Source organism: Mauremys reevesii, linkage group 1 (genome assembly GCF_016161935.1).
Source record: "Mauremys reevesii isolate NIE-2019 linkage group 1, ASM1616193v1, whole genome shotgun sequence".
Classification (NCBI taxonomy): domain Eukaryota; kingdom Metazoa; phylum Chordata; order Testudines; family Geoemydidae; genus Mauremys; species Mauremys reevesii.
The window spans coordinates 160667415-160787104 of record NC_052623.1 but is presented as its reverse complement, the minus strand read 5'-3'; the positions used below and the strand labels follow the sequence as shown (position 1 = coordinate 160787104).

General features: G+C 42.3%; 3 protein-coding genes across 8 annotated transcripts; 1 reads left to right on the top strand and 2 right to left on the bottom strand.

Moving 5' to 3' along the window:
* Positions 1-21830: 21830 nt before the first annotated feature.
* On the bottom strand, positions 21831-51775 carry TMPRSS3 (transmembrane serine protease 3). Its single transcript, XM_039541823.1, has 13 exons — positions 51758-51775; positions 50443-50587; positions 48137-48247; positions 47017-47133; positions 45012-45135; positions 42777-42902; positions 42182-42225; positions 34029-34194; positions 31945-32114; positions 29630-29725; positions 27290-27432; positions 24052-24204; positions 21831-21973 (listed from the first exon to the last, which is right to left on the bottom strand). Exons 1-13 carry the CDS (start codon positions 51773-51775, stop codon positions 21953-21955), a joined length of 1434 nt encoding a protein of 477 aa, XP_039397757.1. The 3' UTR covers positions 21831-21952.
* A 1231-nt stretch (positions 51776-53006) lies between these two features.
* UBASH3A (ubiquitin associated and SH3 domain containing A) lies at positions 53007-83809 on the top strand. Of its 5 annotated transcripts, XM_039519656.1 has the most exons (15): positions 53007-53113; positions 54144-54267; positions 57937-57990; positions 60136-60322; positions 63425-63623; positions 66054-66223; positions 67297-67505; positions 72315-72441; positions 73514-73622; positions 75472-75594; positions 76542-76634; positions 77414-77558; positions 81593-81699; positions 82218-82324; positions 83324-83809. In XM_039519656.1, exons 2-15 carry the CDS (start codon positions 54155-54157, stop codon positions 83459-83461), a joined length of 1881 nt encoding a protein of 626 aa, XP_039375590.1. In that variant the 5' UTR covers positions 53007-53113; positions 54144-54154; the 3' UTR covers positions 83462-83809. The 5 variants fall into 5 exon arrangements, 2 of the variants coding, with proteins under 2 accessions (XP_039375590.1, XP_039375592.1); XR_005592604.1 differs by lacking the exons at positions 53007-53113; positions 83324-83809 and adding an exon at positions 78620-78681 and having other exon boundaries at positions 54088-54267; XR_005592603.1 differs by lacking the exons at positions 53007-53113; positions 83324-83809 and adding an exon at positions 78620-78681 and having other exon boundaries at positions 54088-54267; positions 80143-81699; positions 82218-82250.
* Positions 83810-96463: 12654 nt separating this feature from the next.
* RSPH1 (radial spoke head component 1) lies at positions 96464-116027 on the bottom strand. Of its 2 annotated transcripts, XM_039523367.1 has the most exons (9): positions 115873-116027; positions 114181-114294; positions 113955-114060; positions 105461-105551; positions 104980-105115; positions 104606-104677; positions 98860-99016; positions 98237-98377; positions 96464-96648 (listed from the first exon to the last, which is right to left on the bottom strand). In XM_039523367.1, exons 1-9 carry the CDS (start codon positions 115924-115926, stop codon positions 96575-96577), a joined length of 945 nt encoding a protein of 314 aa, XP_039379301.1. In that variant the 5' UTR covers positions 115927-116027; the 3' UTR covers positions 96464-96574. The 2 variants fall into 2 exon arrangements, with proteins under 2 accessions (XP_039379301.1, XP_039379310.1); XM_039523376.1 differs by lacking the exons at positions 113955-114060; positions 114181-114294; positions 115873-116027 and adding an exon at positions 113232-113767.
* Between the last annotated feature and the right edge of the window lie 3663 nt (positions 116028-119690).

The window sequence follows — 119690 nt, the reverse complement described above, 5'->3', positions numbered from 1 at the left end:
ATTGGACTTAAGACCCTAAGGACAGTGCCAAATGTACTTGGAGGTGGGTTTTTGCTTATGGTTTGTGTATAGTCCTGTTTGTGGTGTCTCTCCAATGTGATGCCACATTGTTTCCCTCCTTTATTAAAAGGATTTTGCTACACTCAGATTTAAGTATTGCCTCCTAGAGGCGCCCGGGGGGGTGGTAGGTAATTGTCCCAGGTCACTGGGTGGGGGCTCGAGCCGGTTTTGCATTGTGTTATTGAAACGGAACCCCTGGATACTGAACCCGGCCCTTGTTGCTGCCAACTCAGAGGGGCAGAAGGGTTACATTTCTAAAAGGTCACAAGGTCTGTTGTAAGTCAAAAAGTTTAACATAGAATCTGTTGGATTCTGCTTCCCAAAATATGCCTAACACCAGATCTGTTTATTTAGGGCCTATCCTAGATACATACAGTTCAATCTGCTGCAAGAGACAGAGATGGCACGTGGAGGGGGGGCACGTGGGGTCACCAGCTGAGAGCTGTGGCCAGGCAGAGAGGCAGGGGCAAGCAGCTGGTGGCTGTAGGGTGATCCGCTGCTTTTGCTGCTGCCTCTCCCCCAGAGCTAACACCTGGGAGCTGCAAGGAGAGGCTGCTGAGAGTAAGAAGGGGGAGCATGCATGGGGGTGGGGAGCATGACTGAAGCTGTTGGAAGTGGTGAACCTTTAAAATGTGCCCTCTCCCCCCCCCCCCCCAGCAGCCACCAGTCATCTTTGACAACAGACCTATCTCTTTGTGGCAGAGTTTCCTCTGAGAGCCCAATCTTCAGGTGTACAGCCCTAGGGTCAACCTGAAGAATCCTGAACTCTGACAGCTTATCCCATGAGTGTGACAAGGAGGAACCGAGCAGCTGGTTTTAAGAGAATGAAGCACCTGGAAATCATTCCTGAAGTCCAGGACAAAGTGTATGCCCAGAAGAAACAATCTCCTTTCTTAGCTCTAAAACCTCTCTCAGTTCCCTGTGATACGCACCCCTGGCACCCTGCCTTCTAGTGCCAGGTGATAGTGACATAGTCTGGCTGGACCAGCATTACCTGTAGGAGCTGGAGGAAGTACTGGATCAAATCTAGCTGAAGTACTTCCTCCTCTCCTGTAGATCCTAACAGCAGATACAAACAGAGCGCTGAAGAAAGAGAGGTGTGTGAGGATTCATTATGGCTGTTGTTGGGACTGTAAACAGTTCCGGAGAAGTACAACATCCTGGGGTGGTTTGCATATCCTGGTTCAGAGCAGTCCCGAAAGAGATGTAAGACACAAAGAAAGGGTGTAAGGGCAAGTTTGAACTGATAGAGAGGCCTTCCTTTTGATGCCACAAACAGATGTGACCCCAGAGGACTTTTCCATAACGAAAGAAACAAGGTGGGTGAGGTAGTATCTTTAATTAGAGCAGCTTCTGTTGGTGGGAAGTTCAAGCTTTTGAACTACACAGATCTCTGTGTTGCTCAAAAGCTTGTGCCTTCCACCAAGAGAGGCTGGTAGCGTCCAAAACAAAACAAGTTAAGGAACAGGTCCAAATTGGAGCATTGCATCTTTGGTGATACATAGGAAGTCCTCTAACGTGTAAACAGGTCTGATATAAACAGTGGTAGCTTTGCAGGGCTGGTAAAGTGAATTGAACATGCTGTGAGAACTTGCTTCCCAGGAGGATTGGAATTTGAACCCAGGGCAGTACGCTGAAGAACAAAAGTTACTGTTTACCAGCTGTTCAGCAATTCATGTGTGAAGTGAGTGAGCCCAGTTCTTAGTGGGACAGATGTCCAAAGCACCCACCCCAATGCCATTGGCAGGCTCAGTACAGAAGACCTTGTTTACACTAGAAAGTTTGCTGTTTTAACCATACCAATATATTAAAGTGATACAACGTACTCTAGCATGGATGCAGATACTAGATATATAAGTACTCAAAGCTTCCTGAACCAGAATAACCTATATTGACATGAAGCACATTTATAGCAGTATTACTGCATCTATATTAGGGCTTGTACTGATGTAACTATTTTGGTTAAAAAAACAACCCCTAACTGAAAGTTATACCAATACAACTTTTAAATATAGATCAGCCTAAGGCCTGAATGTACCATGAAAACTGACTTCCCCTGTCATCCCAACTCCAGGGCATGGCTGAAATACCTCGGCAGGGATGGTTTATGTGGGAAGCTTGCATTTCTGTTACCTAATCTGGCTACTGCCGTAGGCAGGATACAGAGTTAGATGGACCTGATCTGGAGTAGCAAAACTGATATGAATAAACAGAAGTCTTTAATGTCCAGAGCGCTCAATCCAGTATCGTTCACCAGCAGTAAATTCACTTAAATGTTTAAAAAACAAAACTAAATACATTTTTCATGGGTGCTCACAACAGAAAACAAGCACAAGGAGATTTCCCTCAACTCCCTACCTCAGTCCCAATTGACTCTGCCTTTCTTCACCTCCCAAGTTCAAGGCAGTCTGCCTCTCCCCCTGAAAACCATCAGGGATATGGAAGTTTTCTTTATGTAGCTGGTTCTCTCTCCTCCCACTCTGGTATCCCTGCTTCTTCTACCCCACACACCAATTAGAAGCAAGAAAAAGGTACAGATTTTGGAGCCTGATTCTTTCTGCTACTAGCAGTAGCTTCTGTAGGACTATCTAACACTTCTGTGCCTGCTTGATTAGCCCATGTACCCTGTAGGTTTACTCTGCCACGAAACCTTCCCAGCATCTATATCTGCCACCGATGGAATATCTGAGCTGCAGATACACGGATAGTAACCAAAGGGTGTGCCATGTAGATTTGCTCCTCCCCATCTTGCCACTAGCATCTGCTACTGATCGGAAAAAAGACAAACAATTAAGGCTGTTGTGAAATTCACCAGCTGAAATCCCTCTCTTTTAATGCTGGAGCCGTTGGTCAGCTTTTGATCAGGTAAGTGAATGAGAACTGGCTTGAATTCTAAATGTGCAGGGGAAGTCTGGTACTTAGACACGAAAAAGTGGTGTCCAAATCTTATAATAATTAGTGGGACCATTAAAAGGAATTTTTATTTTTAAATGTACTGTTGCAGGAGTACAGCACCAACTAGTTTACTGTGGATATGTTAAATTTCCTAAATTCAAGTACTACAACTACTTGTGATGAGAGGCCTATACCAGCCAGCTTACATTTATTTTTAAAGGACACTCACCTTGAATTTGTTTTTCAGCTGACTAATTTTAATAACAAATCAGTTTCTGGTCCCATTTGAATAGTATATCCCGATTTCCTTCCCCACCAATGATAGTGTCTTTTCAGCAGGGATGTACGGGCACTCGCCTAAGAGCAACACCATCCAAACGTGCTTGACCCTACTCTTCCCTTCTGTGCCTATGCCTGCCTGTTGGCCTCCTCAGCAGCCATATTGAGATAAGTCCACTTTACGCCGTTCTACAGCCAGGAGTGGAGAATAGGCAGTGAAGAACCACCCTTTCTACTTCCCACCCCACTTCCCATTGCTCTCTGGCTCCATGAGGTTGCAGAGTTTTCAGATGATACAAAATTGCTCCAGATAATTAAGTCTAAAGCTGACTGCAAACCTTTACAAAGGGATCTCACTAAACTGGGTGACTGGGCAACAAAACAGCAGATGAAGTTCAATAGTAATAAAGGCAAAGTAATGCACATTGGAAAACATAAACTGAACTATACGTACAAAATGATGGGGTCTAAATTGGCTGTTGCCAATCAAGGAAGAAATCTTGGACTCATCATGAATAGTTCTCTGGAAACATCTGCTCAATGATCAGAGTCAGTCAAAAAAGCTAACAAAATATTAGGAACCATTAGGAAAGGGATAGCTAAGAAGACAGAAAATATCATAATGAGAGGATATAAATCCATGGGATGTCTACACCTTGAATACTGTGCGCTATTCTGGTCATCCCATCTCAAAAAAGATATTAGAATTGGAAAAAGTACAGAGAAGGGCAACAAAAATGACTAGATGTATGGAACACCTTCCATATGAGGAGAGATTAAGACAACTGGGACTGTTCAGTTTAGAGACAACCAAGGGCCAGGGATATGATAGAGGTCCATAAAATCATGAATGGTGTGAAGAAAGTAAATGCGGAAGTGTTATTTACTCCCGCACATAACACAAGTGCCAGGGGTCACCCAATCAAATTATTCAGCAGTAGGTTTAAAACAAACAAAAGGAATTACATCTTCACATAACTCACAATCAACCCATGGAACTCATTGCCAGGGGATTTTGTGAAGGCCAAAAGCATAACTATTTAAAAAAGAATTAGATAAATTAATGGGGGATAGGTCCATCAATGGCTATTAGCCAAGATGGTCAGAGACATAACCTCAAGTGTCCCTAAGCCTCTGGCTGCTAGAAGCTGGGACTGGATGACAGGGGATGAATCACTCAATAATTGCCCTGTTCTGTTCATTCTCTCTGAAGCACCTGGCACCAGCTTCTGTAGGAAGACAGGATACTGGGCTAGATGAACCATTGGTGCCAAAGGCAGAAGTTGAAGCAGGTCTTCTGCTGGTCTGCCTTCCCCTGGTGTGAGCGGTCAGGGATCAGGGAGATGCAGCCAGCTTTCTGAGGCCACCACTCCCCATTATGCAGCACAGACAAAGTGGAGAATCAGGGTCATAATTTTGAAAGGAAGAGGAAACGTTCGGAATATTAAAAACAAACTGGTATGCAACACGCCAGTTATATATTTTATTTGGATTAATTGAAAATGATAAACAGTTGCCCAATATTAATCCGTGAAGATGAATTTGTTTAAAAATGAGTTGGTACCCTAATGCTGCCTGCTTCTTGTTTACAGTGTCACCTGAAAGTGAGAACAGGTATTCGCATGGCACTGTTGTAGTTGGTGTTGCAAGATATTTATGTGCCAGGTGCACTAAAGATTCATATGTCCCTTCACGCTTCAACCACCATTCCAGAGGACGTGTCTATGCTGATTATGGGTTCTGATTGATAATGATCCAAAGCAATGCGGACTGATGCAGGTTGATTTTCTTTTTTGGTGGTTTGGGTTCTGTAGTTTCTGCATCAGAGTGTTGCTCTTTTAAGACTTCTGAAAGCATGCACCACACCTCATCCCTCTCAGATTTTGGAGGGCACTTCAGATTCTTAAACCTTGGGTCAAGTGCTGTAGCTATTTTTAGAAATCTCACCTTCTTTGTGTTTTGTCAAATCTGCTGTGAAAGTGTTCTTAAAACAAACGTGCTGGGTTATCATCCGACACTGCTATAACATGAAATATATGGCAGAATGTGGGTAAAACATAACAGGAGACATACAATTCTCCCCCAAGGAGTACAGTCACAAATTTAATTGACATTATTTTTTTAACGAGCATCATCAGCATGGAAGCATGTCCTCTGGAATGGTGGCCGAAGCATGAAGGGGCATAAGAAAGTTTAGCATATTTGGCATGTAAATACCTTGCAATGCTGACTACAAAAGTGCCATGCGAACACCTGTTCTCACTTTTAGATGACATTGTGAATAAGAAGCAGGCAGCAGTATCTCCTGTCAATGTAAACAAATTTGTTTGTCTTAGGGATTGGCAGAATAAGAAGTAGGACTGAGTGGACTTGTAGGCTCTAAAGTTTTACACTGTTTTGTTTTTGAGTGCAGTTATATAACCAAAAAAATCTGCAATTGTAAATTACACTTTCACAATAAAGAGATTGCACTTTAGTACTTGTATGAGGTGGACTGAAAAATGCTATTTCTTTTGTTTATCATTTTTACAGTATATATATTTGTAACCAAAAATAATAATATAAAGTGAGCACTGTGCACTTTGTATTCTGCGTTGTAATAGAAATCAATATTGAAAATGTAGAAAAATGTCCAAAAATATTTAATTCGTATTCTATTGTTATAAGTGTGATTAATTGTGATTAATTTTTTGAGTTAATCGCATGAGTTAACTGCGATTAATTGACAGCCCTACTTTTAATCATCTTAATTTCAATGAAACAAGCACAGAAACAGTTTCCTTATCCAGAGGCAGATTAGCCACTGGGCCAATGGGGCCCAGGCCCAGGGGTCCCAGCCAGTTGGGGGCCCCCAGAAAAATAGGTGCCCCCACACCCTGACCGGCTCCACTCACCCGCACAGTGCTCCTGCCGGGGAGCGAGGGAAGCCCCCGCACCCCAACCCCACTCCCTGGCAGGAGCACCAGGGGGTGGAAAACAGGGGGGATTGCAGGTGAAAGCAATGGGGAGGAGCCCCACTTGATCTGGCCCTGAGCCCCAGAAAACCCTAATCTGCCTCTGTCCTTACCTTGTCAAATCTTTTTTTTTTAAACTTTCCCTTTATTTTTTAGTCATTTACGTTTAGCACAGTATTATACTGTATTTGTTTTTCTCTCTCTCTCTGCTGCCTGATTGCATACTTCCAGTTCCAAATGAGTTGTGTGATTGACTGGTCAGTTCATAACATTGGTGTTCATAAGTTTTAGCATAATAGTAGAGTCATTTATCTCATATGCTTTCACAAGCTGAAATTCATAGCTCTTTAAAAAATGGAAACTCCTAAATTTAAACCCCCTACCAGTAGAAAAACTGGAAATTGGGAAATGATATCTCAGTTCTTACAAGTAAAACCTGACAAACTATAGTATTGTAGAGTGGGATTTTGCAGAGGGCCTTAGAGAGTTGTTTACCCAGCTCCGATTGCTTTAGTGCATAGGAATGTCAACTGCAGTCCATAGAGGTAAGAGTTGAAATCATGCTCTCCTCAGTTCCAGTGTAATCCACCTTCCACCACTAAACTACAAGTATTGAGCTCCCCCCTTCCACTCACCTAGCATTGCTGTGACTGGGTATAATAGTGCTCACTTGGAGTCTGGTTGGGAAGCACTGCCTAGTGGTCATGGCCGAAACCCCTAACTCCCAAGGGAGTTGTGGGGAGGGGAGCCCGGGCCCTCGCACTCCACTGGGCTCTGACCCAGGGGCCTTTGGGCCACCAGTGGTCTGGCAACCAAGATTTGTTCTCCCTGGGCCACTTCCTCTTGTCCCTCCCCCACCCCCTGATCACCTTAGTCCAAAGCTTCCCCCATTGAGGAAGTCCAAACAATATAAGTAAGAGGGATTACCCATGTCCAGGGTCCACAGGCAGGGGAGAGGGGGATACTTCCCTTTCTGATTGTCTCTGGGGTGGGGCATCCCTTCCCTCAGGGCGAGCCCTTTGGGCAGCTGTGTCAGAGCCTTTAGGCTTCCCTCTGCTCTGCACTGCAGGGCTGCTCACTTACAGCTCTGCCACACAAATGAACTGTTTCCCTCTTTTTTTTAATTCCTTCAGCAGATGGAGCATTTGCTGCAGGTGTGGCAGGGCAGGGATGGCTGAGTGGAAAATAATCCCTTAACCCCTTGTTGACCAGTGTGGTGTTTGTATACCCCATCACACACCCTCCCCCTCAAGATGGAGCCAGGAGACCTGGGGCCATCTGATTGCTCCCCCTCTTCACTGGAAAAGAAGTCAGCGTTCTGGTGGGCTTCCCTGGCTCAGTGCTGAATTTGGAATGCGTAGGGCTGGAGAGACAGATACCAACGCATTAGTTGGGGGGGTTGTGTCCTTCATGGTGTTTAGCCATCTTACAGGGGCATGGTCAGTGACGAGCTTGAATGGGTTTCCCAGGAGATAATATCGGAGCAAATCTATGGCCCACTTTACTGCCAGGTCCTCTTTCTCTATAAAGAGAATAGATCTGTTCTTGTGGGAATGGTTTGTGGCTCAAATAGAGTTTGGAGTGTTCTTTGTCCTTTATTTCCTGAGATAAAACAGTGCCCAGTCCCACATACAAAGCATCCATCTGCAAAATGAATTGTTTGGAGAAGTCTGGACTGAATAGGACCAGTTGTACATAGGAGTTCTTTCAATTCTTGAATGGCCTTTTCACAGGCCTCAGACCAGAGCATTTTCTTGGGGCTTTTGTTCATGGCCAGATCTGTAAGAGGGACTGAGATTGTCAAAAACCACAGTACAAACTGGCAGTAGTAGACAGTGAATCCCAAAAAACTCCTGTCCTGTTTCTTGGTGACAAGGTGTGGGGTTTCCTTGGGGGCTTGGACTTTATCTATAAGGGGTCGGATCCATCCTTTCCCAAAAATGTATCCCAGATAGCTGGTTTCTTCTTTCCCTATTTAACATTTTGCAGTGTTTGCTGTTAGTCCAGCCTGCCATAGGGAGCAGAGCACGGCTGCAACTTGTGCCAGATGTTCTTCCCAGGTTTGACAGTAGATGAGTACATCATCTAAATAAGCTGCGGTGTACGAGGTATGGGTCTGCAAAACCTGGTCCATGAGGTATTGGAACATCGCAGGTGTTCCATGGAGTCCAAAGGACATAGTTCAAAACTGGTAGAGGTCAAATGGAATGGCAGAGGTGTTTTTTCTTGCATGTTTGGCGTGAGTGGGGTTTGCCAATACCTCTTTGTTAAGTCTAATGTGGTGCTATACTGAGCCTTGCCCAGCCGGTCTAGTAGTTCATCTGTGGTAGGCGTCAAATTTGGAGATTGCATTGACCTTCCTGGAATCGATGCAAAACCAGACAGTGCCATCCGGCTTTGGGACTAATAGAACAGGGCTTCACCACTCACTGCGGGATTCCTCAATGACCCCAAGCTCCAGCATGGTCCAGACTTCCTGATTTACAGCATCATACACTTTCCATGGAAGTGGTTATGGGGTTCTCCTGGACTGTTTGTCCAGGTTTGGTCTAAATGTGGTGGTGCATGAGGTAGGTCCTTCCTGGTTAGGAGGAAATCATCACTGGGAATGCTTTCACGAAGATCTGCACCTGGGCCCTTTGTTAGGGGCAAAGTTGTTCCCCTGCGTGTATAGCCTCTGGGGTTAGGGTGTAAGGCACTTGGGGCCCCATTTCTGGTTCAGGGGGGTACACAGCAATGAATAGGCTTTCTTGTTCTTTACACGCCTTCAGCAGGTCGACCTGATAGATCTGGGTGGGCTTCTGTTTATCAGACTGTCTAACCTCATCATGACTGGCCTGACTTAGTGTGCTATTTTGCAGGGCCCCTGCCACTTAGCCAGTAGTTTAGACTCTGTATTTGGGAGTAGAAGGAGGACCCTATCGCCTGGCCTGAAAGTGCGTACCTGTGCCCCCTTGTTATAGGAATGTTCCTGCATCTGATGGGCAGTGAGGAGGTTTTCTTTAGCCAAAGCTCCCACAATCTCAAGTTGCCCCCTAAGTCTCAACACGTCCTGTAGGACGTTCTGAGGTCTAAGTGTTTGTCCTTCCCACATCTACCGGGACAGGTTGAGGATTCCCCAGGGCCGTCTCCCATACAAAAGCTGGAGACAACTCAATAGAGGATTGTGGGATTTCCCAAATGGAAAACAGGAGGGGGAGGGGGATCAGCTGGTCCCAATGATGCTGGTCTTCTGGCATTAACCTTTTCAGCATCTGCTCTAGGGTTTGGTTGAAGCATTCAACCAGGCCATCTGTCTGCGGGTGATAAACTGAGGTGCAGAGGTTCTTTATTTTCAGACGATCACAGACTTGTTTCATCTAGCAGAATGTGAAGGTCGTGCCTTGGTCGGTGAGAATCTCTTTGGGAACCCCTACTCGAGCAAAGACTTTCAATAGTTCTGTGGCAATAGTCTTTGATTGTGTTACATAGTGGGATTGCATACTAGCATAGTGCATAGTAATAGGGATAGTGAATAGCATAATTGACTATCATCAATAGATGTTTGTATCCATCTTCACTTTTTTCCAGGGGGCTGACAAGGTCAATACCAATTCATTCCATGGGGACATCAACGACCAGGAGAGGGACAGGATGGGGTTCACCCCCTCTTGTGGCCCAATTAGCTGGCATTCAGGGCAGGAATTGCAGAAGTTTTTAACTATTTGATGTATTCCAGGCCAGAAGAAGTGGTTTAGGAACTTGGCCAGAGTTTTCTCCTGTCCAAGATGGCCTGCGGAGGGGATAGCATGGGTCAGTCACATGACTTCTCATCAAAGCGGCCAAGGGATGAGGAGTTGTGATCCAATTTCCCACATCTGATGGTCTTTTTTCAGCCAATATAGCCATTCCTTCTGGAGTTCAAAGTGGGGGTACTGTGCAGCCCAGTGGGGATCTACGACCTCGCTGGGAGTTGTTCATATGCACTATTCAAGGTCTCATCCTCCCTCTGGTCCTTCACAAAGTCTGCCTCTCGGGTCAGTAAGTCCCCTTCTTGGAGCGGGGTTTGTAATGCCTCCTCATTAGAAGGATCTTCCGGCAGCACTTCCTCTTAGCTAGGACCCCCCTTCCCAGGGTCCCGCTCCTTACCTACTCCAGCCCGTGTCATGGGCCGGGATTCCCTGCCTGCTCTGGTGCCCTTGAACACTTCCTCCAGGAGCAGGTCGACATCCCCTCAACATGTCAGAGAAGTGCTTCCAATCTCAACCCAAGATAACAGGGTAGGATAGGGTTGGGCCAGCCCTACTATGAGGATCTTTGTGTTCTCCCCTATGGTGACCTCTGCCTGGGCGCTGGGGTAGGGTTTAATATCCCCATGAATGCAGTGCAGCCAGATGGTCTCCCTGGGGGCTTCAGGGTTGGGGATGAAGTCGTCCTGGACCAGGGTTTGCCTACACCCAGAGTCCTATTACCTCTGTCCCATTTTATTTGTACCATAACTGTTACTTCCAGGCACCGCTCTGTGCCATCCATACTTGCTCAAAGCTGCACTCCATACAGGGGCATTCCTGGTAATGATGTCCCTGATGCCCACAGGGGAAAGAGGCCCCCATGGTTAGTCCTGGGACTGCAGGTGGGGAGCAGGGCCCCTGAGTGCTTGGCCCCCTCGCCCTTCCTGGCCTCTGGGCAGGGAAGTCCCTTGGGGACCCCAGGCTTTATGTTCAGGCTGAGGTTGGAGGGCCTGGATCACTAGGTTTAAAGACTGCTTGACTGTGCCATACTGATTGGCTTCCACTCTTTTAGGGCTAGTCTACACTTACGAGCCGGGTCGACGCGGTGAGTTCGACTTCTCGGAGTTCGAACTATAGCGTCTAATCTGGAGGCGATAGTTCGAACTCCGGAAGCGCCGCAGTCGACTCCGGTACTCCACCACTGCAAAAGGCGGTGGCGGAGTCGACCTTGGAGCCGCGGACTTCGATTCCGCGGCGTCTGGACGGGTGAGTAGTTCGAACTAGGGCACAGTAAAACTATGGAGTAGTAGATGGTCCTGAGGAGCTTCCAAACTGAATAGATAAGACAGACACAACAGGGAAGGGAGAGAACACAGCAAGCAGTGTGGTGGCAGCAAATGTCATGCTAATACCACAGTTTGGTTTTTTTGGTGGGGGCTACTTAGGAGGGGATCAGCTAAATGGAAAGAAAAGGGAGGGAAGAAAGTAAGGAGGATGGAGCAAGGGAGAAGAGGGTAAGAGGAGCAGGTGTGGAGAGAAGTTGAGGTGAAAGTCTGTGAGGGAAGGGGAGTGTTGGAGCAAACAGCCAATCAGCACAGGGCAGAGGAAGTCCTCTCCAAACTGTAGAAAAGTCTCAATGTCCAATTGTCTCTGCCTTGGCGGTGTCTGCTCCTATCAGCTGGAATCTCTGGCTCCTCTCTGTGGTTTTTCCACAAGGCTACATGGTGGGGGGAAGGGGGCACCACCTAATGCCCCCAGAGTAGGCGATTTCTCCTGTACCATTCCGGATCCAGAGGAAGTGCTGAGAGGAGAGGTGGCCTTGCCTGGGGCCCATTTTTACCCCCTTCTCCCAGCTCAGCAGTCCCTGCTTTGGCTACCTCTGCTCCTACCATCTGGAGTCTCTGTTAGAAACATCCTTTCTGGGAACATCCTAGAGAAACTGAGATGAAGCCCAGGAGGTTCTACAGTGATTAAATAACATTCATTAGAAATTACTCTAAAAGCCTGTACCATTTATTTAACAAAGGAAGATATATCTGCTATAGAGTTTGTTAGAGAACAATATCCCTAGAATTCTATAGTTAGGTTACCATTTTCTACCAAATTCAAGAGAGGATTGTGGAAAATGCATCTGCTCCCCATTCCACTCATATGGAAAAGCTAAAGAACAGCAAGCCTTTATTCAATGGCAAGTGAAGTGTCAAATAAAATAAATGTACAGTGTATATTTTCATAATGTACATTTCCTTGAATAGTAAAAGACTGTATATGTGAAGGACACATACACTGATTTTGATGGCAATCCAGATGAAATTGCAAAGAATTCTGTAGCAATGATAAATTGCTGCAAAGATTCATTCAAAACTGGCAGAGATCTTTTCACTAGGTGATGCAACAGCATATACAGCTGACAATGCCTCAAAGAGCTATTGAAAGCACCATTCCAGCTTCACCGTTATGGTACTACTCAGTTTGATCTTGCAAACTAACTGCAGTTGACATATATTGAACAACAGGGCCGTTTATTGGTCTCGCTTCTGATGATAAAGCAGGTCTGGTAAGAAGAAGTCCTAATTTAAATTTTTGTAAATGAATATTTTCATTGACATTTTAAATGTCAGCCTCAAAAGGTTTCCCCCGCATTTTAGTTAGTTCTGCATTGAAGATTTAACAATCAAATGCTTTGATGAGTTCACTACTCAGCAAAGGACTTTCAGAAATCGAACACGGAAATACAGTGGCCTATTGCATCATACACTGAGGAGCAGATCTTTGTGGAGCAATAGCAATTTACACCAGCTGAGGATCTGCCCCTAAATGTACTTTGTAATATATGTAATTTTTATTCTTTTGAACCAGACCCTGCCTATTTATTTATTTAATTAGAGATGTATTTTTATTGATAATGTCAATTAAATGTGAATTTGATGAAGAAATTTAAATTTAGTACATTAATACCTTGACCAGTCCATCCCACCTTCTTCTTGAGAGTTGGCTACCCTAATATAGGCATAAAAGTGACCTGATTTTCCAAGTACAGAGTACTAACAGCTGACTTAAGTGGGAGCTGAAAAATCAATTAATTATGTACCAAAGTTTGAAACATTTAGCCTAGGGACTGTGTTGAAACATATATTACCACTTGGATTGATTCAGCTTTTACTTAGAAGTTGAGGGAGTAGCAATATAGGTAAAATTTTGACTTATACGGCCATCTACTGTGGGTTTAAGATTTAGTTGTCTGTGTTTCTATTTTGTTTGTGTTAGTAAAAGTTGTTAGTAAAAATACAAGGCTTTCTAGATAAATTATTCATGGCAGTCACATTGGTTAACAAAAAGTGAATTGGGTTCACCTGGGAATAACTGCTTCACTTCTTAACCTTCATTTGAAAAAGATTGAAAGCAGCTGAGAAGCTTTGCTGTGTTTCAGTATCCTAACAATTTGAGTCATGTTACATGCAAAAGGAATAGATATTTCAAAAACAGCTTTCTGTGTAAAGTGCTAAACACAGCTACATTATGTCATAAAGCTCATTAGAAAGCTCATCAGCAACCTGCAGCACATCAGCGACCGGAAGAACATAGACAGTAAGAGGGGGAGGCGGGGGCGCTGGGGTGGGGAGCTGGGGAAATCCTCACTACCTCAACCCACAGGGCCAGCCACCAGGGAAATGCAACCCCACAAGCACACAAGGAGCCAAGAAGGGGGGAACTCTTTGCTGTCCTGCTCAAGTGGGGAAAACATGGAACCCCCCCCATGAACACACACTATGGGATCCCCCGTCGCCTCTCAGTTTTCAATCATTTCTCTCTCCCAGGGGCGACCAATTCTCTCCCCTCCTCTTCCAGTTTTCTTTTCTGTGCCATTTGGTGATTGCAAAATATATGGTGAGACACAGGCTGTTTGTTTTTTATGCCTTCATTTGGATGCCCCTATCCCAGCATCTCACAATGGAGTATTATTTACCCCATCCTCTTATGTCATGATGTAGCTCTATTTATAGCCCACCTGCACCTCTGAGACCTTTGGGGATCCCACCTCCCTGGGGACTCTTGTGGATCCCACCTCACAGCCTTGGGATCTTAGAGTGGATTCTTGCCATGCACATTGTGATATGGCATTATTTACCTGTCTGCTCAGCTGATAGGAGGCCTTCCCTGGTATAGTTCCCCCACCTTAGCATTGCATGAAAGACTATAATTCTATTTACCCCAGATCGTACTTTTAAGATCTTTATGTGTATTTCCCCCCCTTGTCCAGCATGGACTGATGTGGCACTGTTTACACTGGTCCAGACCCCACTCATTTAACTATGAATTTCACAAATGAATTGTGGCCCACCCAAATTTACTTAACAAAGATGGTCAGTGGTACCAACTGTTGTCATGGGCTAATGGTCATCTCTTGCTATATGAAGGCCAAAGCCAAGCCTGGTTGGGGGATAAAACATAAAGGACAAACTCAGATAGTTATACAAGTGGGAGAAATTTATCTTGTGAGGGCCTTCAGTTCCAGTGACTTTTTTCCCTCCATTACTCTGATGATGAGGCATTGGTAGAATGGAGTGATGAATATTCTCTCTCTGCAGTATTGTTGAAAAGATTATATTCTCACTGGCTTAATAACAACTGAACATCCTGTTGTGTGCTCTGACTAATCAGAACCTGGCCTATTCTTAAAAGTGTGATTTAATGTCTATGTATAAGCTAGTTTCTGATTAGCTGAAATAGTGAGTCCTAAAACATAATTGGTAAAATGCCAACTTTCTCCTGGATTGACATGAATTGCCTTTGGCAGAAAGCCAGAAGAGTCACTTTGGCGCACATCAGATTCTGTCAACATTTTTTTCATAGCTGATGTTATCGATTGCAAACTTTGTTTTAAACCAGTTCTCACCATTAGCTGAAACAAAGTTCTTAATAATGGAATAATTTTACCTCAAGTTAGGATTATTTCTTTTAATTAAGTTACTTTCTGGAACTGTGACTGTTTTCTTTCAGACATCTTTGCTTCAACAGCAGAAAAATTGGACTGTAACAGGATCAACAGGTGAAAAAAATGCATAATGGTCAGGTTTAAGAAAATTGGGGGGAGATGAAAGAACCACGTGTTGGCCTGTGAACACCTGATTTTTGTAACACCAGTGTTGTCCAGATTAGCAGTGAACAACTTTGTGTAATGGTATGGATAATATCTAGCCATATTCATTTTCTATGTGAAAAAATAGAGCAGTTAATTTAAGCATAAAGAACTGGGATATGATTTGCTTTATTATTATTGCAGTGCATAAGCATTGAATGGAGTCTTTGTATTAATGCATTTTGATACATTCGTGTTTTTAATGGGGTGCTGGAGGCCCAAATGTTCTTTGTGCCCAGGGCCCTAATAAATCTTAATTTGCTTCTTCTGTACACATGGAGTCAGGACTTTGGGGGTCCACAGCCATAATAGTCCCTCACTTCCACCAACACCAGAGCATGCAGCTCAGACAGCCTCGGGACCCCAGTGAGGGCAATAATTTGAGTCTCTGTGAGCTATTTTGTGAGGTTGGAAGACTGACTGCAGGATCACCTCTCCAACATCTTTCACTGTAGTTCCAAAGTTATCTATGTCCTACACAGTCTAGTATCTAAAAACTGAGGTTATAAGTTTTAAGGTTTAAGATCTAGTATCTTAAAACTGAGGTTGTTTGCATCAAGGAAGCTGTTTGCATCAAGGAAGCAAAACAGTGTTTCAAGTTTCCTGAATGAATAATATTTTGAGAGTCACTCATTTGGGGAGTCTGTAACATATTGCAGCCACTATTTGGCCGTGGCAGGAAGGCCAGATATGAATGTTGGTTGGGAGTAGGGTGATCATCCAGCCTGAATTGGGTGGGACAGTCCCAAAATGCAGAGTTCAAGTCCCAGTCCTGGGCTGAATGACTCCAAAACAGTATTTGTCCTGGATTCCCTGCAGTGCTGCTCTGAGCCTGCCCAAGGCTCGGGGGCGGCACCAGCCTATTACTATGGCAGGGGCTCAGGTGGGCCTTAGCCCTCGCTCGCCATGAGGCCCTGCTCCTCCTCTCCCCCCAAAGGCTCCAACCCCTGGCCAGGCCAGAAGCCGGAGCTGGGCTATGGTAACCCCCGACCCCCCTGCAGGAAGCCCGGGCCGCTGTGGGAAGCCCCAGACTTTCCACCTGCCCTGGGCAGGGCATCCCAAGGTGGGGGGGGACATAGGCCAGTGGCTGCTTTCAGGCCCCCTTGACAGGTGGAGGGCCTGGGGCTCCCCACAGCAGTCTGGGCTCCCTGGGCAACTTACCACAGCCTGATCTGGCTTCCAGCCTGACCAGGGGCAGGGCCTTGGGGGAAGAAGAGGAGCAGGGGCTGGCGTCATAGAGGGGGACAAGGCTGTGTCCTGCTTTTGTCTTTTGAGAAGGTGATCACCCTATGTGGGGGAAGTGGGAGAAAGCTGAGAGCATGGCAACTGGACCGCAGTGACATCAGAGCATATGTGCCATAACCGGTCAATGGATTTTATGCCCCCTTGCACATGACCCCTGTCTCTGAGAGGGGGAGAGGAACCTTAAGGCTCCAGAGGCCTCCAGCATCTCATGGGAAAGAGCCCAGGTGGAGAGGCTTAGCCCCTCCACACACACATATTTCCTCTGAGGGAGTTTTGGAGATAGGCTGTTGTTTAAAGACATTCATAAGTAAAGGGTAGTCGGAAGATGGTTTGCATAGAAGGGGAGAAAAACCATGAATAACTACAAAGATAATAGGCTGCAATCCCAGAGTCAACTGGCTGAGAAACAAGGGAGTAAAGGGATCTTGGGAGGGAGGGAGCTTGATGAATTTGGGAGAGGGGGGAATTATGATGTGATGGGGGAATTTTTACAAATTTAAATGATCAGATCCTTCAAGTTATTTGCACTGTGAGCCCATGTAACTGCAAGACATTATTACTGTTGCCCTCCTATTTTCACATTCATGTGCTGCATCTCATCTTTACACTGTAAGTTCTCCATGGACCATATATTTGCACAGCACCTAGCACAATGGGGCCCGGGTCTCCACTGTGGCCTTTGGGTGCTACCATCATACACACATAAGCAAATTCTAAGTTCAAAGCAAAGTGCCACCACTGTCTCACAGCAGCTAGAGACTGATCGTTCTCCACTCACAGTGAGCTGTACCATACTCTGCAAGTGATCCAGTCAGTGAGTGTGGTACTTGACATAAGTACATGTAGCAGAATCAGACCCCAGATATTACAAAAATGCACCTAGTTAAGATTTATTTACTCCTTTACTATAATTAACTTGCTTTGATGGCCTTGTATCAAAACCTCCTAATTTTCTTTTAAAGTTATTTTTGCTGTGTGAATGTATTAAACACTGAAGGCATATGAAATGTGTCTTGTAAAAGCATACAGAAAGTAGCCTTGAATTAACTGCTCATTTTGCTGATTATTCGTAATAACTTTGTATGTTATAGACTTTGATACATTTCCAAAGCACTTCTGAAAATAAAGACTAGGGTTCAAATCCAACTCCCTTTTAAATCAGTAGGAGCTTTTCCACTGACTTCAGTGAGATTTGGATCTGGCAGATCACCATTTTTCTGAGCAATCTGTGAGGTTGTATTTTACCTCCCCTATATGAGGCTTGGAATCATAATGATTAAAGTCACTTGCCAGCTGGTTTCCAAATTGGCAAAGGTGAATTTTCATTCAGTCACCAAGGCTAGAGTCCAACAGCCATGAAAACTGCAAAAAGGAAAAAGCAAACATAAAAAAATCCCAGCAACAACTGCCTAGCAGTAGCCGGCTCAGCCTAGATTACATGAAAATGGAGATTAAAGTTGAATGTTGGGTGCGTCTCTTCAGACCAAGGTACACTCGAGGGAAGCACGCCTTTTGGCTACCTTGTACCTACCCTAAAGTTAAACAGACGAATTTGGCTTGCATCTTCCTGTACCGTGTGTAATCTTAGATTTCAGTTGCATGTAAGTGAGATACTGCTTCCTTTGCTATGTGCCTGCTCTTTGTTGAAAAGAAGAAAGCCAATATACATATTGTGAAATGCTTCCAAAGAAGTACCTGCAGAAGGTAGGCTTTCAATAGAGGTATCAGACACAGCATGTCCCTTGATGATTAGACTACACCCAAATGCTGCTCTGAGACACTGGTCAGCAACACAACAGTTAAATCCTATAGGTTTGCGGTGAGGCGCATGGGGTATAGGAGTTCAAACTACTCCCCTGTTGCACTCACTTTTTATTCAGGTCAGTTTCAGCTCCCTAGAGCCCTGTAAACGGGTTGGTCGAGGCTTCTCTGCTCTTTTTAAAAAATCCACTATGCAGTTCTTGCATCTGTGTTCTCAGGCTAACACAGAACTAGACAAGTGAGAAGTAATTCAGAACAAGCCACCCCTCCCAGACACACACACCCCGAAAAATTTTCAGGATCACCTCTGCAAAAACATGTTGCAACAGTGTACCCCATAAGGCTTTATGGGGTGGGGGTACTCATAAATGTAAGTATGATATAACTGGAAAAGGGTTTTGCTACATATGCCATGTAACGTATCTACATAAAGGTTATGATCTACTGGTTATGTTCATCCTAGTTGTATGCAGGCACCATTTGTGCTCAATCCAGAAGCACTTAACAGACAAAAGGGCTTGGAAGGCTCCAAGCCACGTAAGAAGTCTTCCTGGAGACATACAAGATACCACGTGGAAATTGGCTTCTGCCTGTAAAGACTGAGTGCATGGACATGTGACCTGCAGCTTTGAGGCAGGTAATTCAGACCCTGGGTCTTTGCTGGAGCAGACGGGTGTGTCTGGCTCAGCAGGACAGGGTGCTGGGGTCCCGAGCTGGAAGGGAAGGCAGGGGTAGAAGTAGTCTTGGCACATCGGGTGGCAGCTCCCAAGGGGGTTTCTATGATCCAACCCGTCACACATGTGTATGAAGAGTTTACCAACATAGAATATGAATAGTATGTAAAACCAGGTACATGTCTCAAAACTTATTTGCTGGAGTACCAAACGTATACATTCTTATCTTTTTTTTTAAAGGAAAAAACAACAGCAAAGCAGCTGTCATTCATTAACCTAAAAAAGAATCAAACATGTATGTCTCATTTTCTTTTGAACATCTTAAGCAAAAAAATGAATTCTTGATTGGCCAAAGGCAAGTACAATTTTCCATTTTATAATTACCAGATCATGGTAGCACATTTTTAACTTTGCCTACTTCAATGGTCCTCTCCTGCCATCCACTGATGATGGTGAAAGATTTTTTTGAAACACAGTGCACATTTAACTCTAAAACCACTAATCAGTTTGCTGAGATTGTAGCCTTTTTTTTTAAGGTGTTGCTGTCTGTGTATCCTTACACATAGCATGTCACTCCAAGTGTGTCATATATCTAAGGGATACTTTGACTGTAATGTAATTCTGTGTCAATCCCAGTTCTTTCAATTGTGAGTTACCAATTTTTAAGCTGTTTAATCAGCTTATTTAGTAAGGTAACAAATATACATGTCTTTAGTACAAAGATTTTCAAACACTGAGGCACTTACCAGGGATTTATAGAGAAAACCTAATTAAACTGAAGCCTTTTCACCTCCAACCCTCTTTTTGGGGGGCGGGGGGAAAGGGTTGTGCATATTTTTTAAATAGCCATTGGATGAAAAGAATGGAAGTCATGGCGAGAGGCAAGAACTGAAAACCTGCCTGTATGGTATTTAGATGTTTTACACATATACAATATGGTCCTAAAATCATCCTGCAAATTAGACTTTAACCACAACTGCAAAACTGCACATGTAGAGACTAGAAATTCAGTTACCTCATGGAGAATGTTCAGTTACTAGAATTATTAGACCATATCTTGAAGTCTTTTTCTCCGGCTAGCCCCCATCCCTTAAAGTGAACTCCCTTTCCACTTAACCCATCCTTATATTTTTTTCATCTTTACATCTCACTTTCTCTTTCAAGGGTTGTCATCTGAACTTTGTATTAGTATTTTTTTTTTAATTTAAAGAAAAACTGCAGTGATTATTATATAATCTTACTTAGTAAATAAGAATAGTTTAAAAGGAATTTCAAAGCAGTTTCTAGAAATATATCACTGTCTCAGTTCAGTGAATGGTACTGGTATGTCTCTTGGTGTTTGCCATTTTAATAATACATCAGACTGATTAGATCTATTAGAATAACCAAATGAGAAATTAATAACAATTAAACCATAAAGTAACTTTGAAACTCTGATTCACAGTAAAGTCTGAATTCTTTCCATCCTAATTTCCCTCTAAATATCAAAATAGCAGCTTACAGTTTTTATTAAATATACTTAATATATTTTAATTGAATAATTTATTATTCTTTGTAACTAAATGCGGTCTCTAGAAATACTATTTCTGCTGCACTGCAGTTTTCTTTTATGTACATTTAGTCCTGGTGAAAGTTACTAGAATAGCCACCTTTGAAACCAAAGTATTTCGTGTATCCACAGCACAATATGGGCAGTGACAGTTCAAACTCCCTCACATTGTTTTACCATTGTCTCTCAACTTTGACCTAATCTCCACAGGTGACAGGGTAGTTCCGATTTCATCCTTTTGCTCTCTGCTGAGATGGCCAGGAAGGGTTTTTGTGATGTGGATAACTATCTGCTGGCAACTTGTCTGTGTCCAGACCTCACTACAAACATACCATCCTGCAGTCAGCCATCCAATGGTGGTATTAGCTTGGACCAGCTTTGAATTAGTGACTATAACGTCTCTATGTCATTATCAACTACTTGAGCTATCCAGCCCCCTACAACTGCTTTCTAAAAGAAGAAATATCTAGTTTGCTATAATTTTACAAAGAGCGGATATAAAATACTGGGTATTTTGTAACACAACCACAAGAGGCAGTTGTTTAATAGCTCGTAAGTCAGGAAACCACAGCAGCACCTTATATGCCTTTCCCCCTCATAAGCTGCTTATCTTCGTGAGACCGATTCATGCAGAATGCTATTTTGGGTAAGGTTCACAAACAATACAAAACCTACCCCCACTCTCTGGAGAGAGCTTTTGTGGGCTACCTTGTGTAATTTCTATATATTCTGACTTTGAAACACTACATATATTTATAGATGGTCATAGATGGTCTGGGTTTACTTGGTCCTGCCTCAGTGCAGGAGGCTGAACTAGATAATTTCTCAAGGTCCCTTCCGGCCAGACATTTCTGTGGTTCTATACCATACTGTGTCACAGCATATGCTGTGCTATGGTGCTGTATGGCATGTTTTAGTTGTAGCAACGTGTGTTTAATTTAATAACCCATCAAAAAAATCAATAAAGGAGACTCTGATAAACTATCTTCAAGACAGCCTCAGAATTTACGTACAAAATTCAAAGCTGTGTTTTGCTGATTTCAGAGCCAATCATTTACAACACCGTGAAATATCTGAATCAAACTAAGGTATATTTTCAGCAAGATACAAGTGGATCTGGCCTAGATCTCTCTTAATAATGAGAACGGCACATACTTGAAAAATCACCAGATATTTGTTTGTCAATTTAGTTAACAAAGAAAACTGATGATAGCTGTGTAGAGGAGTATTTAGCTTGAATGTGCACAGATCTAGGAGGAGAATAAACTTCTTGTACTCTGATCCCTGGAAAGGAAGTATAAAAGTAGTCACTGATTTGAATTTCCTCCTCTGCAATTTTTCTGCTAGTATCACCCAAGTGAATTTTTAATTCCTGTAGCACTCTGTATTATCAGTCTTCTTGCTGCTTTTTCTTTACATGAGATGTGTAGGTGCCAAAAAGCATACATGCACATCGTCCCAAATCTTACTTGCCTTTAACATCTGAAAGGGACTGAATGCAACCAGAAGAGACCATTGTTCTTTTTCATTAAATACAGTAAGTATTGAGTACCAACAAAAAGATGATAGAAAGTAATTGCTATTAATATAAAATACTATACAAGAGTCCGTGGGATGGGGTACATGATTCTGTGGAGCAGGAATTTGAAATCAAATTTCAAAAGTTCAGTGAATCAGTGCTATCTTCAGGTTCGCAATTCTTCTCTCTGAAAATAAAAAACATTTTTGCATCTTTTAAAATACTCATCTTACTGCTTCATGAAATTGTTCTAAAGTCACATGATTTCTTTAATCCACATGGCACAGTAAATGACTGCTGAAATTACCGGTACCTCTAATTCTAGATCGTAGTAAGAACTCTTCAGAAAAATATGCCCTGCACTGAAAGAAGGTACAGACTAACTCCCATTCTATTTACTGAGAATCTGAACAAACAACACTCTGCTCACCAAATGTCACTGATACTTTTGAATGCTTTAATCCAGTGGTTCTCAACTTTGCTGGGGACTGCAGCTGGGGGACAGAATAACTGGGGCTAAGTGTGGGAGCTCTGGTGCTGTATGAGGAGGCTGAAGGCCACGTTAGTAGGGCTGATGGAAGTACTGTGTATGGGTGCAGGTGGTTGGGTTTTGGTTCTGTTGCTGGGGTGGGGACACTTCTCACTAATTCAAGTTTAATTGGTAATGTGTAATATTCCTCAGGGTGTAACTCATTCAGGTTAATAATAAATCAGTTACATTCTGACAAGGCCTGATGTGGTTTCATTTCCTTCCCATTGTGATATGTCATTAATAGGGGTGAGGGTGCGGGGTGGAAAATCTAGTTTTAATGTTGAGAAAAAAACCTTATTAAACAACACAACTGACTCTCCTCAGGTAGTATAGGGTTATAAAAAGTAATTTCATTATGACTACAGCCAACAGAGGTTTAAGCAAAGCATTTGTATGCTTCTAGAAATCTGAGACCGAGTTTGACTGTGTCTAAATGAAGCTTTGCATTAGAAAATGGAATGTACATGCAAATGCCATAATCCCTAGACAGTGCCTGGCTTCCAGCCTTGCCAGGTTTAGCCCTTTAAGGGTATCATCTTTGTGACAACTTGGGGAATCTATGTGCAGCTTATTAATTCTGGTTGATTTTATGAAACTGCTGTATCATTGAATCCCTCGGTGTATGCAGAATCCACCATCTGCCATCAGGGCTGTAGCACTTCTCTCCCAGACCAGGGACAATGTAGGTTATTAAACCTTGATGATGTCCCCATTCAAATGGGAACCCTTAGGAGAATGAACTGGATGAAGCTGTGAAAAACAGCAAAGGGGGTCATTGGGAGCACAAGAGAGATAAGCTATCCACTCTCAAGTGTTCAGGTGTGTGGTACCCAGTACAGCCCACAGCCATCCAAAGCTGCAATTGTGGGGAAACTCCTGTGCTATAGCATGGTCAGTGCAGATGGAATCTTCAGGGAATTTAGCTGCTAAAATCTGAGGTCTCTGTTCAGCATGGGTGAACTATGATTTTTCTAAAGCTAAACTATGATTTGGCCAAATTTGGGCAGAATTTCACAGGGATAGTAAAAGACACATCCCTGACACAGAGGCCACTCCCCTGCAAATTTCAAGTTCCTTCTCTAAAGCATGGGGGTGATCAAGCAGTTCAAAGAAAAGGTCACCAGAATTTTTTAACTTGAGCAAAACAATGATTTTTTTTCCCTAGCCTTGTTCTCAGAAATGGTTGAACTGTTTTGGCTCAAATGTTCCAAAAAATTCAGTCTGAGGCAGACACCCAGCACGGATAATTTCAACTCAAGCAATTAGAGAGTGGCAAAGTTATAAATGACTGAAAAACAGGGTCTTATAATGGCAAGTGTTGGGCAACCTTAATTGTAGGGAGGGCTACCACCCCCACCAACAATATATCAAGCTATTACCGGGGGACAATTATATCAGATTTAAACAAAGTCCAGAAACTGGTAATCCACTTTGTAAGAAATTATAAAAGTGAAATATATACTTTATTGCTAAAGCTTATTTTGCTTTTTGAGAAATAAAACATCTTCACATCATCAGCTACCACTAGCAATTGCCTGGTAGTCATCCTAAGTAGTCATCCCCACCATTCTCTTTGTGTCTCCCAGACACAACTAAAATGTTGACTGCCCCAGTAAGGTAGCTGCACTGCCTGTACAGGCATTGTTGGAGTCCTCTCGTTCTGAGCAATGGACCTACTTGAAGTAAGAGCAAAATCTGATTATCAGACAAAAGATGGGAGGGGAAAAACAAACCTCCATTTGTTCATGTATCCAGTCAAGAAATGAGGTGGTACGGCTGTAGACTCCTGGTTTATTTATTTCTGCACAGCCCATCCCAAAGCTCGTAGTTCCTACCAGCTTCCAGGTGTTCATATCTTTACAGGCTAAGGGTCCCCCACTATCTCCCTGAAGGACCAAAGAAATAAAACAAAGGGTCAACATCTCCAAAAAAGAAACAATTAGAGGAGTTATATATTTTGGAGTATAGCAAGTAAGTCTGGTTAAAAGAGTTTCTTAATTCCTCTCCCTTCTGAATCTTACAAAAAACATACACTACAGGAACTTTGATTTTCACAGACAAGTGGCTTTTCTATAGGGTAGACAAGTACACATGAAATTACATCTCTCTTTACTGTGAAAAAGTGTTATCTGTCATTTCTCATTCATATGTGCAAAGATGTAGTAGGTGTTAGAGCTGGTAGGGAATCTTCCATGGGACTGATTTTCTCACAGAAAATGCAGTTTCCATGAAATCTAAATTTTCCTATGGAAATTTTTTAGTTTGTTGAATGCTTTCATTAGGGAAAGCAAAATTACATATTTTGTTTTCGGTTGGTTCAACTTGAATCAAAATATTCTGAGTTGTTGAACAAACCCAATGTTGAACAATCTTCATTTAAAGTCAGTTCAACATTAAACTGCATTTCCCTATTGTGATGCGTTGCCTCATGGGAATTGTCATTCATGCCCCCATCCTCTCTTATGGGCTGAGCGTCCTGACTGGATTACATCTCCTGTGATGCAACAATGTTCTCACTGAGTGGCATGGTGCGTAATGGGAGTTGCATGACTACAGGAGCCATAACAGAAATGTAGTCAGGCCAAGGAGCTTGGCCCATAGAGAAGAATGGAAGCATCTGGCAACTTGAACTACAACTCCCATAAGAAAATGTATCATAATAGGGAAATGTAGTTTAATGTTGAACTGACTTGAAACAAAATATGTTGGGTCAGTTCAACAAACCAAACTATTTATATTTGGGAACGTTGAAATGTTTTGTTTTGATGTAAAACGTTGAAAGTGCCAGATCAAAAATTTTCAGAACTTCTTTGTTCTTTGAAAATTTTTGATATTTCAATTTATTGTCCCAATTCAAGATAAAAACAAATATTGAAAGATCAGAATTTCTCATGGGATGGCAATTCTGATTTTTGCTCAGCTCTACTCAGCATTCACACTACATGCGACAGTCAAATCAAAGACTCTCAGAGCAGATGTCAGCAGTGTTCAGTGTTCCTACAATTGTGGGACACTGTCACCCCATGATTTTTTCACTCTTTAATGGTTTGAGAAGTAGAAGCCCTGAATTTAAATCTCCAAATGGGGGTCTTTATCGGGTTGGAACAAAAATTACTTGAGGATTCTTTGTGATAGATCAATAAAGAGTCTATTTAGAGTTGCATAGGGATTGGGTATCTGCTTTTCCTAACTGTTTATGGGAAATCCACAAATATCTATTTACATGTGGGTATGCTGAGGCCCAAGAGGACCCATCGTGAATGATTCACTACTGGAAATGCCATTCATGAAGTTACATTGCTACACTTGCCAACCAGGGCTGCCTGACCCAGTGACTCGTACGTACTGCTTTCCGAGTAACATTTCCTTTGTTTATTATGGCCATATCTAGGAACTAACCAAGATTGAAGCCACATTCTGCCATGAACTGTATGAACACAGAATAATAGATGTGAATAGTCAAATTCCTGATCTACAGTGCTACTAGTATGTCCATGGTTCGACAATGACGACAATACTTGAAGGCATTCTAGCTATCTCTTTTTCTATTTAACTCAACACTGTCAGCAGTTCCAGAGGGAGTTCTTTTCGTCAGGGGATGCCACTTCCAAACATGAAAATTCAGTGCAAACAGCAGGGCTAGTAAACTGATACATTTTATCCCTTTCCCTTGCTTTCATTTGTGAGCTTCTTAGGGCAGGACAATATTACTAGTATTACTCTATATTTAGACAGCACAGAGTAGTACATTGTGGGTGCTCATCATTATCACTAGGGCAAATCCCAAAGGGATGTAACCTCTTTGCAGATCAAGGGCCATCAGGATCAAACTCTAGCTAGGTCCTTAAGATAAACTGAACATCCAGACAGGCTATGTCCATCACTGATCTTACTGCGACAACAAAGCTTTTGGTATCCCTATGATCACTGGCCACATAGTGGCACTCTTTGGTAAAGACACTTTGTAATTCATTGTTTTTGTGGGTGCTACCATAATACAAATACTTAATGACTTTTGATCACTAACGTAGGTTGGATTTGAGCCAGTGATTTATAGATACTGTGAAAGACTCCATAGTTCATTACCAATCCTCTGAGTCAGGGCCGGTGCAACCATTTAGGCGACCTAAGCGGTCGCCTAGGGCACTAGGATTTGGGGGGCACCATTTTCTTCGGCAGCGACCGCAGCGGCCAGATCTTCAGCCACCCTGGTTGCCGCTGGCATTTAGGCGGAGGGAGCTGGGGCAGGGGAGTGCGGGGAGGGCCGCCTGCAGCAAGTGTGTGTGTGGGGGGACGGCACGCAGGGAAACTCCCCATCCCAGCTCACCCTGCCCCGCCTCCTCCCCGAGCACGCCGTGGCTGCTACACTTCTCCCACCTCCCAGGCTTGCGGCGCCTAAGCTGATTGGCGCTGCAAGCCTGGTAGGGCAGAGGGGGGGAGTGCCTCAGGGTGTGGGTGCGGGGGCTGAGGCACCTAGGGTGCGAAACATCCTTGCACCAGCCCTGCTCTGAGTTATCTAGTTTTAGTTTTTCCAAATCTAGTTCTCTTCCAGACTTACACATTTCCATTTCTCACTTGAAAGTGAAATGGTCTTGTTGCTGTGTGTTAACCATGGAGTTTCTGCACCTTGCAGCTCTTATGAACTCTTCACCTTGCCAGTGGTTGTGAGCAGGGCAGAGTGGATCACACCATGCTTAAGCACATAAGAGAAGTTTTGAAAATATCTTAAGTACATTTTTCTTTTGAACTGTAAGTTTACCTTCTGCTGTAGCCGGTAAAGTACACAGATTAAAAGAAGGAAGGGAGCCATACTTTATGAATGCAAACAGTCACAGTATCTCTTATTCACACATAGTAAATATCTGCAAATATTTCCTGAGAAAAAGGAAGGGAGTTCTCTCCTGAGAATCTGTTAATTTTATTTTACAACCAATGTTAACCAATGCAATTGCAGTTAAGAAACTTCCATACCTGGCAGGTGTCCACACCTCCCTCTAAAAAACCTGCACAAAGCATTGAAGAAGTTATGATTCCCCCATAGACGTCCCTGTGATTGCAAACCTTATTAGAAATCAAAGGAACACCAGCGAAATTCATGGTCTCTGAAGTATCACCTGTTTAAAAACATAGATAATTCTCTCTTTTTTTTAAAGTCCTACAGTTTTTACAGTGCTATTATTTTCTTGAAACCAATGTTTTATAGTAAAGAACAAAAGTTTAAGGATATGAAGAATTAGCAAGACAAGGATAAAAGAACATGGTTTAACCTTCACATGATAATACAAAAACAGGAAATCTAGACGTCCTGTCACTTGCCTACATTACCCAATAACGAGCTACAGCATATAGCCATGAAAGTTGTGCATTATGTGGTCTTCAAACTTGACAACCGATGATGATATAAAGAACTTCAAAGCTAGTCAAACTATTCATTACAAACAATACTTGTTAATTCAGCCCCCTGTTTAGTTAGCAAATTATTTGCAAATAAGCGTAATTTTCTTTGAGTGTATACATAATTTGTATCTATTGACCAAATTGTTTGGATAAACTGTGTGGCAAAGTTCCTCCTCTCCACTAGTAGGTCCTGCACTTATTGGCGGATTTCTTCCCCTCAGTGGTTTTCCCCTTGGATGAAACCCATAGTCTGGATCAACTACTCCTATGTCTGATTAGGAGTAGCGGGGCTAGGGGGGAACCCGGGCCCACCCTCTACTCTGGGTTCCAGCCCAGGGCCCTGTGAATTGCAGCAGTCTCTATAGTGCTACTTGTAACCACTGCTTGACTGCTACAGCTCCCTGGGCTACTTCCCCATAGCCTCCTTCAAACACCTTGGGGGAAGGAGGGATAGCTCAGTGGTTTGAGCATTGGCCTGCTAAACCCAGGGTTGTGAGTTCAATCCTTGATGGAGGCCACTTAGGGATCTGGGGCAAAAATTGGTCCTGCTAGTGAAGGCAGGGGCTGGACTAGATGACCTTTCAACGTCCCTTCCAGTTCTAGGAGATTGGTATATCTCCAATTATTACCTTTATTACCACCTTCTTTAGCCTCAACACAGGATCCTCCTGGTGTCTGATGCTGCTTGATTGTATGGTGTTTTCCTCAATCCTCCAGTAGTACCCCCTCTCAGTTCTTAGTTCCTTGTGTCTCTTGCACCCAGCTTTTCATGCACACTTCTTTCCTCAGGCTCCTCCTCCCTAGATTGGAGTGAGCTCCCCTTTTTATACCAGGTGTCTTGATTAGCCTGTCCTGATTGGCTGCAGGTGCTCCAATCAATGTAGCTCTCTCCAGTGCCTTCTAGAAAGTTCCTAATTGGCCCCAGGTGCCTTGATTAACTGCCATTTTGGTTCCCATGGTACTAGGGATTTGCTTAGCCTGGAGCTAACATACCTGCTCCTCAGTACTTTCCTGTAGCCATCCAGCCTTGCTCCATCACAACTGTTTCCACAATAGGTGGTGTTCACAAACTTTTTGCTTTGACTGTTTAGTTGTTAATATATGGAGATATACCTATCATATAGAACTGGAAGGGACCCTGAAAGGTCATTGAGTCCAGCCCCCTGCCTTCCTTAGCAGGACCAAATACTGATTTTGCCCCAGATCCCTAAGTGGCCCCATCAAGGTTTGAACTCACAACTCTGGGTTTAGGAGGCCAATGCTCAAACCACTGAGCTATTCCCATTCACCTTGTGTGGGTGGTTGCCTCTCTCCCTTCCTTTGATTTTCCTAAGGCACCTCTCACCTTGGCTTTACCTAGGAACCATAATGTTTCTGCTCTCTGACTGAATGATTGAAACATTTTAAAGAGGTGCCTAATGAACAGTGAATAGTGTCCTTCCAGTGTAAGTATTCAAAAACATGCACTTTCATGGAGTGATTCATCCAGTGGTTGATGAATATGATGACAACCATGACTCGTTGTAAATTCACATTTTCTTTGTTATCCAGCCAGCTCTAAAATATATCAATGTAGACAATGTACATTTGGTTCTTGGATCATGCTGTACTTCCTCTACTTGAAACCAATCAAATTAGGTAAATTAATAATACTCGGGGTGGTATTTGCTAGAGATGAAATTCAGCCCTGTGCATAACCCTACTTTTGAGGCTTTAAGTGGTGCATATGCCTTTTTTGGACCCTCTGAACATGGGTGAATTTTACCCTAGATTATTGCTATATTTAGGAATAGCGTTGAGTTCCAGATTTTTCTCAAGATTTAATGCTGTACACTGCAACTGCCAAACACTGTACTTACTCCACATGACTTTTTTCAGTGCATATAATTTATAATGGACATTAAGAATACCCACCTCCTTCTGCTGTAGCTCCCCATCCTGATATCCAGCACATTTTCCCTTCTGGAAAATGTTCACCAAAATTAGGCAGACAAATTGGTTCTATCAGGCCTATTTAAAAAGAAACAATTGCTCTTAAAACATGCAGAGGAAGACCTACATGGGGGCGGAGTGGTACTTGTGTTCAGATATGTATTATTCCATATATCTGATACTGACCTCCTCGGTAAAATGCTTTGAGATATACTGATGAACAGCGGTATATAAGAGCTAAGTACTATTATTATTACATATAAAGTAATTGGGTCACATCCTCAGCTGGTGTAAATCAATTTACACCCGCAGGGGATATGTCTTGAAACATTTAAAACAAGAAAGTGTAACTTCAGAAAAGCTGTAGCTGCACTAAATGGGCATTTGATAGGGAACAGCTCTAAAGTTGCTATAATGCCAGATCTGGAAAGTTGGTTTTTTTTAATTATTATTCAGCCTTTACTTTAATGAGAGTTTTATGCATGAGTAAGGGCTTCAAGATTTGTCTCGAGGTAAACATGTAATGAAAATCAATCCATCTAAAAAAAGAATAGTCTCCTCCCACGCACAAAATCCAAAACAGCATCTAAAAACAGTCTTGCTAAAGTACATAGTAACTTATGTATAAGTCATGGGAGCACACCACTGCCCTCTACTGACCGGGGCTCTGCAAGTGCTTTTATCTTTCTTCAGTCAGCTGAACATACAGGGTTAGGATTTAGGGCACTGAATGTTGTGCAATTTATTTGATGCACTTTACCAGTGACTGTGGTATCACTGTATGTCTGCAGCTGCACATCACAACATGTTTAAATGAACTGGCAGTAAGAAAGGGAAGTTTCATTGCACAAATACCAGCAGCACTCAGGGGCTCACAAACAGTTCAGTTCTCCAGCATGAAATTATCTCTGTGCAGAACATCTGGCCACAAGTATGTAGCCTTCCAAGTTCCTTTTAGATACATTCCAGCTGTTTTGATCATATTGTAAATAAATTTCAGAGATAGTCATGTACTGCAGAATGCTTATAAACTTGATAGTATCCTAAACTTTTTTTTAAATATGGTAGTTGAGATTTTGAAAAATACCTGAAGCTTAATTTTTATTTAACCACAGAGTAGACATGGTTTCTAAAGAAGAGCCAATTGGGGAACTAGAAAACATGGCGATGAGAAGTGAGAACATTTGTAGAACTACCCCCATGAAGAAAGGTGTCATCTTTGGGGAGATATTTGTAGATTATTTGAAAACAGCACAATCCTCTTTTTACAAATGTTTCTGTATTTTGGTTCACCAGCCATGTCAATTGAAGTCGGCATCCTGATCTGAAAGTAAGAGTGATGTTTGTTTTGTTTTTAATTTAAATGCATCACTTTATTTTAATTGTCTTGACTTTTCTTTGAAATGTTAATACTCTTGAAAAGTGCCAGATTCAAAGACTCAAAGACACCTCCATATAGTCACAGAAATTAGTATAGCAGGGGCCCAGGCAGCTTAAACTTCATACTTTAGTCTCAACTGTGAGCTGGAAGGGTGAGATGCTAGCTCATTTCTATCAGGGATGGAAAACTAGTTTGGAAGAATAAGAATAAATGATTCAGAAAAGTAGCTTCCTCCCTCTGCATGATTTCCAACAGCCCACATAGCTTTGATATTCATGTGTTAAAACGGTGACCACTGTAAGAAGTATATAAATGGACTGGCTATGTTATTAAAGACTAATTTGTGTCTTTTAATGATATTCATTTCCATGTGAATTAGATCTATTAAGTAGGGGATATCTCCTAGTATTAGGCATTTGGGGACTAGTCTATCTATACTGTGAGCCTAATCCAACACCCATTGAAATTAGTGGGACTTTCTCCATTAATTTCAATGGGCATTGAGTCATGGCTTATGAGATGATAAAATGTCAGCAGACAGTTCTGCCTTACAACTGCTTTAAAGTAGAAAGGAGTCTGCCCTTCAAAGTTAAGATCCAGTTTGGATCCAAATCAAAACTTCTCCAGAAGTTTGACTCGGGGTTCCTGATAAAAAGCCCATGATAGACATACGCTTGTGCTGCAATGTTTGGATGCGGATTGGATCTGAACTTCCCCAAAACTCATTGGGGGTTCCCCACTGAAGACAACAGGAGTTTTGCACTGACTTTGGAGGAGCCAGGATTTCCCCCCGTGTTCTGATTCAAGCCCATCTGTGCTTCAGAGGCTTTTCTGGTCTGTATCACTAGAAATTACTCCTAGCTTTTAATTTATAAAAAAAAAAAAAAGATAAAAAAACAAAAGGGCAAAAAATTACCATTGAGAGCAAGTGGTGCTGCCAGCTTCATCAGTGCAATATCATTCCCCATTGTCTTGGGTTTATAATTTCTATGATATATAATTTTTTCCACTGAATATGGATTAACTGAAGTGTCTTGTTGAGTCACAAATCCCACCTGCACGCTCCATGAGCTAGGTGAGTACAAACTGAAACAAAGAGGCAGGGAGGGAGAAAGGGAGAAAGAGGGAAAAAACTTTAATAAATGTCAAGTTTTAAAATTGTCTACTGTGCCTGCATGCAAAATGAATAGCTATAGGACTTGGAATATTTATAATCTACACTAATTTTCTAGCTGTCTGTTAATATCAGCCATGTTTTAAACTTCACTTCATAAATAAATGTATGTACAGTCATAGGCGCTGACTCCATGCTCCAGCTCTGGAGCACCCACGGAAAAAATATAGTGGGTGCTCAGCACCCACTTGCATCCCCCCAATTGGCTCCTCCTGCCTCCCAGCACTTCCTGCCAGCCACAATCAGCTGTTCAGCAGCATGCAGAAGGCTCTGGAGGGAGGGGAAGGAGCGAGGGCAGGACACACTCAGAGGAGGGGCAGAATGGGGCAGGGTGGTGCGGGGGGTGAGAAGAGGCAGGCAGGGCAGGGGTAGGAAGGGGCAGAGGTTTGGGGGAAAGGGTAGAGTAGGGTCAGGGCCCGGGGTGGGGGGTCGAGCACCTCCTGGCAACTTAGAAAGATGGTGCCTCTGCATTCAGTGACTAGCTGAGTACACATATACACATACATACACATATACACAAGTGCTTGAAAGGCTGCACTGGCACCTTATCAGTTTGATGCCATTTAAGATCTTGATTCTCTCTATAGACTTATGCGGTTTTGCATCCTGTCTACTTGAAAAACCACCTCTTTCCCTGTGTGACACCAGAGTGGTTGAGACCAGCTGGGGTGCTCAAAGTAAGTCACTAGATTTATTTAAGAGGGCTAGTAGCAGGGCATTTTCAGTGGACAGACTTTCATTCTGGAACTCACTTCTGTCACTGGTTCACCACTATTCATGTCTGCTGGCCTTCAAGGCATGCGGTAATTCCAATCTCTTCTAGGATTTAGCCTATGATGTTAATTATGGGTTAGCTAAATTGCTGGATGGGGGTGCAGGAGATGTGTGTTCAATTCCTGGCTCTACTATGGATTCTCTGTGGAATATTGAACAAATCACAAATCCTTAACCTGTGAGTTCCTAGGAGCAAGGATGGGAGCCTTCCGATGCTGGCATGCAAACAAGATCTCTCACTGGGAGACTATTCTCATTACACATAAGGAAGGGGAACAGGTTTAATGTTACTCTAAGAAGAAAAATCTAAGCAAGTCTTTACCCATTTACAGTTTGCACACTAGACTGTAAGCAGTCCTACAACTAACTGATTTTGTACAAGCTAAAATGGTCTCATAAAATAATTTGGAAATTGTGAATATAAAAATGGTCAGGTACAAATTCCTCCTAAATTATTAAGTCATGTGCAATACGGTTTCTCAAAAAATTTTCAAACTTGAGTGCCTAAAGTTAAGCACCTAAATGAATACTTAGGCTTGGTTTTTCAAACATACTAAAGATGACCTCATTGTTCAGAAGAACATGACTTCATGCATGTTCAGAATCTCAGAAAATCAGGCCACTTATTTTAGGATTGATTAGATACCTAATTTCAGGTGTCCAACGTTAGCTTTGGCCTATGGCCTGATTTGTTCAGAGGTACTATGCACCCACAGTTCTCATTTATATCCAAAGGAATTTGAGTGTTCAGAACCTCTGAAAATCAGGTCCAATCTCCCAGATGTGACCTCAGATTTTGATATCACAACAGTTGGACCATTATTAGTGTATGCATTTTTTCAACAGGTGCCTTCTTTATACAGTAACATGTGAGATACATTCACTGGAGCAAGAAAAATAAGGATAACACTTCGCTCCTGTACAGAATTGTTCTTCAATGTCCTTTGTCCTTCTGTTTCCATTATCCTTCCCCTGTGTGAAAGCAACTATCCCTCAAGTTGTCACAGCCTGGTATATGAAAGTTAAACAAGATAAGTAGATAAGATACTTACTCGTAAACACAGTGGGCTGCTGTGACAATCCACCATGGGGTGATGATGGATCCTCCACACAGATGGAATCCTTGAAATTGAAGGCTGACCTGCCATGGCCATTGCCAGGGCGATGATGCATTTCCACCGACTATACGGGAGGAGTACCTGGACCTAGTACCACACTCTGTATGGATGGGAAGAAAGAATGGTTGGAAGAGTATTATAAACATGGTAAGCACAATCCTACCTGTGTGAAATGAACCTTTATTCCTTACTTTTTGAATTCCAGCTATTCTCAGTCCCTTTCATGTCAGACAGTCTTCACAGTTGATGTTCCCCATCCTCCAGCTGGAGGAGGACCATATCTTGGCTCTAAGCCTGGGATTAGGACCACACCTCAGGAAGAACTCCCCAGAATTCTGTGCCTCCAAGCAGAATACACAGCAGACTCCAGAGCTCCCTTTAGAGCAGAGCTTTCATAGGATTTTAACTAAATGTCTCGCAGTAGTTTTTTTCTCCATCATTGTCTTCAAGGTTGTTCTAAAAAAAAACCTAAAACAAACAAACTATCCCATTCTTTTGGTTTTGTCTCCCCTCAGAATGGCAGACATCCAGCAGGCCACAGGCGCTCACAGGCCACCGTGAAACCAGTTTCAAGCTCTCCTAAGGGTGAGGTCCCCACCAAGACAGTAGAGCAGGCCACATCAAAGCTCCCTTCACTGAGACCAGACCAAAGTCTGCGTTGTAGAGCATTGTGGGTAAAATTCAAAGTCCCCACTGCCTCTCCCTCAGGTATTGGATCCCTGTTCCCACAGCTTACAGATGAAGCAGGAAAGTTTCAGTGGAGCCTCCTGAATTTCAAGGGAAGGGAAGGCAAGGCTCCCTCATTGCAATCATGCCCAGGTGATTGAGAAGGCCACAGAATATCCTTCCCACAAGTGGTTGTACCTGCAGGGCCTCTGTTGCTTGCGACCTTTCTGATACCTTGAGTAATTTGTCCCCAATGGCTCTGGCTCACTCCTCCATTCTGCTTGGTCAGTCAGTCCCCACTCAGCCCAGACCCAGCAGCAAGGTATGGAATGATGTGATTCAGATTAAAGCTGGTTGGGAATTTTTTGATGAAACACTTTTCATCAAAAAGCACCAACTTATTGAAACCAAAACTGTTTGCAAGAAAGGCTTGGTTTTGACAATTTTTTCAAATAAAAAAGAATGTCAATTTTTTTTTTAATTGTCAGTGTCAGTGTTCCATTTGGGTATTTTCTGAATGAAAAAAAATCTAGTTTTCTGGTTAGAGATGACTTTTGTAATTTAGACTAACTACAGAAAAATACATTAAAATGGTTTCATTCTGGTTTTGATATTTTGAACTTATAGAAACAAAATGTTTCACTTGACCCACACCAAAATTCTTTTTGGGAATAGATATTTCAGCCTAATTTGCAACTGGAACATCTTTTGATATCCATGTGAGATGGACCTACCTTCTCTCCTCTTCCAGCCTCTGGAGTTCCATAAGAGATAATAAAGTGGATATGATTTTCCTTAGGGAGACATACAGGATACATGTCTGCAGACTGTCCTTCCAATTTCCCTGGTAACGCACTCTCCCCTCACAGCCTCCTCCCCCTTGGTCTCAGGGGTTTGGCTGAGGGACTGGTGAAGGATATTGCTCACAATCATGAGAAAGTCTCCCCTCTAGATCCTCTAAAGAGAAGAAGAAATCTCTACAGATGGGACTTTGAGCAAGATACCTCAGATTCTTAGCTAAGCATCCCAGAATTAACCACAAATGGGTGTTTATCTTCATAGGTGCTTCTAATTTTAGAAGATGAAACACCAAAGGGGGAAAAAAACCTTAAAAAGTTGAAGAGCAGTGTAATTCTTCCTCACCTAGCTTATGAGGGTGTGATTAAGGTGAAGTGGGAATTCCCTATAAAGTCATACCTATACCTAAGGACTAAAAGATCTTCTTTACTCTGCCTAATGTTAGGCCTGCTTCAGTTTCTTAGTAAAGGGCATTGTCACATCATCTGAGAGAGTAGTCCTGCCAAACCCACAGAAAGGAGAATAAGATCATCACTCAATCTGAACTTGGATACAATAGCCTCAGCCCATAGCATATTGGCTACAGTTTCTTATTATGAAGATCATGCTCAACTGGGAAGCCATCTTGAGCATGCACAAAACAAAACAGAAAGAAAACCATGAGAAAATCTTCTTTAAACTAAATTTGCCTAGCAGCTTTTTCAGGACCGATGCTTCCCCTGACTCCGATTTGATGTACATTCAAAACTTCCGAAGACATGTCTGAGGGGCAACTATGCTCCATCTGAAGAAATTGGAATTGCAGACTAACATCTGATATTCTTCCAAATATTTTGTTGGTAGGTACTTCGGAGACCATAGAGACAAAGCAGCCACTGAGGCATTAGAAAAGGGAATAAGTCCCACCCTACTTCCAGTGAGAATCTCTGAACTACCTTGCCTAGGCAGGTGTTCCCTTTGAACGTTCTGCTCCTCTAGGTTCCTAGTCCCATCAGTTACAAAGCAGCAGGTCCAGCAGCACTAGCAGCATTCCACAGCGTGATCATCAGCATCCGGGAGGATGAAAACATACCACAGGACCTGCGTGATGCTACTATTGTCTCTCTTTTCAAGAACAAAGGCAGCAAAGCAGAATGTGGAAATTATAGAGGCATATCCCTCCTCTCCGTTGGAGGGAAGATCATCGCCCGCATCATCTTGAACCGCCTAATAGCCAGTATCTCCAAGGCAAATCTACCTGAAAGTCAGTGTGGTTTTCGACCTGGCCAGAGCACAGTCAACATGATGTTTGCTGTCAGACAAATACAAGAGAGTGATCTGTTGGCTCTTCTGACCTATTGGTGGATCACAGTCACTTAGAGAGGGTTTATTGGGCCCAGCCAAGCTCATTGACTTGCTAGGCAACCAACCTCAGAGGCAGCTGAGTTCCTGACACAGGCTGCTTGTGACAGGAGACACAGTACGTAACCAATGGCGAGAATACTGTGAGAGTCTGCTTAATGAGGCGATCCCTTTATGTTCTACACTACCATCGTGTGAACCAAGAATTTTGATGACCATTCAGAGGCAGATGTCAAGGCTGCACTGCTGAAGATGGCATGTGGAAATGCAGCAGGAACAGACAAATCACAGCTGAAATTATCACAGCTTTGAGAGAGGCTCACACAAGTCCTGGTCACAGTTTGGAAAGAAAAGAAAATCCCAAGAGAATAGAGAAAGTCCACAACATACAAACAAAAAGGTGCCATATATGGCAGTTCAAAGTACTGAGGAATTAAGCTACTGTCTGTCACAGGGTGGCTGGCTGTAAATGAAGTAGGTCCAGTTACCCTGTGCCAGAGCATGCTCCCATTTGGCCAGTTAGGAGGATGGAGCACCATCTGGGGTTTATAAAGAATCAGGAAATGGGCTTAGAGCAGAGGTGAAAGTGGGCCAGTACAGCGTACCAGTAAGAAGTGGCTGCCAGTATGGGCCTGTATACAGCTGACATTAAAGTGCTGCCACGGCCCCCCCATACCAGTAAGACATTTACGTTGCTTTCCCTCCTGGCCTAGAGAGAGTCAGACCTGATGAATCAGAACCAGCAAAGGAAAGGAGATCTTCTTGGGAGAGAGTCTACACGGATCAGAAAGTTCTGCAGACCAGTGCAATATGCCTGCTAGAGAGCCAGCAGTGGGAGGCTGAAAAGGGCTGAAAGCTAGAAGCCAGCGTAGGGGCTAGCCATCTGACCTGCCTGAGCCAGAAAACCATGGCCAGAGAACCCTGAAGGGGGATGAAGGCTGAGAGCATTGGATGTGTGGGAGGGATACCTGCTGGCTCTCAAAGACAGAGAGCTGAAGATGGAGGGAGAGAGGTCTTAAGAATGAGGAAGAGGTGTGGTGATGGATGCCAGAGCTGTACTGAGGAGCTGAATTGTGGTGAACAATTCTAGGACGTAGTGAAAGATGCTGAGGTTGTTTGTAATGTACTGTTGGGACTATGATTATGGGACACAAGTAATGGTTTCTATGCACAGGGCATTTGTTCGTAATTAATTAACCCCACAAGGGCTATCTTCATACTCAGACTGGTTGGGGATTACTGGGGACTCTGATGAAGGGGAAACTGAGGCAGGTGTATGTCATGCCATGGCATGCTGGCAGAAGGTGCTCAAATCAGGACCAGTCTAGGACACTGTCCCACTTCATGAAACTGTTAGAGAAAATCACAGATAGTTGCATTTGCTGAATAGTGGAGCCCATTTCAAGAACGGAGCTGTTTGGCTTTAGAAGAAGAAAAGGGATGACAGACAGTATGTTCATTCATTAGACAGCTGGTGGAAAAGAAGCTGGAGGGAAATGTCAAGGACGGTTGGACAGTCCTTGATTTGGAGAAAGCATTCAACAAAGTACCATACCTAGGAGACTGCTGGTGCCTCTGCTACAATTTGGGTTACTGGAAGATCTTAGGGTACCAGAGGATCTTGTCCAGATGGTAGTGGGTTTGTATGATGGTTCCACGACAAAAGTGCAGACACCTTTCAATGTGATAGAGGGTTTCAAGGTGAAGGCTGGACTACACCAGAGATCACTGCTTTCTTCATTACTATTCAGAATTGTGATGTACTTCATAAGTAAGCCAATCCAAGAGGAAGGTGGTACAAAGTTGATCTACACAAACAATATTGTGCTAATGGCCAGTAGTGAAGAAAATGTGGTCCAAGTGACTGATGCTTGGAACAAGGAACAGACAAAATGTGACCTCAAAATGAGTAATGAAAAGACTGAAGTAATGTGGGCAACTTGCGGGAACCAAGACAAATGAATATCAACATCAAGAGCCAAGGCCTAAATCAGATTTCTGCATCTAAGTATCTTAAAGGCTATTTAACAACAAATGGAGAGCTCAACAGAGAACTGCAAGCAAGGCTGCTGAATGTGGGGGAAGTCTGATGCAGGATAAGTGAAGTGATTTATAATAAATGGATGCTCAGACTACTTAAGGGACAACGATACAAAACCCAGGGAAGAGCAGTTTGTCTGTACAGAGCAGAGACATGGGTGACCAAAGAGAGGCACTTGAGAAGACTTGACACCATTGAAATGAGAGATTTGAGGGCAGTGAGAGGGGGGACATTGCTGGACCATGAACAAAATGATGTAATTAGGAGTGAGACCAAGGTTTCCAATATTAAAGAGAAGTTGCAAGAGAGGAATATGTGATGGTATGAGCATGTACAAAGAATGGATGAAGGGAATCCCATTAGGGAGGCATTTGAGAATAAAGTTCATAGGTGGAAAACAAGAGAAAAGCCAAGAAAATGGTTGAAACTAGGACTATAGGCTAGGACTAGAACAGGGTTTAAAAGAGAACTAGATAAATGCATGGAGGTTAAGTCCATTAATGGCTATTAGCCAGGATGGGTAAGGAATGGTGTCCCTAGCCCCTGTTTGCAGAGGGTGGAGTTGGATGGCAGGAGAGAGATCACTTGATCATTACCTGTTAGGTTCATTCCATCTGGGACATCTGGCATTGGTCACTGTCAGTAGACAGGATACTAGTCTGGATGGACCTTTGGTCTGACCCAGTACGGCCATTCTTATGTTCTAAACACTATGTACCGGAAGATGCAGTGCATATGGAATGAGTGTTGAACCAGCAAGCTTGGAAAAGACTGATAGGGCAACCTGACCCTAACTAGCTGGGAAAAGGGGGAGACGATATCTAGACTCCTCTATGACTTGGGTAGAATGTGGCTGAAAGAGGAGACATTTCTTGTGCTATGGACCATCACACTCCCTCCTTCATTTGCAGCAGATGGTTCTTCAGGAACATGGGGAGAGAACAAGTAGCCTTGTTCTTGTCTTGGGGGGAAGTTCTGTCTTTCGTTCTCAGAATTCTATGCCGAGAAGGAAAGTCAGGGTTGACAGGCTCAGCAAGACACACTTAAACCAATGGAATGTAATCTAGACCATCTGGCCTCTTGGCATATCACAGGCCAGGTGTGAAGTCTAATGATGAACCTATTTGCATCTAAGACCTGCTGGAAACCAAAAGAGGTACTACATGAGGAAGAGACATTCAGAAACAGACGCCGTGGTCCCCTTATCTCAGAAGTAGGCTATGTCTTCCCATTCCCTTCCCCTGCCACTGAGAGTAAAGATGGTAAAGAAGATTGTGAAGGTATAAGCCATTGTGAAAATAATCACCACCTCATTAACCCTCAGGTCCTGGTTTTCAGACCTGATTTAAATGTAACTGGAACCTCTTCTCAAACTGCCAACACATGCACAAACAAAACACAGTGCAACCAGGACCTAGCCTAAACTAAAATCCAGTCCTGCCTAATTCATCAGCTGAGAGGAAGGAGCTACAGTCATTCTAAAAAGGTAACCAACACACTTCTACCGTCTTGGCACAAATTCTGTCTGATGTCTATGTATCACTTGGGATTTAGATGTTGACGTTACAAGGGACACATATCAGGGCAAAGTAAGCTGAAGTAAAGGACATTCTAGTCTTTTTACAAGATGGCCTGACCATGAAGCTCAAGAACAATTGGTTTTGGAAAGACAAGTTAGTGAATGCAGGCCTATTGCACTGTAAGAAACCCATGAGAATCTCTTATTACCATCACATAAACTGATTCTTGAAGGCTAACTACTCTTATCAGTTCTCTAGCAATATGCAGATTCATGTCATGATCTTAATCTGTGTACTATACATCCTAATTAAAACTATATTTCAACTTCACAGTCGCTAGGTCTCTTTCTCTTCTCACTGAAAATATCTTTTGGCTATTTGCTACCTCTTCAACAAAGGGGATTTTGGAGCTTGGCGTGCACTCAATGAAACACTGTCAAATATGGTAATTAAGGAGGCCTTGATCCACAAGATTATCACCCCAAAGTCAATGCAATCTTCTTCATATAATTCAAAGTGGTATTGTTGCCCTTCTGGTTGAATCCAAACATCTTAAGGAAGTAGAGAATTTAGATATGAGCAGATCCAAGTAGGGAATAAGGACTATATAGCAAAGGCATTCAAAGCCTCAGGTTACAGCTCTTCTCATTACTATGCACTCTGTGAAAAGAATAGTGATTTTGTGGAGTGGAGAGATCACATTCATCTTATGCAGAGGTCTGTAAGAGTACTACAGAATCTTCCATCCACATTTTCTCCAACACTATCAGGGCAAATTCCTTCTCCCAGGTGATGCAGTGTTTGATAGAATGTTATGGAAAGGGGTGCCCCAGTACCTTTACATTCCTTTTCAGTTCCTCATGGGTAAGTTGAATCCTGCCTCTCTTCCAAGAGATGAGTTATTGCTTTCTGCATCACACTGTGAAAACTGACATGGAGGGGTCTGGAAAAGGGAAAATTCTGTCTTACCTGTGAATTTTCATTTGAGGGTGCTCCATGTCAGATAGCCTGACCCTCCCTTAGAGGATTGCATTATGTCCAAGTTTTTTTCTGCCTATTATTCACTTTATAAGCAGTTTGGAAAGGGAAGGAAGGTGCTCCTCTAGGAAATCCCTAAATTTCATTTCAAGACTGCTGCAGATGGTTTGAATTGAATAGCACTTTTAAACTTGTATAGTATTTTTCAGCTTTGGAAGCTGTTAGAGTGAACACTTCCTGAGGGGTGGTTGCACACCCATGCTTAGAGCGAAGTCTGCTCTGCTTCTATTTGCCATGGAAATGGAGAAGGCCCCACTTTAAAGACTCTCTGATATGAAAGGTCCTAGAATGAAAATTCACAGGTAAGACAAAAATTTACCTTTCCCCTCCCCAGTGACAATTAGCTGGAGTTATAATATCCATCCACTGACTGAACACATTCAGTATCCTTAAATATTTGCTTCCTTACTTGTACGTAAATCCTCCTCATATATGCTCCTGTACCCCATCACTTGCCTCCTCACCCCACATCTTCATCTCTGACCTTCTATAATTCCTTCCTTGAAACTTTATTTACAGAAAGCAGTTCTTCCTGGACATCACAAAAACACTACTCACTGTTTACAACATAGCAATATACTCCTGGATTTTCTTAGATTCATTCCCCACACATTAGCCAACTGAAATGAATGTCACTGAAGATAGTTTTTGATCTGTTACTTTTAACTTTCACAAACACTTACCCAAACATTTTAGGATGATTACGTTGCCTGAAGTACACTCTTCTCTAAGATGAAAATACAGTAATATTAGTTCCTAAGCATGCTCTTTGGTTTCTCAAATTTCTGGGATATATATCTGGTTTCATATTTAGGGTCTAATTAAAAGAATAGACACTGAATGTTGTGTGTGTGCACATATTTATATGCATGCAGAAATACCCTGTGTGTGTAGGTATGTGCATTTGTATGAGTATATAGATCTCAGAATATACCTACAGATGAATGAAGGGACTGATCCAGGGTCCATTGAAGTCAATTGGAGTCTTTAGTTTGATTTTAATGGGCTTTGGATCAAGCCTCTAATACACATGAACTCTCATTCTTTGGGGAACAAGTAATGAAGATGCCACTGAACCTGGGTCTCTGCTATATGACAGCATGAAACACTTATGAAGGCCTACCTGCCTGAGAAAAGGTGTAATTTACTGAGAAAATAAGCCAACAAACTTAATCTATTAACAATTCTTATTCCATTACTTAGACCATTTCTATCAACACATATACTCTAATTTGCTTAGTAACTTTTCTCCATTGAACTAAACAATCTGAAACATACCTTAAGTATGATGCATTGTGTAAGGCTGTCACTTGATCAGCTGATGACCAATGACTGACAGAAACAAAACGTCTTTGAAACTCCTCTTCGATTGCAGCCACAGGCAGGTAACCAGAATTTATGTAACTGAAAAAAAAATCATAAACTCAGCTTGCTGATACAGAATTTCCAATAATACTTTTAAATGATTCAGTGGGGGTATTACTAAAAGATTCAAAGTAGTAAATATGTCAGTCACATACTAACAGCATATAAAACAATACAGTCATGTCTCACATAGGAGGCTATTTGCCTTATCATGCCTGCATGGAACTGCCATTAATACATATGGAAGTTACACTCACTGAGAACAGAACAGACTCCCTAAATTGGCAGAGAAAATAGGTTTTACTTCTAATTTTGTACTGAACCTTTTATCTTTAATTGGTCAGTACATTTTCTGTAATACTAACATAGATCTTCTTCTCCCTCTAAAATAAGACTTAGTGTTTATAGTAGAGGAGGTATAAAAATTGAGGTTTTTTTTATTCAACAAATTCTGCTTTTCTTTCAGTTTACAAATTTTCCCAGAGAAGAGTGTAAATTTTTTCAAACAATTCTTGCTCTGTAGATCACTTGTGACTAGCTCATTCTGACTAGTTGTTACTGAAATTCAAGCTGTTTTGGTTATACTTAATTGGACACTAAGTCACTTGATATTTATGTACCAATCAGATATGTGTACATTTTAGAATCAGTTTTCTGGTGCCAATTTGCTCCCCAAGGGGGGAGGGATAGTTCAGTGGTTTGAGTATTGGCCTGCTAAACCCAGGGTTGTGAGTTCAATCCTTGAGGAGGCCACTTAGGGATCTGGGGCAAAAATTGGTCCTGCTAGTGAAGGCAGGGGGCTGGACTCAATGACCTTTCAAGGTCCCTTCCAGTTTTAGGAGATTGGTATATCTCCAATTATTACCTAATACTCACTTATTTTCAGATTTTACCTTTAATAAATATTCTCCAATAGTCACTTAAAATTTTTCAGTTTCCATCAAGTAAACACATTTGCTAGGATATTCTTGGGAAGCAAACACAGAAGGGGTGGGAACACAATCAGAGTGAGTTACTTTAAAATTTGAATCAATATTCCATGAAACTCTTTTGTAGTATTTTCCCTAGTTCTAGGCTGAAGTTTGTTGCATGTGATCTGACTGAATAGAGGTGGACAGAATCTGCTGCATTACAGCTTAGAGGAAATATCAGTTTAGTGAAAAAACATTTTGTGGTGGAATTTGAATCTGGGAGTGAACATTCCAGCAGCATGGCACAGCAGGCTCTTATTTCCTTAGGGCCACATCCTGCTGTCTGCTGTGCAGGTGTGCTGGGGAGCAGCACAGAAGCATTAGCACCTAATAGCACTTGTTACTGTCCTGGTTGGTACATCTCAACCCCAAAGGGGCATTGTCTGACAAATAAGGGTATGACCAGGTCCCTAACTGGTTAGCTTGCATGCTACCTTCTATCATATCTACCAGCCAGGGACCCTCCTCATAAGAATGTAAGAATGGCCATAGTGGGTCAGACCAATGGTCCATCTAGTCCAGTATCCTGTCTTCTGAAAGTGGCCAATGCCAGGTGCTTCAGAGGGAATTAACAGAGTAGGGCAATTATCAAGTCATCCATCCTCTGTCATCCAGTCCCAGCTTCTGGGACACCAATTTGCTCCCCAAGGTGAAACACAGTTGCATATCCTGGGCCATCTTGTCCTACGTCAACAGGAAGTATAGCTCTGACCACTCCACTATCCCCTTCCTAGCCCCAGCAGTGTGGCTCCTATCAATGAGAGGAGGATTTTCCTATTCAAGCAGTCTCTTTGGTGCTGGTCAGTCCACTCTGTAGTATATTTTGAAAATAAAACTCCCTGACTTCACCTCTTGTATGTTGAATAGTGAAGTAGTATTTTATCCTAATACCTGTGATCATTTGTTTTAGTAATCTTTACATTAATACTAACACTGTATAAAAGTCAGAATAGATTCATTACACAAGATAACTTAAAGCATTCTGGTCACATTATAGGGAATGCCATTAAAATGTCAGTACTGAATTGTCTCCTGCAAGAATGAAGTTGGTCTGTGAGAGCTTTCTCAGAGGGTGAGTCCAAGCCTGGCAAGAATTCCTGCAGGAACTAAGTAGCACTTCCCACCTAATAGTTTATTTAAAATGTCGTTTAGAAACTCTGACATTTTTATTCAATACCTTGAGAAACCTAAGCGTTTACATGTAGCATTTCCATTCTCATCGTTCCAGTCATCTGAGCAGACAGTCCTCCAGGAACCAAAAGTAAACACCTGAAGCACTGCCTTCTTTCCACTCAGCCTGACTGAGGGATTCAGAAAAACACAAAAAGCACCAATAAGAAGTTAATAAAAACCACTGAGAAATCTATCAAGTGCAAAACAATGTAAGCAAATCACCATGGCTTCTGTATTTCTTGGTTCATTCTGTCTGTATTACTTGTCTCTTCTGAACACTTGTTTCTTTGAGATAATTCACCAGTATCTTTTTCCAAATAGAAAATTGATTTTCCTTTACCTTCTTCACTACTTGACAATATACCAAAGGACACCCAGCAAATGCAGCTTCACCAGTACAGCCTGATGTACCTGGCAAGCCCCCACATAAATGGACATAGATTCAGAACCTTTTTCGCCAGAATTCTAGCAGTAATAGAGAGATTAATGGCCTGACTTTCAGAGTTTCTTGGCAAGTGAATGCCATTTGAAATCAATGGGAGCTGCATGTGCTCAGAACCTCCAAAAATCAAACCCAAGCTGAGTAGCTTTGAAAAATGTAATTAAAAGGTATTGTTGCTGTATTAGCAGCATGACATAGTTGTAGGAACATAGGATTGGACATGCCTGATCATCACTTCAAGCCTGATCTCCCAAGGATCCCTTTGTGGAGATCTCTTTGCATTATCACCTCCTATGGAAGGGATCTTAGGGACTGTGGAGGGAAAATGGAGATACAACTTTGGGAGCTGCAGTGCTCCCTCTACTGGCCATCTGCCATGAGCTAGCAGAACTCCCGCTGGAGCAGTGCTTCTAAAGTCTGGGTTCTATGAGCTGTTTAGCAGAAGATTCAGAGTGGGCCCAGACGAAGATAATACAGCTTGGAGTTGATTTTCTTCCTGACCAGATTTTCAGGGAGAAGTTCCACATACTGTGTACAATTCTGCTCTCCCATGTTTAAGCAAGATTAATTCAAACTGGAACAGGTGCAGAGAAGGGCTACTAGGACAATCCGAGGAATGGAAAACCTACCTTATGAGAGCAGAACCAAAGAGCTTGGCTTGTTTAGCCTAAGCTAAAGAAGGCTGACGGGAGATATGATTGCTCTCTATAAATACATCAGAGGGATAAATACCAGGGAGGGAGAGGAGTTATTTAAGTTAAGACCCAATGTTGACACAAGAACAAATGATATAAACTGGCCATCAACAAGTTTAGGCTTGAAATAAGGAGAAGGTTTCTAACCATCAGAAGAGTGAAGTTCTGGAGCAGCCTTCCAAGGGGAATCAGTGGGGTGGGGAGGAACCTAACTGGCTTCAAGACTGAGCTTGATAAGTTTATGGAGGGATTGGTATGAGAGGACTGTAACCAATCTGTGACTGCTTGTAGCATGTAACCGATCTGTGACTGCTTGTAGCAGATATCTCCAATGGCTGGTGATGGGACACTAGATGGGGAGGGCTCTGAGTTACTACAGAGAATTCTTTCCCAGTTGTCTGGCTGGTGGGTGTTGCCCACATGCTCAGAGTCTAACTGATCACCATATATGGGGTCAGGAAGGAATTTTTCCCCAGTTCAGATTGGCAGAGACCCTGGGGGTTTTTTGCATCCTCTGCAGCATGGGGCACAAGTCCGTTGTAGGTTTAAATTAGTGTAAATGGTGAATTCTCTATAACTTGAAGTCTTTAAATCATGATTTGAGGACTTCAGTAACTCAGCCAGAGGTTGGAGTCTATTACAGGAGTGAGTGTGTGAGGTTCTGTGACCTGCAACGTGCAGAAGGTCAGACTAGATGATCACGATAGTCCTTTCTAGCCTTGAAGTCTATGAGTCTGATAGATCAGGGGACGATCTGTAGAACATAACACCTCCCCGATTCATCCATTCCTTTCCCCACATTTTGCTATAACATGGCACATGCTCTGCTGCCAAGAAAAGTTAGTAGTGATTCATAATAGAATAAAAAATACCGCAGCTGTATTCATCCTCTCCTCCTTTACAGTTAAAGACACCATCACACCTCGCTGATTGCTGGATACATTTGAAGGACGATCTGCATCGAAACTTCCCAATGCAGTTGTACTGGACTGCCAGGAATTAAAGAGAACACACTAACATGATCACATCAGGATAGTAATTTGTGTGCTTGAAGTATTTTTTTTCTTACTTTGATTATATAGTCCCACTTTCATGTTGTTTGTGAAAAGACAACCCTTGTATTCTAGGAATATTGAAATATAATCTGGAGGTTTCTACACAATGCTCTTAAATGTATCCATTGGTAATGGCAACTATAGTGAAACAGCATTGTTGTCAATTATGGCTCCTTTCCAACTTCTCTAATCTCCAGTTTATGTTTCATTCTAGGGAGAGTTTCTGGGTCTGGTATATATGACTGGCTCCTCATCAGCAAAGAAGGAAAGGAGAACCTCCTCAGAGCTGCAGTGCAGAGTTGTTTCCTCCCATGTGTATCTCAGCCTTGTAAGTCTATGAATTTTCTGGATGTGAAGGTGTTGCTCTACCACTAACAAATTCTGTGTCTGCACTTGTGCAGGTGTGACCTTCCAGTTGCAACTAAGCTCATTCTTTTTCCTGTTCCCATCTTTTTGGGTTGGGGGAAAAGGACATTAGAGCACTCAAACACAATGATGTCACTCTGTTGTTGGTATATATGAGAGACATACAGGACAAAAAATGACATTGTCTGAAGCCACATCCAGTCTCTATTTCTCAAGCACACAGGCTGCTTAAATGTTTGGGGTTTTTTGAATGGGGATCACTGTGTCGAATCACTGACGTCTGTGTTTTCAGTCAGTTATGTCTTCAATTACAGTATTTGCCTTGAAGGTTTCTTACTGTTTCAGGTTTCCCAGTGTTGTGAATGTAGGTTATGCCAATGGTCTCTCTTGTGTGCCAGATCAATTTTGTTCATACAGGTAAATAAAATTTCAAGTCATCACACCAAAAGGATTTTTTACTTCAGTAAACTATTTTGGTGGCAGTTTAATTCCATTCTCAGTAAGCGACTCATGAAAAATTAAGTGCTTGAATGGTTAATTGAGAACCTAATAAATAACTAAGTGTACTCACCACCCAGGCCAATGGCAGCTGCTAGGATTACTACAAGTAATAAAACAAGGATAAATGGAAGAAACCTTAGTGAGACTAAAACATGGCACTTCGATGATGGCTGGATAGCTCCTAGAAACCAAAAAGAAAAGTGAGAAACAGCAGCTTCTATGAAATAAACACACTTAGATTTTTAGTGAAAACATTTTTTAAATTTAAAATAGACTCAAGTAGTAACAGCTCCGTTCATTTCATGTCATGGTCTGATCCTTTGAGGTGCCGACTAACTTGTGTAAGGAGTTGAGAGCACTTGGAACCTTGCAAGGGGTGGTCTGCACATTAGGACTGGATCCATAGCCCATTGAAAGGAATGACTCTCTTTGCCTTTGATGGGTTAGAATCAGGCCCTCCGTGGTTAGGCTAAGCCCCAGTGAACTCAAAACTTGACTTCTAAACCTTCTGATTTTCATGATGAGGAAGATAAAAAGTATATGTCTCTCTCTAAAGAGTTAAATGACTCTGAGAAAAGAAAATTCTGAATTGTTTTGTTTACACAATCAAACCTGAATAAAGTGTAGGATCTACTGGGAATATAAAACTCTCAAATGGAGAAAAAAATTCTCTTCAAAGAATTAATGGCTCTGAATATCACTTTTATAAAAACTTCTGCCAAAATTGTCTTCTGAATCTCTCCTGTATCAGCTTAGTACTTCTGAGGCTCACTGTTACCATCATCGCTGGCTGGATGCTACATTGTGTGCTGTATTCAGGACAACTGAAATCCAGTGAATAGGAAGGAGGTGGTATGGCTCCACTTGGGACAGTGAGGAAGTAAGTCTGGCTGCAGCACACTGCATTCCCTACAGTTTGAAGAATAAAGATTCAGAGCAAATGTGAATAAGAGATGCTAAAGATTGAAACAGAGGCAGGACAGAATCAAGAGAAGGACAAAACTGGCCAGTGTTTTGGAAGAGTTGATAGACAGGCCCACATAAAAAGGAGATGGCAGAAGAAAGCAAAAGTTCAGGGCAAGAATAAAGCTCTAGATTTTTGGCTTTTGAAGCAAGGCTAATTGGAGCCATAGAGTTAGAAATGTAGATGTAGAAAACTGCACCCAAAATTAGAGGCGATTTTTTGCAAATTTGAGCCTTATTGACTTGGTCAAAGTCACACAGCAAATCAATGGTAGAGGCAGGAATAGAGGCCTAGCCTGTTCCTGTGAAATGGATTGAAGAACAGGAATCCACAGCAGTGGATCAACAGGATAGGCAACAGTTTCCACTGAACATAATGGATAGCTTTGTGTAAAAAAAAAATTATATATATATATAATTATTCTGGTTTGACATATAAAGGACAAAGCAAGTGTAAATAATGGAAAGGTGCCATTTACATATACAGGAGGTCTTCAGTTTTGATTCATGCAGCTGTGCCCACCCTACCCCTAAACTTACCTTTGAATTTTGGATTTGCAGAAACTTGAAGCTCAGACAAAACTGCTGAGTTTCATCCAGTTTCATGTAAAATCACAAACAAATCCAGTTTCACCCAAACCTGTTCAGTAGAAATTGAGCGAATCTCTTAGACAAACAGAATGTGAAATCAGGTACATTTTATCTGGCTTCTGGTGTCATAATGAATATTTTGCAGAGCTGTTATAAACAGCCTGCATAAATTAATATTGCTTTACCTCTGACCTTAGGTCTGATTCTGCTCCCATTGAAGTTAATGTGTGTTTTGTCACTGGTTTCAATGGGAACAAGATCAGGCCCGTAGAATGTAACCAAAATGCATACTGTGCTATCCGTGACCTACTCTACTGCATTGCCTTTTTCTAATGATATGGATTTCCAGACTTGGAAGGTTTAATATAAAACATTCAGAATTGTGTCATATCTGAAGTAAGAAACAAATAATCTACAACCTGGATGAAACTTTATGAATAATGCAGACTTGCAAAAGTGTCATGGAAACATATCCGCCCAGGCAAAAAATGTCCTCACCCACTCTCACCATGAGGAAGCTAGTGAAAAAAAATGAGTGCTACTTTCTCACTAATAAAAACAATGTACCCGGTTTGTGTAAGTATAGTTTTGCAAGGCTAAATTACTACATAAACCAGGGGTAGTCAATAGGCAAACCACAGGCCAAATCTGAACAGCCAGATGCTATTGGAAGGACCCTGAAATCTTTTTATTTACTTATTATTATCATTGTTATTATTTTTTTCTCTGGAGTCTGGACCTTCACCAATAAATTTGGATGATGACAAAAAATCATTGATTACCCCTGACTGTACACATTACAAAGGTATGTAGAATCCCTACCAAGTCCATTTGCACCGGGATCTACTTTTGCTTGTTGTATGCTGAAAAATCTTTTGTAGAGAAAATGAACTTCAGCTACTGGCAATTTGTCTTCAGTAACAGAGGTGATTTCAGGATTTCCAGTATTGGGTTTAGTCTCCAGTACCTGGACCAACAAAGAACAGAAGTCACTTTTAAAACCAACTACTCGTTCTCCTCATACCACCCCCAATGCCTGTCTACTGGTGATGATTTTTTTTTGTTGCGGGGCCCTGCTTTGCGCACACTTTTGGAATGAACAGCTGATACAAAGCAAATCCAGGGACAGCTTCCAGGCCTGCTGTCTGTTTGCCTAAAAATGGCCTCAACCTGCAAGATGCTGAGCACCTCCTGAGTGTTATTGAGGAGCTCACGGAATTCCTATTGACTTCAGTGAGAGTCGGGGCACTCAGCAACTTGCACAAATGGACCGCAAATTAGCAAGCATTAACCAGCAATTTACTGAAACTAAAATGTTGCTTGAGTCTGCCTATAACCACAGTTATTTAGAGTAATTCATTCACCACATCAAGAAATTCTGACAAGTTTCTTCTTTAAATGTCAAAGCATTTTCCACAGGGTGCTTTTTAATTACTACTGTAAGTACTGTAAAGGAAAGTCCAAGTTACGAACTGTGCAAAGCCTGCTCTGATCTGTCGGACTTCCCATTTACGTTATGCTGAAGAACCTTTGAATGTTGTATGCAGATCACAAACTGAAATTAAAATGTAATTCTGGGTAAATAAACCTTATGTTTTAAAATTAACATGAAGGTATAGGGTACAGATAGGATACAAAAAACTTCAGTATGTGGTCCAGTAGGCTCTGTACAATCAATGACATAGTGGGTCTGATTCTGTAATCACACTGGTATAAATCAAGAGTAAATGCATTAAAGTCAGAGGAGCTAGTATGCTGTAAATCCAGAATGTCAGGCCCAGGAAATTTTTGCCTTAGACAAAGTATAGTTCAGCTTTGCCACTAACTTTTAGGGAACATAGAATATTTTTTCACCATCTAGCAAGCATTACCTATCAAAATACAACTTTTCTCTTATTCTGTCAGATATAATAGACATTCCTGGTAACTAAAAATGTCAAGAGGCATTATATAAACTGCTGTTTTTAGGGCAGAAATAAGGAAAGCGCATCCTTCTGCAAATGATTTCTGAACCTAAAGAATACCTTCATTGCTACATGTGTTGCTGCTCTGGAAATAAAACAGCATTAAGATACATGACATACAGTTACAAAATGTTAGAGAATCATTATTTACCCTGGCCGAGGGTGTTACTCACCTCTTCTTGAGACATCATGGTTAAAAACAAAAATATGTTCTCTTTTCATTATAGTAGTAAGCCAGAGGGAAATCTAGTTGTTAAACCAGTCCACTCAGGAAATATTTTCATCAAACCACCCAGAATTGCCGGCTCAACCGCTGTAGCAAATGACATTATTACTGTAGTCTGTGTAATTCAACCTGGTCGTAGATATCAGGTAGCCTAGGATGACATAGCTATGGATACCAGGAAGGCAAAAACTCAGCAACCCTTTTAATCAGTGTAATCAGGTAAGGTAATATCGTGGTATTCGTAAACCTTTTCATGAACCTGTCTGAGAGGAAACTCTCCAAAGATTAAGTCACAAGTGTGCTTGCTTGTTCCATTTATACTAAATAAAGTGGCTGGAGAAAAGCATGTGCCAGAATTCTGGGCTCTGGTGAAGGAACCCCTCAAACCTAGTCAGTTTGGCAAACCAGGCCCTTTACCTGGTTGCATTGCTCTTTGTGAATTTGGTGTGCTCTTTGCTAAATGCACCCACCAGGCATGAGGCAAACAGCAAACCAAAAGATAGTTCCCTGGATAGATCTGCATTTTAACTATGAAAGAATTCCACCTCCATAATTTTGAAAATTGTGCACTTGAGCCAATGCGAAAATTCCACCTGCTCTAAACTCAGAAGCTCATGGAGCAGCTGAAATGAAAAATCTTGATCAGAATAACAGTATAGTCATGATCTTGTTTTGAGCATTTTTTTTGAGGGGGGGGGGGCAGGAGGTTGTGAAGCAAGCCAAAGAGCCATGCTGGTATGTATAAGTGAAGACAGGGCTACTGAGAGACTATCGCTTCCCTAATGAGAGTGCTAATATTTTAGAGTAGGTTAGTGGCATTTACTAATGATGGGAGAATCTCAAAAGTTTCAGAGGAATCTTATTCAAACTTGGCTATTCAAGATGGGAGTTGAACTCTTACAAGAAAAGGTTGTACAATATTTCTGATACTTCCTCATCTTAGTCAGGACAGCTTTGTGACAAGAACAGCTTTTATTACCTTATTTTGGCAGTTCTGCTTCTGATCATTGCAGGAATTAGGAAGCAGAGGCATTAAAAAAAAGAAAAAAAGATAGAAAACTGATCAAAAAGGTTCAGGCTGTGTTCAGTTAGAGGCAGGAGTGAAAGCAGAATTGGCTTATCTACACATGGAAATGACTAATATTTCTCTTTTTTCCTCGCATACTGAGCAAGATCGTGGGTTTGACCCTCGGCTGCCCTGAGCTCAGCCTTGGAAGACCTGGGTTTGATTCCCCACTGTGCCTGAGGGGAGGCTGTTAGGGAACTAGTCACAACTCCCTGATCTCAGCCACTAGGACCTGAGGTAAGTTAAAGTTTCCCGGGTGAGGTGTGGAGGCATCTTCAACTGACATAAGGGCCCTCAGGAACCTAACAGCAGTGGAGAATCAGGCATAGCAAAGGATTGCTTTACCATGCCCTCTCCTGTTCCTTGATAAACCTTTTCCTCTCCCAGCCCTGATATACACCCTGCCCCCCACCCCTTCTGCCAGGAGGGACATAGCAGCACAGGAGGCAGGGGAGATTCAGTGGAGATTCCCCTCACATGGGGAATTTTTCTGGGCAATCTCTAGCCATTTTAAACTCGCTTTGTAGTGTGTAAACTGGAGAATCTGACATACTGTTTCTCCCTGCTGCTGGGTCATCAAGGGAATGCTTTAGTTTATCCAGTATATCATTGGTCTTAGTGCTTTATTGCCAAGAGCAGCACAGGCTGTGGAAGCACAACTTTTCCCATACTGCCTAACCTACGTGCTTTGAACCTGACCTGAAGGGGCCACCTTTAAAGGAGAAATCATATTTCAGCCTCCATGCTCATTCAGTTCTTAGCCTCTTTGATGGGGATGCCAACAAGGGGCCCAGCTGTGGAGCTGGTTCTGTGAGGTGGAAATGTGTCCACTAAGACCCGGGTTCAGACCACCAACTGATTTCACGTATGCCACTGAACAACCAATGCATAGCAACAGCTCATGCTCACTGACTCATTACTGCCTTGGGGTGCATTTAAAATGGTGATCTGAAAGTGAGAGATTCAGTTCCCTGCAATTAGCAAATTTGCACTGACTATGCATTGTGCTATACTGTGGACATATACTAGGTTAGTCTTATTTTGCTACAGTCTACAGAAGGCAGACAGAGACTGCATATATTTCTTGCCTTTTAACCACCCTAAAGTAAAAGTGCAAAGACTAACATGCTATGAAAACAGGATATCAGCTTTTGTGAAAAAGATCACAAGGGGTTTGAGGTTTTTTATCTTAGCAGCCTCTCTCCTTCCCTCTCTCTCTGTCTCTCTCTACTAATTTCTGCCTGTACTGAACATACATTCACAAGAGGAGTGGAAGAGATGGCAGTGGCTGAAACACAACTATATTCGAAGGTCTTGAACAAAGTCAAAAACAGAAGCACCTGCGCTTTACTGGAATCCCTCTTATCTATGGGATTCCCTGCACATACAGCGTGAGTAGTATTTTTAAGTTACCTCAATATATTAAAGAATTTTCTCATAAAAATTTGAACATAGACAGCTTTCATTTTTAACAGAGAAAACAGACAACTGCTTGACACAGATGTTTCTGTATGTGGATAAGATATCCCGCTTAGGCTTAATTTATAGCATTTTGCGGTGTATTGATCTTACCCTACAAAGAACCTACTGTGCATCCATTTTTAATATCTAAATCTAAAAACTATCCACTTTTGTGTTGAGAGACTGTAAAACTTGTTAAATACTTGACATACTCAGTTATCTCCCACAGTATTACCAAAAACAAGTCACATTTTTCATTCATCAATTTTGCTGGAACATAGTTAAGTTTAAAGACACCTTTTGGCCTATGCTGGGTTCTATGACACAGCCAAGGCATCTTACCACATGTAGGATATTAGAGACAGGGTTTACTTTTCACAAGACATCATTTTCCTGTTTATAAATATCATATAAAACTATTCAACACAACTATCATTTTTACTCTTTTTATTCCATAAAGAATTTTTCTCAGTTTAAGATCATGTTAAAAAATTACATGCCAAAGGGGAGAAGGGAAAATAGTATCTCCATGAAAAATACGAAAGCGCCAAATGCTGTCCTCAGTTATATTGGCAACCCCCATGCGGGAGCAGTGTAACTGTGGGCAGAATTTGACTCTGCATTAAAGAAAAATGCAGTATTAAGGTGACTTGTTTCCCAAACATCTTCAGATAGGATAAGCACATTTTATGTGAGATTTTCAAAGTGACATGGGGGAATCTAGGGCCTCAGCTCAGTGGCAGTTGGGCAGTTTAATTTTCCTATGTGCCTTTGAAAATCTCATCCTTCAAAAATTTACTCCCTTTCCTGCAAATTCTTTAACATCTGTGTGTGTGTGTGTGTGTGAGAGAGAGAGAGAGAGAGAGAGAGAGAGAGTGTGAAATAAGGATCCATCAATGTGAGTTTAAAACTGACTACAATACATCTTCATAACCTGATTTTTAATATTATTTATGTTGGCTTCTTATTGAAAATAAAACCAACCAGTGAAGCAACTATGTCTGAAAAGGTTCCGTATCAAAAGTATTGAATTAATTTTCTAAAGAGCCCTCTATTTTTGGGTGCCAACTTTAGGCACCTTGGGCCTGACTTCAGAGGTACTGAGTTCTCGTTGCTCCCATTAATGTCAATTGAAATTTTGGGGACACAGCTCTTCTGAAAATCTGGCTCACGGTCTCTCCCATCAAGCATCCCAAAACTGAGACACCCAAAATGAGTGGCCAGTTTTGAAAATGTTTGGCTCTGAGGTCTAAATTCTTTAAAGCACAGTGGTGCTACTTATGGAGTGTATTTGTGCTTTCTAGTGTAAAGGAAACAGTTAGATAAACAGTCAAAGGGCTGAGCAAGTTTGTATAACATTTATAAAGTAGCCTGGATTTTTGCCTAAAATTTGAACTGAACAACTTTCTGAGCTTAGAAACTTTGGTTATTATTTTTAAAACTTTTGCATGTGTTTTCAGTTCCTGATTTCAGCCATTCAGCATTCCTGGCATGGCCAAAACCAGGTTGTGTTAGAAATATCATAAAATAGCCTAATCTTACATGATTCAGAGCTGCAGTGCCATAATCTCTTTTACACTAAGGCCTCTTTACATCTGAGCAGTTTAAAGGTGCATTCGTGTAAATGGGAATCAGGCAGAATCTCAGCAACACATTAACCCCCAACTCCAGGCTTATACAGTACTAATTGTTATTAGCATTTCCAGACAGGGATCTGGTAGTTTATTCTAAAACAGTACTTTAAAATATATATATTTAAGAACTCTTCTGCTTTTTGTTTAAGAGAGATTTGTAGACATAGGATCCATTTTTGCATTAAATTGCCTTATTGTGTATTATTTGCTTTGTGGAAGTGCACAGGAGCCCCAGTCATAAGCCAGAATGCCACCATGCATGGTGCTATACAAACACAAAAAAACCCCAGTCACTGCCTCAATAAGCTTACAGTCCTAATATGAACTGAGACAACTGGTAAATACAGACTGGCACAAGGGAAAATGAGAATGCTGGTTTGGTATGATAGGCAGAGGTCTCAGCACCCCAGCTGCCTAGCCATCTGTCAATTTTTTATAAGCCTAATGGCAAAGGATAGTTTTAAGGAGGAAAATGAAGGAGAACAATGATTTGGCTTTGAAGGTGTTGACCGGGAGCATTCCCAAGAGTTGGAGGTTGCATGGGAGAAAGAACAAAAGTTCGTTTGAAAATTGATGGAGGCTGGCATTGGCAAAGAGAAGGCAGGAGTCGACCTCTTGATAGTGTATGGGAGATGATAGGTGGGGTAGGGATAGCTGGTGAAGGGCGTTGGAAGTGAAAACAAGCTGCTTATGCGTGATGCTATGGAGAAAGGGGAGCCAGTGGAGGGAGGCAAAGAGAGGGGTGACATGGTCAAAGCAACCAATGATCTTCACAGCAGCATTCTGAATGGATATGAGTGGGTAAGACTGGATTTGTCAAGGCCAGAGAGAGGGATATTGCAGTAATCAAGACACGAGATGATGAGAGCCTGGACGAGAGTGTTAGCAGTGAGGACGGATGAGAAAGGCCATACCGTAGAGATATCCTGCAGAAAGAATCAGCAAGATTTGCACATAGTTAGGACTTAAGGTCCTAGAGACAGGTCTGAGTCATTCAAAGTTGACACCCAGTTTACTGGCCTGAGTGACAGGAAGGATTGTGGTGGTGTCCACAGTGCTCAAGAAAGAAAGTAGCGGGGAGGGCTTGAGGGGAAAGATTAAGAGTTGTATTTTGGCCATGTTGGGCCTTCAGTAATAAAAGGACACAGCACGTAAGTAATGTGTTTAATTATTTATTTACAAATCCACATACAATTTTCTCCCTGGGGTGAGGAAGACAGAACAAAGTACATGAGACCAGTCACACTGTTTAATGCACTGCTGGAAGGTGCACAGATATCACAGGGCTGGATGCAGTATAAGAACTTGAACAGATGGGAATTAAATGTTACAAATTTGGCTTCAAGACGCCAACAGGCAGAAAATCTTGTTTCAAGTGTAGCAAATATTGTCTTTTGGATGTAGCAATAGAAATACATGAGTCATAGTGAGTTTTAAAATAGTGGCCAGGCTGAAATGTCCAGTTCCTCTGCTGGACTTCTTCTCATCTCCCCCACCCCAAGAAACTCAACTCTTGGTCTCAAAGATGTGTATGTGCAGGAACATATTGTCCTGACAGAAAAACATACTGAATTTGGATACAATTTGGTTCCATAGAACAGTAATTACATATTAGAGATAGACCTGAACCAAAACGCCAGACCTGAACCAAAATCCCTGAACTTGTGGCTCAAATCTGTCTCTCTAATGGGCAGAAACAAAACACTGACTCCTTTGGGAAAATTTGGATCCAGATTTCCAGATCCCAAGTATAAGAGTGTGGATCTAAGATTTTGGTTCTGCCCACTATAGTGTTTGGAGCTGGGATTTTGGTTGGCCCCATCTCTAATAACACTGTGGGCCCATATTCAGTACAAATCATGCTTATACAGTGTATTAAGGAAAAGTCTCCAGAACTCAAAGGAGAATTTGCTGTCTTACTGCATCTATTCCTTTCTCCTGGTGAATCCACTTTATTTTCCTTAGGCAAAAAGCTTTGGCTGCTACTGGACACAAGACAGCAGAAGAGGCTTCAAAATGGTAAGAATGAAATAATTTACGGTTCCCCCAGGAGTACTTTCACATGAAACCGAATGAAATGTAGTTGCTTATGGGCTGTTTCCCCACTGGATTTGGATTTAGGAGACTTCATGGTAAAAATGAAATCAAATCTGAGCTCATCTTTATTTTGCTTTATGGGACTAGTTTTATTCAATCATGTTTCTTGTAGGCATAAAATTATTTGCACAGAGTGCAAAGTAAAGTAAGAGCAGAGTTACTGCTTCCTAGACGATGGTTCTATTTTATGGAATGTGAGAGAACATGTGGGTGTGGGGGATGGATGCTGTCATGATCACCTAATTTTGACATCGTCAAAGACAGGAGGATTGTGAAGAATCATTATGTAATAAATGTCTCCAATTTCTCACACCTCCACTCGTGCACAAAAACCTCTCCCTCTCACAGAACTGGATGATGACTATAGATCAGAGAGGAAAGTTTAGATGCTCAGCCTGTGAGGCAAAAATAGAAAAGGAGGTGTTAAAGATCTGAGAGATTACAGTTGTAAAGGAATTTGGAACATGTTAAGTTAAAAGGCATTGACTGGAGGGAACACAACTCCAGGTGGGAAAAGGCTATAAAATCAAGCTGAATGGCTAAGAGTTTCCAGTTTTGAAAAATAAGAATCCAGGATAAGCATGACCATGGGTACTGTCAATTGCTACTCTTGGGTCATCTGAATTTTTTCTCCAGCCCGAGACACTGATGATGGAGTACGGAGATGTTGCTGATGCTGATTTATTTTGCAATTTAAATCCCAGATCTAAGAGTATGTCTACACTATACCCCTACAGCAGCACAGCTCCAACGCTGCGGATGTGCCACTGGAGAGTCACAGTGTAGATGCTTCCTACGTTAATGGAAAGGGGTTTTTCCGTTGATGTTGTTATTCCACGGCTCTGAGAAGCAGTAGTTACATTAACAGAAGAATCCTTCTGTCGACCACACAAGGGATTAGTTTGACCCAGCAACAGTATTTGGGCCACAAAATTTTTCACAACCCTGAGTGACGTAGCTAGGTCAATCTAATTTTTAAATGTAGACCAGACCTGAGTCAAATCTCAAACCCACGCTCTCTGCTGATATTTGTGAGACACAGAAGAGATATAAAAGAGCACCCAGCAGCAGCAATGCCTCCTACAAAGCAACTGATGTTGCTCCAGATGGGGCGATGTAAGGCAAATACAGTTAATCATCCAGATACAAAGGCTTAGAATGAGAACATTGCACAATTGAAATATGCATTATTGTATATTCCTCTTTGCTGTGTTTCCAGCAAGGCTGAGATGACACACGTTATGACTTTTACTTAGAGTTTATACCACAAGGAAGGTGGTTCTGGATGTTTTGGATCTAGGTCCATGTGTTGCAAAACATGCTGATATGTGGCATTACTTCTGACATCCAGATTGGTGATCAAGTGGTGGATTGCATGTTCATCCGAGCACATATCCAGTTCAACATAGGCTACAAAACAAGCTCCATCCAAAATTATTTCATGCTGTGAATTGAAAAAATCAGAAGCAGATCATGCTGCAATTCCCAAAGCAAAAGGACTTGTTACAGATTAGAGCATGATTTATTAATTTCAGTTGATGTGTTTTCTTTTTCCTTTTGTTTTTTTGGTGGGGGTGTTTTGTTTTGTTGTTTTAACTAGAGATGATTAAAAATGCCAATTTTTTGAAGGATTTTTTTAAACCTATATTTTCAAAATTACCTCCCAATTTTTTTTCCCATTTTTTGGTGGTTTGCTTCCCCTGCCCCTTTTCCTTCCTTTTCCAATGGCAAAATAGAAAATGGGGGAGAAAATCAAACAAACAATACTACAAGTTTTCTGTTTTCAAATACTGAAAATTATGTTTTCATTTTCAAATTTCAAAAAAAAATTGAAAATTTTCATTTAAAAACCAAAAGACCTCATCCCATCAATACATATCACAAAGGGACATGTTTTGACCAGCTCTAGTCTTAATCTGTTCTTATTTCATTATGAGTTTCTGCTCATGTAGCAACTGTTTGTTTTTCTTTCTCTACTTTTATTGTGGATGTCTTCACCAGAGCGATGGAGGAATGTGTACACAATTGTGCCTTAACTTACCCTGTGCGATGCGCTCTCAATTTCAGGTTGCACTCTCATTGTAATGATCCTTCTTTGGATGATCCAATCCCTCAGGAATATGCTCTCTATTTGTGCCCAACTGGACCCTTGCATGACAAACTGCAGGAATTTTGGAAAGAGAGCAAGAACCAATGTGCGAGAAACAAAGCCCATGAGATTTTCCCCCACATAACTCTTTGTGATTTCTTTACGGTAAGAAAGCCTTTAACAATTCCATTGAGCACAAAAAACGGGCTAACATAAAATTAAGACTGAAATCTGGGCTCTCTTGATCATGTATTTTCACTTGCTCTTACAATTATTTTGCACTAATAATTCCTTGCATAATTGTAAAAACTCAGGTGTGATTGTTTTCGGTATGCAAGTAGGAGAACAAATGATAGTGTGCAAAAATTATATGAATGAGGGATTCAATATGCAAAGGTCAGTGTGTTCAAATAAATGCCATGTTTTGAAAACCCAGCAACAGTACCCCATCACAGAGTATGCTGGGACACAGGCTAAGGTAATTGCATTTATTCCCCTCTACATTTACAAATATCAATAAAAATATTCGGATGATGGATATTGAGGAATGATCAGGCCAACAAATGTTATGGACTGAAAGTAGGGATTAGAGGGAGATTCTTAAGTCTCATGAGAGCGGAGGGGCTGGATTTAGGCTTTTTTGAGGTCTGATCATTTAAACTCTATGTATGAATATGTCAGTGCAACTGCACACCTAATCTGTTCATGCAGCTAACATGGCTGTGTTTGCAAATCATGTATTTGCATGTGCAAGTGGTCAGTACTATCTCTTTTTGCCTTCTGAGCATGCAAATTAGGCAAGGTGTTGCATATGCAGTGTGCACAGAAAAACAAACCCTCAGACATATCATCTATTTAACATCCTCTGTGCATTCATTTCTCACTGCTTTTGGATGCTGACTGGAAGCACAGTAGTTGCTCTCAGTTCACTGTTGAGAAAGTTCCACATACTAAAAATAGCTATAGAAAAAAAGTTGGTTCTCTTTGCTTTTTTTCCCTGCTTTGGCTGGTGCTGCATTTGCTTTCCTGCCCATCACAGCTTGCATTCTATACCTTTGTATTGCCATGGAGTAAAAATAGAGCCTAAATCCTATTTTCAAAAGTACTTTAGAGACAGATTTACATATTTAGGTACCTAAAGATGCAGATAGTTACCCCCACAGGATTTTCAAAAGCTCCTAAGCAGGAAATTCACCTAGATGCTTTTGGCACCAAAATATCTTTGTAAAGCCTAAACTACACAGGGAGGGGGGGTAATAATTTGGCACTGAATTTTTGTGCATTAACTGCTGCATATTAGATAGTCGCAGTAATTACATACACACAGTCAACTGTTTTCTGCTTTAATATAATTCAGTGTGTCTACACTAGTTGTCTACAATGTCTACATTCTTTATGATGTATCTTGTCCTTTGGCAGTTAGTAGCCTAAGTCTAAGGTTATGGCTACACTACACAGCTTTTAGTGACACGGCTCTGCCGCTACAGGCAAGCCACTAAAAGGCGCACAGCGTAGCTGCTGTTTGTCAGCAGGAGAAAGCTCTCCTGCCAGCCAAAAAATTCTGCTCCCGACGAGCAGCAGCAGCTTTGTCGGCAGGGCCTCCCATAGGGTGACCAGATGTTAAGGGGAAAATATCAGAACTGCCGCGGAGAGGGTGGGGCGTTGTTTTTTTTTTTTTACACTCACCCTTCCAGGAGTTCAGCGGCAATTCGGCGGAGAGCCCTTCAGTCACAGACGGTCTTCGGTGGCGGGTAATAAACTTTGCCGCCAAAGACAGAAGCGCCCACCGCTGAAATACCGCCGAAGACCATCCGCGACTGAAAGACTCTCCGCCAAATTGCCGCCGAAGACCAGGAAACAAAATTTTGGGACAAATGGCGTCCCAACCGTACTCTGGTCAGGATGCAGGACAAACTCTTCAAAATCGGGACAGTCCTGATTTTATCGGGACGTCTAGTCACCCTAGCTCCCCAGAGGATTCAGGGGGCCTGGGGCAAAGCAGGAAGTGGACATAAAAAAAGGAACCACCCACTGCGGCGCTCATACTCACCGGGTGGTGCTCCGAGTCTGCAGCGGCGGGTCCTTCACTAGCTCCGCATCTTCGGCAACACTGAAGGACACACTGCCGAAGTGCCACTGAAGACCCGGACTACCGCCGGGTGAGTAAAAATTAAAAAGGTGCCTCTAGCCAGGGAAGGGATTCTTGGCCAGGGTTCGTGGGACCCCTGCAGGGACCGGAGCCTTGGGCAAATTGCCCCACTTGCCCCTCCTCTGGGCGGCCCTGTTTGTCGGCAGGAGAGTGCTCCTGCCGACAAAGCGCTGTTCACATTGGCACTTTTTGTCAATAAAAGTTTTGCCGACGAAGTTCCAGTGTAGACAAAGCCTAACTGAAAATCAGTGGGACTTAAGATCCTAAGTACCTGAGTCAGTTTTGAAAATGGAACTTAGCTTCCTAAGTAACTTAGGCACTTTTGAAAATTTGACCTGTGATCAGGGTGTTTTCTGAATCTAAAGATAATATAATCTAAATAATATGCCCTATGAATATGGAGATATTCTCTACAAAATGAGTCTTAAACAGCATAATGAGGTGCTGCCTCCCCGCTAAAGGATCAATGTGTACACTTCAGTGGAAGAATGGTGTGAGTAAAGCTATATTGGTCTGTAAACGTTTTAGAGACCTTTCATTGCTGACGAAATTGCACATTAGCATCCTTGCAGCACTTCGCCATTAGCTTTGTCAGAGATCTATTGAAGCAATATGGAAATTGCAGTGATGGGGCAGTTGGAGAAACAAATTATATTCATTATAATTTCACACTCTATAATGCTGTTGAGAGTACAAAATAAAGAGAACAAGTTTCATAGCAAAATGTCAAACACTGTGGTACTAGTTGGCCATTAATAACATTTATAGGAAATAAACATTTATTAGTTTGTAATGAATGGAGCGCTCTTGAAAGATGTCAGATGTAAAAGTCTGAATTAACCACAGAAAGTATGCATAGGGCGCAGCATTTTCAAGCTTCCACATATTGTATCTCAACCCTATTCTAGGTGGAATATTTCAAGGGATAATAAAGTAATTTAATCTCTGTGAATATTCAGTACTTGTTCTTTCTGCTGTGACTGCCAGTTGGAGTGCCAACTAATACTGAACTATGGTAGTGGTTTTAAAGTTTGGATATTATCCAGCAGGAATTGTTTATGAGGCAGTGGATGCCACTGATTGTTTGTAATGCATGCTCCCCATATGTTTTCTTTTAGTGTGAAGATCGGAAAGTGGAATTCTTGCATGAAGCCCTAAAGAAAGTTGGTGACAGGTTTTTAAATGTGTTCCCACCTGCCATTTCTCTATCACTACATTCGTCTGTCAGCTACCTTGGTTTCTTCATTAATGATGCCCATGCAAATGTCATCAAAGAGTTTGCTGTGGCTTTTGCTACTGAGGCTTCAATCTTGGCAGGTACCATCAATCTCAACTGGAAACTGTAGTAATTTAAGTATCTCCTGAATTTCTGATGGGGCTCCAATCAGATTCTGTTGTTCGCTTCATGCAACCATCCTGCCCCAAAGTTTTGAAAAAATCATGCCTGGGGAAAGTGGGCCCTGCTTTCTTGCTTATTTTACACAGCAGACATAATGTACTAGCCTAAGATATCTCTTTTGCCCAAAAGCCAGATGCATAAAATGGCAGTTAGTAAAAATACTTCATGGTGTTCTTATTATCTTTGAGAAATCTAAGCAAAGCCTTCACTTTGTAACATTCCGTAGGCAATTACTGAGTAGAATTATCTGTAAATATATATACTGTGTATATCTCTCTATTTAGGCACTTAACTGTGGTCATCTCCATGGTTTCTGAGGCAGGCTTGATGTCTGTTCAGTGTTGCATTGCAGTTTCAGGTCAAGGGGTTACCTTAGTAGGTGTCATGGGGTTTTTGTAAAAATAAATTAATGCAACACTGGAAGTATTAATGTTCTGAGCCTCCAAAATGGAAAGGGACAGAGAGTATAAAACTTCACCACCCCTAACTTGAAGCCTGGCACATAATTTAGGATAATGGTAAGTTTTATGATCATGGATGAGGAAAGGAGGAAAATCAAGAGAAAACAAATGAGTCCAGAAGGAATACATCAACCAAAGCCTTATCATGTCAGATCCTCTAGCACTATACTTTAGTTACGGCAGTGTGGGAAGGTGATGGGCCCTTTGGCTTTTGGTGATGTTCAGGTTACTACGGTGATGCTGTGAAGAAAGGGAGGCAAGAAGAAAGACAGGCATCCAAACAGATCTGTAAATGTCTGGAATTCCTGCAACGCCCACATAGACTAGTCAGCTCTCATGGTTTGTTACTGAATCACAGATTTCCCTTCAGGGACCTGTGCTTTGGAGTGATCCTTGACAACTGCATGTCTGAGATATGAAATATTGAAATAGAAGTTTACTACACTGATGTCACAGATCAAATCAATAAATATTGCTAAGAATACCAAAGAGTACATTTAAGCAGCTGTAAGTGTAATTAGAAAGACAAAGGACCAAATGCTGGGTCCATCTTACCCTGCAATAAGAAGAAGAGGGAAAGTAGGGATATATTCAAAGCAAGGTTTCGTATGCTGGGGAAGGGAGAAGAACTGAAGACTCCATGAAATCCACTAAGGACTTTGCAATACAGCTTTGGGATGTGCTTGGATGTTACAGTGATGAGTACTATAGATAGCCTTATATAATATTCAGACAGTAATCAGTGCAATAAGGCTTGATACAAAAGAGGTTAAAGAGGGAATCGATCTGTATATTTGGCTGTCTTAGAGTTCTCCTTAGCACTCATCACACCAGCGTACAAGTGTTCTGCAGATAAGAGCCATGGATTTCCCACCAAGAAATCTCCATAGAGCCTGACCTCCTTTCTCCTGCTCTGGGATACCAGAGGTTACTGCAGGCCTAGAGCTCCAGTCACTGTACTGCTCGGGTATGAGGAAGGGAAAGAGATAGCTGGAACCCTTCACCCCAAAACTGTTTCCTCATGGGAGGGAGAAAGGTGGGCTCGGGGTGGGGGGGAGGGGCTGTTTCAAAGCCATTATCTAATCAACCTCTTCTTGACCATGTGTCCAATTCATTCTCTCCAAGTTGTAATGCCATCTCCTCCTCACACTCACTCAGCTTGCTACCCTAACTGGGAGGCACTGCTTCCCCATATGCAGGGATGGTGGAACAATCTATATAATGGGATGCTAAGAGCCATTGATCCAAACTGTAAACCCTGTATATGATGGAAATCACTTCAAGCCCAGGGGTGCAGCAGCACCCCCAGCACCCCTAGGTCCATCACCTATGCCCAGATGTCATCTTCCAGCACTCTGATTTCTACGTTTGGCAGTCAGGACAGTTGCAGGGAAAGGAGAGGAGACAAGTGTGCAAAGGAGTTTGTCATGGGGCCATGGAGGGTAGTCACTATATGCAGCTGCATCAGAGAGAGAGAGAGAGAGAGAGAGAGAGAATACCTCTCTCAGGGTCCATGGAGTTATATTTAACTGCAGAGCCTGAGTGGACTATGCGCCAGCTGATGGCTGAACACCAGGATTTGGTTGAAGGTATTTTCATTTCTGAGAAGTGATATTTTGTAGAAGAAAATAAGGGAGTATTCATTGGTGAACCAGAAAGAATGATTTTTTTTTTTTTGGAGCAAGGGTGAACTGTGCACATCGCCAGATTAAGAATGTTCACTTGGAAATAGTGTAATAGTCTGAAAGATTGCCTTTGATTACTACATTGTTTCATATACTGCACAGAAGTCTATGGAATAAAATTCTGCTTCATGGTGCTAAATAAACAGCCTAGATAAACGTCACCTCATTTTGTGACCTTATAGGATTATTATTTTATTCCTAGATTGCCACGTGAAACCCTGCACAAAGCAGCTGCACCTTACCCTGGCTCATAAGTTTTATCCTCACCATCAAAAGACTTTGGAACAATTGGCCAAATCTATCAACCCAGGACACAGCTGCCTGTGGACAGCTGCTCTGTATTCTAGAGATATGCGCTTTGTAAATTACCAGGTACAGCGTTCAACATTACTTAGTCTTCTGTAGTCATGTATTTAAAAGCAGATTGGTTTTTTTGTTCATGAGAAAAATATGCATGCATAACTCATAGTTTCAGTATACATTACAATGCAAGGTGCTTCTTTTGGCTGAAAAATTGTATTCTCAGATCAGTGGAAGATAACTGTGTGACATTGTATGGCTGTTGATATGAAGACCAATCAGATCTAATTCCAAACTCAAACAGGAAAATGTAATTTTAGACTATTATGGAGTGTGAAAATAAGAAGACAGAAAATAAGCAAGAAGTATTTGAAAGTACCAGCATTCTTCCAGGCAAGATCACTGCATAACAGTAAAAATATGTTAGTTGACCGTACCTACCTTGGAAAAACCTGTAAGGGCTGAATACCCTAATGTAGAGCATGACTATATCCCTGATGATTTTCTGCTCAAATGATTCTTGATTAAAATTGGTCAACATTTTTCAACTTTTCAATGAAGTTCTTTCATTAAAAAGTCTAAACTTTTTCATGACATTTTCACCATTTTTCAACCAGATCAGTACAGCATATCATTACTTGAATTACAGTAGCATCTCAGAGCCCTAGTCAAGGACCAGGACCCTATTGTGCTAGGAGCTGTACAAACCAATCACAAAGACAGTCCCTGCCCCACAGATCTAACAATCTAAGTATTAGACAAGAGATAACAGCCCAGCGTGCAATACTATGAAACTTACAGTGTGGTTTTTTTTCATATGCCAGATAATTGTAAATTATGGAAAACATACCTACAAATATTTCTGTCTTTTTTAAACTATTCTACACTTGTTACAGAAAAGAAGATTTTTATGAACAACAAATGTCTATTTTTATATATTGTAAGAGTCCACTACACTCTTTTTCTCAATGATAAAGAAAAATGTCATTAAAGAATAAGTTACAGTATAAAAAAACAGAGAAACAATTTATGGCTCACAGTTGAGCAGCTCTTCTCTGAAATGCTCCATCACTTATAACATTAATGTTCTGGAAATAAGACCTGACATGCATTTGAAGACGTTTCCTTTTTTAATCCCCCACCAGATCTTGCAAGCACTCTTCCAATACAAGCCTCAGAACATTGATGAACTAATGCTGAATACTGGAGATTTGATATATGTTGACCGATCACAACAATCTGATGTTAGTGATGGCTGGGTGATTGGTACCTCGCACCGGACTGGCTGCAGAGGATTTCTTCCTGAAAATTACACAGAAAAAGCCAATGAGTCAGATACTTGGGTTAAACACAGGTTAGTAAAACTCCTCTCTGTAATTTCCAGCGATGTACCTGCATAGTACTGTTCTATATTCACTCCCTTGTATACTATAACACAGGGATAGAGGTCTTTTGACCCACCTTGTTGGTAGGTATTGGAACCCTGCAAAGATACTGATCGATTCTTGCTTACCCATTACAGGAAGTGGGTGCCTTAACACTACTTGGGAAATAAGGAGGTCAGAGAGGTTCTCTGGGCAGAGCTGGCATAGGGTCTGATACACAACATACCATGCAGCGTACACATTTATAGTGTGGCATCCACAATTACACAGAGTAAGCCAGTGAGCAACAGCAGTCCTCAAGGAGGAAACAGGAGAAGGGGGGTTGGGGAATGGGGAAGGTTTGAGCTTGGAATTTATGTCATTCTGTCATTAGTTTATTTGTAATTAAGCCACGCTGCAGGAAGTTTAATTTTGACCCTATACAGCGTGTGGATGAGTTGTGGAGCTCTCTTTTCCTTCCTTTTCTTTTTTCTACTCTTGTTGTCTTTTAGTTCTCTCTCTCATGCCATTCACTATAGCCCACCTCTGCCTCCATAACTTAACAAAACAAAGACAAACAAACAAACAGAACTAGAGACCAGGCCTATCTTCACATTGTGTGTGGGATGTCTCCTTTCCCCCATATTTCACCTTCGTTTTTTATCTTTAATTTTCTTCAGAGCAAGAACTATGTCGGCTTATATGTTTGGAAAACATCTAGGATATTTTGGTTACTACCTCAGTCTAAATTCATACATAATAACTGTACATTGTACATCAGTTAAATATAGATGACACGAGGCCTCATAAGGAAGGAAATGAAAATTTAAGGCATCTGACAGTACCTACCTTCTACTGTTCCACCTAAGGAGAGACTCCTCATTTCTAGAATAACTATTGTGAGTCACAAATATTGCACCACAGCCTTAAATCTGCCGCAGTAAGGATGTCAGCCTTCCAGTTCCCCCTTTCCTAAACTCTTCACAACACACAAACACATCAGACTACCTCATACACACACATACCCCAGTATTGCTTCTACACAGTTTAGTGAAAACACGTACACACAAAGTCTTAGCTCAGGGTTCGGCAACCTATGGCACGCGTGCCAAAGGTGGCACGCGAGCTGATTTTTGATGGCACATGGGGCAGGCTGAGCCGCTCAGCCCACCACCGCTCTGGGGGTTCCCGCTGCTGGCCCCTTGCCATCCAGGGTCCCACCACCGGTCCCACTCAGCACCCGCTGCCGGCCTGGGTGAAGGAACCCCAGGCTGGCAGTGGGCTGAGACCCCAGCTAGCAGGAGACAGCAGTTGAAACCCCTGAGGGGGGCTGGCAGAGATGTTCAGCCCACCCCCAAAACCCCAGAGCTGGGCAGGCTGACCCGCTCAGCCCGCTCCCACTCTGGGGTTTCCACCGCTGGCTCCTGCCAGCCGGGGTCCCACCGCTGGTCCCACTCAGCGCCCGCTGCTGGCCTGGGGTTCCTTCCCCCAGGCTGGCAGCGGGCTGAGACCCCAGTTGGCAGGAGCTGGCAGCCGAAACCCCAGAGCGGCAGCAGGCTGAGCGGGTCAGCCCGCCACTGCTCTGGGGTTCCTGCTTCTGGCCGCTTGCCAGCCGGGGTTCCACTCAGCACCCGCTGCTGGCCTGGCGAAAGGAACCCCAGGCTGGCAGCAGGCTGTGACCCCCAGCTAGCAGGAGATGGCAGCTGAAACCCCAGAGCGGGGGCACGCAGAAATGCCCAGCCCAACCCCAAAACCCCAGAGCTTGGCGGGCTGACCCGCTCAGCCTGCTGCCGCTCTGGGTTTCCGGCTGCTGGACCCTTGCCAGCCGGGGTCCCCACCACAGCCACGCTCACCTTGCTTCCAGTTGGAGTTCCAGTGCAGGCCCCGTACCAGACAGGGTCCAGGCTTCCAACCCTGCTCAGCCCTACCAGCTGCCAGCTCCTCTCACCTCAGCTGCTGATCTGGGGTTCCAGCCAGTTAACAACTGATCACTCAGAAGCCTGTGTGCAGCTTAAAGTATCCAAATACATCCCACCAGACATTGGAAAACTCAGCAAGGAAAAGCAAGGGCAAGGATCACGTTAAACTAATAAGATCTGCAGTTTAATTTAATTTTAAATAAAGCTTCTTAAACATTTTGAAAACCTTGTTTACTTTACATATAACAGTAGTTTGGTTATATATTATAGACTTATAGAGAAAGACCTTCTAAAAATGTTAAAATGTATTGCCGGCACATGAAGCCTTAAATTAGAGTGTATACATGAAGACTCAGTACACTGCTGCTGAAAGGTTGCCGATCCCTGCCTTAGCTGATACACACCATAGTGTTCTTGTGTCTGAATTTCCCTGGTTTTTTAATGTTAGAAAGGATCTCCAACATTGTAGTGGCTCCGGGACACTTTCAAAGAGACCCTGTTTTTCATGAAAGGGGAGCCACTGCTAGATGGTGAAAAAAAATGTAATGTTGCTAGCCGGTGACTAAAGCACTGGGTTGTTGTTGGCTTTTCTTTTCTTTTTTTTTGGGGGGGGGGTTAAGATTTTATTAACAACCATAGGAAATGAAAACATATGTTTAAAAAATGAAAACTGAGATTCAAGGGAATTCCTTTGAAGTAAAAAATATTTGTCGTCAACTAACATTGTGATGGAGAAAAAACATTATGATAAATATTTTCCATAAATGAAAAATAAATAATAAACTTTACAAGTAACCACTCTCTTCAGTGCTGTTATAATGTACAAGTGGGCCAATGTTCAAGCACCAAAAATCAGTAATCGGTTTGGCAAGAGATATCTGAAAAACTGAGACACAAAATCTAAACTTTCTTAAATGGCTGATATTTAATTAATTATAACTCAAGCTAATTAACATTTTTAAGATTCATAGAAAACTTTATATCACTGAACAGATTGTGTACTGGAAATTTGGTGAAGATGTACTGTATTGTTCATATAAAACAAAGAGGCTGAATCCCTGCTTTAAGTGAAAAAAAAGAACCCAACCTTAACCATGGTGGCACTATTACATCTCGATGATAATAACAATATTTAGATACTTAATAGTTTCACTGAATCTGCATGAATGACTTTAAATTATCAGTTTCAAATACATTTATATTTATATGAAATGCAAAATGTTATTGTACAGGAAGGTCTGGCAGGATATCTTAGAATCAATTTTTGTGACATGGACCGAATGCTAGTGGAAAACAAAATCCGGGTTCTTTCATGCGTCTTCATTCAGCATATTATAAGATGGAGAAATCCATAGAGACCAGGCATAGAAAAATGCTGGAGATTCTATAGCTGAAGTTCTCATGTGAACACATCTTTTGGAGCTATTAAAATATAGACAAGGATCATCTTTCAGGAATTTCTGCTAGCAAATCTTAGGTTAGAGGGGGAACACACCCTGAAGAATGCTCACTACAGCTGTGCCCTCCAGCTGCCCTGGTATGATCCCTCAAACTGCAGGGTCTCTAGCATGCAGAGTTTTTGCATGAGGGCTTCCATTGTCTTCAGGGTAGGGGATAAATATGCACTGGAACTGTAAATTCTCCCACTCCCATGCTCCCTGTTGCATTTACTCACCAGAGTTCCCCTGTGCCTGTGTCACAGAAGAGGAGTATCTGTCCTATCATTTCAAGAGTTCATGAGTCTCTTTCATGAGTGCAGAGACCAATTTGTGTCTTATACATAAGTGATTGTTTCTCAGTTATAGTTAATCTACACTGACATTTGGCATTCAAAGCCTCAACCCAGGAACACTTTTCATACCAAATTTGGTGTGAGTTATTTTTAGAGGGCTTAGGAACAATAAAATAAAAGGATTATGGCTGCAGATGTTTTTGGTCCCTGTGTAACTTAAAAATCTTGATGAATTTTAGAAGAAAATATTCTACAATACAGATCGGCCCCTTGGCCTATGTTCTGCTTATTGCATTTTCTTTCCTCTTGTTTTTTCATTGTTAGAGGTTACAGTGATAATTAGAAATGAGGAAATGTGGAGGCTGCTTCCCCACATAGGTGCCACCTTGATCTTGATGATTTTACCTCATTTCAAAAGCATCTGTCTCTGTGCTGCATTTTGCTCTATAGTTGCAAGCTCTGCAGATGGTATTTATAGATAAGAGCTTAGCTTTCTACACAAAAAGCTGCAAAACAGTCCTTGCTGTATCCTTGAAGGGAGGGAGCTAACTGTGTATCGTTTCCTGTTTGACACATTTCAGAGGGTTTACACGCTCTCCTTGCCATTAATTAATATCTATTTAACATTATACGGGACATTTCGTAGGTCAGAAACAGCATGGTATGGTAAGTGTATAAAATAATTTGGCACAGGAAGCATACCCACGGACTAAGAACTCACTTATGTCCCTCCTGGAGCTACACAGTCCTTAGATCTGACTATGTAGGAAAAGCAGGTCTACACACCTACTTGTTCCACCCAGGGGCGGGTGGGATGAAGCCTTAGCCCCACCACTCTTCACTCAGAGTCCCTCAATTTCTGCTTCCAACTGGAACATCTCCAGGATGCATGAACTTTGACTAGTCATTCAGATCAAAAGGGGCAACGTTATTTATTAACCACAATCTGGCAATAGCCTGTCACTTGTATTAGTACTGTGGGATCAGACTTTCTCATATACAATTTTGGGAAGCATGTCAAAACTCTTTATGGTTTTGCTCCCACTGAAGTGAATGGGAATCTTGCCTTTGACTTCCCTGGGTACAAGATCAGGCCTTAAAAATCCCACCTCTCTATGTGCATCTGTCTGTTTCTACTTTTCCCACAGAGAATACACTTTCACTCCAGCTTCAGGACTGCTCCCCAAGAATGAAAATGAACCTAGACGTAAACTGAATGGTGAAGTCCATAACCCAATAATGACAAAGAATGTAACCCAAACGCTTGCTTTCCAGGTAATAAGTCTTCATTTCTTACTCTTTGACAGGGGCATAAATATCAGTGCAGGTAACATGCTTATACAAATACATGTTTTTAAGTGAACATTTAATATCACCCTCTAGTTTCATCTCAATATTATCTATAGAGAAATTGCTTTTACATTTCTTAATGACTCTTTGCTTCTGCCAGTAAAAAGTAGCAAAGCAAATGAAAAAAATATAGTTTTCAAATGTCAGCTTTCTTTATGTGCAAGGAGTAAACAGATCCTCTAAGTATAAGCAAGGCTTGTGTCCAACTCTGGAGATACGGCTTGGGGAGCAATGTGCAGATATTGCTAGCAGTAGGCATTGGGCCTAATTCTTCTCTCATACTAGTCTGAGGCCTGCATAACACCACTGATTTCAATGGATTTACGCCAGTGTAACTGAGAGCAGAATTAGGCCCTTTGTTTGTACTTTCTTGGCCAAACTGATTTTATTTTACCTTATCTTAGATATTTATATGCCTTACTGTAGGATCTTAGCACCTAGTCTGTAATTTCTTTATGTGTTTTTATATATATCTACAATAAATAGGCGTGTAAGACAATAGCAGAGTAAATTAGTTTAAAGGGTCACCATCAACGCTGACAGATTTACATTTTTAACCCCTGCCCTCAATACTGAATGCAGGTCTGTCTACATTGTAAGGATTCCAATTCTCCTCATCCAGTTTGCTCTGCCTATGCTAGGATTTTAACATGTTAGTTAAAAAACCTTTTTCCTAGTGTAAACATGGTCTTATAACCTAATCTATAGCCACTGAAGTCATAGCACTCTTTCCATTGATTTCAGTGGACTGTGGTTGATGCCTTATATTTCTGTGGGTCTAAGCACCTCATCTGTAAAATGGGAATAATACTATTTCCTTTCTCCTGCCCTTTGTCTGTCTAGTTTATTCAAATGATTGTAAGCCTTTCAGGAAAGGGACTGTCCCTTAGTATGTGTGTACAGCACATTGCAGGCCTGATCTCAGTTGCAGGTTCTAGGTGCCACTGCAATAAAATTAATTCATAACACTAAAATGTAAATGGGTCACTGCATCCAGCTTTCTCAGACTGTTGCTCTCAGAAGAAGCCTGTTGGTGATGCGCCATGGGGAGAGAGTGGATCATGTTTTTGGGAAGTCCTGGATTCAGCAATGCTTAACTGCAGATGGTAAGTAAAAGAACGGGAGGACTGGCCCTTGGGAAACCAGACTGAAAAGAAAATATTGTACCGTGATGGCCGTGATGCGTAAAGTCTACATTACTACTTGTAAATCTCTGCAAACCAGACTGAATTTTAGTGCTGAAGAAAGCAGCTATTCAGAAATACCCTTCATACACAGAAAGCCTAGTAGTATCATATAGTCCAGTGGTCCCCAACCTTTTCATCTGGCGAGCGCCAGACGAAGGACTGTGGCGGTGGTGGAGCATCTGCCGAAATGCCGCCAAATTTCTGCGGCATTTCGTCAGCGACGCCTCTCGATGACGTCACTTGTCGGTGGCAAGCAGCTTCATCGAGAGGCGTCGCAGCCGAAATGCCACCAAAATTCAGCGGCATTTCAGTGGATGCTCTACCACCAGCCATGACATTGGGGACCCCTGATATAGTCAAAACAATATGGTAGAACCTTAGAGTTACAAACACCAGAGTTACAAACACCAGAGTTACAAACTGACCAGTCAACCACACACCTCATTTGGAACCAGAAGTACACAATCAGGCAGCAGCAGAGACAAAAAGAAAAGGCAGTACAGTACTGTGTTAAACATAAATTACTAAAAAAAAAGGGAAAGTTTAAACAGAAGGTTTGACAAGGTAATGGAACTGTTTCTAGGCTTGTTTCATTTAAATTAAGATGGTTAAAAGCAGCATTTTTCTTCTGCATAGTAAAGTTTCAAAGCTGTATTAAGCCAATGTTCAGTTGTAAACTTTTGAAAGAACAGCTGTAATGTTTTGTTCAGTTACAAACATTTCAGAGTTACAGAAAACCTTCATTCTTGAGGTGTGCAGAACTCTGAGGATCTATTGTATTTGAGATATGCACAGTCAATATGGTCTATAGTCACTGTACTTCCCATGTAGTCATCCTACACAAGTAATACTGTACAAATAGAGCTCAGTGAAACTACATTTTTGTCTTGAGTTGATGTGCAAAACATGAATTTTTCACCAGCATTTTCAGAAATTTAAAAAATTGATCAATGACCAAATTTCCCTATTTTGTGTGGATAGACATAGCTTTTCAACATTACAATGTTGATCAAAATCATGACGCTGTGCTAGTCAAACCCAGTCAAGAATAACTGGAGCAAACAATGAGATTTTGTGGGGAAATGACAAAATGTTAACACTGGTTTAGGTGAAAAGTCAAGATTGATGGGTTTTTTGGCCTTCAAAGCATGATTCTGAGGTGGAAAAAAAGTTTTATATAGATATATATATATATTTGGGGCTGAGAGTGGGAGAGGAATTGTATTTTGCTCATGGTCTCTTGGATTATGTTGGAAATCAGACAAGATGACCATAATGATCACTTCTGGCCCTAAAATCTGTGAATTATTTCCTTTTCTTTTTTGCTATGAGAACATTGTTTTTTGATAACTTTAGCAATGGTAAAAAAAAGAGTTTCCACTGCTCTTATGTGAATATATGTCTCTGGTGAATTTTACTGAGCATTTGTTTTCTCTGGTGTTCTGCTACTCTGAAACTCAGAGGAGATGTGTCATTCTGTCAGAGGGTTCTCCTCCTTGCTGTCTTTCCCAGAACCCAATGAGACTGGGCCATAGTGAATCAACAATTTCCCGGGTTTGCTTTGGTGAATGTAAAGTGCAGTATCCCTGAGCTAATATTAAGAAATCACTCACTCCTTTTTTTCACCAGAGAGACAGTTAGGGTCAGGTTTTCAGAAATGGGTTGCCTAAAATGCAGAAGAAAATTATTGTGCGTGCATAACAGAAATATGTACATATTTATTACTACGGCCTTTATATATAGGGATGAAATGTTCTGTTTGTTTTAGGAAAATACCACAGAGCAGATCTGAACTTCCCTGCCAGTCTGCCAAAACGAAGAGATGGCATCAAACATTTTGAATATGATCCTCCTTTATCATGCTGTGGTGTTTTCCAGTCTAGACTTGTAGGTAAGTTAGATATTATTCTAATAGGAATGAAAAGGGGTGGAAGAAAGACTTCTGTAATCTGTGAAAGCACATGCTGGCTTTACCATAGGAATGCTTCCTGGCAGTGTAACTGGTAGAGTTCCTTTATGGGCAGCAGGAAAGGGACCTTGCTCTTTCATGCGGGAGCTGTACAGCAGGGTGGGGAGCAGAGCCAATTTCTTATGTAGTACAAGAGCCAGCCTGCCACCTTATGGCAGGGAAGGGTCAGAGCAACACTGTACCTTCTGATTCTAGTCTGAACCGGAGCAGTGAACTGTAGCCAGGGCCGGCTCCAGGCACCAGCGGAGGAAGCACATGCCTGGGGCGGCACATGCTAAAGGGTGGCTTTTTTTTTTTTTTTTTTTTTGCTGCTCCGGCAGTTTGGGTGGCAGTCCGAGTGGCTTTTCTTTTTTTTTCATTTGGGGCGGCAAAAATGGTAAAGCTGGACCTGACTGTAGCATATCTGTTGGCTGGCTAGAGTGGGGCAGGACATGCAGTTTCTTGGTCTGTAGATTGTGTGTGAGCAGTAGTTCATTGGGAGTATTTGATATTTGAGCTGTATTTGGTAGTCAGATTGAATACATCTATCCATGATGTGTTTCTGTTCCCTGCTTTGATTATTATAAATCTCAGAAATAGGGTTGTGTTGCAAATACCTGTCTTTCTCTATCTACCATAAGTGTATCTAAGTGCCTTTACAAATTTAAATATTTCTATGACCTGTTTTTCTAGTATTCACTTAACATTTCCTCTTCCCACAAATATTCCTGCTGGTACGCTTGTCCACCAGAATGTTTGTTGAAAGTGAATTAAAAAGAGGAATGAGTGCATTCAAAGTCAGTTTATTATAAAGTTCAAACTAATATCTGTGGGAAATATTTTGCAGTAGTAATAATGATTGTGAAGAGCAACTCTCATGTGTATTGCAGGAGAAGCTCTGCTGGAGAAACAAGAGACAGTTAGCCATGTATACTGTTCCCCTGCACTCCGCTGCATACAGACAGCTCAACACGTGCTAGAAGGTAGGTTAGCAAAATGGTTATGTTCTTATACCACACTGGACATTTCTGAGTCAATCTTCTGCTAAGCCAATGAGAGTGGAGCAGCTAAAATGCTGCAGGGCTTTTTGAAAATTTACTTTTGCCTTTAATCAGTGCTGTCAGATATTTCTGTCTAGAACAAGGGCTAGATGATACTGTGAGGAAGTAATAAAGTTTCCCTGCTATAGTAGTAAAATCGTATTCAATTGAATTGTATCCAATAAAGTTAAAACGGAATCTAATGTTGTATAAGACAAAGACATTTCAAAAAGATTAAGTAGAATTTAACATATTGGCTAGACTCAAATTGTTAAATTTAACTCTTCCATGAATAATTTTGGTCATAAAATCAAGTGTTTCCATTACACTGAGGGACAGGTACCTGGGGAAAGAAACCTGCAAGTTTCTCCTGGAAGTTTACCTTTGCTAACAAGAGGTTTGCGACTGCCACATTATTAAAAACTGGTCTTTTTGTTTTATAATGGGTGGCATTATAAAGGGGTAGAGGTGTACTTTCTTCTCCTCTCCCTGGGTTGCTAGCTTCAGAACTTTACCAAGTATTGTTTATGCATGTGGAGTAGGGTATCTAGGAGGACTGAGACTCCATGTAGTCAACATTATGTGTACATAATAGTCTTTGTTTTACATTATATTTTTACTTTGTTAATAAAATTATTACCAGGAATAAGGTGCCATGTGCAGTCAAAGCTTAAAGCTCTGAATGCTCCTTTCCTTTTAAAAAAATCTCTTATTTATTGCAGGGCTTAAATTAGAACAAAAAATTAAAATCAGGGTAGAACCTGGACTCTTTGAATGGACGAAATGGGAGGCCAACAAAATAATTCCCTCCTTTATGGCACTGACAGAACTGACAGAGGCTACTTACAATATAGATCCCAGTTACAGGTAAATGCTGCATGAACCGTATGTTAATGTGTATTTCTGATACCTCTCTTGTTTTGGGCAATTCTTAAGTCTCACAAGACAGGGTTGCAAAAATGAATGATTCAGGATTTAGACCATTGACTTCAATGGACAGAGTAGGGGCAGAGTAAAGCCTCTATTATTTGGCCCCAAGATAGGATGTGCCGATATATAGTTAGTTCTTTCACTACATAATTCACTGCTTTTGGGCAAGGTGACATACTAACGGGCAAATCATTCTTACATGTATATGGATGGGTGTGTGTGTGTGTAGGGTCTGAATCCTGTTCCTATCAAAGTGAATGGCATTGACTTCAAGTCTGCAAGATCAGGCCTATGGTTGATTATTTAAATATTTTAGACTCTCGTGATGAACATCCATATTTTTGTTTTTACTTTTAGCTAAAAACTATGAGCCATGATTAGTTAAGTGTGAAAAAATTCCTGTCATGTCACATTTCAGCCAAGAAAGAATTGTATTGTATTTTGATGGGGGGTTGGGGTCAAGTCCATTCCTTGGTGCACAGCTCAAAATTGAGTGAGGATTTCAGAATTTGTCCCAATAGGGGCTGATCTCACATGATCCTGTAGCTACCAAAATTCACACAGTTCCACATGTGAACATCTCAACAGTGAGAAAAAGTCACCAATTTTCAACTAAGTCCCTCTAAATAGCAAGTGTAAGGGAGACAGAGCTCATATCCCACATACTGCTGGAGCAGGGAGTTGTAGGAACCAGGAGCAGCCCAAAGGTGTTAGGGGAAGAGAGATGAACAGAAAGCAAGGCATCTGTCATTCTAATTTTATAGGTTGTCGGGATGTTAATGTTCCATTAAAATAGATTTCTGCATTAAATTCTGTGGTATTTTTTGTTTTGCTCAAAAATAATCACTGCACTCAGCAAAGTCCCCTTTTTTTGTCCCTGCCTTCCTCAATGCAATTCTGTGGTATGGTGCAGGTTCTGAATGTTTGTAAACCACAGCAGAACAGGAAATGACACCAGGCATTGAATCTATTCTAGCCTCTTTTTTTTTGGTTCACAGTGCCATGCTGCATTACTCCCGCAGTGCACGGCTAAACCCAGAAAATCACTCGGTTAATAAAGGTACCTAACTCTGGGGTTTTCCATGTGTGGACAAGTAAAAAAGTGTTGTGCCTTTATAGTATTTCTCAACACAGAGCAAAATCCTTAGTTTAAGAGTGAGTGAATAGACAAACCCTTTCATTTTCCTAGGTTCAAAACTATTCACAGCAAAGTTACTACTTTCCCTAGTTTGTCACTTTCCATACAAACTCACTAATCTAAATAAATAAATAAGTAAATAAGTAAATAAATAAATCAGTTGATATAAGACCCCATAGAGACAGGCCATGATTGAAGCTAGGTTAAGCGTTTAATGAGTGGAAGGGAAAACTATAAAGTGTTGCAACATTGGAGCCAGCCAGCATATGAATAACCTAAACAAACTATAAATATGCATTTTGTACATCAGTGAAAACAGTATAGTGTCCTTCCCCAGCGTACTGGGTAATAACATGAGAGATCTCCATGTTTCTAAAACAAAACTGTCTGTTTATTAAGAGAACTGTTTGTAGAGATGCCGCAACTGCAGATACCATTCTAGTCATATGTACACAGACTGGCTTCCTGGTGCCTTTTCCAAAATCTTCTTTGCTGAAACCTGTGCTCCTTCCTCCAAATTTCATTCAGAAGTACAGCTCACATTTCTATTCTCTCTATCCCCACCCCACATGAGTGATTATAAGAGGCTATTGTTTCCTAGCCCCGGTCATCTGCCATAAATCAGTGTTAAAAAAGGTTAATTCCTGTCACATGGTCAGGGTCAAAATCCACTGTCTCCAGTAGCTACTGTTACCATATTCTCCCAATACATGTAACTTTGCAACCCCATTCCTTCCAACTCCTTTGGCTCCTCCTGTCTTCAGCATCCTCACTATTATTTCTTTTGGGAAGAGCCATTGCACTTGTTTCTTTTCTATGTGTATGGCCAGGCCAATCGAGGTCTAAGCTTTGCTTTTTAACTCCATTACTGACTCTTGCTCAGTAATGCTGATCCTTGCTATTGATATACAGATAGTGTATTCCTCAAATACTCCATCGCCATGGGGGCTCTCCAAATCAGTAGACACCATCAAGGTTTCACATCACTCCTAGTACTGTTTGCATAAGATAGCATCTCTAGGTCACAGAAGAGTCAGTGAAGTCTGTAACCTTCCTGAAAGGACTGTGTTCAGTAGTGAGATTTCTGCAAAGTCACATAAGATATCTCTACCCACTGATTGACATTTAGATTATTTAAGTAAAAGTTGTGACCTTCTTCTGGTCAGGACCCTAATCACACCCCATCAGTGAAGTTACTCAGTCTAACCTAAACTGATCTCTAATGGCATTAAAGAAGCAGCATTGTCTAATGGATAGGGTGCTGGACTGGGTGTTAGGGTACCTGGGTTCTGTTCCTGAATCAGCCACTGATCTGTTAGGCAAATCACTTAACCTCTCTCCCTCTGTTTCCTCTTTCACATTTTGTCTTTCTTGTCTATTTAGATTGCAAGCTACTTGGGGCAGGGACTGCTTCCACACATATCCAATATGTACAGTACCTACAGTATGGAGCTTTGGTCTCGCTTGGGGTCTCTTGGCACTACTGTAATACACAGAATGACCTAGTATCAATGATCACACACTGAAAGATATCTGTATTCATCACAGGTTTTTAGTTACTACTTATTCCCTGCTTTCTGAATTGGTGCTTGGATTCTATGTTGAATGGGTCCCTGTAAAAGTAGAGGAGGAAGGCTTAACCATCTATCTATTTATTGTATCTCTTATTCAGTGATGGTCCCATGGTTTAAAAGCTCTGAGAACAGTCTGAAATTCACTTTTGTACTGTATGACAGGTATAGTTAGTACAATAGCCCTACAATACATCAATCTACTTCCTACCTATTCGCTGCTCATGCTGCATGCAGGTTTTAAATGGGTGAGATAAGATTATGAGATTCTGTTCTTCTGTGTGGTTGAAAGAAGTTAGCTGGTATAGTTTCCTGGAACACAGCCATTGCATGAGGCAGAGCAACACGTAGCTGTGCAGGTCTCCAGCTAACAGGAGAGGTGACTTTATAGAAGGAAATAATGAAGGAAATAAAAACTTTCCTTTGTCCATTTACTCTAGACTTGATGGCAGAACCCTAAATCTTTCAGGCCAGATCTTCAGCTGTTTAGTGGAGATACGCTGATTTATAGCAGCTGAAGATCTGGCCCTTAATTTGTAAACACTCTTTTTTACACGCAGGGGATACCTATAAGTAAAAGAAACTATAAGGTCAGATCTTGAAAACACAACTGCCCAAAATCCTAAGGCTGGTCCAATATTAATAAATATTCTCACTGGTCTTGATAAAGATTTATTTTGAAGTAAAAAGCAAAGAAGGATTGTTTAATTTGTTTTGCCAAAGCAGGCGCAGGTAGGAATTTTTAAAGGGACACTCAAGCCAAGGGGCCAAATCCTGGATTCAGCCATTTCATTGGTGTCAGTGGGAGTTCTGTATAGGTAAGAACTGAGTCCAGACTTCAGGGTTTGGCTCAGTTTTTAAGCCTAAAATCCATCCTACCTGGACAATGATTATTTTTTTTAATGTTCTTGCCTGGAGGAGCCTATATTTGTATTTTTTCCCCCAAACACAAGCGTTTCTAGAGTATATTTCTTATAAACGGCATGATCCATTGTGAGGTTTACGAAGGGACAGATTCTGCTGCCCTTATTCACATTGGATAGTATCTTATTCTGTGAGTTCATCTATTGGATTCAGTTGGATTACTTGCAGAGAAAGCTACTGTTTGGTGTGAGTTGAAGTACCATGCTTCAGATCAGTACAGTCTCTGAGGTAGAGATGGTGTATAGGTACCAGTTTGTTTACTGACAATGTTGATAATGTGCCAATATACAAACAAATGTTACCTACATGAGTGACTCCTCTGTGGATTTTATTATCAGATGTACTTTCCCACTTTCCTCCCTGGTGCCATCGGAAAGTTATGAAGAGTATGTAAGCAGATGCTCTGCAGTTATAAAACAGATTGTCAGTGACTGTACAAGCAACGGTAAATATTTCACCTTCTTGCATTCAGTGCCTCATGTTTTCAGTGGCAGGATCGGAAACAGCTTTGCCATATGAAATACATTTAGTATGGATGCTTGGTATTGCCCTGTCTTTGAGGTAGATTATTAAACATCATACTAAATTAATATATCTATTACTTAAAATAGAAATAGACAAGACTAAACATAAGGCAGTGAAATACTCCATTGCTAAATCAAATCATATGCAGGATCTTAGTTTGTCAGGATGTGACTTGATGCTATAAGGCAGCTTCCTTTTATTTAATTTAATTTATTTATTTATTTGGAAAGCTTCATTTCCCCCCAGCAAATGCTTGCTCTCGTTAGCTGAATTGCATGAAACATACCAAACAGGATATTTACACCTGCCCAGTTTATATGTCACACAGCTCTGCAAAGATGAACAACACAAAAACAGCCACTAAGCATAACCAACACACAGTGAAATGTAAAGTTACAGTTTTCTTTCTTCCTTCCTTTAATTATTTTGGTGTATCAGGTATCATCCTGATAGTGGGTCATGGCTCCTCCCTGGATTCCTTCACTCGACCTGTACTAAGGCTCCCAGCCAGAGACAGCAATGATTTTGCCTCATTGGTTAGAAAGGTAAGAAGTTTTTCCAACAGGAAGCTCTTGCCAACTGTTTTCTCCTCGGTATATTTTCAGTAAGGAACCTACTCAAGCAATGGGCTGTTTGTTTTCTCAGTTGCCCACTAACAAGAGTTACTCTCTGATTCTGGAGGGAGCTCTGTTCAGTAGTTCTAGCACACAACTGGCTGTCAAGAGATGTGAGTTCTACCAGTCAACTGCCATGTGACCTTGGGCATATCATGTTCTCTCTGGTGAAGATTTTCAAAGGCACCATGGCACCAGATTCCCATTGAAAGTCACTGGGAGGTACACACCGAACTGCCAGGTGTGCCTTTGAAAATCTCCCCCTAGGTATCTTGGTTTGTCTGTCACTAAGATGGATAACCGTGTCCCCTTTGCATCTCCCAAGATGTTGTGCAGCCTACATCAAGAAAGTACAGCTCCCATTTGGAAAAGTCAGTCCGTAAAGCGGTACAGTGGGGTACCATGTTCACTGTGTCTCAATGAGCCCAAATCATATTTGCTCAGTTTATGAATAAAAGAGTGATTTGTGTTGCCAGCACTAGAAGCTCATCCTGGGATCTGATGATCAACCTATGCTTTCTGGTTTGTACATAATCACCGGTAACAAAGATTCGGTAAGCCAAATTTTCTCTTCCATTATACCTGTTGCACTGGTGTTAGGGAGGGGAGAATTTGGTCAGCAGTGTGTTTATTACTGGTGATGATGCATGAGATAGAAAGAACATAGCTGGAAGAGCTTGTGGAGCTGACACAAGCTCCACTAGTGTCCAACAGATAGGACTCCCTCATGCTACCAATTCATTTTAGGTCAAGTGGGACAATATCTTGATCTGTATTCCTAAAATGCTCACAAGCTACACACCCCTGCTCCACAGTGCAAACTGTTTAATTACACTGTGCTTTCAGTCTATATGGTATGTCTTCCCCATTTCCAGTGTATTCAGGAAAGTTCTAATACAAAGTCCTGTTGAAATCTCTCTGTTTTTCCAGATACCTTCACTGGGCATGTGTTTCTGTGAAGAGCTTAAAGAGGAGAATAGATGGCAGATGATTAACCCACCAGTTAAGACGTTAACCCATGGATCAAATGCAGCATTTAATTGGAGAAATGGCATACTGGACAGTTAGAATCTATACTCATTTATTATATATTTCAAAAAAGAAGAGAAAACAAATATTTTTTCCTCCTGGCTCAACACAGGCCAGTGGTCTGTCCAAAATATTTAGAACTTGGGGGAATTTTCCTCTACTACTTGTGAGAATTGTCAACGCACAGAAAGCACTTTTGAAGTTTTTGAGCGTGAGTTCTGTTTTTGTTACAGTGACTCAGAAGAAAAAACCAATTAACTGACATAAAAGTGAACGATAATTCATCCAGTGCTGAAGAATGAACTTTTAAAACTCTCTCTCTATATATATACACATGTCATTACAGATGTTAAAGCAGCAAAGACTCCTGTGGCACCTTATAGACTAACAGACGTTTTGCAGCATGAGCTTTCGTGGGTGAATACCCACTTCTTCGGATAGACTAACAGACGTTTTGCAGCATGAGCTTTCGTGGGTGAATACCCACTTCTTCGGATGCAAGTCATCCGAAGAAGTGGGTATTCACCCACGAAAGCTCATGCTGCAAAACGTCTGTTAGTCTATAAGGTGCCACAGGATTCTTTGCTGCTTTTACAGAACCAGACTAACACGGCTACCCCTCTGATACATTACAGATGTTAGTCTCTCTCTCTATATACATATCTGACTATAAGCCTTGTTGCTTGACGCACTCATGAAAACATATGGTATATCTTCAAGAACAAAGTACAATCAATAAAGAATTAGACATTTTGTTTCAGACATGTGGACATTTTGTTTTCTTAAATGCTTCTAGTTTATCCAGAGTATGAATGGACATGATGTATTATACAGACTATTTATTTTCTTCTGATGCATAATCAGGTTCCATCACAGGAGCTTTTCCATCAAGCGATTCTAACAATGCAAATATTGCATCATTGTTAATAAATGACTTGCTGAAAAAAAGTTTAAGAAAACTGGATTTGTTGCCTCATTGTTGCTACAAAAGATTGTACAATACATTGTCGTAATGGTGACAAGACCATGTTGTGGGTAATTCTATCTGCTGAAGGTTTCCTGAGATGGCTGTCATGTGAAAGAACCACACAGCTTGTTTCTTATTGTTTTACCTCCAGACCTGAGATGACAAGCTTATTGGTTACTCACAAACCATATACACCATTTCTATCAATTCCTTGTTTGTTTAAAGGGATACAGACCCAAATGCGGACAAACACTTCTTCAAAAGGTTCACATTGCCTCTTTAAACTATCTTCCTCGTAATGCCCTGACTATCCCATGTGAAACCGGGAGATTTTGTTTCAATGAGAAATAAATGAGGTCCCTATTCCTCTCTTATGTTGTCTGATATAGTTTTATTTTTCACTCATATACATGACTCAGTCTGTTTCTTCCTAAAGCTGACCAAAATTTTCAGACTAAACTTTTTTCCTTCAAAACAAACAAACAAACAAACAAAAAAACCCATATTTGGGTCAACTGAAACATTTTGCTAATTTGTGTTGAATTCAGCAAATTGTGTTGGTTGAAAAAAATGAAAAATAATTTTAAAACAATTTGTTTTGTCATTTTTAAGTTGGAACTTTAAAAAAATTACTTCAGTTTTATTTTTAAATAATTAAAAGGGTCAAAAAAGTTGGAAACCAAACAGAATGGTTGGGTTGATCCAAAACATTTTTTAACTGTTCAACAACCAAACCAAAAAAATCCATTATTTGCATAGCTCTATTTTTTCCTTACGTCTCACAAACCCTTAACATTGTCTCCATAGGCTTTGCAGCATACTCAGAAAGTCAATCTTTTTTTTTAGGCTTCTGGGGAGACAGAGGTATGGGGAAAATTCAACAAGATCATTGCAAAAATAGGTGCCAAACAGCCTGCTGAAATTAGATGGTAACAGTCAGAGTGGTCATTAGAGGGACAGAAAAATATTTTCTATATTTAGGACTAGATTTTCACTGTGAGAAGTGCTGTGGGTGGGTTAGTGTCAACCTCTGGATAGTTCACTTTGATTTTCTGGTTTGGAGGAAGCTGTTATTTATTTAATTTGTTGATTGGCAAATGGCCGATGTTACTGTGGTGGGTCCCGCACTTCTCCTTCATGTGGGGAGTCGGGGTGCCACTCCTTGCCCCTATTCTTGAGCATTGTGGACTCTGGGTCCCAGCTCCTTCAGCTTTGCGGGCTGCTTACCCTCTTTCCCCTGGGGTAGGGTTTTCCTCAGTCCTCCATGCTCAGGCAGGGTTTCCTTTCCCCCGGTTTGGTTTTCTAGCTAGCAACAACACTCCTCCAAACACTAGTCTACTCCTGCTACTTCACCAAGCAGGGGTGGTTTATTAGGTCTTGGGCAGGGCCTAGGGTGACCAGATGTCCCGATTTTGTAGGGACAGTCCCGATATTTGGGGCTTTGTCTTTTATAGGTACTTATTACCCCCCCACCCCTGTCCCGATTTTTCACCCTTGCTATCTGGTCACCCTAGTGGGGCCTTAATTGACTCCAGGTGCCCCAATTACCCTGTAGTAACCTTTCCCTAGTCCCTAGGTACTAAGGCCTTGATCAACCTAGGGCTTAAATACTTCCCATCTACCACTCTCCTGCTGCCCTCTGGCCCTGCTGTATCACAATTTTAAAATGTCATTGCACTTTTAAAAGTACACCCAATGCACCTAGCACCTGGACAGGTGCTTTTTAGTCTTGATCTGGACCCAAGGTCTTTCCCTTCAATTTTATATGTTAACAATAGTCAACAATAGTACCCCACCAAGTAATCTTCTAGAGCTTCTCCATCCAGACCTGACATGGACCAGCAAACTGAGCTTGCAGCCTGACCTTGGATCCTAGCAAGCCTGCTTCAATTTCTTCTCCTTGCTCTGTAGCCTATGCTCTGGTCTCCTGTCCCACCTCATAGCCCACTTCACTTTTCCCTGCTATTATGGAAAAATGGCCGGGTCAGTCACCACAGCACACTTGTCCCCTCTACAAGCCCAGTGAATGGCCTTGGCTCACTGTCCTAGGGGAGAGGGAATTTGCAAGGCTCCCAAGCTTGGTTCAAGAAGGATGAACAAGGTATGGAGACTTACCAAGATGTAACAAAAGTGAGTCAGAGCTGGAACAATAGCTGTGTTCTAAGTCCAGGTTGCAAGGGAGGTGGGTGGGATTTGTTCCTCAAGTGACACCTTGTAAGAGGGGAGTTGTGGACTGTTCCTTGCTTGGGGATACAGCCAAAAGAGTGCAGAGAGGAAGTTCTTAAGATCCAACTCTGGTTTCTCCCTGTCACAAACATACCTGCCTGCAGGACGTTCGACTGGAACTAACAGCCGTGGAGAAAGCAAAACTTGCTCAGTTTCTGAATTTTTTAAAATTGTAAATGATATATTTTTAAAATATATAATTATCTAGCAGTATGGTCTGTCTTGTAAAACACAGTGGAAATTTTTCTTTACCTATGTTGAAATACTTATGCTTTGCCCTTGTTTAGCCTCTCTCATGCAAAGATCTCAGGGCACACTACAGACATTGTCAGGTAGTTTGGGCTCATAAATAGGTTTTACTTTAAAAAAAATAGAAAAGTTTAAAAGTCTTCCAACTCTGGAAAAATATAGCATCTTCTTACTCAACAGAACTGCTCTTTTGGTGACACCTGGTGACTATAAGGATGAAATAAATCTATTACATTTTATTCCTATTACCTCTGCACAGCTAATGGAGCTAAGAGATACCAAGTTGGAATCTATTTCTGCTTGTGTATCATTAACATAATTGTCCACTAAATTTCCATCAGTTACACCTGTACAAACTCCTTGACAGGTGTGGTGTGAGCCTGGGTTCCACAGGTGTCACTGAGAAGACAATTTAAATATAATGGACTAGCACAGGTGTATTTGAAGGACATATCTAACAGAGCCTTTGAGTCTCAGTTTCCAGCTTGTGCTTGCAGGGTTGGCAATTTTATAAACAATTGTGTTATCTGTAAGATGCATATACTTGATATGGAAATCAATGAGACATTAAACAGGGAATCCAGAGGTGAAAGTTAGCCGATACGGTTCGGTATGGCACACCGGCAAGAGCTGGTACGCCGAGCTGGACTGGACCGGCTTCCCCAGGCCAGCGATTTAAAGGGCCTGGGGCTCCCAGCCACCGCTACCGCAGCGGAGCCCCAGGCCCTTTAAATCGCAGACAGAGCCCTGAATTCTGGGGTAGCGGCGGGAGCCGGGAGCCCCCTGGGCTCCGTCAGGGATTTAAAGGGCCCAGGGCTCCGCTGCAGCCAGGAGCCCCTAGCCCTTTAAATCACCGCCGGAGCCCTGGGCTGCCACCGTCACCCTGGGGTTCCACCAGCGGGGCTCGGGCAGAGATTTAAAGGGCCAATTTAGACCCCATCATTTTATATGTATAGTTGGGATTATGTTTTCCAATGTGCATTACTTTGCATTTATCAACACTGAATTTTCATCTGCCATTTTGTTGCCCAGTCACCCAGTTTTGTGAGATCCCTTTGTAGCTCTTCGCCATCTGCTTTGGGCTTAACTATCTTGAAAATTTTTTATCACCTGCATACTTTGCCACCTCACTGTTTACACATTTTTCCAGTGATCAATTGATAATTTCTTGTTTACATATAGGCAAAAGAAAAAGTTTGAAATAGAAAATGCAAACCAGTTCTTCTGGTCCTATGTAAGGGTGGTAAATTGTAGTTGTTTGGGGCTTAATAATACAGATCCTTGCACTTTCTGCAGCCATTTATACCTATGCAAGTGAGTCTAAAACATTATCCAATCACACACACTCACTCACTTTGCACAGGTATAATCATCACACTAGGGGCAAAGCAGTGAGCCAGACCTTTGCCTATGTCTCCACTAAGATTTTGCTTTAAATCTCCCAGTAACAGTAGGAAATTTTAAGAAAAAGCTACATGTAGACAAAAGCTACATTCTGTGAGGAAAAAACCCTGTTGAGTGTGTTGACATTTATTTTACTTGCTTTTCTCCTCCATTATCCTCTCTTGGAAGGGGGATTGTGGGCTACAGCTGGGGAAGTCCATGGGTGTATAATTCCTGCTCGCATGGTGGAGGACCTGAAGCAGTGTAGAGGCCCCAGGACCTCCATGGAGATAACTCTGGTGGAGCATCCAAGGTCTGCATGGTTTTCGAGAGTTGATGTAAGCTGCTGCCAGTTTTGCATGTGTGTGGTGCCTGTGCATGTGCAAATCCTGTCCCATGCCCCTCCCCTCCCTGAACAACCAGGTGAGAACTCTGTAAGTGGGATTTTACTGAGTTTCCTGTACTCTCAGTGAAGAAATCCTACACAGGGGATGATCTGCCCATAAGAATGTAATAAATAAATTTTAAGGCCCCAATCCTGGAAGTACTTAAACAAGTAATTTTACTGATATGAATGGTCTTATTTAAGTCAATAGGACTACTTATGTGCATAAGCATTTGCAGGATCTGGAACTAAGTCTGTGTCTTGTTTAGGTTTCAGCTGAAATAATGGGGAAAAAAATTTAAATTCTTTAAATTCTTTATTGATTCTACAGGAAAATGTATACTTCAGAGGATATAAAATCATCCTTTTGATTCATAGTGGGTACTTGTGTTGTATATCTGTTCACAAAAGCCCAGGAATTTCAACCTTCATTCATTATCTAGTGAGGGCAAAAGCAGCTTGTTCCTAAATCTGTTTGATGCTAAGAAGATGCCATTTCCAGCCGTTCTTCTTCATCTTGCCACCTGAATGCTGGCAAACTGAATGAGTAATACACTAAATGGAAAATATATGAAGTATCGTCTACTCTCCAGTGACAATACAGGCAAACAAGTCTGCCAAAACATCAGTCTAAAAACCAGTGAGCCAGATGCATATAAAATAGGATTTTGTAGTCTCAGATTTAGTTGAGGAAATCATTGATTTATTATCTTCTGTGATATTCAGGATCAGGATGTAAATCATCTATTATGTCACTACAATAGAAGATGTTTCATGAGTAACATAGTACAGCACAGGAGAATAACTCTGCTATTTGAAAATGTCCAAAGCGTGGTCTGTGAAGAAGTTGGCTGAAAAAATTGCAGGCAATGAAAATAACTCCATAAGAGAGAGAGAGAGAGAGAGAGAGAGTGTGAGAGAGAATATATACTGTGACAAAGTTCCTCCTCTACCTTGGTGGGTCCTGCACTTATTGGCAGATTTGCTCACCTCAGTGATCTTCCCCTCAGGTGGAACCCACAGTCTGGGTCAACTCCTCCTATGTCTGATCAGGAGTTGGGAGGTTTGGGGGGAACCTGGGCCCGCCCTCTACTCCGGGTCCCAGACCAGGGCCCTGTGGATTGCAGCTGTCTATAGTGCCTCCTGTAACAGCTGCATGACAGCTACAACTCCCTGGGCTACCTCCCCATGGCCTCCTCCAAACACCTTCTTTATCCTCACCACAGGACCTTCCTCCTGGTGTCTGATAACGCTTGTGCTCCTCAGTCCTCCAGCAGCACACCCTCTCACTCTCAGCTCCTTGCACCTCTTGCTCCCAGCTCCTCACACACACACACACCACAAACTGAAGTGAGCTTTTTAAACCCAGGTGCCCTGATTAGCCTACCTTGATTGGCTGCAGGTGTTCTAATCAGCCTGTCTGCCTTAATTGGTTCTAGCAGGTTCCTGATTACTCTAGTGCAGCCCCTGCTCTGGTCACTCAGGGAACATAAAACTACTCATCCAGTGACCAGTATATTTGCCCTCTACCAGACTCCTGTACCCCACTGGCCTGGGTCTGTCACAATACACATATATCTGTATAAAATTCAGACAGCAACTTCATGGTTCTTTATTCCATTTTCCTCCCCATAACTTCTGATCTCTGAAGTCTTTTAAAATAGTGTTAACATTGGTATCTTTTTCCTTGTTTTGGAACTTTATGGGATAAGATAGACCCCAATCTGAACACCTAAAAAAAGTTTCTGCTAAATTAAAAGAACCCACAATCTCTGTAAATGCCAGAAACTGGCAGCAGGACCTTTTGCATCAGAATCCTGCTAGAAACGTGATGAGAAAGATGTCCATTCAAGTTCTGCTGCCTGTGAAGTCTTTTTAGAAGAACAAAACAGGCACTGTCAGCCATCACTCAGAACATGCAGAGGGCTGGGAAAGAGGGTTTATCAGGAAACTGGGCTAAAGTGTAGTTTCCATTGCAAGGGTACGTCTTCACTACCCTCCGGATCGGCGGGTAGCAATCGATTTCTCGGAGTTCGATATATTGCGTCTCATCTAGACGTGATATATCGAACCCCGAATGTGCTCCTGTCGACTCTGGAACTCCACCAACGCGAATGGCAGTAAGGAGTCGACATGAGGAGCCGCAGACGTCGATCCCGCGCTGTGAGGACGGTAAGTAATTCAAGCTAAGGTACTTCGACTTCAGCTACGCTATTCACGTAGCTGAAGTTGCGTACCTTAGCTCGACCCCCCCACCCAGTGTAGACCAGGCCCAAGAGAAGTGGCACAATAATCTGTAGCCAAAATCCATGTGCAGAACCTTGTTTGACTGCACTCCATCACTGAGCCCACAGCTTATTGTGATGTCATAGAGTGGTGAGATTAACATGAACATCCCCTAGCGCAGCAGCAGGAGAATAGAGAGGAAGACAAGAAGGTAGGGTGACCAGATGTCCCAAATTTATCGGGACTGTCCCGATATTTACTTGTTTGTCCCGCGTTCCGACCAATGTTCAGTCGGAACGCGAATTGTCCCAATATTTTGCCCTCCAGTGCACAGGTGGAGGGGGCTCACGCCCCCCTGCCCCAACTCCACCCCGGCCCCGCCGCGATTTCACCCCTCCCTCCCCCATTGGATCCCTCCCAAATCTCCACCCTGGCACCTCCCCCAGCCCTGCCCCCTCACTGCCCTATTGGATGCCTCCCCAAATCCCCACCCTGGCCCCATCTCTTCCCCAACCACACCACATTCCTCCTCCTCACCCCTCCCTCCCAGGCTTGCGTGAATCAGCTGTATGGCGGCACAAGCGCTGGAAGGAGTGGGGAGAAGCAGGACGTGGCAGCCAGCTCAGAGGAGGTGGAGGCAGAGCAAAGGCAAGCTGGTACGGGGGGACAGGGCATGGAGCTGCCAGTGGGTGCTCATCCCCACCAATTTTTCCTATGCTCCGGTGGCTCTTAGGTTTTTTGGGTTTTTTTGCTTTTGTTTTTGTTTTTTCCTCCGCTGCCGGCACTTGGTGGGTTTTGTTGTTGTTTTTTTGTTGTTGTTGCTCTGCCGGCAAACCCCCTTCCCCCTGCCCCCCACGTCCCGATATTTCACGTCTCTCATCTGGTCACCCTACAAGAAGGAGAGAGGGAGAGGCAGTTGTGACAGTACCTCCCATAAGGCTTTATGGAAATATGCTTGGAATGTGTTTATTGCTACATATGCCATGTAACATATCTATGTAAAGGTTATGATCTACTGAATGTATTAATCCTATTTGTATGCATGTGTTATTTTTGTATTCGAAGTTATGAATGTTATGAATGTTGGCTGTGTACTGGCTTGGTTTCTAACTAACCCTTAGTAGAGTATTTGGTCAGTTCCTGGAGAAAGGAATGTTGAAATTAAGTACCTAATCAAGAAACACTTAAAGGACAATGGATCTTGGAATGCTCCAATCCACATAAGAAGTCTACTTGAGGATGTTCAAGGTAGCATATAAACAATGGATGCGACCTGTAAAAATTGTGAGTCATGCATGGACATGTTACTTGCCCAGGTGATTCCTAAACTCCATCTTGGAGCTGGACTTTACATAGAAGTGAGGAGGGGGTCTCCACCCACAAAAGAAAGTCTATTTAAACCCCTGGAGAGACCCCTCCATTTTGTCTTCAGCTGGCTAAAGAGAGGAGCCATCATGAAGAACCCCCTAGCTACCACCTGAGCTGGAACAAGAGCTGTACCAGGGGAAAGAATTGTGCCCAGGCCTGGAAGGTGTCCAGTCTGAGAAAAAACTTACTGAAGCATCTCTGAGGGTGAAATTATCTGTATTCAGTTTGATTAGACATAGATTTGTGCATTTTATTTTATTTTGCTTGGTGACTTACTTTGTTCTGTCTGATACTACTTGGAACCACTTAAATCCTACTTTCTGTATTTAATAAAATCACTTTTTACTTATTAATTAACTCAGAGTATGTATTAATACCTGGGTGGGGGGAAAACAGCTGTGCGTATCTCTCTATCAGTGTTATAAGGGTGAACAATTTATGCTTTATACAGGGTAAAACGGATTTATTTGGGTTTAGACCCCATTGGAAGTTGGGCATCTGGGTGTTAAAGACAAGAACACTTTAGTTAGCTGCTTTCAGGTAAACCTGCACATTTTGAGGCATGTAATTCAGACCCTGGGTCTTTGTTGGAGCAGATGGGAGTGTCTTGCTCAGCAAGACAGAGTGCTGGGGTCCCGAGCTGGAAGGGAAGGCAGGGGTAGAAGTAGTCTTGGCACATTGGGTGGCAGCTCCCAAGGGGGTTTCTGTGATCCAACCCGTCACAGCAGTTATCTCTCAACAATTCATTTTTCACAGGTACCTGCTAATAAATGAGTTTTATTGAGGCTCTTGAGGTGCTTATTTCTAACACAGCACCTGATCTTGTAGTCTTCACTCAGGCAAACTTTTTACTGACTTCAGGGTCAGAGCTCTGATTAGTTATTAGTGGTAAGCAAGCTGAAATACTGCTGAAAGATGTTGAAACAACAAAGATGGTATAACTTCAGGCCTCTCAGGAAAGTAGGGGAAGGTTCTTAGCAGCCTTGGCTACACTGTATGTAAGAGGATGCAAAGCATGTGTCATACCACTAGAGGTCATGCATGTCTCAGTGCTAAGGTAGAAATGGTGCTGTAGCAATATGAGGAAGGAAAGGGGAACAATGTATTATAAAATAAGTCTGTGGATTGAACTTTGGTTCCTATATCCTTATTTGTTCTGGGTGGGTGCAGGTTTTATAGTTTGCTCTGCACATTGAAATTGTACCATAAACATCAGTAAGGATTAAAGAAACAGGAATGCGATCCAAATGAACAAGTAAATATGCTCACAAAACAAATGCTTTTAGTTTCCTGGAAGTCAGAGTTCATGATGAGCCTGAGGAAAAAGTAATTTCATAAACCAACCAAGAATGAACTCAGCTTGAACTGAAGACAACCTTGAGATAGCAGTGACTGATTAACTATGTCATGCAGCTGTTCATCAAATTTGCCTCAGACTATGTTAAAGCTTGCGTATACACTTCTACCCCGATATAATGCTGTCCTCTGGAGCCAAAAAATCTTACCACGATATATCAAACTTGCTTTGATCCACCGGAGTGTGCAGCCCCGCCCCCCGGAGAACTGCTTTACTGCATTATATCCGAATTCGTGTTATATCGGGTCGCGTTATATCAGGGTAGAGGTGTAATAGAATTCTAATTTACGTGAGTTCTTCTAAAAGAGAAGGAAAGTTTACATTAGTAAGCCAAGCTTTCCTTAATCTAGCAGTGCCAGTAATGGAAATATGATATTTCCATTCACCAAGGAAGCCATGTAAGGAGAGGGGAGAATATTCAATAACTAAAAAAGATAACCACATAAGAAGCTCAACTTAAAATGTAATAAGGAATAGCAAACAAAATTCCAAGCAGGGTAGGAGAAAAAAATTAAATGAGCATTTCCTTAATAAGAAATTGTAGACAGGAGAAAAATTGCAAAACCAAGTGATAAACTGTATTTATTTTACACCTATCACTTCCTTCCTTTAACTATCTCTACTATTTATTTCCAAACCTTTACAACAGTTTCAGATAGGTTCTGTGTTACAATAAAAAGAACCTGCCACTAAAATGTTAGCTCCTTTTCCTCTTAATGTGGAATGTCACTCAAATTATCCTGGTCTGAGGTCTAGGACTAAAATATTTAGTCCTGTTTCAGTAACATTGATATTTCATGAATCACCAGGGCTAGAAACAGCTACTTTCTCCCAAACGGGACCTGTAAAATATCTTAGGCACAAACTTGCCAATACTTACATACTTGGCTTAACTTTAAGAACATGAGTAGTCCTATATGAAGTCAATAAGATTACTTGTATGCTTTAAGTTAAGCAAGTGTTGAAGTATTTGCAGGATCAGGGCCTAAACATTGTATCAACATAAGAACATAAGAATGGCCGTACTGGGTCAGACCAAAGGTCCATTCAGCCCAGTATCATGTCTACTGAGAGTGGCCAATGCCAGGTGCCCCAGAGGGAGTGAACCTAACAGGTAATGATCAAGTGTTCTCTCTCCTGCCGTCCATCACCACCCTCTGACAAACAGAGACTAGGGACACCATTCCTTACCCATCCTGGCTAATAGCCATTAACGGACTTAACCTCCATGAATTTATCTAGTTCTCTTTTAAACCCTGTTATAGTCCTAGCCTTCACAACCTCCTCAGGCAAGGAGTTCCACAAGTTGACTGTGCACTGTGTGAAGAAGAACTTCCTTTTATTTGTTTTAAACCTGCTGCCTATTAATTTCATTTGGTGGCCCCTAGTATTTATATTATGGGAACAAGTAAATAACTTTTCCTTATTCACTTTCTCCACATCACTCATGATTTTATATACCTCTATCATATCCCCCCTTAGTCTCCTCTTTTCCAAGCTGAAAAGTCCTAACCTCTTTAATCTCTCCATCATATGGGACCTATTCTAAACCCCTAATCATTTTAGATGCCCTTCTCTGAATCTTTTCTAATGCCAGTATAGCTTTTTTGAGATTAGGAGACCACTTCTGTACGCAGTATTCAAGATGGATTTATATAAGAGCAATAAAATATTCTCTGTTTTATTCTCTATCCCCTTTTTAATGATTCCTAACATCCTGTTTGCTTTTTTGACTGCCGCTGCACACTGCGTGGATGTCGTCAGAGAACTATCCACGATGACTCCATGATCTTTTTCCTGATTAGTTGTAGCTAAATTAGCCCCCATCATATTATATGTATAGTTGGGATTATTTTTCTCAATGTGCATTACTTTACATTTATCCACATTAAATTTCATTTGCCATTTTGTTGCCCAATCACTTAGTTTTGTGAGATCTTTTTGAAGTTCTTCACAGTCTACTTTGGTCTTAACTATCTTGAGCAGTTTAGTATCATCTGCAAACTTTGCCACCTCACTTTTGACCCTTTTCTCCAGATCATTTATGAATAAGGTGAATAGGATTGGTCCTAGGACTGACCCTTGGGGAACACCATTAGTAACTCAACATGGAGGAGTTAGTGTTATTATGAGAACCTTAAATTTATATTGTCTGAATTTTGTGCAGTCAAATTTGCAATTTTAACACTGTATTAACATAGCATTTTGTGGTTAGTTCCTTCTTATTTTGTTTTTCTATAAAGGAAAAAAAAACATAGCTGAAGCACTTAGATTTTGCAACTGTTTTTGTGCTGTTCCACTCAATCACTGAAGATGCACAAAAACTTGCTATAGCACTGTACACTAGTGCAATTTTTTTGTGTGCAACTCCACACTGCCATGGTCTATGAAGTTAGTAAAACCGCTAAAGAAGCAGGTGAAAATGTCATTTTAATTCCTTTATAACATCATAATTTCAAAACTATTTTTGATGCTAAGAATTAGTTTCCAACAGAGAAGCTGTGTTTTGGTTTGGTACTGCTCTTAAGGACTTTGAGGACTATAAGATCCAAGGTTCACCTTCCTGCGAAGAATTGGGCATAGACCACTGCCGCAGTTAAGATACAGACTTCAGTGAACAATGGTCTGATACATTATGGGAAATTACTGAGAATTTTTCTTCTCATTTGTGTACACTCCATTTTAAACTAATAATGTGAAAGAGTCCAAAGATATACCCCGATCCTGTAATCACTTAAACAAATGAGTAACTTTATCCATGTGAGGAGTCCCACTGAGTTCAACCAGTGGTTACACATACTGTATACAGCAAATAAAATGGACTTGGAGTTAGAAATCATAAACTCTGAGTTCAGAAAAAAAGGTATTTTCTACACAAAGTACGCAGAAAAATATGTTTATTCAAAACAGTGTAACAGAGCTTTCAATTAAATAAGAATAATACAGGGCTATGGTACCTAGCTTTTTTCTGTGTAATTTCCTTATTTGGTTTTATTCTTCTTTACCTGTTTCTGCCTCCTCTGATTCCTTTGATTCCTCCTCCTTCTCCTCTAAACTAGTATTTACTGTTGGGAGAAAAACATGAAATCTGAGGTACATTTAATAAAATAATAGCGCTTGAAATCTTTTTAATTCATTCATTCATTGTAGTAATACTTTATCCTGGAAAATATAATGCAGGCTCCTTACATATACTGTCTAGTTCGTTATTAGGAGTGGGCCTAAGTGGAGTGCTTTAGAAAATTTTACTCTTTTTAGAAGATAGGCATATATGGGATAAAATAAAATCCCAAACTGTTTTAAATTTACAGTCTACTTACTGTATTCACATTACCAAAGGAAAGACTCTATGGTAAATGAATGAGGACATAAATATGTAACCCATACTCATAGTCTTAGGTTCATCAACAGAATGCTGTAGGACTTAAATGGACTGATTCCGTTCATTACAAAAAATACTAATTACTGAGGTGTGGGCTGCTCAATCAATATTTCATTATTAGAGAACATTCATCAATAAAGTAATAATGAGGACTAAAAATTACAAGTACATTCAGCATCATCACATTCTGTATATTAGGGGCCAAATTCTTCATGGACATAACTCTGCTGAAATCAAAGAACTTAGCTCTATGTGTTTAGGGTATGTTTCAGCATATTTTCAAGCCATTTAATTGTCTTTCTGGCTCCTGTTGTCAGTTTTGCACTTTATGTTAACATGAAATGGATTGATGAAAAACTGAGAATCAAACACTTGATGGTTGGAAACATCAGAATAAAAGTTTACAAATCTGGATATGTTTTAATATATGCAGTCCATATTTTAAGTAGGCAGAGATTTACTCATAAAATATGGCTTAACACAGGCCTCATTTTACAATACCTTCTAATAATTTTGATAAATAATTGGAAATATTTTTAAAAAAATACTGAAAATTCAGAAACTATACTTAAAACATCCAAACATTAAAAAGCAATAACTTCATTTTCAAAGCTAGTTTTTCTTTTAATCATTCATTTAGCTTTCTGAATGAGTGTGTGCAAGTATCACCAATAGGATCAAGCCTCCAAATCCATATGTAGATTTAAAATGTCCAAAGTTCTGGTGTCGGTTAGCTCTGGCGTTCCATTTAGTGTACTACAAAGATCAGACCCATCAATAGTAATGATATTTCTTTTCTTCAGAACAAAGCTTTGTGTGATAAGTGATATAGTTTGAAGTCCTGTATGTCAGTTTCACTTTCTAACTAAACAAATTTTACATTAATATAAAAGGTTTGTTTCATTATCTCTTAGGGCGTTTTGGTTCTGTTTTGTTTTTTCATTCCAGTGAGGAGAACATTCCTCTCATTGGGGGCAGGGTGGGGAGCTTCACTCTGAGGGGCTAAATTTTGTGAGGCATGTCAGCCCGGCCTCTAATTTTTGTACACACAACTTTCAAATATCCATTATGTGCAAACAATAATGCACATAAACTTGAGTATAGAAAATTAAAAGCCACCTAGTGAAGATTTGGAGCCTTATGAAAAACAAGAGTTTACTATCTTTTCAGAATGATAATGTGCCCCTACACAGTAACACATTTTCAGCTAGTTGACATGCACCATTTTAGATGACCAACTATAATCACTCATTCCTCTCTTTCTTCCTCACCCTGATCCACTTGATCTTCTTTGCCCCCTTCCTCCTCTTCTTCTCCCTCCTTAGATGGGAATAGATCTTCAGTGGGCTCTGTAGCTTCAGCAGGAGGTTCCCCAACCTCAACAGGTTCCTCAGCAACAGGTTCCTCAGCAACTGAAAGGGGAGAAAAGGAGATATAGGTCAACCTATGAGGGGGAAGAAGAACTTTATAGAACTGCTCATTGCCATTATTTTTATTCTTAAGTAACAGCTAACATCTTAGGCCCAATCCTGTAGCCTTTGCTCATGTGAGTAGTCCCACTGACTTCCTGGGGAATGCTTATAGAGGGGTTGCAGTATCAAGCCCTGAATCAGATTATAATAATTTCTCTAATGTTACAGGCTTCCCGGGACAGTTGTCTCTGTTACTAATACCACATTATATCAAATGGAAGTATACTCAGCATGCATTCTGCTGCATATGAATGTGCTGCAATAAGATGAACCTTCACACTTTTACTTGTCGCTAATATCCAGCATCTTGTAAGCTGACAAAAAGTACAACTCTCTTATTATAACATATGCAAATTAATCAGGCAGAAACAGTTTGGGGAATTTTGTGGGGAAGGAGTTTCCAACAGTTCATCGGGACAAACCTGCAGTTTCTGGTATCTCTTCTGCTGCTGGAGGCTCTTCAGGAGGTGGTGGTTTTTCAACCCCTGGTGTCCACAGAGTTAATTTAGTAATATTTTTTGCTTTCCATTTTGGAATAATTGACTGAGATTCCTCCTCTTCCTCTTCTTCCCCTTTATCCTAAAAAACAAACAAACATAAAAAATCTAGCATCACAATTGGGAATGTGAAGGTAATGACTATGAGCCTGTTTGCATGTATTGAAATCTCTTTTTACCCTGAGTTTGAAATGGTAACAATATAGCCCTTTGGAGTACGGTGCCAATATGTAACAACAACTGAACAACATTAACAGACACAAACTTTAGAAGAGAGAGAAAACCATTCTAAGCTAGAAAACTTGGAGGCAGTTATAATGTTGGTCTCAAAATTAAAGAAAAAAATGCTAGTTTCCTTTCTTTCTTATGCTTAGATTCAGGCAACAAAGAGCCTTATTCCTTAATCATTCTGCAACTCTCAGAAGGGCTGGGTCTAACGGCAGTACCTACAGACACTGGGCTGTTCCATTTCCCCAGTGCCACAAAAGGGATGGAAAGGAGAGAAGGCAGGATCATTATCTGCCTCCTTTCCACATCAGCCTACACCATAGGTCTGGCACATAGGGAGTTCACGGAGGCATTCTGCACCCCAGAGGGAGAATGCATCCTGCTTCTCCCAGTGAGGTTATATAGCTCTCTGCCCCAACCCCTTTCAGAAACAGACAAGAAAGAGTGCACACAATACAAAATTGCTCTCTGCTTCACAAGGCTGTGCAGTCTGTGCTCAGGTAAGACCCATGGAGCTTATGAAGAATGTAGTATTGTACATGAGCTTTTGTGCTCTCAATATCAGCCCTTCTGTCATCTTCTTTACAAATAAGAATGATTTATTTTATACAAAAGTGGGAGAGTTTAAATAATAGACTAGCTAGCTGTATTGAAAGCTAACTTTTCTTAAACTAATTTTATTTGAAAATGAGTCGTGTACTACAACTATTTCAACTACTGCAAACAAGCAAAGTTTGGACTGTTAATTCTCATTACTATAATGCTTGGTACGTATGTGGGCAGCTAGCCCTCCTCACTGCTTGCACCACTCTAGCTACACTGCTTGATCGGAGAGCTAGCATGGGAATGTCTACCTCAGCTAGAACTATAATACTCCATTATAGTAATGAGTATTATTTACTGTGACCAACAGTAACTAATAATCACAGGATTCACTTGAGAGTAATTGCTATAGTTAAGGGCTAAGACTGTCAAAAGTGAGTGCTTAAAGTTAGGCTTCTAAGTTCACATTTAGACACCTACATAAATGGCCTAATTTTCAAAAGTATCAAGCATCCATCAGCTCCTGCTGAAGTCAGAGGGAGCTGCTGTGTGCTCAGCACTTGTAAAAGTCGGGCTACTTATATTCAGGTATCCAAATATGGAGTTAAGTGCCTAATTTTAGGTGCCCATTTTGCAAAGGTATAATGTCCTCAGGCAACACCCCCAACAGTGCACCTCTTCACTTTCCAAATATGGTTCAGGTTCTTACAGGCCATAACTGAGCCCTAATTTTTAATGCATCTCAATCAGCACCAGTTAGATTTAAGAACTGAGGGTATGTCTACACTGGAGCTGGAGGTATATTTCCTAGCTCAGACAGACATATCTGTGCTAGCTCTGATCAAGCTAGCATGCTAAAAATAGTGTAGCCACAGAGGTACGAGTGGCAGCAGGGGAGCCAACCAAACCCAATCACCTCTGAAATGCTTGGTACGTATGTGGGCAGTTAGCCCTCCTGACTGCTTGCACCACTCTGGCTACACTGCTTGATCGGAGAGCTAGCATGGGAATGTCTACCTCAGCTAGAAATTACAGTCCCAGCTCCAGTATAGACATACACCTAAGGGGCAAATCTTAGCACACACAAAGTAGCCAGGCCAGGTGCTGGGAAGATGCAGGGGGAGTGGGAAAGGGGGAGATACTTTCCTCCTCTCCTCCCAGACATAATGAGCAGCTGTGAAGCCACTGTCTGCAAGAGCCCTGAGTTCTCCCAACATGGACTTCTAGCAGCAGAGACGCTGGCTTTGGCACACCCACCACCACACACTGTTCTTTACGGATCTGATGTGGAGCTGCAAGTTGTTCCTTTTTTATAGAAATCTGAGAGCACTGGCCTAAAGAAATTGATATTGCTCATACTTCTTGGGTGGCTGAAGGTTTCATCATGTCACACACACAAATCTTCCATTATAACCATATACACTTCCTCATATCTTACTGCTTACAAATATACTTGGGATGAATATTCTCTTTCCTAGTGCTTTGTCTAACAATATCTAAACCAGGGGTAGGCAACCTGCGGCATGCAAGCTGATTTTCAGTGGCACTCACACTGCCCGGGTCCTGGCCACCAGTCCAGGGGGCTCTGCATTTTAATTTAATTTTAAATGAAGCTTCTTAAACATTTTGAAAACCTTATTTACTTTACATACAACAATAGTTTAGTTATATATTATAGACTTATAGAAAGAGACCTTCTAAAAATGTTGAAATGTGTTACTGGCACGCGAAACCTTAAATTAGAGTGAATAAATGAAGACTCGGCACACCACTTCCAAAAGGTTGCTGACCCCTGATCTAAACATTTCAAAATGTAATTGCAGTATTTTTACAGAAAAAGAGGAAACACCCATAATTATTTTTCATTTAAGGAGGGAAATACAGTTTGATTAAGAAATAGAAGTAAAACAAAGCCAAAGCATATGTTTTACATCTTAGTAGCTGTTTACCAAAACATGCAATAAAATAGAAATAATAATCATTTCAGTTATAAAATGCTTATATTTTTAAGGTCTCAACAAACAAAAACAACTGGAGTTAAATTTTACAGGTTAAGCAAAAGTTTCCCATTCAAACTGATATTATGAAGGGATACTGTTTCCCACACTCCTTTTTTTGTTTTTGTTTACATGCAGGTAAACCATGCAGCAGAAATACTTCATGCAAACCCAGAGAGCATCTCTGTTACACTAGGCTCCATGAAGAGAAAGCGTTTAGTGGTGTGTGGGTTCCCATACACTGGAACAGAAGGCAGTTTTTTGCTGCCCTTTCTCTTGTCCATGGGTTGTATTAGCTGAGCAAATCAATGAAAGAGAAGAAATAAATGTGAACTAGATTGACACCACATTAACTGTAGAAAGATGGAAAAATTAGGAAGACCCTTTTTGAAAAAAGAAAGATTACAAATCGCCCAAAGCTTTCATTTAGGTGAGACTACATTTGAAATAATTGTTTCACTGGAAGTTTTGAAATAGCATGTAATAGACTAAGATCTGGCATGTCAGGCAATATAGAAAAAGAGCAAGTTCTGAACTAAATGCAGCATGTTTGTTATCTTGAAACCAAAATACTAAGCTAAAAATATATTTGTAATCAGAGAGGGAGGGAGGGCCCCAGGGGGAGCCCCAGCCCCCAGGCCCCCCCCCCCCCCCCCCCCAGGCCCCCCCCGCTCCCCCGGGGCTCCCCCGGGGGGCCCCCTCCGGGCGGGGGCCGCAGCTGCGCTGCGCTGCGCCGCTTCTGCTTCGGCTTGGCCGGGCCGCGGGCGCCGGCCGGGCGGGCCCGCCTGGACCGCTGGCGAATTACCGCTGAAACCGCCGCCGACCGCGCCCGCCGCAGGGCGGCGGCGCGGCCGGGCGGCGGGGGGCCTGCTTTCTGGCCGCCTGGGCTGTGGCCTGAAGACCTGCCCCGGAGCCCCTCCGCCCCCCCGCCCGCCCCGGACCGCGGCGGGCGCGCGCGCGGCGGGTCCGTCCGCGGCGGGGGGGGGGGCCCCGGTCGGCGGGGGCGGCGGCGGCGTCCCGGACGGAAGGGCCCCCCGCCGCCGAAGACCCCGGGCCCCCGGAATCCTCTGGGCGGCCCTGTTTGTAATAACAGCTAGGCATTATTATTTTTATTATATAACTAGAGTATTTAGGTCAGGTAGCCAGAAACAGGTCTGAAAAACCACACTCAAAAGCAAGAAGAAAAATCATTCCCTAATACTATTCACCCACAGCTCTTATTGAAATCAATGGGAGTTGTGGGTACTTAGTACCTCATAGGATCAGGACAATAATAGACCACATTTGAAAAAGTAGTTTCAATTGTGGCTCTAAATTTGCACCTGTAATTTTTCACTAAATTTTAGAATTACTTAGTACTATATTTTTATTTTCCAGTCTTCTGTAATGGAGTGCTAAAATATATTATACTGTTCAGCCACTAAGGGGCATGGTGTGTAAAATACCTTATTTAAAGGAAGCTCAACTATACCGAGCACAGCATTAAGAGATCTTATGATGACCACATCTGGTGTATATAAGCAAGCTCTGAAGCCAATATATATCTGGTACAGGGACATGACATCTTCAAAATAAAGGCCAAAGTCAATCAAAACTCTGTCTGGCTTTTTGTATTGCAGAAGCTAGCACATTTCAGTGAAAGCAGGATCATACCTCAAATCAATGGCAAAACTTCTAGTGTCTGCAATAGGAGCAGCAATGGGGCCTTCATGTGTCAGGGTTTGCACAGCACAGTAGCCGGACAAGTTTTTTTTATTGACTCTGGTGCTTAGAAAAACACATTCTAAAGCTGTTGGACCAGTGGTGAGCTTGAGCCGGTTCGCACCGGTTCGCGCGATCCGGTTGTTAAATTTAGCAGCCCTTTTAGAACCGGTTGTTCCAGGACAACCAGTTCTATAAGGGCTGCTAAATTTAACAAAAGCTCCAGCCCAAGCTCACTTCCCCCTCCTCTCCTGCTCCGCCCCCTTTCTCCTCCCCCTCCCCTGCTTCCCGCGAATCAGATGTTCGCGGGAAGCCTGAACAAGCAGGCAGGCAGGCAGGTAAGCTGGTGCGAGGGGGGGAGGCGCGGCAGGGCTCGGCTCCTGCCCCGGGGTCCGGCCGGGCGGCGCGGTGGGGCGCGGCGGGGCTCGGCTCCTGCCCCGGGGTCCAGCGCGGCGGGGCTCAGCTCCTGCCCCGGGGTCCGGCCGGGCAGCGCGGTGCGGCGCGGCGGGATTCGGCTCCTGCCCCGGGTCCGCCCGGGAGTCGGGCGCGGCGGGCTCTGGCTCCTGCCCCGGGGTCCGCGCGGCGGGAGTCGCCCTGCCCCGGGTCCGGCGAGCGGCTCGGCTCCTGCCGGCCGGGCTCCGCCGGGCGCCAGTCGTGGTCCTGGCGGAGTGGACCCGGTCCCGGCTCCAGGCAGTGTGGTAAGGGGGCCGGGAGGGGGTGGGGTGTGGGGGGGTAGATAGGGGTCAGGGCGGTCAGAGAGCAGGGAACAGGGTGACTGAACGGGGGCAAGGGTCCCGGGGAACAGTCAGGAAAGAGCAGGGTTGGATGAGGTGGTGGGGGCACTCAGGGACAGAGAGAAGGGGTGGTTGGATGGGGTAGGGGTCCTGGGGGGCCATTGAGAATGAGAGGAGGGGTTGGGTGGGGCGGCAAGGGGCAGTCAGGGGACAGGGAAGGGGGGGATGGGTCAGGGGTCCCAGGGGGTGTGTGTCAAGGAACATGAGGGGTTGGATGGGGCACAACCCCCCCCCCCCCTCCCCCGGGGAGGAGGGAACCAGTTGTTAATATTTTGGCAGCTCATCACTGTGTTGGACTTTTTAAATATACAGTACCTATAATGAGCTAGGCAGACTACGTTTGAATAGGCTGACCTGACTTGCTGAGTTTCTAACATTTGGTATAGTCTGTATTATATTATTATTTACCTGATCTAAATGTGTGTATTCACCATGCTGTTCACACCCAATATCAAAGACATACTTCCCACGACCTATTGGCTGTACAAAGAGAAATAAAAAGTTAGCAAGACTTTAAAGCTAGAAAACTTTGAAGGAGTAAATGAAAAATACAAATGATCACTTAACACTGTACTATGTAATTTACACAATATTAAATAAAAATACAATGAGAAAAGTAAACTTTGGAGAAACTTTGCATCATCATTGATTCATTTATATCTGTTACATTTATGGTTCAAAGAATACTGTGCAAAATGGGAAACCTGGTTTAATTTTTCAATGTAAAGACAACAACATGCGTTATTTTTTCAAATTCAAATAGCATTTTCCAACATACTTACATTTCCATTCACAAACTTGCCCTGGTATCTGTGGTTTAGTTGAATAAGTTCAGCTGCTCCTTCCTGTTGCCCATTTACCCAGCCACCAACATATTTAGAGCCAGTCTCTGCATAGAGGTATGTACCTTGCCCGTGCCTGAGAGGCAAATAATAATTGTATTTTATATTACTGTAAATTAAAAGCGCAGGATTTCTTTGCAATTTTAATTCATTAAACATATGATTAAAACAAATGCCACATTAATCCATATTTCCAACCCAAAGAACATCTTCATACATTCATGCTCATCTGCCTTCTGTGTCTGGCTCTATTTAAATCAGCTGATGTCTTACTGCAGGCTTTCCTCCCATTCCAAACTGGATTTAGTTGCCAAAGCCCTCCCACAGCTCTCTCTTTCAAAAGGACAACCACAACTCTGAAGACAACATTTTTTAAACTTCATCAAGAAACTTGAAAGTTCACTGTAATAATGAAACAAACCTATAGTGGTTAAGCCATTCTCCAGTGTAGGTATCTCCATTCATGTAGTAGTAAACTCCATTGCCATGTCTTTGGTCTCCCACCCATTCTCCTGCAATGGACGTGACAAAAACAGAGTGAGATGTGATCAATTTTACTTGTCATAGAAGTCAGCCTTTAGAATGATCATCTAGACATCTAGTCGACTTTTTATGTGAATGAAGAATATACAGTATTAGAAAATGAAAATGTAAACTCAGACAATGTAAATTCTGTAACTGAATTCAATGAGAGCAGAAGCAAGCTCTACCTCAGTAATCTTCAACTTCTGTGTGAACAGTAAAGATAGCTTATCAGGCTTGTATATCAGTGTAGTCTCTTCACACTCCACAGTAAATTAAATTAGAAAAGTACTGGCATTCCCTGACAAAAAGCAGGCCACCATTTGTCACTATATCATTATTGATATTACTAGTACAGTATTTCTAACTGATGGAAAGATTTGACATGTCAGTAGAAAAGCCATGAGCATGCACAGATTCAGAGGATGTGCTAAACTATTCTCTTATTGAGAATCAGTAGGGCTTTAGGCTTCTAGAAAGGGCAGGGAGAATGTTCTGGACCATAAAACTAATCAGTGCAAAACAGCATCTACTTGGCCAGTTGAGAGCTAGAGAATTAGAATTAGCCAGCTGTAGTCTACTATGCCGCTTTGGAGCAGTCTGAGAACTAAAGGTATTGGGGGGAGGGGGGACTGATAGCAGTCAGATCTGTGTTCTTGGGGAACTAGGGCACAGTATCCAGCCTGACTGACTCATGAAAGATACCCGCCCCCACCAGCCTCTGCTTATATTAAAACCCATCAGAGAAAAGACTTGCAGAGAGCAATGAAGGGTGGATGGGAGACACACCTAAACCCGTCCTGACAAGGGTGACAAGATTAAGACATCTCCATTAGCATACAGAATGAAAAACAGACAACTCCCTTAGCCTCATCTGCATAAAAGATGAGACAGGGAAACATCTCAATTTGCATACAGAATGGAGAACAGAAAATCGCACTGAACTCTGGGACCAGAAAAGCAGGGACGCACTGCATCATGGGAATCTCTGCTCCAGATGTTAATGAACCTATGCCTGCACAAACCCAGCTCAGCAATTATCAGACCAATTCTAGTAATGAATCCTTGATTAATATCCAAAATACTAAAGCAGACTAGTTGCATTGTGAACTCCTTGGAAGAAAACACCACCCATAGCCAAGAGTAATCCGCTCCTATTGTCTAGCCTAAAGAAAACCCTTGAGTCATCAGTTTACTCATAAACAAATCTGGTGTTCTCCCTTGAACCATTGTATTTTCTCTACATTAATCCCTACTCACCCTCCAGTAAGTGTTCTGATGCTTAGATCCAAACTATGCATCAGTTCCACTGGGACTCCATCCTCTCCTGACTGATCATGCTGGGGGCTCTGCCTGTCTCCAGCACTCAAGACCCTGAGCTACCACTATCACCTGGGAACCCCAACCCATTCAAGCCTCGTGGAGTGGGTGAGATCACCCCTCTTTCTCTCTCTCTTTTTTCCTTTCTACCTTAGGTATTAACCTTTAATAATGTATGTTATGTTGGCTTAGGCTCTCCTTGTGTAGTTATCACTATCATTCAATAAATAACTTTTATGGTTAAGCTGGTTGCTTCTCTCTCTTGCTAAACTTTACTCTTTTGTGTTTTTAGCTTCCCCCATTCACTCTGCAGCAATGCTTCTTTTACCTAAGCTAAAGATCCCCGCAGCACCCAAAATACTGTGGGGTTTGCTCATCAAATAGGTTACTGCCAGTACAATTGTGATGTAAGAGTGTGGACAGGGATGTGCTGAATCTGGGACACATAAGGGTGACAGCTTGAAAGTACTGCTTGACCCAGTCCATGGAGCCCACGGGCATATAAGGGGAGGCAGTTTAAAAGTGCTGCTTCATCCAACCAGTTCTGGGGCTGGAAAAACTCAGCCCTAGGGAACCTGGGTCCTGCAGGATAGCTCCATTGGGAGGAGACTTGCAGAAGGGAGAAGTAGAGCTCCAAATAAAAACACAAGTAACACAAGCAGTGCATTAATAGAATTACAGAACCCCCCCCCAACCCTCCCAAAAAAGTAACCCGAATAAATAAGCATACCCCAAAGTAACGGGGAAATCTGGTAACAGGACACAGTGTAGAGCTGACAATATATAGCCATGGATGACAGATTACAGCATAACTCTTTGGTCTTGAAGCTGGATATCCGCGTGTGCATTACTTTACTTTTAGGTGTGATGGAAGAAGAAAGGCCTATCAGCAGTGTTCTCACTAGTGAGGTGGTTTTGCACCTCTGTTCAGCTATTGTGCTCTTGGTTACTCATGACTGAAAGATTACTTGCTATCAGGTGAATGTTTCTGCCATACAGAATTTCCATATGCTGACTATCTCTGCCCCAAACGCTCTTTATCTTGTGTTCTCTTGTTGGTTTAGTTAAAATGCAATAATTTTGTTGTCTGAACTACGCAATGTCATCTCATTGCTTAATTGATGATTTAAAGAACAGGATGAGAAGGCTTATTTAAAGTCACAGACCTAGCCACAAGGCTGCTCTAATTTAGATTAACTAGACCGTCCCTAGGGACTATTCTGCCAGCCAAGTATCAGTGGAACACACTCCACCTTTTCAACCATGCCTTTTGCCTTCAGGAAATTTCCAACATGCTACCACACAGGAGGAATCCTCAGATTCCCCTTTAGAATAGTTTAAAGGTCACTTGTTTTCTGCTTTGGCCATGTCATCATACAGCAGGCCATACAGGTCCTCAGTCTAATCAGCACTGTCTCGCACTCGTCCCTTCTCTTCCCTCCCTTCTTTCCTCATTCTGACCCCTTTGTTCTGCCTCTCATCCTCTTTTCTCTCTTCCCTGTGGCAGGCTCTCAGCCTCTTTCCTTACTTGGTTGGGCTCCAATCACTTTTTCCCCTCCTCACTCTCTGCCCCTCTCTACACAAACTTACATAGTTGCCTGCTATTTCTTTTACTCCAAACACATTCTTCCATTTATTCTCACCTAGTATCATGCTTACATACATACCTTTATTTACATTATAGTGGACAGTGCAAGCTACGTAACTTGTGGCACTGGCTGTCCCCACCTCCCACACCATAAATTTTATAGTGTCTTATAGTTTTATTTTGTAGTGTGGGATATATATTTGGTTATGTCAAGGGACCCTTCCTCCAAAATCTAAAAGTGGACCTTAGGGTATGTACCAGTAGATTAGCACTCATTTGCCAAAGCCTGGTATCACTTATTCAGGGGCCTAACACTGAAGGGAGGAGGTTGCTGAATCTTGAACATAGGCTTTCTTTCCCCAAAATATTAATTTAGTCATTGATTTAGATAATGGCATAGAGAGTACACTTATAAAGTTTGCAGACAAACTGGAGAAATGGTCTGAAGTAAATAGGATGAAATTCAATAAGGACAAATGCAAAGTTCTCCACTTAGGAAGGAACAATCAGTTGCACACATACAAAATGGAAAATGACTGCCTAGGAAGGAGTACTGTGGAAAGGGATCTGGGGGTCATAGTGGACCACAAGCTAAATATGAGTCAACAGTGTAACACTGTTGCAAAAAAAGCAAACATCATTCTGGGATGTATTAGCAGGAGTGTTGTAAGCAAGACACAAGAAGTAATACTTCCACTCTACTCCATGCTGATTAGGCCTCAACTGGAGTACTGTGTCTGGTTCTGGGCATCATATTTCAGGAAAGATGTGGATAAATTGGAGAGAGTCCAGAGAAGAGCAACAAAAATTATTAAAGGTCTAGAAAACATGATCTATGAGGGAAAATTGAAAAAAATGGGTTTGTTTAGTCTGGAAAAGAGAAGACTGAGAGGGGACATGATAACAGTTTTCAAGTACATAAAAGGTTGTTACAAAGAAGAGGGAGAAAAACTGTTTTTCTTAACCTCTGAGAATAGGACAAGAAGCAATGGGTTTAAATTGCAGCAAGGGAGATTGAGGTTGGACATTACGAAAAACTTCGTAACTATCAGGGTGGTTAAGCACTGGAATAAATTGCCTAGGAAGGTTCTGGAATCTCCATCACTGGATGTTTTTAAGAGCAGGTTGGACAAACACCTGTCAGGGATGGTCTAGATAATACTTAGTTCTGCCATGAGTGCAGGGGGCTGGACTAGATGACCTCTCAAGGTCCCTTCCACTTCTATGATTCTTGAAGTTAAATGGGTGTTAGCAAAACCAAATAAAGCAGGGCTTTTGTGATGTGGTGTATGTGCCCCATCTTGATCATGTGAACCAGAATGTAAACATCTTCACTAGCCAGAAAAGAGGAAACTCAAGCTTAAAGACTGTCTGAGCTGCCAAACTTGGAGGGAAGTGCTGGCAGCTGTGGCTAGTTAAGCAGTACAGACATCCAAAATGGGAAGAAATCATAGCCTCATTTGTCTTTTTCTTACTCAGGGGACAGGAGGATCTGGGGAATTATTTGGCTGCCTTGTACACAGAACGTTATGCTGCCAAGAGACTCTGATCACAGTCAGAACTGAATTTTGTTTCCTCAAACTAGGCCTTGACTGAAGGAAGCTGCTGCCCTGGGTTCTTTGTGGACACCTGGAGTAAGTGGGAGGAAACTACCCTGTGTTTGATTTGTTTCATTTGCCCTGTGACCAAAGATAGCTACTCTGTGCCTGTTTTATTTTCACCTTGCAGAGCCTGGAATATTGTTGTTCTTATTCCTTTTGTGAGACCTGTCTTGAGCAGGGCAGTCACCTCTCCCAACCCAATGGGGTGGCTGGTAGTCTTAACTCAATGTTCACTGTACTGACCCTTCAGATTATCACCATTTCACTAGCTCTCCAGTAAATATAGTCTTCTGGCCTTCACAAGATTTAAATTTCTAACACAGGCCAAACCCCCTACCTTTCAGGCTTTCTTTGCACATCACAAAGCAGCAAAAAAAAAAAGAGCATAAGGCAAATTATATTCCTTTTCAGGTCACCTTGAAAATCTGAGACAATTTACACACATCGGATGGAAGAATAGGGTGGGACTATTTCAGAGTGTCTTATACAGTAGCTGAAATAATCTTTTAACAGGTTCTAAAGAACCTAAGCCAAAACCAGTAACTGAGCATTCAGATTTTCAGGTACTGTGCAACAGGAGCTGGGTGGCTCAGAACACCTGGAAATCAGTTCACTCATTTAGGGGCATAAATATGGATGTAGGTGCCTAAAATTAAGCACTTAAGTTTAAAAACTTTGTCTTTGGTTCTGACCTCCTCTTTCAAAGCTGATGGTATAGCATATAACATTATTGAAAAAAATGAATAAAAAATGTCAACAATCAGATCAACCTCCTGATGTTTTGCAGAGACAGCATTAGTCCTCAAATTAAATGTCATCCTGGAAAGGAACTCTCTGAAGATGCTTAATGAAGCAGCTGGAGTCTGACTTATCTGTCTCCTCATATTTCAGGGAAGACAGTGAAGAGAATCAGACCGAATCAGTCATTCCTAGTACTAAAATGTGGGGAAATATTCTGTATGAGCTTCTGTTTCAAGAGCTGGACTAATGATATTCTGCTCTTCTGTCTTATGAGATTCTATAAGTACAGTATCTTGCTTAAACTGTTGCATTTCCTTGACATTGCTACCATAAAGGAAAAAAGTGCATTCCTAAAATAATCTGCTATTTGTAAAAGATTGTAATGACCCTTCAGATTAATCTTGAGAATTCTGTTCAGGGCACAGATCTAGATCAAGCTAAATTAAATAATTCTGTACAAGAAGCCTAAAAGAGCATCTGGGGATGGAAGGAGAACTGCTGACACATGCTAATTTCAACAGAATGACATTGATTTCTGTGGAAGTGAGGAGCCTAAATAACTTTGTGGATTGGGCCTATGCAACTTAGTTTTATGGTGGTTGGTTTTTTTGTGGGGGTTCCTATCATATTAAAGATAGGTGCAGACAGAAAGTAAGGGAGTCACAATGACATCAGTCAATATTTCTTTCCTTAGAGTGGAAAATATAATACAAAGACTGCACTAGTAAAATATAGTTTGAACTCATTTTAGGAGTATTTTAGCCTCAGAAAGCAAACCATGAGGTACTTAAGTAATTATTCCTCAGTGAGCAAACAATCTAACGTAGCTTTCCTAGTGCATGAATCAGGCCAAAAGACACTGCCATAAACAAATTAATTTAACTTATGTCCGTGCAAGTCGCTTTATTCTTCTTGCACTTCTGCTGACATCCATTTCTTCTACACTGCAAGATGCATCAGTGTGAATCTAATCTTCCCATGCCTTCCAATCCATAGTCTGATGAAAGCAGTTCAGCGATGCTCCTTGGCGAATGCTTAATCACAAGTCAGATATAATGCCTACATTTGGAGGTGGTGCTTCTACTAAGTAGCAGATTTCTTATCTACCTATATTATATAAAGCTTTCTTCTCCTGGATCTCTCACTTTTCCTGAACTGCACACTTATAGAGGTGTACAGAGGAGGGAAAAGACTCTTGCTACTCCCAGAAGCAGAAGCTGCATTAGGATATTTATCATAGTGACTCAAACTGTGGACCACGGAGTATCTACTAGTTGTCCATAGAGAAGTAGTGGGTCACTTGGTGTTAACTCACCATATATACCCTGTGGGGACAGGGGTGGCTCTAAATATTTTGCCGCCCCAAGCACGGAGGGTCCGCTGGAGCCGCGGGACCAGCGGACCCTCCGCAGGCACGCCTGCGGGAGGTCCACCGAAGCCGTGGGACCAGTGAACCCTCCACAGGCAAGCCGCCGAAGGCACCCTGCCTGCTGCCCTTGCGGCAACCAGCAGAGCGCCCCCCGCCGCTTGCCACCCCAGGCACGCGCATGAAGCGCTGGTGCCTGGAGCCGCCCCTGTGTGGGGGTTACTATATACCCTGTGGGGGTTACTATCATATTGAAGATAGGTGCAGATATATATATATGGACTTCTCCCTCGCTGTTTGCAATGTCACCAATAAAGATAAATAAATAAATGTTCTCTCAACAGGTAAACGCTTTTTTTTATAGTAAGCTTTAAAGGCTGGATTCTTCAGTCTAAGCTCTCCGGCCACAGATTCCCCTTGGAAAATTTTGGGGGAATCTCTGCCAGTATAGAGTTCTGCTCAGAAGTGCAAGTAGGCTGGTATGCTCAGTACCCGATACCAGCAAGATATTTATAGCTGGTATGGTGTACCGGGAAGACACAGAAGGAGCCAGTGGCCCCATGGCTCTTCTCTGGTGTGGCTGTACTGCCCCCAGCCCCACCCCCTGTCCTTCCACTGACCTGTCTCTCCTCTGGCTCCATCTGTACAACAGCAGCTCTGCCGGAGGACAGGACTGGGGAGCCAGGCTGGGAGCAGTACAGCAGCCCCGCCAGAGGACAGGACTGGGGGGCAAAGCTGGGGGCAGTACAGCAGCCATGCCAGAGGACAGGACTTGGCGCGAGGCTGGGGGTGGTACAGCAGCTGCACCAGAGGAGCCGCCCACACCGGGCTGGCCAGCGGCCCCATGTTCTGCTCCATTCCTGAAGTCTCTGGTGCAACAGGAGGAGGACAAAGCACCCCCCACCACCACCATCAGGTAACATGGGTGGATCATGGGGAGAGCGTGGGGCCTGTGGGTGGGGACGGGGCTGGGAGGAGTCACATGGAGGGTAATGTGCCTCCCCATTAGCTGCTGCCCTCTCCACCCCCCATACCAGTAAGAAATGGATTTTACCTGCACCACTGATTCTGCCACATCTTATCCTAGTTCTGCTGACGGTATTCCATTTGGTATACGGGGATGGAGACAAGTCAAGGGAGGGAGCCATGTCCAGAAAGATAGGAGATGGATTCTCTGCCAACAGGGTAAATTTAAACTGCTTTCTTGAGGGTTTAACTTACACCAACTCTAGGTGGCTGAGAAACGGTGAGCTGTGATAAGCTCCTCCTTAGCCTCCACTCTCCACTGCTGTGCTTGGATGCAGTGGAGAACTGAATGCTATATTTTTACAATGCTCAGAACCTATAGCTCTTTGAAACGATCTGAAAATGTTCTGGACTGAACTTGACTGTCTGTCAGCATAATCCCTACATGTCAATGAATATTCTTGTGATGTTCTTGGGTTGTTGTTTTTAACATAACTTATACTCTCTTCTACTCTGATTCTAACTAAGAAGGTGAAGAATTTGCTCAACACTAAATATAATGAAGCATTCCACTTGATCAGATGATTTGGCAGGAATAAACTGTTGCCAAAAACTTCAATCTACTCTTCTCCTAACATCTGTGGTGAGGCAGGAATGAAGAGGGAAAAAAGAATTTTGGGACAATTTTGTGGACTGAGGCAATAATATGCTGCCTGGCTCATTGTTTCCCACAATTCCACTGAAGCACCTCATCTTCTCAAATATTTAAATCTTCATAATTATGTTCAACAACAAAAGATGCACATTTTACCTTCATATTTTGATCCATCTGGATACATAAAAACGCCTTGACCATGCTTTTTGTTGTCAAAGAATTCTCCAATGTAGCGAGCACCATTTTTAAATCTGTAGGTCCCCTGCAATATATTTGGTGTAGATATAGTACTTTGAATTAAAAGAATAATGAAGTGCCTAAACTAATGGAACTGCTGAAACACATGCATGGCTTTCAAAATAATCCTCTATAATTATCTTACCCGCCCATTTCTCAGACCATTAGCATACTCTCCTTCATATGTATCGCCATTGGGTAACCGTGCTCTTCCATGTCCATGTCGTTCACCTGCTGCATTGCGTTCACCTTCATATTCCTATTTAAATGGAATAAGCCATTCAACAGTTAAGAGGCAGGGGTTCTGAGCTGAATCCAATATGAGTACAAAGAGGAAGCCAATTGTTTGTTCTGAACAGCTCCTTTTCTTCCTGAGTCCCAGGATGGCACCTGGCCAAGAAATCTATTGGTAACTGTGGCAAGTATCTTGTACCAACCCACCAGATCCTACCTGGTACCCAAAGGTGTCTTCTGCCTGCAAACTACTGAAATTTGTTGGGGGCTGGATTCTTGCTGCACAAACTGCAGCAAGTTGAAACAGACACTACATACCATAGTAAAATGGCAGGACTTCACTCAAGTCCTTTTTATCTCTACAACCCCATTGAATGCAGTAGCTTAGCAACTCTTTGAGGCTGAGTATCACTAATGTATATACTCAAGAAAATAGCAACTAAGGACATCATTGTATTTATAAGATTATTTCTTATTTTTAAAAAACATTTTGTTTGAGATACACATCTCATAGCTTTGAGAATCCCAATGTAACAGTGATTATTTTTGTTTAGTTTCCCCAGACTTTAATACTACAAATCCAATATCCTGTGTGATCCTAGTCCATGGCTCTGCTCCTACTCTGATTGACATGAGCGGCACACCTTCTGTTAACTTTGATTAGAGCAGAATTGACCTTTAAAATATGTAACAGTGAGTAATTACAAATTCAGTTCTTTTTGGGGTGACAAAACTAAAGGTATGTTGGTGTAATTGTGTCTAATGGGTGCTTTTTCAGTAATATTCCACATAGTTATGGACTGGGGCTGTGTCAGGGGAAAAAGAGGATTCACAGATTCAAAGGGACCATTAGGATCATCTGGTCTGACCCCCATATAGCACAAGCCATAAAACTTCTCCCAAATAAATCCTAGAGCAGATCTTTTAGAAAAACATCCTATCTTGATTTTAAAATTATCAGGACCCTTTGTAAGTTGTTCCAATGGTTATTTACTCTCGCTGTTAAAAACGTATGTCTTATTTCCAGCCTGAATTTATCTAGCTACAACTTTCAGCCGCTGGGTCCTGTTATACTTTTCTCTGCTAGACTGAAGAGCCCATTATTAAAAAATTTGTTCCCCAGGAGGATACTGACAGACTATACTCAGGTCACCCTTTAACCTTGGCGCACAGACACAACCAGCCCCCGCCCCCAGGCACCTAGGTTAACAGTGCAGCCAGTGCCTGGTGGCTGGCAATGGCGGGCAGCTCTGGGGTAGCTGGTCCCAGCTGTTCTGCACCAGGCTGCCCCGCTGCACGCGGGCTCTGGAGGGAGGCTCGCCGAGGGCCCGGGAAAAGGGGGCTGGCAGCCAGCGCGGCCTGGACGGCTCCCGGGCACAGCTCGGTGGGGGGGCTGCCCCGGTGCTGGGCTGGGGGCATCAGCTCCGCCGCCCGCCCGGCGCCGCGGCTCTAAGGGGCGGGTGCGGCGGGGCCCGGCCGCGTGGGGCGCGGGGACGCGGGGCAGGCGCTAGCGGGGCGAGGGGTGACCCCGGCCCGGGGCGGGGGAGGGGGCAGCGCTGGGCCCCGGGCCCCGGAGGAGCCGGCGGCCGCGGCCCGCACTGACCCCCAAGTCGTTCTCCGCCTCCTCCTCGAACTCCTCCGAGCCCAGGTCCGACATGGTCCGGCCGGGCCCCGCGGCGTTTCCGTCACCATGGGAACCGCCGGCCCGGGCGGAGGGAGGCGCGCGCCGTCACCCTAGCAACACGCACAGGCCCCGCCCCCTTGCCGCCCTGAGGCGCGTGCTGCTGTCCCGGGTCCTGGAGCGGGGCGCCCCGCCCAGCCAATAGGCTGCAGCGTCGCGCTCGGGCCGGAGAGGGCGCGACGAGCGCGCACAGAGCAGCGCCCAAGGGCGCAGTCCCGGGCACACGAGGGGCCGGCACGGGGCGAGTCTGGCACACAGGGGATACAGGGCAGGCAGGGTAGGGTGACCACTGACCAGATGCAGGGCCGGCTCCAGACCCCAGCGCTTGCGTGCTTGGGGCGGCGTCCCAGCGGGAGGGCGGCAGGCGGCTCCCGTGGACCTCCTGCCGACGTGCCTGCGGAGGGTCCGCTGGTCCCGCAGCTTCAGTGGAGCATCCGCAGGGGCGCCTGCGGGAGGTCCACCGGAGCAGCGGGACCGGCAACCGCCAGAGCGCCCCCTGCGGCGTGCCCCCCTGCTTGGGGCTGCGCAATTCCTAGAGCCGCCCCTGACCAGATGTCCCGATTCTATAGAGGCAGTCCCGATTTTTGGGTCTTTTTCTTATATAGGCACCTATACAGGGTTGGCTCTACCTTTTTTGCTGCCCCAAGAGGTGAAGCAAAGAAAAAACGGGAGGGGGGAGCACAGCAGTGCTGCCAGAGAAGAAAAATGAAAAAGCTGTCGCAGAACTGCCGCCAAAGAAGAAAAAAAGAAAATGCTGCCACCAAAGTGCTGCTGAAGAAGAAAAAAAGAAAAAGCTGCTGCTGAAGTGCCACCAAAGAAGGTGGGGAAAAAATGGAGTGCCGCCCTAGGAACGGACAGAGTGCCGCCCCTTCAGATTTGCTGCCCCAGGCACCTGCTTCCTTAGCTGGTGCCTAGACCCGGCCCTGCTCCTATAACCTCCCACCCACATCCCGATTTTTCACACTTGCTGCCTGGTCACCCTAATACAGGGAGCGATTGTAAGGCACAGAGCAGGACACAAGGCACAGAGAAAGTAGCACCCACTGACATGAGGGGTGCGTGCAAGTTGTGGGATGATAGATACAATGCAGGGTATGGCATGCACAGGGCACATTCAGCCTGGTGCACATATGGCATAGCGCTGAGCACAAAGGGAATCACTACAGCGTGTGGTTTAGCTTGGCAATGATGGAAGAAGGCCTGATGTGCCATTGCTTTATTCGTCCAACAAATATAAGGTACAAGTCAAAATTCCAAATTTCTACACTTCTAAGTGTGTGGCTTGTGTCTGACTCTAAACTTTGCCAGAGTACGCCATGTTCAGATTTTCATTTTATGATTACGGTAGAGAGCGACTTCAGCTACACAACTCTAACAAGAGTTTTGGTTTGGACTCATCTCTAGATCAGCGCACAACCAAGGGTACATAATGTATGACCACTCCTTACTTCACAAAGGACAAGTGTGGTAGGCCTTTTTTCCTATTAGAAAATGAAAATGACCACATCCCAATAAATAGAAACCTCCTTCCTCATACCTTTGTTTGTTTGGTTGGTTGTTTTTTGGTTGTTTTTGTTTGAGTTTCTTTAAAGGAATGTTGGGCCTCGATATGATTGGTGTGATGACTGAAGTCCTTCATGGAAATGCAATTATGATAACGTAGATAAACATATTCAATAGTGCATAGGTTATCTTTATTAAATATTTACTTTCCCCAGAAATAACTCCTTTCTTTACACCTAGGACTTCTTTTTTTCTAGTGTGTACAATTAATGTCATGAGCCTGTCTAAATAAATGCTTCAAATGTTCACAAATCTTTTTCTGTCATGCATACTGAGTGTTCCCAGTAATTCAAATAGTTTGGTCTTGGACCTGTAAATAATATTTTAAATTTAAACTATTGCTAGGTCCAATTTTCTTTCATTTGGATATAGTGGTGTTCAGAAATTCCAGTTCATAGATTTTTATCTGCTTGTTATATCTTATGACTTTTGCTTATTGTCAAGGTTTCCTCCCCCACTCTGAACTTTAGGGTACAGATGTGGGGACCTCCATGGACCCTTCTGAGCTTAATTCCTAGCTTAGATCTGGTAACACTGCCACCAGCCAGAAATCAGTGTCTGGCACACTTTCTGTCTCCCCAAAACCTTCCCTGAGGAACACAGATCCAAACCCCTTAGATCTTAACACAAGGAGAAATTAACCATTTCCCCCTCCTTTCCCCCACCAACTCCTGGTGAGTCCAGACCCAATTCCCTGGATCTTACAACAAAGAAAAATCAATCAGGTTCTTAAAAAAGAAAGTTTTTAATTAAAGAAAAGGAAAGGTAAAAATCATCCATGTAAAATCAGAATGGAAAATACTTTACAGGGTACTTAAATTTAGATAGCCCAGAGAAAACACCCTCTAGCCTCAGGATCAAAGTAACAGCAAACAGAGGTAAAATCCTCTCAGCAAAAAGGAACATTTACAGGTTGAGAAAACAAACATAAGACTAACACGCCTTGCCTGTGCTACTTACAAGTCTGAAACATAAGACTGATTCAGAAAGATTTGGAGAGCCTGGATTGATGTCTGGTCCCTCTCAGTCCCGAGAGGGAACAACCCCCAAAACAAAGAGTACAAAACAAAGAACTCCCTCCACCAAGATTTGAAAGTATGTTGTCCCCCTATTGGTCTTCTGGTCAGGTGTCAGCCAGGTTTACTGAGCTTCTTAACCCTTTACAGGTAAAAGAGACATTAACCCTTAACTATCTGTTTATGACACTTATAAATGAGTCTTGTTCATCAGGACAACAGAACTGGCCCTCTTGTGGACAGCTGAGTAAATCTTATTGGAAACGGTGTATGCTTTCAAATCGAAGCCAGAGATCTTATGGTAAACATACCAATGTGCTGGCATGTCTGAAATCCATCAAGAAAGATGCAGCTAACTTGGCAGTACTCATAGTAAGGAGAATTTAGGCACAAAAGAATTTGTGTGTGCCTTGACTAGCATCAAAAGAAGGGTGTTTCCATGGGAATACAATAAAAGAGTACATTGATAATAACCTGTACGTCTGCTTTATTATTCATGTACATCAAGGGAGTGAGATGTGCAGTGTTGGTGACACTAGTCTAGATATCAAGCAACAAATATCAAAAGAAGAAAACAACATACATAACATTGAAAAGATCTGGAAAAGTAGCATGATTGGCACAGACAAAAGGATGAATGTTTAACACCAGCATCATGTCTATACTCCTTTATGGAGTAGAGTCACAGAAAACTACCCCTGAAACTGATAAGAAGATAACTTCATTCTAAAGTAAATGGATGTGGGAGATCTTCAGAGTCCACTGGAAAGAGTTTCTTGCAACACCAGAAATTCTCAGTGGAGGAAATCAATTTAAAGCATCAAATATGAACATAAAAACGGCCATCCTGGGGCAGACCAAAGGTCCATCTAGCCCAGTATCCGGTCTTCCAACAGTGGCCAATGCCAGGTGCTTCAGAGGAAATGAATAGAACAGGTAATCATCAAGTGATCCATCCCCTATCACCCATTCCCAGCTGCTGGCAAACAGAAGATAGGGACACCATCCCTGCCCATTCTGGCTAATAGCCATTGATGGACCTATCCTCCATGAATTTATCTAGTTCTTTTTTGAACCCTATTATAGTCTTGACCTTCACAACATCCTCTGGCAAAGAGTTCCACAGGTTGACTGTGTGTTGTATGAAAAAATACTTCCTTT

What these genes read in the sequence shown, in the direction of transcription:
- TMPRSS3 (XM_039541823.1), bottom strand. An exon ending in GGGAGCTACAGCAGAAGGAG is followed by an intron (nt 27,433 to 29,629) that starts GTGGGTATTCTT and finishes GTTTTTAAACAG; the next exon opens with GTGATACTTCAGAGACCATG. An exon ending in GGATACATGAACAAATGGAG is followed by an intron (nt 21,974 to 24,051) that starts GTTTGTTTTTCC and finishes TTTTATTTTCAG; the next exon opens with AGAGAAGAATTGCGAACCTG.
- UBASH3A (XM_039519656.1), top strand. Translation starts at nt 54,155, where the DNA reads ATGGCAGTGGCTGAAACACAACTATATTCGAAGGTCTTGAACAAAGTC. An exon ending in GATACTTGGGTTAAACACAG is followed by an intron (nt 67,506 to 72,314) that starts GTTAGTAAAACT and finishes CTTTTCCCACAG; the next exon opens with AGAATACACTTTCACTCCAG. An exon ending in GCAATGCTTAACTGCAGATG is followed by an intron (nt 73,623 to 75,471) that starts GTAAGTAAAAGA and finishes TGTTTGTTTTAG; the next exon opens with GAAAATACCACAGAGCAGAT.
- RSPH1 (XM_039523367.1), bottom strand. Translation starts at nt 115,926, where the DNA reads ATGTCGGACCTGGGCTCGGAGGAGTTCGAGGAGGAGGCGGAGAACGAC. An exon ending in AGGCGGAGAACGACTTGGGG is followed by an intron (nt 114,295 to 115,872) that starts GTCAGTGCGGGC and finishes CCATTTAAATAG; the next exon opens with GAATATGAAGGTGAACGCAA. An exon ending in ATGGTCTGAGAAATGGGCGG is followed by an intron (nt 114,061 to 114,180) that starts GTAAGATAATTA and finishes AATATATTGCAG; the next exon opens with GGGACCTACAGATTTAAAAA.